Below are 115,744 nucleotides of genomic sequence, written 5' to 3'. Positions count from 1 at the left end.
GGTGAGAAATGCCTTAATTTGGGACACGTTAGGTTTGGGTGCCTTTGGGATTTCCCGATAGAAGTTCCCAGTGGGCGACGGGAAACTTGGGAGTGAAGATGGTTCACTCAGAGGGAGAGAGTGGAAGTGGAATGAAAGATTGACCTGAACTGTCTCCTCCAAGCATTTGAGCCACAGTCTCCATTGGCTCAGCTTGGATCAATAACCGTAGACATCATACTTCCCTACCGGGGTGGTAGACCGATAGAATCTTTCTGGAAAAGTTTGGCAAAATATATGTATAGGAGGAGCCTTTAAAGATGTTCATTTGCTCTTGACTCAGCATTTCTTTTTCTTTCTTTTTTTTTAAAGATTTTATTTATTCATGAGAGACAGAGAGAGGCAGAGACACAGGCAGAGGGAGAAGCGGGCTTCATGCTGGGAGCCCGACGCGGGACTCCATCCAAGGACTCCAGGATCACGCCCTGGGCCCAAGGCAGGCGCCAAACCGCTGAGCCACCCAGGGATCCCCAGCATTTCTTATCCTAAGAAAACCAGCCAAAATCCAAAGTTTTATGTACAAAGATGTTTGTGGTATCCTCATTTATAGTATCGAAAATGGAAACCATCCAAACATCCAAAGGTAGGGGATGACTAAGGAAAGTATGGGGTTTTACCAAAGCAGTGATTTTCAGGACTGCACCAGAGGCCAAATACTTCCAGGGGACACCTCAGGGAATGAGAAGAGGGGCAGGGGCTAGGGGAGTGGGAGCAACTAACTGTGTTAGCTCCAGTCCTGCAACACGGAGCAGTCAAGGGCTGGGTGGAGAAGGAAAACCCTCACTCTCCCCTAAGGCCTCTTACAAATAGGTACCTAGGGCAGAGGTGTAAAAGTTTTCTATTGTTATGTAATGATTTATCACAAACTTAGTGGCTTAAAACAACATCCACTTATTAGCCTAAGGTTCTGTAGGTCAGAAGTCTGGGCGTGGCATGTCTCGGTGAGGCTAATGTCAGGTTTTGGCCAAACTGGGCCAAATTTCTTTCTTGGGGCTTCTTCGCCAGCCAGAAGAACTCTTTTTAAAAGGCTCATTATTATTAGGTCAAGTCTACCCAGATAACTTCCCTCTCTTAAGGCCAAATGATTTGGGAGTATAATTACCTCTACAGAATATCTTTACAGCAGTGCTAGATCAGTGTGAGGAGGGCACTCTCTTTACATGAAAAGATATCGACTCAGTACAGCCTAAGAAAGAAAAATAAAAAGCGAAAGAGGAAGTCATTGAAAATCTGGAACTATTTTGAAATATGTAAGTCCTTCAATATTAGGTTCATTTTTATTTCATGATAAAAATAAATGCTAAAAATAATGTAGGGAAGAGGAGTTAAATCATCTGTTCTGGGAGTCATCTAAACTAGGTCTGACACAAGTCTCCTCCCTATCAGCCCTTTCCTGAATTAGTTGTTGCCTGTTATCTGGAGGTGGGTGATGGGAAACAATTATCAAAAGACTGGCTCTGGTATTTTATAGAAAGCTTTCAAGAGCACATCAGTACTCTTCCTCTAGAATGTGGGATTATTTGTTGTAGATTGTGCTCAGATAACAGGAAAAATCTCATTCCACATCCTGCTACAAATGCTTAGTGGCCATTTGGATTTCCTCTTCTGCAGCGAGCATGTCCGCATCCTTTGTCCTTTGCCTTTTGTGACCAAGTAGCAGGAGCTCTTTGTATATCAAAGACCAGAGGTTGCAATCTATGGCCCTTGGACAAAACTGGCCAGCTGCCTGTTCTGTAAGACCTTTAGGTTAAGAACATTTTTTACATTTTAAAAATAGTTGAAAGAAATCAAAAGAATATTTCAAGATGTGTGGAAATGACATGAAATGCACATTTCAGTATGCATAAAATTTTACTGGAATGCAGCGTGCTCATTTGTTTATGGCCTATGACTGAATTTGTGCTACAGAGACAGACCTGAGGAGTGTGACAGAGGCCCTATGACCCTGAAGCCTCAAATATCTACCATCTGTCATTTACAGAAAACGTTTGCAGACCCCGTCAGAGACAATAACTGCCATCTAGCAAGTGTGTTGCACTCATATTTTTTCCAACTTGTATTTTAACTTTGTACTTTCTTCTAAAGTCTTACAATTTTATTTTATTTTTAATTATAATCTCTACTACACCCATTGTGGGACTCAAACTCACAACCCTGAGATCAAGAGTCATGTGCTTCCTTGACTGAGACAGCTGGGTACCCCTACCTTTTTTTTTTTTTTTTTTTTATAATAGAGAGAGAGAGAGAGAGGCAGAGACACAGGCAGAGGGAGAAGCAGGCGCCATGCACCGGGAGCCCGATGTGGGATTCAATCCTGGGTCTCCAGGATCGCGCCCTGGGCCAAAGGCAGGCGCCAAACCTCTGCGCCACCCAGGGATCCCTGCCCCTACCATTTTGATGTCTATCTTCCTTTGTGGCGTTTCCTGCTTTGCTTAATAAAGTCTCCCCAATCTAAGTTTATTTATTCAAATATTCTTCTAATTCCTCTTTTATTAATTGTTATATTTCACCTTTAGATCTCTTGTCCATCTGGAATTAATTTTATTATGATGTGAGGAAAGATTTAGCTTTGTTTTCTTTCAGACAAACAGCCAGTATGTCAGATATACTTAGTAAATGAAACATTCTCCAAGTGAATTGAACTGTGATCTTTTCATGTATTAAGTCCTCATAAATACTTGGATCTATTTCTGGATTTTTTTTTTTTTTAAAGATTTTCTTTATTCATGAGAGACACAGGGAGGCAGATACAAGGCAGAGGGAGAAGCACGCTTCCTGGGCGGAGCCTGATGGGGGACTCGATCCCAGTACACCAGGATCACAACCTGAGCCAAAGGCAGATGCTCAACCACTGAGCCACCCAAGTATCCCCCAAAGAGAAATTTTAAAAGGCTTGAGGGAAGTGCAGAGATAGGACAAAGGTACTTTGAACTATCACATGATAATGTTATACAAATGTCATTTGTAGTAAATGAGAAAATATGAGAGTGCTACAATAATCCCCAAGATAAGCATGTTATATCCTGAGAAAGGACTAATTTTACTCCTTCAATTAAATTCACTTTACACTTTAATTAATTAATTTTTTACGTGGTAAAGACATATAAAATTTGCCAACTTAACCATCTTTAAGTGTACAATTCAGGGGTCCCTGGGTGGCGCAGCGGTTTGGCGCTTGCTTTGGCCCAGGGCGTGATCCTGGAGACCTGGGATCGAGTCCCACGTCGGGCTCCCGGTGCATGGAGCCTGCTTCTCCCTCTGCCTGTGTCTCTGCCTCTCTCTCTCTCTCTGTGTGTGTGACTATCATAAATAAAAATTTAAAAAAAAGTTACAATTCAGTAGTGTCATCTTTTATTTTTGACACTAATGTGGCCGGGAGCCATCGCTCTACGCTTTAGGTATGTTGCCACTAGGTGGCGGCAGAGTGGCACAGTCCGGAATTGTTATTCAAACTCCTTCCCAGATTTCCTGTCCGTTGCTTTGAGAAACTAGGGTTTACTGGATGAGGGGAGGCAAATTAAAAACAACAACAAAGCCACGAACCTTGAACCAGTTAACTACTGTTTGTTGAGCTACTGTCATGTCAGCGGCACCCGATTCCATATATAGGGGAAAGGGAGATGGGTTACAAAGACCATAAACCCTAGGAGCACCTGATAACCAGAGCATAGTAAGAGCTCCTGGGATGTGCTGTGTGCTGAGGGAGCTGGGCACCATGCTGGGTGCCTCTTCTGTGTCAGCCTTACTCCTCAAAGCAACCTTGTGTGGCATTTTTGTTACCCGCCTGCACTCTCCACATTGTCCTCCCCATCACGCCACTGTGATCTGTTTCAAATTCAAATACGGTCCTGTCAGCCCCACACCCTGCTTAGAACACTCACTGGGTTTCTCAAGCAGCTCAACCTGACATTCCCACCCCCACCTTTGCTCACCCTTTGTTCTCATTTCCGTGGCCACACAGCCACACTGGTCCATTTGCCACCCGGCTTCCAGCACCGCTGTGGCTGCCATCTGGATCTGTCCCCTCTTCGCAGAGCTGGCTCCATTCTTTCCTGTTCCATCGCAGGGCTGTCTTCTCTGACCTCCACCATCTCTCTTTTGTGACCCTAATTACAACTTATTTATTTTTAAAATATTTTGTTTATTTATTTGACAGAGAGCAAGCGAGCACAAGCAGGGGGAGGAGCAGAGGGAGAGGGAGAAGCAGGCTCCCTGCCCCACGGTGCTGGATCCCAGAACCCTAAGATCATGACCTGAGCCAGAGGCAGACACTTAACCCACTGAGCCACCCAGGTGCTCCCTGATTACAACTTTAATTTCACATTTATTTCTGTCAGTCTTGGGTAAATATCTCTCCAGGTCATTTTACCATAAGCTCTGTGGGGGCAGATGTGTGTTTTTAGATTCTGGTGCCTGACACAGGCAGGCTCTCAGCCTGCTACTCGACTTCAGAAGAAAGGAAACAAAGAGCTGGAGGTTGCAGGGATTTGCTTAGGATCCCTCAGCCAGCAGACATCCCAACCTAGACTGGGTGCACATTTGTGCTCTGTCCACTCAAGTTGGCTTTGGGCCCTTTGTGACCTTGGGCAGGTTACCTGACCTCTGCCTTGCATTTCCCAGTTGTCAAATGCATATAAAACCATGCAGGGGTCGCTTGGGTGGCTCAGTCTGTTGAGTGTCTGACTCTTGATTTCCGCTTAGGTTGTGATCTCAGGGGTGGTGACATCAATCCTGGCTCAGCAGGTAGCTCAGCAGGCATTCTGCTTGAAGATTCCCTCCATCTGTTCCCTCCCCACTGCTTCCTCCCCACTCGTGCGCGTTCTTTCTCTCAAATAAATAATCTCTAAAAAAAGAGAGAAAGAAAGAAAACCCATGTGGAATGACTGTTGGATGCCCCACCCAGGGCAGCAGTGACAACGAAATGAGTTGATACATGCGAAGCATCTAGGCGTTGGAGTGTTGTAGAGACCCACAGAAGAATATAAATGGTCTCATTAATTATATTTTTATTATTTTTAAAAAGATTTTATTTATTCATTTGAGGGAGAGGGAGAGAAAACACAAGTGGGGTAGGGCCAAAGGGGGAGGGAGGTTCCCCATGGAGCAGGGAGCCCTATGTGGGGCTCAATCCCAGGACCCAGGACCTGAGCCGAAGGCAGACCCTCAATGGACTAGGCAACCCAGGTACCCCTCATTAATAATATTTGATTAAGGACTCCTGGGTGGCTCAGCAGTTGAGCGTTTGCCTTTGGCTCAGGATGTGATCCCAGGATCTGGGGATCTAGTCCCCATATGGAGTTCCTGCAGAGAGCCTGCTTCTTCATCTGCCTGTGTGTCTGTCTCTCTCTCTCTCTGTCTCTCATGAATAAATCAAAAAATAAAATCTTTTATTTTTATTTTATTTTTTTTTAAAAATAAAATCTTTTAAAATAAGTTTAATTACATGTTGAGATGATAATATTTGTAATCTATTAGGTTAAGTATCTTTTATTATAATGTATACTATAATTTTTTGAAACTTCTAAGAAATGTGGCCACTAGAAAATTTAAAATTACATATGTGATTTGTGTTCTGTTTCTGGTGGACAGTGCCGCTCTAGGTCATAGTTTCAATGTGGAATTAGCTGGGTGGTCTAAATGAGGCTTTGACCCATGGTGTTGGGTGAACTGGAAAGAGTTGCTGATATTTCTGAATCTCACTTTACTCCTGTGTAAGCAGGATAATAACAGGCTTGTAGTGCACACTGAATTATAATGCAAGTCAGACCCTTGCACGGTGCCTGATGCCTGGTGTCTGGAATGCCCTTGATAAATGTAAATTATCATTATTGTGATCATGGCAAGGAACAGATAAAATTCTGATGGTGGGAATTGCTGTTGCCCTATACTCATATTTCCTTTCTTATACCCAGACACACCAGCTTTTCAGTTAGGCCAGTGGTTACCCAGAATCAAGACCACATCCCCTAGCTTCCCTGGCAGCCAGGTGTGACCCATCTACCAGGTTCTGGCCAGTAGGATGTGAGTCAAAGAAAAGTGGGTACCCTCTGGGCTATGTCCTTAAGTGAAATAAACCCCAGGCCCTCCACCTCCCAGTGCCTGGAATGGGACATTATGGCAGAGATCTTGGATTGTGAGGACAAAGGCAATGCCCAAAGGATTTCAGAGCTAGCAAGAGAATATTCTTAGGTCTCTGATGCTATGGAGACACATTCTTCCCAACCTGGATGGCTTATGCCTGGCCTGTAATAGGTAAGAGAAATTACTTTTCTAAAATCCACTATTAGGGCACCTGAGTGGCTCAGTTGGTTAAGCATCCAACTCTTGATCTCAGTTCAGGTCTTGATATCCGTTCTTGATCTCAGGATCATGAATTGAAACTCCACACTGGGCTCCATGTTGGGCATGGAGCCTACTTAAAAAAAAAAAAGCCATTGTTATTTTGGCTTTCTGTGTAGTGTACTCTAATACAGCTCTGTGCCCAGAGATTGTCCAAGCTGGCACCTTGGATACCAGGATTCCCATGACTAGCTGAATTCCAGACCCTGAAGGGTATAAATATTCTACTTGTCTTGGTCCAGGTTGGTCCAGAACCAGGCAGGTCTGAGCTTGTGTGTTGAGGTCTCCAGTGTGCTGGAGGGACCAGGCACAGACATTATTGCTTCTCCAAGGGCCTTCATCTCTACTCCCTTGTCCTATTTCCCAAGGAAGGAGCCCTTGGGTATCCGTGTGCAACTTACCCCTTGGAGCTGCCCAGATGTTCAGTATTACTCTGAATGGCTCTGAACTCATCCGGCCCGAGGATTCCTAGGTGGCCACAAGAACATCGGTATCTTGGTTTAAAAATTAGTCTAGGTGTTTATAAACTAGTCTCTCAGAAATGAATTCAGTGGGGACTAGCGTATCAGAGCCTGGACATCTCTGAGGATGCGAAGGCATGTTGTTTCCAGATGTGCAAAACTGCGGACCAGAATCCAGAGGATGAAGGCAAAGGAAGCCATGGAGAACCATGTAGATGGCCAGGCCCTCATCGGTATCACTTCTCAACTTGAATCTCCCCCTTAGTGTTCTCTAAAGGATGCAGTGACAGCTCTGGGCTTAATAACAGGTGGTTATAAAAGTGAGAGAAATCAGCAGATGTGGGTCCAATGGCCACTCCCTCTGATTGTAGAAGACCATGAAGAAGCCCAGAGGAAGGAGCTGTTTCATGTCAAAGAATTTAACTATGTAGTTTCAGCAAGAGGTTTAAAAAATATCCATAAATTCTTTGATACTCCTCCCTTCAAAAGGTAAAGCCTGATTCCCCTCCTGTCAAGCATGGCCTGGACTTAGTATCTCATTTTGTGTGACTAGGATGTGGTGGAAAAGACTATGCACGGCATCTGAAATTAGGACATAAAAGCCATTGTGTCTAACCTCTCATATCACTTGCTCTGGGGAAGCCAGGTGCCATGTGTTAGGGACCCTCAAGCAGCCCTATCGACAGGTCTACATGGCAAAGAATGAGGCCTCCTGACGACAGCTGTGAAGAACATCTTTTGGAAGCAGCTCTTCTGGCCCCCAAACCAGCCTCCAGATGACAGAAGCACCAGCCAACCTCCTAACTAGAACCTCATGGGGAACCCGGACCCAGAAGCAGATGGCTCAGTGGCTCCTAAATTCCTTGGGAATCAGAATAGCCCTGTGAGGTACACATATTTTAAATAAAGATTTTTTTTTAAAAAAGATTTTATTTATTCATGGGAGACACAGAGAGAGAAGCAGAGACATAGACAGAGGGAGAAGCAGGCTCTCTGTGGAGAGCCCGATGCAGGACTTGATCCCAGGACCCCGGGATCATGACCTGAGGCAAAAGCCAGAGGCTCAACCACTGAGCAACCAAGGTGCCCCTTAAAGATTTTTATTTATTCATTTTGAGAGAGAGAGAGAGGAGAGGGAGAAGAGGGGGAGGGAGAGAAAGAATCTCGAGACTTCTGCTGATGGCAGAGCCTGATGCAAGGCTTGATCTCATTACTCTGAGATCTTGACCTAAGCTGAAATCAAGAGTTGGATGCTTAACTGACAGCCACCCAGGTGCCCCGAGGTACACACTTTCCAGATGGGGAGACTGAGGCTAAATGACTTGCCTAAGATCATGCGGCCAGAAATTATACTCCCCTCCAGCTGACTATACAGACCACATCATCTATTCCCTTGCTATTGAGCAAAGGCCCAAATGTCTTTCTGAGTTTTGTCTAATTTTTTTCACTTCCTTTTATATAACCTGAAAATTTCCTGAGATTCTCTCGATTCAACAAGCCTCCTCTTAAAAAAAAGTTATTGCTGTGACATTTTAAGAATTATCAGTAAGGGCAAATTGGATTTAAATAAATATTTTTTTATAAAGAATTTTCAGTAGGGATGCTTGGGTAGCTCAATGGTTGAGTATCTGCCTATGTCTCTGGTTTTCTCTCTGAGTCTCTCATGAATAAATAAAATCTTAAAAAAAAGAATTATCAGTAAATTGCACATGATAAGAATCAGGCCAGTTGAATTGCTTTCCTCCTATGGTAGAGGAAATATAGTAGCTTAATGTTTAGTGATTAACCAGAACCACTGAGTGCAGCTGTGCAGGCTGTTCACTGAGCAAGGGTGCCTAGCCAAATGGGTGGAGGTGGGGTGGTGAAATTGAGCCCACGTTTTGCTGGCCAAACTGCAACCTGCTGTGAAGCTCTATTTCCCCAGGGTGGGATGGGGCTTGGGACTCTTTCTAGCTTGTGCAAAGGCACCCTCCACTCACCAAGCCAGGTGCTCAGAAAGCTGCCTTTGCCCAGAGAGGAACACCTGTCTCAAGTTCACTCAAGGGTGGTGTATGAGCTAGGTGGCCCTGGATTTATGGACAGCCCACTGGCATGTTTTAATTGAATCAAGCACACTCTGCTGTAGCAATTTCGGAGGAAAAGGAGCCTTGTGTATTTGGGGAGTACTGTATATGAACAGGAAAAGGTGGAAATGATGTCAGCTGTTCTTCTCATTGTCCCAGCCCCACTTTCAGGATCGGTGGCTCTCTCATCAGCTAGACATTCTTCTGTAGGACGTGATGTTAACTGTGCTTCTAAAACCAGGGCTAAACTGAGCTGGGCCCCCAGTGTGGGCTGTTTATCTTGTCCTTGCAGGTGACATTGTGGCAGCTGGGCTGGGTCTCCAAGGATCATGTGGACATGCATGATGAACTCTGCTTCTCTCTGTAGCAAATACTCACTGAAGGGCAACTCAAGGTGATTGTTTTGTTTTTAAAGATTTTATTGATTCATGAGAGACAGAGAGAGAGGCAGAGACACAGACAAAGGGAGAAGCAAGCTCTCAGGACTTGATCCCAGGACCCCAGGATCATGCCCTGAGCCAAAGGCAAACGCTCAACCACTAAGCCACCCAGGTACCTCTCTCAAGGTGACTGTTTTCAGTGTCTTCCCTCCTGCCCCATTTCTCAATGCTACTCCTCCTGGGCTCATCTGCCTCAAGGCTGGTGAGTGAGTGGGGATGATGGCCAACTTGGGGTGTCATTCCCCATCTGAGGTACTTCACCCTAAGATTCAGTCAGAGGAGTACTGTTGGCTCAGACACTCTAGCTTTCTTGGGCTGAATGGCCTGGCAGGTTTAATAAATTCAAATATTCTTCTGGCTTGTCCCGGAATAGCATCATTTTTAGGAAGATGAGCCGGGTGTGTAAGGCAGGCCTGGAAGATGGAGCTGATGAGGATGCACATTTTTTTTCTGTTTTGTTTTTTAGAATTAGCGGATTTTTTTGTTAATGAACAAAGCAAATACCCTGAGCGGATGCAGATAGCTAGCAAGGGGCCACAAAGCTGTAGTACATTTTCAGCTCTGTTTACATGGAATTAAAGCTGCAGTTGTTACATGTCATCCTGTTCTGGTCAACGGCATATATTTAATTTGTCCCTGCAGTTACAATGAGCTTACCTTGACAATCCTATTTTTCATAATTATCAGGCTGATTCTGGCAATCTGTTCTGTCATGATTCTTTATCTTGCTGTCTCCTGACTAATGTATTTCCATAGCTCTATCTCCTTTCCTAATCAGACCACCCAAAATCTAGAATTTTGAGCTCTTTTCAGATAAAAGATGACATTTAGCTATTTCCACCTGTGTGTAAGATTTAGTCTCCCTTTATGTTCCAATGTCACTCAGTTTTCAAACATAAAAAAATTGTATATATTTTTAAAGATTGTATTTATTTGAGAGAAATGGAGAGCGTGCACGAGTGGGGGGAAAGGGGCAGAGGGAGGAGCAGACTCCCCACTGAGCAGGGAGCCACCATGCAAGGGGGATCCGAGGATCCTGAGAGATCATGACCTGAGCCGAAGGCAGACGCTTAACTCAGCCGTCCAGGCGGCCCTAAACACCAAAAATGTATTAAATGGCTTGCTGATAAGTAACAGTACCTTGTTTGGCATATTGAATAAAAAATTATCATCGCAAGTTTGTTGATTGAATTCACTTTCAAACATTGAAAATTTTGCTTCAAATGGACATGAAGGAGTCTTGTCAATTCTTAGTTCTCACCTGTGTACATTAAGTCCTAGGCAAAAGTTGGGGAAGAGGATAAATTGTCCACATTATGGTAAAACAAAGTTACAACACAGAAACCCTTGTTATATGTCATCAGAGTTTCTCTGAAGAGTCACATTTTGCAGCAGCAGGCATTTACCCCTTAAATGCCTGAACTCTAGCACTGACCTCTGCCCTCCAGGCAGCTCTGCAACTCCCCTGATCATACTTAGCTTTCCTGTGCCTGTGGTCCAGATCTTCACCCAGTGCTCCATTCAGTTTCTCCCTGTGTCCCTTCTCTTGCTTCTCTTGCCTGTTCTGTCTCTTGCTCATAGATGAACACCTTCCATGGAAAAAGGCCTGGCGGGGATCCCTGGGTGGCGCAGCGGTTTGGCGCCTGCCTTTGGCCCAGGGCGCGATCCTGGAGACCCGGGATCGAATCCCACGTCGGGCTCCCGGTGCATGGAGCCTGCTTCTCCCTCTGCCTGTGTCTCTGCCTCTCTGTCTCTCTCTGTGTGACTATCATGAATAAATAAATAAAATCTTTAAAAAAAAAAAAAAAAGGAAAAAGGCCTGGCTTATGCAGATGAGACCAGCCACATAATTTGAAGGGTCCATAGAGATATGAAAATGCAGAGCTCCTTGTTCAAAAACCATTAACAATTTCAAGATGGTGGCAGCAGAGCATTAAACCAAATGTGGGACCCTCTTGAGTACGGGAACAGGTTGTACACCCTTGAAGTTGGTTTGAAGTTGTTCAGTCATTCTCAGCTAATGCCAGAGGGTCTCTTTGCTTGAAGCCAGCAGTGGGCCAGGACCATGAGGTTGGCTGCCCTTCTCTTGACTTGGGCTTCTCAGCTGCTGCATTTCTGTTCAATGGATCTATATTATAACCCTAACCAAATCTTTCTGAGACCAGCTGCTGGTCTATGAGAGGTGGATCATATGCTAGCAATAGCCCTGGCTGGGCACTTGGAGACTTGGCTAGGGTTATATGACAACTGACCTTGGGTTGCCCTTGAGTGAGTGTTTGCTAAAGAGAGAAATGGCCCTGAGGCCTGGAAGCCAATAACAATGGTAGCATTATTTAAGATAATTTTTTTTTTGGGGGGGTATTATCCTCTCTTGTACAGAACTGCTTTGGAAATTTCTATCTAGAAACAGAAGGAAATGACCCAGAAAAGTTATATTCTTTATATATCACCTTGTTTATTAAAAGTGATCAGCACTCAGGGAGTCTGGGTGGCTCAGTTGGTTGAGTGTCTGACTCTTGATTTCAGCTCAGGTCATGATCTCATGCATCATGAGATTGAACCCCGAGTCAGGCTCCACACTCAGTGGGGAGTCTGCTTGAATATTCTCTCTTTCTGCTCCTCCCTACCAACAAATAAATCTTAAGAAAAAAAGTAATCATCACCCATTAGAAAAGGTGCCCACTTGCAAATGAAAGAGACTTCATGCTTGAGGCCTTTTGGGTCATTGGAGTCCAACATCTTATCACATGCTCAGAGACAGCTGGAGAGGAAGTATCTGGAGCAGCACAATGGTAGAAATGTTCTAGATCTTTGCCTGTCCCCTACAGTAGCCACATATGGTTACTGAGCACTTGGATTGTGGCTAGTGAAACCAAGGAAATTAGTTTTAAATTTAATTTTAATTACTTTTGGTTTCAATCTCAGTAGCCACCTGTAGTTGGTAGCAACCACATTGGACAGCACAGACTAAAGCCCCAGTCCAGATGCAGACACCATAACCCCAAACAACTTTGAATCTTCTAGTACAGGCAAAGTATGGTGCTGAGAACCAGAGGGAGAGCAGCAGAGCATCCCACTGTTCTTGCTGCCAGATGCTTGTGTCGATGAGGAGACAGGATATGGAAGAGTAAGAATTAGAGAATCTATGAGCTGATGAGACCTCCAGCTTATTTCGTCCTTTTCTGATTATGCTGTTAGACTCTGTTGGTTGTAGAAATGACCAGAAAACAGGATGATGATGGTGGTAATGTGATGAGTGTTGTCTAACCAAGAAGTCAGCCAGGACTGTGGCACTTTTGAAATGGTGGAGTCAGGACCTACACAAATCCTCCCACACCACCACCAAAACACTGTGAACACTAAGAAAAGATAAAAATCAACTTTTTCAGAACTCTGTAAATGAATCAAAATTAATCAAAGGCTTTGCAACAGATGGTCAACAGATTAGTCATTAGGGAAATGCCAGTCCAAAACCACAGTGAGATGACACTACACCCACTGGGATGACTATAATAAAAAAATGTAAAACAAGTATTGGGAAAGATGTGGAGAAATTGGAGCCCTTAGACATTGCCTTGCTGGTGGGAATGTAAAATGGTGCCGTCTCCATGGAAAACAGTCTGGCAATCACTGAAAAAATTACCATATGACCCAATAATTCCTTGTGTGAGATGTACAATCCAAAGAATAGAAAACAGTTTTTCAAACAAAAACTTGTACATGGATGTTCATAGCAACACAAGTCACAATAGCCCCAAGGTAGAAACAACCCAAATGACCAAGAGTTGAATGGATAAACAGGTTGGTAGATCTACACCATGGAATATTATTGGGGAATAGAAAGGAATGAAGCACTGGCATGTGCTGTGGGATGGCTGATCTTTGAAAGCATTAAGCTAAGTGAAGGAAACCAGACATGAGAGACCACATATTATATGATTTCATTCATATAAAATATCCAAAAATAGGTAAATCTATAGAGGCAGAAAATAGATCCATGCATACCAGGTATTAGGGGAAAGGTGGAATGAGCAATGACTGCTAATAGATCCTGTGTTTCTGTTTGGGAGGATGAATATGTTCTAAAATTAAACACTGGTGATGGTTGCACAAGTCTGAGAATGTACTAAAATCCATAGAATTGTGAACTTTAGAAGGTTAAATTTTATGGTATGTGCATTATATCTCAATAAAGCTGTGATTAAAACAACCACATGAAGCTACCAATTAAAAAAATAGTTTGTCCTTCACCTTTGTTTTGTTTTTAATTATTTATTTAAAAAATTATGGTAAAATAGACTACAAAAATGTACTATTTTAACCATTTTTTAAAAGATTTTATTTATTCACGAGAGACAGAGAGGCACAGAGACACAAGCAGAGGGAGAAGCAGGCCCCATGCAGGGAGCCTGATGGTGGACTCGATCCCAGGACTCCAGGGTCATGCCCTGGGCCAAAGGCAGGTGCTAAACCGCTGAGCCACCTGGCTTCCCTAACCAATTTTTTTTTAAAGATTTTATTTATCTATTTATGAGAGACAGAGAGAGAGAGAGAGAGGCAGAGACACAGGCAGAGGGAGAAGCAGGCTCCATGCATGCTTCTCCATGCATCCATGGATCTGGGGACTCCAGGATCACACCCTGGGCTGAAGGCAGAGATGCTCAACCACTGAGCCACCCAGGCATCCCTTAACCATTTTTTTTCCTTAACCATTTTTAACTGTACAGTTTAGTGTTCATATTGTCATGTAACCCTCACCACCATCCATCCACAGATCTTTCTTCATCTTACAAAACTGAAATACTACTGTCCTCATTAAATACTAGCTCCCTATGCCTTCCCTCGCCCAACCACTGGCACCCACCATTTTATTTTCTGTCTCAATGAATTTGACCACTCTAGGGAACTCCTATAAGTGGACTCATACAGTATTTGTTCTCTAATAATGGGCTCATTTCTTTTAGTGTAATGACCCCTGATTCATTCATGTTGTAGCATGTGCCAGAATTTCCTTTTTAAGACTGAATAAGATTCTATTGTATGTACAAATTACATTTTATCTGCTCATCCACCGATGGACACTCAGGTTGCTTCCATGCTTTAGCTATCATGAATAATGCTGCTATGAACGTGGGTGTGCAAGTACATCTTCTTGTCCCTGCTTTCAATTCTTTTGGGTCTGTACCTAGAAGTGGAATTGCTGGATCATATGATAATTTATTTTTAAGTTTTTAAAAAGATTTTATTTATTTATTCATGAGAGACACAGAGAGAGAGAGGCAGAGACAAGCAGGCTCATGCAGGGAGCCCGATGTGGGACTTGATCCCAGAACTCCGGGATCACACCCTGAGCCAAAGGCAGATGCTCAACCGCTGAGCCACCCAGGCATCCCTATTTTTTAATTTTTTGAGGAACCTCTATACTATTTTCCACAGTGGCTGTGGCATTTTATACTCCCATCAGGTTTACACATGGGTTCTGATTTCTCCACATCCTGGCCAACACCTGTTATGTATATAAAATGATGTTTCAGGGGCACCTGAATTGCTCAGTGGTTGAGCATCTGCCTTTAGCTCAGGTCATGATCCTGGAATGGAGTCCTGCATCAGGTTCCCTGCAGGTAGCCTGCTTCTCCCTCTGCCTATGTCTATGCCTCTCTCTCTCTCTCTCTCTCTCTGTCCCTCATGAATAAATAAATAAAATATTTAAAAATAAAATAAAATGAAGTTATGTTTCACTGTGGTTTTCTTTTTCTTTCTATATTTTTAAATTCTAGTTAATATATAATGCAGCATTGATTTCAGAAGTGGAATTTAGTGTCATTGTAGTTTTGACTTGTTAATTTCTTTCATTTTAAGTACTTTACAAATGTAAGAATTTTAATTGCATAAAGAGCAAGATCTAAAAAAAGGACAAGATCTTAATAAGGTCTTAAGTAGTTCTATAAAGCTAACATATTTAACTTACAGACATGAAAAACTTGAGTTCTATTTTGTTTATTTATTTTTTAAATTTTTAATTATTTATGTTAGTCACACAGAGAGAGAGGCAGAGACACAGGCAGAGGGAGAAGCAGGCTCCATGCACCGGGAGCCCAATGTGGGATTTGATCCCGAGTCTCCAGGATCGCGCCCTGGGCCAAAGGCAGGCGCCAAACCGCTGCACCATCCAGGGATCCCTCCATTTTAAGTATAAATACTGTCTAGTACCCTGTTGGTCCCTCTAATCCATTTACTATTTGTGTTAATTCTGAGCTCCCTTCTCATAGAAGTGACCCCCAGTGTTTTCTCAGTGTTTTTTCCTGTTTTTATAGTTTTTAAAAAATATTTATTCATGAGAGACAGAGAGAGAGAGAGAGGCAGAGACACAGGCAGAGGGAGAAGCAGGGTCCCCATAGGGAGCCTGATGTGGGACTCAATCCTTGGACCCGGGACCACAACCTGGGCCAAAGGCAGATGCTCAACCACTGAGCCACACAGGTGCTCCGTGTTTTTCCTGTTTTTTTCCTGACTCTGTCATCACAGCTGTCTGGGTCCTTCTAAGGACACCTGGATAGAAACGGTACCCGGAAGGATATATACAAAATGTCAACAGTCAATACATATATAGGTAATGAGATCACAGCTGATTTCTGTTTTCTTCTCTAGACTTTTTTTGCATTCTCTGAGTTTTTCAAAACAATAATTAACCATTTATTCAATAAATATTTATTGGAGGATTCCTCTGTGCGAGGCACTAAGCTTGGTGCTGGCAAGAACAAGACAGCCATGGTCCTTGCCCTTATGGAGTTTACAATCTGGCAGAAAAGGCAGATGTTAAATAAGGAAGACAGTAATGATGTTAAAATGTGCAAAGGGCCTTGTTTTTGTTTCTAAGAGCATGTAGCCTAATCTGGAGGGGTCATGATGGAGAGGGCTTCCTGGGATTGGGGATGCTTACCTGGGACCTGCAGGGTGAAACACATTTGCCACCGTAGAGGCTGATGAGGGAGGACAGTGAGCCATGGATTCATCCCCTTCCCATGCTGACACATCTGACCCTCCTGGCACCAGACAGACTTCCCTAAAATGCAAAATTGCACTCATTACTTAACTCAAAATTCTACTGAGAAATCATCAAGAACTATTAACAATACTCACTTTTGGGGAGAGAAATGGACAGAGGGGATCTTTTTTCATTTTGTGACTTTCTGTCTATAAAACCTTTTAAAACATTTTAATGAGAGAGTGGAGGTTGCCTCACTAGCCTTTTCATATCAGGTTTTATGCTTGAGATGGCTGTGCCCAATTCTTGTTTTTAACGATGGTTCATTTGAATCCAAGAATCCTTCATATTCCATCAATGCAAAATTTCATTTGTATAGGTAGCTGGTAGCCAATGACAGAAGACTAGCACTTTTTTTTTTTCTTGGTGGATCTTTCTTTCTTGCCATTGATCAGCATATGGATATTTCTACCACTCCAGATGGTTTTCTTCCATGGCATTATCTTTCAAATCCAATGGCTCTGCATCTTCTGTCATTAATAATTGTAATGTTGAGGGGCACCTGAGAGGCTCAGTCAGTTAAGCATCTGTCTTTGGCTCATGATCCCAGGGTCCTGGGATGGAACCCCATGTCAGGCTCCCAGCTCAGTGGGGAGCTTCTCCCTCTCCCTCTGCTGCTCCCCCGGCTTGTGTTCTCTCGCTCTCTCTCTCTTTCTGTCAAATAAAATCTTTAAGAAAAACAACTGTAATGTTGAGATTTCTTAGGATATTAATGGATTTCGACTTTGATCAGGCTTCTTCATAACAACAAGTATTGGGGACAAGGTGCCAGCCTGGCTTGCTTTGGCCCTGTTGGTTCATCTGATAACTTTTCCAGGTATTTAAAACATTTCAACTGGGGAAGAGCAGAATTAGCAGTATGTGCAAACCCAACTTGTGGTGAATCTTCTTCAGGTCAGCTCATTTAGTCATTTAAACATTTAATTTTTTAATTTTTATAATTTTAAATATTTATTTATTTTGAGAGAGAGAGAGAGTCAGCAAACAGGGAGAGTGGCAGAGGGAGAGAATCTTGAAGCAGACTCCATCCTGAGCATGAAGCCTGACTTGGGGCCCAATATCATGAACCATGAGATCGTGATCTGAGCCAAAACTAGGAGTTGGACGTTTAACCCACTGAGCCACCCAGGTGCCCCAATCATTTAAACTTTTTCTTTTTTTTTTCAAGATTTATTTATTCATTCATTCAGAGAGAGCGAAGAGAGAGGCAGAGACACAGGCGGAGGGGGAAGCAGGCTCCATGCAGGAAGCCCTATGTGGGACTCGATCCCCGGTCTCCAGGATCACACCCCAGGCTGCAGGTGGCGCTAAACCGCTGTGCCACCGGGGCTGCCCCATTTAAACTTTTTAAAAAACTATTTCTCTTAGAAGCCTGATGAACTTATGATTTTAATTGAAGCTATTCATTATGGTAGGAAAAGCAACACCTGTAAAAACCGACTCTTTGTAAAATCTCTTTCAGGGGATACTAGACTTTTGTAACTTCAGAAAATCAAAATTGCAATATACTTTTTTTTAAAAGATTTTATTTATTTTTTCATGAGAGACACATAAAGAGAGGCAGAGACACAGGCAGATGGAGGAGAAGCAGGCTCCATGCAAGGAGCCAGATGTGGGACTCGATCCAGGGAATCCGGGATCATGCCGTGAGCCAAAGGCAGATCCTCAACCACTGAGCCACCCAGGCATCCCTTGCAATATACTTTTTTTCTTTTTTTAAGATTTTATTTATTTATTCATGATAGACATAGAGAAAGAGAGAGGTAGAGACACAGGCAGAGGGAGAAGCAGGCTCCATGCCGGGAGCTCGACGCGGGACTCAATCCTGGGACTACCAGGATCACGCCCCGGGCCAAAGGCAGGCGCTAAACCACTGAGCCACCCAGGGATCCCCTGCAATATACTTTTAAAGAGTCATCTACACTTCTTGGGCATCTGGGTGGCTCAGTCGATTAAGCATCCGACTTGATTTCAGCTCAGGTCACAATGTCAGGGTCATGAGCTCCAACCCCTTACGCTGGGTGTGGATCTCTCTCTCTCTCTCTTTCTCTCTCTCTCCCTCTGCCCCTCCCCCTGCCTCTCTTTCTCTCTTTCATAAATAAATAAATAAATAAATATCATCTACATTTATTAATTTATTTAAAACAAACATCATTAAAGATTTTTAAGGCATTGAACAAGCAAAATAGGAAATAATTTTTTTTCTTTCAAGATTTTATTTATTTATTCATGAGAGACACACAGAGAGAGGCAGAAACATAGGCAGAGGGAGAAGCAGGCTTCTCACAGGGAGCCCGATGCAGGACTTGATCCCCAGACCCTGGGATCACGCCCTGAGCCAAAGGCAGACACTCAACCACTGAGCCGCCCAGACGTCCCAGGAAATACTAAAGTTAATTCAATCATTAAAATTCTGAAAAATTTGGGATCCCTGGGTGGCACAGCGGTTTGGCGCCTGCCGTTGGCCTAGGGCGCGATCCTGGAGACCTGGGATCGAATCCCACGTCGGGCTCCGGGTGCATGGAGCCTGCTTCTCCCTCTGCCTGTGTCTCTGCCTCTCTCTCTCTCACTGTGTGCCTATCATAAATAAATAAAAATTTTTAAAAAAATTCTGAAAAATTCATATATGTGAAATCATATTCATATATGATTTATCATTTTTGAATTCAAGTATAAACAAAATATTTATTTTAAAATATTTTATTTTTAAGTAATTTCTACACCCAATGTGGGGCCAAATCTACAACCTTGAAAACAAGAGTCACTCATGGGGTGCCTGGATGGCTCAGCTGGTTGAATGTCTGACTTTTTTTTTAAGTTCTCTCTCTTTTCTTTTAGGATTTTATTTATTTATTCACAACAGACACACAGAGAGAGGCAGAGACACAGGCAGAGGGAAAAGCAGGCTCCATGCAGGGAGCCCGACGTGGGACTCGATCTCGGGTCTCCAGGATCACACCCCGGGCTGAAGGCGACGCTAAACCGCTGGGCCACCGGGGCTGCCCTGAATACCTGACTCTTGAAATTAGCTCCTCCGTGCTCAGCAGGGAGTCTGCTTGAGAGTCTCTCCCTTCCCCTCAGGCCCTCCTCCCCTCTGTGACTGTGAGTGCATGGGCTTGGGCATGCACATGCATTCTCTCTGTCTCTTTCTCAAATCTCTAACGAAAAAAAGAGTTGCTTGCTCCTCTGACTGAGCCAGCCAGCCAGTGTCCCTGATCAAAACCTTTTTATTTACTTATTTTAAAGATTTATTTATCTTTTTTTTTTTTTTTTTCAGAGAGAGAGCACAAGAAGGGGGAATAGCAGAGGGAGAAGCAGACTCCCTGCTGAGCAAGGAGCCCAACGTGGGGCCTCTATTCCATGACCCTGGAATCATGACCTGAGTCGGGGGCAGATGCTTAAAACTACCCAGGTGCCCCCAAAAATATTTTTAAACTTAGATTTTCTGAAGCAGTCAAGGTTTATAGTCCACTTTGATGTACTACTTCTTTACTCAAATTATGTTCAATGATTAAGTTTTCAAAAAAGGGATTTTTATTTGTAAAAACAGCTATAATTCATTGATTCAAACAAGAATCAAGTATTGGTTAATTGTTAATACCTAAAGTTGATAAATAACTCAACAAATAATAAATGAACAAATTCAAAGCAAGAATTAGCAATTGAGAAACTTAGTGAAATTTATTATATTCTTTTTATTTTATTTTATTTTTTTTTTTAAACTTTATTTATTTATTATTTATGATAGTCACAGAGAGAGAGAGAGGCAGAGACATAGGCAGAGGAAGAAGCAGGCTCCATGCACCGGGAGCCCAACGTGGGATTCGATCCCGGGTCTCCAGGATCGCGCCCTGGGCCAAAGGCAGGCGCTAAACCCGCTGCGCCACCCAGGGTTCCCTTATATTCTTTTTAAATCTAACATCAGACGCTAGAAACAAAAACATGAACACAGCAATAATTTTTATGTCTTCTATGTTAGAAAAACTTAGATGTAGGAAAAAAATACACATTTACATGTCCACACTGAACAGAACCTCAGTCATAACAAATGGGCGCTGTGACTTTTCAGAAATTCAGGACGCTTTTCTTCATACAGCACCCCATGAGGGCTTTCTGGTCATGGTCTCAAGCATATGTCCTTAAAATGACCATTACCAAACTGAGGAACAATATCAGGGACTACCAACAGGTGCTATGTCAGTGGTGCTCAGATTAATAGCCTGGACACACCTATCCACCACACACCTATCCACCACTTGCCATTGGAAGCTTTCTGCTCATTCATGGCTTTTTATAGTCTCGGGCATCCACCCTGTGATCTGGACAGATGGATGCAGCTAGGTCTGGGCTACAGGCCAGAGTGCTGGTTGGGTTGTCTACAGGCGCTGCGGAATGTGGCCTTGTCCTGTGGCTACTAAGAGCTGAAGCAGAGACCACATGGTCTGACGAGAGCCACTGCAGAAGAGACGAAAACCTTGCGGAGGCAGTCTGGGGGATGTTTTCAGCCATCAAGTCATCATTTTAGGTTAACCATAGAAAAAAGCTTGAAAAATACTTCTAGCATAAACATTTCCAAACATCCAAAAGTAGGAAGTACAAGGAACACCCTGCTTCAACCCTGGCAGTCACTCTTTGCACTTTTCTAGTATTTTAAAGCAAATCCCCCAATGTTTTCATTCCTAAATACTTCAACTTACATCTTTTCTTCTTCTTCTTCTTCTTCTTCTTCTTCTTCTTCTTCTTCTTCTTCTTCTTCTTCTTCTTCTTCTTCTTCTTTTATTTAAAGGGACACTGGCTTATATAACCCGATGCCACTGCCAACTTAACAAAATCAACAGATTCCTTAATATTTATTTAAAACTCATTCTTTATATTCAAATGTCACTGATTGTCCAATACATGTCTTTTCTCAGTTGGTTTATAAGTCAAGTGATTCATTTGCCTTATAATATTTCCATATCACAGCACTATTGTTGCTTTTCCATTAGATGGTCAAGTGAGGTGCCATAGCATTTCCTTGGCAAGATCCCTCACGTTTCAAAATGTGAGAAAGTTGTGAAGAGAGGCAGGGCCATTCAGAATATAGTTGTGGGTCCAAAGAAATCACACTTTGCCTTCTACTTTTGTCATTTCTGATAGAAGTGAGACCAATCCATTCTTTGTGGTATTTTCACTGATGTTTCTTTTTTTGTCATGAGCCATCTTCATTCTGGGCAGGGAGAGGCACAAAACAAGCTGTGAGTGGAAAAGTGAGAGCTTCATGGATGGAAGGGCTCTGTCACTGCCCTGAGAAGGAGGGGCCTGCTGGGCCCAGGCGGATGAAATGGAGAGGCACAGCTGCCCCCAGGGGAGGTGCCCCCAAGCCAGCCCAGCCCATCTGGAGCAGAGCCCCACTGCCCCACCGACCTACTGATCAAGCCCAAGACAAGGAACCAGACAAGGTTCAGATCAGCCAAACCACAGACAAAGGATCCCACTTGAAAAGAAGTGTTCAATGAATAGATTAGATGACCATCTTCCTTCAAAATAAAAAGCATGGCTGAAATTCATCTGGAGTAACAGACTGACCTCATCTGGTCACCACACGTGGTTTTACAGCCATAGGTTAGGTGAGAGGAGGGACTTTAGCCGTGTGACAGATCCCCTCCACATACAAAGTGATGGCATATTTAATAAAAGGAGACTATGGCAGAATTGTATATGGCCTCCCGCGTGATTTACCTCCAAATGCTTCATAGGACTCTCAGACACTCACCACCAAGTTTAATAAACCTGAAGCCATTACTGTATTTCAGGTGGATGGTCAGGAGCAGTGGGAGCTGCCCCAGAGTCCTGACACGGGCCAAGGGAGTGCCCCAGTCCTGCCGCGGCAGCAAGGACCCCACTGACCCATTCTCACTGGTCCATCCCCACAGGCTATGAGAACTCTCTGACATGCTGGAGAGGGAGCAGGAAGGGTCCTACCTCTTCTCTGTCTCCTGGATGGTGTCCAGCAATGGCTGGTTGTTAGTCTCTGTCAGGAAGGAGGCTGCTATAGCTGCCAGGATAGGCATGAGACCAAACATCACAGGCTGTAGCACTGGGCTATGGCTTCCTAGGATGTAGATGAGGGGAGCCAAGAGGGAGCCCAGGCGTGTGCTGAAGATCCCGGCACTCATCCCTATCTGCCTGTGGTGAGAGAGAGCATAGGAAGGGTTAGGACCTTACATGCACGCTGCCATAATTCAAGCACCTGCAACAAGCCTGGTAGGATTTGGTGAATGAATAAATGGAACTGGGCCCTGAGTCTCCGGGCTGGTGCACTGAGAGAAGGCTGAGTGGCAAAGGGCCAGATCTTGGTATGGGTCGTGTAGGGGTACATCACAGGGAAGAGAACATTCATCTCAGATGTGGCCCTGTATGTAGGATGCTTATTGGGAACCATAACAATGGTGTAAAAATTGACAGCTAATACTAACTGAGCACGTACTTCATGCCAGGCACAGTACTTGATGTCCTCGACTTCTTGATTTCCTACCACTATCTAGGATATTTACATTTTTCTGAAGCTATAGAAACTAGACCGTTTATGGGAGTGCCTGCCATGCTCTAGTCATTATTCCAAGAGCAAAGTGCTATGATAACCAAAATCACGATAAATTAGTGACATGAACCTACTACTTTGAGATGTGACACCACAAAACTATTTCCAAATGGGGGCTGGTTTCACTAGTGGCCCAGCTCTGAGCTTTGAGGGACAGAGGCTGCCCTCTTGGTTCCAGAGGCTCTGATCCATCATCTTCTTCTTCTTCTCCTTCTCCTTCTTCTTCTTTTTAAAGATTTTATTTATTTATTCATGATAGACATAGAGAGAGAGAGAGGCAGAGGGAGCCTGCCTCCCTCTGGGAGCCCTCCCTGTGCTGGGAGCCTGACGCGGGACTCGACTCCATCCGGGAGGACTCGATCCAGGACTCTAGGACCACACCCTGGGCCAAAGGCAGGCGCTGAACTGCTGAGCCACCCAGGGATCCCCCTCTGATCCATCTTCTTACCTGATTTCAGTAGGGAAGAGCTCCATGGTGTATAGGTAGAGACAAGAAAAACAGCCAGCCAGGCTCCCTTTTCCAAATAAACAGAGGATCATCTGAAAGGTATTCATGTCTGAGAGAAGGCAGTGGGGTGGGGGGTAGACAAAAGGGAGTTAATTAAATATCAACGCAATCACCTATCCTCATATCTCAGTGTGTCAAGCACCTCTCTGCCTCAGGGCCTTTACACTTGTGGTTCTCACTCCTCAGAGTGCTCTTTCCCCCACTATTCATCTACTTACTTCTAATCCCATCTTCAGATCTCGATTCATTTTTTTATTTTTTTTAAAGGTTTTATTTATTTATTCATTCATGAGAGACACAGAGAGAGAAGGAGAGAGGCAGAGACACAGGCAGAGGGAGAAGCCGGCTCCATGCAGGGAGCCCAATGTGGGACTCGATCCCAGGTCTCCAGGATCAGGCTTTGGGCTGAAGGCGGCGCTAAACCGCTGAGCCACCCGGGCTGCCCCTTCAGATGTCTGATTCAAATGCTATTCTGGCAAAGAGGACTTCCCTGACCCAGTTCGCTGTACCTAGCCCACCGTATATTCCCTGACTCCCTGTACATCTCCTATGGGGCACTGATCCCAACTACAATTGACACAATGAAGCCATTGGTTACTGTCTGTCTCCCTGAAGGTTTCTGTGCTCCATGAGCCAGGGTCTGGTCTGGGCCGCAGGAAGGCAAGTGCTCAAGAAATAGCTATGAATAACTAATAACTAAACAAAGTGGATATTTTCCAATGAGGACATGGGGAGTTAGGGAGTGAGGGACGCTGAGATTAGCCCTGTCCTGGGGATTCAGGGAGGTGATTGCCCCACGGACAGAGTGTTCTCGTCAATAAAATGACAGAAGGGACAATCTTCAACATACCTCGCACTTGCAGGGTTTTAGATTTCTGGGATTCCTATGACCACCTCAAGTTAGTATTCCTTGCTACTGGATCTCAGATGGCTGAATTTATATCTTTATAAACTTATCTATAGATGATAATTAAAGTTTATTCAATATTTACCATGAGCTGGGCACCGGGATAAGAACTTTTACATATGATCTTTAATTATTTTTATTATTATTTTTTTAAGATTTTATTTATTCATTCATGAGAGACACTGAGAGAGACGCAGAGACATAGGCAGAGGAAGAAGCAGGCTCCACGCAGGGAGCCTGATGTGGGACTCGATCATGCCCTGGGCTGAAGGCAGGCGCTAAACTGCTGAGCCACCCAGGGATCCCGATCTTTTATTATTTTTAAAAAACTATTTCAAACATATGGAAAACTATAGAGATTGATATAGTAAAAACACCCATGAAATCATCTTATTGTTTTCTCCAATGTTAACATGCCTTAGCTGTGTGACCTTGGACAAATCACTCCACCTCTCTGAGCTTTATTTATTTATGCTTTAGTTATAAAAGCACTTCATGGAGTCCTCATGATGATTAGATGAGTTGGTACATGTGAAGTGCTAGCCCAGTGCTTGGCATGCAGTCAATACCAAATAAGGGCCTCTTAATTATTCTTCCTAAATAACCGTGAGGGTCAACAGAGTGTATGTGGGTCAACTTGTCTACAATCACAGGAAACCACTTGAAAGCAGGTTCATGCAGTTCTCTAGTCTGCTCTGAATCATCAAACCGGACCTGTACATCATACAGGTTGTACATCATATCAGAAGAGAATTTTCATGAGACCCAGAAGTAAACCTCACCTTGAGGAACAAATGTGGTGACAAGGATCATGCAACTGGCCAACAACAACAGGGAGACAACAGTGATTCGGCGGCCAAAGTAGCCCATACTCAGGCCTGCCAGCAGCTTTGTGGGTAAATCCATGACTGTAAACAGCATTTGTACCCCGTAGATGTTGAACCCAAATTTCTGCAAATCTAAGGCCAGCCCATAGAAGGAAAAGCCTGCAGAAAACCTGGATGAGAGAAATTGCCAGAAATTACTTCATACCCTAGAGGTGGCCCACAGTTTGCCTTTCTTTCCAATGGAAGGAGTCTCTGTAAACTTTTTGGCTATGGATGGGATATGATCTTATTCTAGAACCAAATACTCTCAGGTTCTAGACTTTGTCAAGTGTTCCTATCTTCTCAGATTGCTTAGCCACGGTCTGTTGCCTGCATGCATCTCTGTCTCAAGCCAGTGGGACACCAGGGAATGACAACTCAGGAGCAGGTGTCAGGTGAATGACTTGGGGATCACTCTTTGGGGCCCACTCACCATCCCAGGGCAATACAGCAAGTAACTTTGCAGAGTCCTGGAGTGCGGAAGAGATCTAAGAAGAATGGAGACTCCTTCACAGCAGCTGTGTCCTCCTGCATGTGGAAGCTTACCACCTAGTAGGAAAAGACCAGAGTGGGGATGCCAGAAGAAAGGGCTCTGGCCCTTAGTCCTTACACTTTCTGATGCCATGAAGTTACTTGATTCTTCCCACATTGGCCAATTGCTATACACATTTCCAAGGAGAAATAGAGGACTTCAAATTTGTTGTGTGTATTCTCTTATATTAGCAACTTCTCCTTTTATTTTATTTTATTTTTTGTTTTTAAAAAAAGATTTATTTATTTATTTATTCGTGATAGACACACACAGAGAGAGAGGCAGAGACACAGGAGGAGGGAGAAGCAGGCTCCACGCCGGGAGCCCGATGCGGGACTCGATCCCGGGACTCCAGGATCACACCCTGGGCCAAAGGCAGGCACTAAACCGCTGAGCCACCCAGGGATCCCCACAACTTCTCTTTTTAACTAGTTTTTCTTGAGGATCAAAGATGACCATCATTTATTGAGCACTTGTTATGTGCCAGATGGGGGTCTATGTACTTGATGTGAACTAACTTATTTAATGTAAGGGAGGTTTCCCTTATCCTTTAAAATTTTTTTAAATTTATTTTTATTTATTTGAGATAGAATGAGTGGAGCAGGAAGGAGCAGAGGGAGAGGGAAATCCTGAGGGGAGCCCGATGTAGGGCTCAATACTAGGACCCTGGGACCATGACCCAAGCTGAAGACAGATGCCCAACTGACTGGGCCACCCAGGTGCCCCTCTATAATCCTTTTATACAGATGAGGAAACTGAAGCTCAGAAGGTTGAATAATTTGTCCAGGATCATAGAGCTATTAAGTGAAGAGTTGGGAGTCAAATTCAGGTGAATGGCCCCAAGTCTGAGATCCTAGCCATTGTTATTTTACTTCTTCATATTCATAGTTAGAAAGGTCCCTGCCGGGATGCCTGGGTGGCTCAGCTCAGCGGTTGGGCGTCTGCCTTCGGCCCAGGGCATGATCCTGGAGACCCAGGATCAAGTCCCACATTGGGCTTCCCACATGGAGCCTGCTTCTCCCTCTGTCTCTGCCTATGTCTCTGCCTCTCTTTCTGTGTGTCTCTCGTGAATAAATAAATAAAATCTTAAAAAAAAAAAAAGAAAAAGTCCCTGCCATGCCTGGGTGGCTCAGCGGTTGAGCATTTGCCTTCAGCTCAGGGCGTGATCCCGGGGTCTAGGATCAAGTATCGTGCATCAAGCTCCTTGCAGGGAGCCTGCTTTTCTCTCTGCCTATGTCTCTGCCTCTCTCTCTTTCTGTGTTTTGGGAATAAATAAATAAAATATTTTTTAAAAAAAGAAAGAAAAGTCCCTGCCTCCTCTTTCTGTAGTACCTCTCCCAATTCCCACTCTCCAGAAGCAACTGCCCTCTACTCTTCTAGGTGTTTCTTCTCATATTTATCTCATATTTCCAAATAAAATGCTACACTGCTATGGCTTGATTTTCCAACTTTAGATTGATTTATACTAAGAAAGAATGAGGATTTAACCCTCTTACTCTACCATCTCCGACCTATACCTCCCCTTCTGTCATTCTCCCAATGTGAATCTCATTCAGAGTTGAACCATGTAGCATACTCCTATTATATTGCCTTGCATGACCTGACCTTTTATTTTCCTGGAGTTAGTAACTGCCTCTTTTGTGTATTTGCTTGCTTAAATTCTTGGTTTCTTAAGTACCTGGCACTAATTAATCCCCAAATTCTTTGATAGAACCATAAACTCCTGTTAATAAGATTAAATATAACAAGAAATCTATTAGCATCAATTTTTTTCTTCAGGAAAGGCCATCAGTACATGTCTATCCTTTTGCTTCAGTGCAGACTGACTGTTCTCTAGGTTTTCTTTTTTTAAGATTTCATTTATTTATTCATGAGAATACACAGAGAGGAGAGAGGGAGAGAGAGGCAGAGGGAGAAGCAGGCTCCATGCAGGGAGCCCAACATGGGCCTCGATCCTGGGTCTCCACAATCACGCCCTGGGCCGAAGGCAGCGCTAAACCGCTGAGCCACCTGGGCTGCCCTATTCTCTAGGTTTTCTGTACGACTTTTCCCTTCTTCTTTACCTTTCTCCTATTTTGGATCTTCTATTTCCTGGATTCCTAGGTTCACATTCTTGTTTTGGTGGAATGTACCTGGTGGTAGCTTCTGAGAAAGGGTGTAACAGGACATTTTTGCCACAGGTCCTCTGGTTATCTGATGGTGACAGCTACTACTTCTGGATGTAGAAACTTACCTCTTTGTTCACCCTTGGCAGGCCAACTTAAGCCCTCAGTGAGAATTATCACCAGGTCAGGAGGAAGGATTTGGGTAGTGTGTGGGTTTTCTTTGTGCATACCTCTGGAGTGAGTTTCCTCCCCTGCTCCTTTCTGCCATTTAGTCTTGCCACAGCCCGCAGATTTTTCACAGCCATGTCAAGTTTGTTGTGGGTGACGAGCCAGCAAGCCGATTCTGGCAGGCCCCTAATAGTGAGAGGGAAGGGGGTGAGGGAGGGAGAGGTCTGGAAGCATGATCAGACAAGGGCAGAACCTCCTGCCCCTGCAACCCTGACCAGCTGGAGGTGCCAAGGGGTCTCCACCCACAGTACACACGCAGGGACTGGGCTCACTGCCCCAACCACCACCATGTATCAAGGCTGGCCCACTTAAAAACAGGGAGATCTGAGAAAGTCCAAATAAGCAAAATGGGAATAAGGAGGAACAAGGAGAGCAATTATTAATTGGCTGGTGAGCCTTGGTTAATGGGCTGGTGGTTGTTTCTCTCATTTCCTTTTTTGTCATATCACACGACACAAATGCAGGCATGTGTGGGTTTTTTTGCAAAACTATCGCCAAGTTGTACACGTCTTCTGCCACCTCCATTTCTCATTTAATTCTTTACTCTCAATATCTCTCATGGCACTAACATGGATCCTCATTGTCATTTTTATGGGAGTCCCCACTTTCATTGTGGCTCTGGATTTGTATGGGAAATCTCTTCTCGGCTGAGTGGAGTGGCCAAAACTCTTCAAGTCTGACCCCATGAGGCATTTCAGGGACCCAAGTGAGTTTGGGGCACATAAAGGGCCTCACAGTCACTCAAGACTGAATTTGGTACGGGGTGAAGTGTGCAGCCACTTAGAACCCTAAATGGCATAGACTTTTCACCAAGGATGATATGGAGGGAAAAAAAAATCAAATGGAGACACCTTGTATACCAAGGGTCCCTTCTTCTCTCCTTAAGGAGGTCAGATCTCAGCAGGCCCAAGCCAAAGTAAGCTCTGAGGTCAGCAAACACTCCTCATGAAGACAGACCAGACCAGGCAACTCTGTACAGTATATTGTGTATCGAGAGCTGACGTACCACGAATACAGAAGAATAATCACGTAGGTGACAGAGACTGTGCCCTGTAGCCAGCGCCATTGCCGGATGAAGTAGGCCAGGCCGGAGAGGATCACCTGGCCCAGTGTGATCATATACATAGCGTAGGTATTGACCAGCGTCCGCCTCTGCGTCGGGGTCCACTCCATGGCTAGGGATGACAAGTCCAGCATTGCTGGTCATCAGCTCCACAAGGTCAGGGCAAGAGGTCAGCCCAGGTCGGTCAGTGACAGAGATCCCAGGCAATACCCTTGCAGAACTTTACCCTGCTGAACCCGGTTGATGGGTGGGCTCTGCCCCTGCTCTGGTCCTTCCTCCTGCCCGGTGCCACCCAGGACACACGGTCCCAAGCACCTTCGGCCATCTCATTCGATCTTCATCACCCCACTATGCAGGAGCATCTGTGATGATCCCCACCTTACAAGCAAGGAATATGTCACTGGAGTTGGGAATTTGAGCCTGGGGCGTGTAAGCCACCACCAAACAGCAAAAACTTCTTGAGGACTTTCTGGGTGCCAGATATTAGTCTATAAATACGTATGAGGGGATCCCTGGGTGGCGCAGCGGTTTGGCGCCTGCCTTTGGCCCAGGGCGCGATCCTGGAGACCCAGGATCGAATCCCATATCGGGCTCCCGGTGCATGGAGCCTGCTTCTCCCTCTGCCTGTGTCTCTGCCTCTCTCTCTCTCTGTAACTATCACAAATAAATTAAAAAAATTAAAAAAAAAAAATACGTATGAGATGATGAGGTGCTATCATTATCACCCCGTTTTACAGATGGGGAAACTGAGGCCCAGGCAGGTTAACTGGTGCCCCCCCCGGTGGCACAGCTGTTGGAAGGGCCAGGGCCGCGCAGGTGTACTCACTGAGGCAGAGGCTGGCCACGATGATGCCGGTCATCGCCATCCCGCTGAGGAACCTGAAGGCGCAGTAGGCGGGGAAGCCGGGGGCGCAGGCGGCGCCCAGGCCCACAGCGATCATCAGCACTGTCGCGCTCTGCAGCACCCTCTTGCGCCCGTACCTGCCACCGAGACGGAGTTGCCAGGCTGAGCCTGGGGCAGCTGCAAAGGGGACTAGTGACCGCTCTGCACAGGCCTTTTGCCCCAGTCTGTCCTGTGCACCTGTCAGTCCCCTATTTCACTGCATCCTTAGAAAAAAGGGCTTTGGAAGCCGCCTTCACATGTGATTGACGGGCCTTGGAGGGGACCGCGACCTCTTCTGGACACCCTCCCACTTGAAGAAAAAGGCCTTGGGGAGGAACTCCCTCCTTCCTTGCTTTCACAGGGAGGTGCAGGGCCTCGAATGTTCCAGATGACCCTTGACCTGACGCTCATTCTCTTTTGCATCCTCTCAGACCCCTGTGTGCCAGGCAGGAGCCGATGCAGAGGACTCCCTGGCCCCTTCCCATGAGACCCCCCTACTGCTGGCCGCGGCCCGGGCCTGGTGTCAGTGTACTACGAAGTGCTGTGCTCAGACGCCAGTGCCAGGCTTGCTCCAGGCCTGCCTGTGGAGCTTCCAGTCCACTTGGGAGAATCAGACAGTAAGATAAACAGGCCACAGAACAAACTAAAGCAGAGCAGGGGACCAGGAAATGTCAGAGGGTCGGCAGTTGTAAATAGGGTGGCAGGAGAAGCCTCCTCTGGGAACATGACACAAGTGCCACGAACATCGTGCTGAGGTGTGCTGGGGGCTCCTTCCGCGTCATCTCAGGTCAATGTCATTATTATCCCCATTATACAGATAAGAAAACAGAGGCTCAAGCTTAAATGACTTGCCCCATCCCTCAGCCAATGAGAAATCCACACCACTGTTGATTTGAGGCTGTGAGAAGTGACCGGAAGGGGTGTCCTGGAAATAGTGCTCCTGGTGGGGAGAACAAGCAGTGCAAAGGCAGGAGGAAGAAGCAGAGGGTTGGGTTCACTGCAGTGGCTCAGGGGCCAGTCCAGGGAGCCCCAGCAGGCCACACGCTCCGTTAGGCTTCCCTGGCCAGGAACTGGAGAGCTGGTGGAAGCTTGAGCAGAGGAGGACTAGGATCTGTTCTGTATCTAACAAGATTGCTCTTCCCACTGATCTGAGAGTAACAGAAGGGCTCATGGATAGGAAGAAGCAGGGAGGCTCCTTCAAAGGCTGTTTCCGCCAGCCAGGTGCAAGATGAATAAGGCTGCTCCCAGAGTGGCAGCCTAGGGGGTGGTGAGAGGAGGAGGTGGGTCCTGGTCTATGATGATGACGGAGCCGACATGGTCTGCTGGTGTGCTGGAGAGGAGGGAAGTGGTGGAGGAGGTGGGGGGCAAGGGAGGGGTGGTCAAGGGGGTGTCTCAAAAGGGAGCAGGCAAGGGCAGCCCGGGTGGCTCAGCAGTTTAGCGCTGTCTTCGGCCCAGGGCCTGATCCTGGAGATCCGGGATTGAGTCCCGCGTCAGGGTCCCTGCAGGGAGCCTGCTTCTCCCTCTGCCTATGTCTCTGCCTCTCTCTCTGTGTCTCTTATGAATAAATAAATAAAATCTTAAAAAAAAAAAAAAAGGGAAGCAGGCAAGCAGTGGGGAAGTGGTGGGTTTACATACTCTCGAGGATCATTCCACTCCCTACCTGGGCTCTTTCCAGAGGTGGATGCTACAGACCTAGGGTTCTACCTCGGACACCCTGCAGCTCTCAGCTTTCGGAATGCAAGATACTAGTTGGCCAGGCTGCAGGCTCCTACTTACTAGGGACTGGCACTGAAAGCAAGAGCTCCCTGCAGGCCTCATGGAGGTGACTTAGTTCTCTCTTTTCACCTCTGGGTAGGGTGCAGGTGAGGACAGAGTCTGGGGCCCTCCAGGTGGCCTCCTTTCTGATGAGCAAAGCGCTGGCTTTACCAGTCCCTCCTGCCCAGAGCTTATGGCTGGGCATCTCAGCACAGGGGCCAGAGGCTGTGTGTTCTTGGAGCCCAGCAAAGGGAGACAGGAGTGACTGGGGCCACTAGGTGACTGAGAGAGCCCCTCAATTGTACGGAAATGATCCCCAGAGCTAAGTGAATTTTCTAAGGTTTCATAGAGGGCAGAGGCCAGCTCCTACTGATGTTGTCCACTGAAATGCTCTTTCTGCTGCACTGGGGGAGATGCATCCAACAGGGTGGCAAAACTAGAAGATACTGTACCCAGGGCTGGCTTTCAGAAGACACTGTACCTTGGCCTATTCAGCTTTAACCAGGATTATCTGTCTAGATAGAGCTGATGGAAGACAGAGCTTCTTCCTCATGGCATCATCATCACTACCAAGAACATTGACTAAATGTCCATGCTGGAATCTGTTTTCTCTAGGACCAGTGGTGCTAAGCCTCCTCTCATCTGTAAAATGTGAGCAGCTACACAGGGCTGCTGGGAGGACGTGGGAGAGCGCTCAGCGGAATTAGCTTTCCACCCCACTACTGGTCATCACAGGGACTCCTGCTTCCTGGGGAGGTGACAGGTGGAGGCGGCCCTGCAGGTGAGGTCATGCATTGGCCAACTGAGGCCACGGCTGCTTTCTCAGCACTCACAGGATGAAGGCGTTCTGGCACATGACTCAACATTCATCAACAAGCAGGAAGTACTTCGACATTAACGATTGCAATTCATTTCAGAACAGAAAAAGAGGTGCCATCACCTCTGGCACACGCCCAGAGGACTGTCTCCTAGGAAAGTGGGGTGTCCAGGGCCTGGGCAGGGAGGGGGGAGCGCTCCACCTTGGCTCCTCTGTTTGAGGTATCAAGTGTGGCCCTGGCTGTCTGGCAGGGAGGAAGAGATGGGAGGGTCTTCTCAAGTGGGATCTTGAGCCTTCGAGGACACTGTGGGGACAGTGTGAATGCTAGCCTTGTTGGAAGATTCTGGAGACTTCCTCGGGCCTCCTCCCCTCACCTGTCAGAGAAGATGCCAAAGATAATAGCTCCCACCAGCTGTCCCGTCATGTATATGGACTGAGCAATGGACTTCAGTGACTTGTGGTCGCACACCAGGTCCCACTGGAGGAAAAGAGAAGTGTCAACAGGTGGCTAGTGCACCCTCACCCTGAGGCTTCCATAGAATATCAAGAGCTGCTTCATCACCCCTTTACACTAATTGACCGTCCTATAGCTTGTCCTGAAGCACATAATGCTGCCATCATGAGCACTGGTCCTTTTATTTTAAATGGCACGATGATGAATTAAGCACATTATCTCAGGTGTTATATAAAACACAGAGTCCCAAGTCTTAGGAAACCTCTACCCTAAAAGAAAGATGACCAACATGAATCTAGACCCAGATCACTTGAAATGCTTCATTTTTCCCCCTTCTTTTTGTTCTCATTTCATTCAGGGGTCTGAGAAATTGGGTGGGGAGAAAATGGAAGTCATGTCAATTTTCTGACTGCTTTGCAAATAGCTAAGCAAAGGCAAAAAATGATCAGACCAAGTATCAGCAGGGAGACAAATCAATCAAACATATCTGAACATCTTACACGCACAGAAAATTATTTGGCAGAACTTGGGGCCCCTCTATGATCCTACAACCCCACCCCTGGGCATACATCCAGCAGAAACGAATATCTGTGTCCACCCCAATACATGTACAAGAACGCTCCTAACCATGATAGTCATAATAGCCCCAAACTGGACACCATTGCAGGTGCATTTCAGTGGTAGAACAGACATGCACTCTGCGGTATATTTGTACAATGGAATGCTCCACAGCCCTGAGAAAGAACCAACTCCCGAGGCATGTATCAACATGGATGACTCTTAAAAATCTATATTGAATGAAAAAAATCCCAACACACTAAAGAGCACATACTCTATGATTCCCTTCATGTGAAATTCAAGCATAAGCAGAGCCAAGTGATAGTGATGGAGGTCTGAATGGTGGTTATGGGGGGGGGCAGTAGTGATACAGAAGGCTACAAGGGAGCCTTCTGGGGTCCTAGAAATAATCTGTATCTTGATCTAGTGTATATGTATCCAGCTGTATATCTAAATTTTAAGCATTTAATGGAATGAGTTATGTCTCCATTAAAATAAAACAAACAAAACATCTGAAGACTCAGCATTCAGCTGTAGTTTTACCTCACCTCAGAAACGATGGAGGAGTCAACACTTTGGTCATACACCCACCCATCCAGGCAGCCCTCGGTGTCCAAGTTCAAAGACGAGGTGCCATTGAGGTTTAAGATCTGCCAGTGAGGCTCGGAGAACCTCAGGCAACGCTCAGGCTTCTGGTCCTTGTCCAGTGGGATGAAGACTCTTAGCAAATCCCCATCTTGGACACCACCCGGGACCTGAGACCCGTTGGTCCAGTTGACCGGCCGGCAGTGGTGCTCTGGGGTCATGGCTGTGAAGTTCTGCAGGAAGTTGTGACAAGTGATCAGGATGGTAGGGAACATAATGAGAGCAGTTTGGAGGATTTGGAAGTTCCCCATGCCGCCAATGGTGTGCAGCAACTCTGAGAATCCCATCGTGCTCTCTCCACTGCACCTGTTCACTGAAGCTCCTCCACACACACACACACACACACACACACACACTCTCATGGTCTATTTTATATACCCACTCATCTTCTTGTTCTAGTGGGAAAAGCTCTTGGGAAAGAGCTTCTGGGCATTTGTCCAGTGCTATGATACAATCACATCTTATTTGCTCTCCATCAGGAAATAAGATGTTTCTACGTAAGGATATTTCTTCAAGGAATAAACTTTTCATGTGACCATTTAAATGGAAGCCTTCCAGATGAGTTCCTTGCGTCTTCATTGTGTAAGTCCATGGTCAATATTTATTGAAGACCTGCAGACCGGTTTTCCCTCACAGCTTATGGGCATCATTACAGCTGTGTGTGTAGCAACCGAAAGTGACACATCCTCTGAGTTAGGCTTAGTGAAGATGAGAGGCGGAACCGTAGGCCATAGTCAGACTCACACATGAGACAGCCCCAGGCCAAGATCAAGGCCTGACTGATTTGGCTGGTAAAGACATAAGTCACTTTCAGATTTCAGGTCTGTTACTTACCTAGGCAGTGGGAAGGCGAATAAGCCAAAGGTGCCAACGACCTGAGATTCTTGTCCTTGGTGCCAGAAAGGGCAATCTTGAAACCAAAGGGGTCAGGGGATTGCAAGGTGAGTTGTGGGGTGCTCTGCAGCCGTGAAGCCTGTTTCAGACCTCAGTTGAGTGCCTTTATATCCTGTAGCTCTCTCCTGAGGAGGGTGATCAGAGGCCTCAGACCACATCAGAACATGGAGGTGACCAGAAAGTCTCATGATGTTTCAGGGTAAACAGGTGGGCGAGGGGCAGATGGCCTCATAGTAGCTCCCATAGTCCTCCTACCTTCTGATGTCCTGGAGGACTATAGCTTCCTGCTCAGAATTAGATGAGCTTTGGTTCAAGCCTCTGCCTACACGGCCTGTGCGGACATGCGTGGGTTCACCAGGGCGCCATGGCCAACACATTCCCCGAACTTTCACATGCAGCTGAGGCCACACCATCAGATACTGAAATTAATTGTACTGATAAGGGCTTGAATCAAGTATTTTTTTAATTGTTAAAATTGTGAAAAAATACACGTAAAATTTGCCCTCTTAACCGTGTTTAAGTGCCAGGTTCAGTGGCATTAAATATATTCATGGGATGCCTGGGTGGCTCAGTGGTTCAGCACTTGCCTTTGGCTCAAGGTGGGATTCTGGGGTCTTGGGATCAAGTCCTGCATCGGGTTCCCTGCAGGGAGCCTGTTTCTCCCTCTGCCTATGTTTCTGCCTCTCTTTGTGTGTCTCTCATGAATAAATTAATAAAATTTTTTAAAAGTACTGCATTATAAGTCTTACCACATTTTGTTTATCCAGTCATCTATCAATGGACACGTGCTTTACTTCCACATTTTAGTTCTTGTGAAACTGCTGCTAATAACCATGGTTGTACAAATATCTCTTGGATGTCCTGCTTTCTATTCTTTGGGAGTATATACCCAGAAGTGGCATTGTTGGATCATTATGTAATTCCATTTTTAATGTTTGGAGGAACCACCATACCACTTTCCACGATGGCCGAACCATTTTACATTCCCACCAGTAGTTCACAAATGCTGCGATTCCTACACATCCTTGCTGACACCTGTTATTTTGTTTTGTTGGTAATAGCCATCAAATGTGTGTCAGGTGGTATCTTTTTTTTTTAAGATTTTATTTATTTATTCATGAGAGACAACCACTGAGCCTCCCAGGTGCCCCATGTAAGGTAGTATCTTTTTTTTTTTTTTAAATCTATTTATTCATGACAGACACACAGAAAGAGACAGAGACACAGGCAGAGGGAGAAGCAGGCTCCATGCAGGGAGCCCAACGTGGGATTCGACCCTGTGTCTCCAGGATCACACCCTGGGCTGAAGGCGGTGCTAAATCACTGAGCCACTCGGGCTGCCCGTCAGGTAGTATCTTAATGCAGTTTCCATATGCATTTCCCTAATGACCAATGATGTTGAGCATCTTTTCATGTGCTTGTTTATTGGCTGTTGTCTGTCTTTGGAAAATGTCTATTCAAGTCCTTTGCCTATTTTTGGATTGTGTTAACTTGGTTAGGGGGTTTAGGTGTCCTCTATATATTCTGGATATCCATCCATTCTCACATATATGAATTGCAAATATTTTTTCTCATTCTATGAATTACCATGGACCAACTCTCCTTCCCTTGCCTTAGAAACCATCAGACTAGAGTGATGGTTGTGCTAGCTGCCCCACTGTGGGCTGCCCAGGCTACACAGCCCAGCCCCTATCAGAGGACAAGCCAGCAAACATGTCATGGAACAAATAATGCAGTGAGAGAGGCTGGCAGCCACATACCTCACCTTAACAGGCCCACAGGAAGTACAGGGCAATGTGATTGTCCATTGCCATCTGTGCTGGAGAGTTTAGAGCAACCAATTTGTAAGAAACAAAAACCCATCCAACAATAACAAGAGGCAAGTAAATGGACCGAGCCAGTGTTCAGAAAGTTAATCTTGTTCTGTCCTCTTGAGTGGAGGCTGCTCCCTCCTGGATTCGGTAGTTGTTGGCAGGTGTCTGATTAAGACTCTTTATTAGGGGCACCTGGTGACTCAGTGAGTTGAGCATCTGACTCTTGATTTCAGGTTCAGATCATGATCTCAGGGTCATGGGATTGAGCCCCACATCTCCGGGCTCTGTGCTGGGCGTGAAGCCTGCTTAAGATTCTCTCTCTCCCTCTCCCTCTGCCAAAGACTCCTAATTTTCAGTGGTCAAGTTGAGGGTGGCAGCGAATATCTGGGTCAAACTGGCCAGATATCCCATGAACAAGAGCTGAGAGAAAGCAATTAGCATCCCTACCTGTGCCCTGACTTCCCACATATAAGATGTTCCCTTCCTTCCGCAGCCTGCCACCCCCATGCCTGGTCCCTCAACAATCACTTTCCCCCTTCCAGTCTTCTTCATGTCTTACCTGCACCATTTCCCCAGGCTTGTCTCCAGGGGACTGAGCAGTGTTTTCCTTATGTCCTTTGTATCATCCTAAATCATTTCCCACCATCTGCCTCGTGGGCCATCCCCAGTCACCTTAGGAGTCTACACTTCTTACTCATGATCATTAGCATCAATATTGACATTACTGATGGCTCAAACCAGTGAGCATAGTGGCTGCAAAAGAAACACAGGCCAGAGTCCCCCACCCCAGCCTCTTTTTTGCTACTTGCAAATTCTTGTAGCCTCTGTGCCCAGGGGTAGACATGGGAAGGGAAAACTAGAAGGTGGGAGGTTCATCATGTGGTTTGGCCTCTTAGAGCCAGTCCGGGCCTCCTCACCTCTCCACAGCTTCACAACCAAGAGCTCTAGGAAAGCTAGGGACTTCTTTAAGGGGAACCACTGAATTTAGAGCAGTGTGTGCTGCACTGGGCACTGAGCTCCAGACATCCAATTGTCTTTTTCAGTTTATCTTTTAAAGTCCACCTTTTGGGGACCCCTGGGTGGCTCAGTGGTTGGGCATATGCCTTCAGCTCAAGTCATGATCCCAGGGTTCCTGAATGGAATCCCACATCGGGCTCCCCATGGAGGGCCTGCTTCTCCCTCTGCCTATGTCTCTGTTTCTAGCTGTCTCTCATGAATAAATAAATAAAATCTTTAAAAAAAAAAAAACCCTTTTGGTGTTACCTGCTGCTTGGCAACTAATGCTAGATCAGCATGTTGATCCCATTCATGTGGCATATGGGTCATGGAGACAGTGACATCTTTCAGTCCTCCCACTGCCAGGCACCTGACCACAATGCCCATAGGTCAGTGAAAATGTAACCAGGTATGTGCTGTGGAGGCTGTTTTCCAGGGTGAGCACCACAGCCCACCACTCTGCCCAGTGAGTCAAGTTCCTCTTCCCTGTATGGTTGTCAGCAGCAGTGGCTGGGACCCTGCCAGCCCTTACCTTACTTAGCTGATTGGCCCTCAGCAGACCTTCCTGATCTTGCCCTGCCCAGGGAATCCTTGATATTTGGATCCTGGGCACCTCGCAAGGCATCTCCCTGTGGCCACAACTTAGAGATGCCTGGAAGACTGTTGTCAAAGTCTCTTAAAAACTAGTGCCCTGACTGGTCAATGCCTTAGGAGGTAAAGGTAGAGAAGTCTGGAGGCTATTTGCCTGCTACTGTAAAGATTGTTAGAGGGGTCAGCAGGCACATGAAGGAGCCCTGTTTAAATAGTTCACTCTTGAGGTGCCTGAGTGGCTCAGCCCATTAAGCGGCTGCCTTTGGCTCAGATCATGATCCTGGGGTTCTGGGATGGAGCCTCGAATTGGGTTCCCTGCTCAGCAAAGAGTCTGCTTCTCCCTCTTCCTCTGCTCATACTCTTTCTCTCTTTCTGCCAAAAATAAGTAAAATCTTAAAAATAATAAAGAGTGAATTCTTGTATCATCATCAGAATTTGCCTTCACTTAGTTTCTGACCAGTATTTGGTTTTATGCCATGGGCTGTGACCTTTAATCTTCTGATTATTCTTATTTTTTATAGGAAACTTCCTTGTCAAGATGTTTGTTAGAGAAAATCGGGTCTATTCACTTAAAGATATGTATTGCCTTTGTCCTGCCCAATTCATGGTAACTACCAACTAGGTGTTCAGAGTATGTCCATAATTAACCCTAGCACCTGGGTTAGGTAACATACATTTTCTTGCTGGTTAGGAAAACTATTTCCAGACCAGTGGTCTCAACCCGAAATAATGACATTGGTGTCCCTGGGAGTGGGCCCTATGTAGCACTGCTATTTTTTAAAAAGCACACAAGTCATTCCAGGATTGAGAATAACTATTTTAAATTTTCTTCAAAAATTAAAAATTAAAGGTGTTTATAACAGATTTGTTTTTAAAACTGTTAAAAAAAAAAAAAGGATGGCTGAGTGGCTCAGTGGTTGAGTGTCTGCCTTTGGCTCAGGGCGTGGTCCTAGGTCCTGGGATCAAGTCCCACGTTGGTCTCCCTGCATGAGCCTGCTTCTCCCTCTGCCTATGTCTCTGCCTCTGTCTGTGTGTCTCTCATGAATAAATAAATAAAATCTTAAAAAAAAAGGAAAAAAAAAAAACCAACTTTCCCCAAATAGAGTCACTTATGCTAAACCCCACACCAGCAAGCCAAGACTTATTACCTAATCCTTTTTTTTTAAAGATTTTATTTATTAATTCAGAGAGAGAGAGAGAAAGGCAAAGACACAGGCAGAGAGAGAAGCAGGCTCTATGCAGGGAGCCCGACGCAGAACTTGATCCTGGGTCCCCGGGATTATGCCCTGGACTGAAGGCGGCGCTAAACCGCTGAGTGCCACCACCACCACCCCCCCATAGGGGGGCTGCCCCTTATTACCTAATCTAATTGCAGTTTTTGCCTTTCCTACCGTGGAATTTTAAATCAATCAGTGTAACATTTCCCGATCAACTCTAGTGAGGTATTCTGCCAGATAGACCCCTGTCCTTCCCTACAAAGGAAAGTGACTGTAATAATCATTTTTTTGTTGTTTGTGAATTCCATGTTGCTGCCTAAAAAAAAAAGCCTTTTGCTTAAAAAAAGGCTTTTCATTTTGTACAGCTCCTTGGAGCTCCTTTTTGTTTGCTAGGTAGGATGCTGCCCAATTCATGAATCATTGAATAAAGCCAATTAGATCTTCAAATTTAATTTGGCAGTAGTGACAGGATCCAAAGCCAAACTCTATTTATTTTTTTATTATTTTTTTATTTTTTTTAAAGTAGGCTCCATGTACAATGTGGGGCTTAAACTCAGGACCCTGAGATCAAGAGATAGATATTCTACTGACTGAGCCAGGTTAGTATCCCCAAAGCCAAACTTCTGAGGGCATTTGGGGACAAGAAACATAGGTGTGGTACCCTAAAATCTCTTTTTGACTTTTCTGCCTTTCTTGCTGTTTCTGAGGCTATGGGTAAGTTTCTCTTGGTTCTGAGCTCTGCTTTATTTGCATCTGGCTCCTGGTCTAATTGACCTTCTGATACAGGATGGATCAGCCTGAGCTGGTAGACAATTCTGTCTGGAGTCCAACTGAGCTGCCAGGTGATTCTGCCTAGAGTCAAGCCTCTAGCCTTCCAGACAGCAATTCCCAGGTTTTGTTTTGTTTTGTTTTGTTTTTTTAATTCATGAGACACACACACACACACACACACACAGAGGCAGAGACACAGGCAGAGGCAGAGGGGGAAGCAGGCTCCATGCAGGGAGCCTGATGTGGGACTCGATCCCGGGACTCTGGGATCACACCCTGAGCCAAGGGCAGATGCTCAACAGCTGAGCCACCCAGGTTTTTGAGTGGAAAACACCCAGCCCTTAACCCTTTCTGAAGATCCTCATGGGAACTGTTAGCAGCAATCCTCAGTCCCCAGTTGTTGGGGTCTGCTGGTCCCATTCTTGCCCCAGTCTGAGGTTCCAAGGCAGTTGTTGGTGGTGTGCACAGGCCATTTGCTTGGCCAGGATGCAGTGACATGTCTTGGTTATTACTCATGTATTAAGGTGTACCTGTTTCTTTGTCTAGTCTTACATAGATAAAGGCTAGTTGCTAATGAGAACTCCAGGAGTCAAAAAAAAGTCTACAAAAATTGGTGAGCATTTAAAGCATTTAAAAGCTGTTAGAACATTTGCCACCTAACCACTCCATGTTAGGATAAATTGGTCTCAGAACAGGTTAGATTGACACTAGGTCACCTACCAAACTCAAGATTTCTGAGGTACATGGTACCTCAGAACAACAAGGCAACAAGGTACATGGTAAAACATCACATAATTCCCAACTCAATGGCACATCCTTTTTGGGTATTAGTTGGGCTCCAAAATACCCAAAGCCTTAGCTAAAATAATAATAATAATAATAATAATAATAATAATAATAATAATAATAAATGGGGTCTTTGAATTCCAAAGAGTGGAGCCTACTACTTTCAGCTCAGCTGTTGATTTTATTTTATTTTAATTTAATTTTATTTTATTTTAGCTGTTGATTTTATATCTAAGAACAGTGGTCCCTGAAACTGCAGACAGCTACAAATATGGCAAAATCGTGCTATAGCAGCAATGTCCATGATAGGCAAACTATGGAAAGAGCCCAGATGACCATCGACAGATGAATGGATAAAGAAGACATTGGATATACATACAATGGAATATTACTGAGCCATCAAAATGAATGAAATCTTGCCACTTTAACACTGTGGATGGAGCTAGAGGGTACTATGCTAAGTGAAATAAGTCAGAGAAAGACAAATATGGTATGGTATAATTTCATTCATATGTGGAATTTAAGAAAACAGATGAATGTAGGGGAAGGGAAGGAAAAACAAAACAAGATAGAAACAGAGAGGGAGGCACACCATAAGGGATTCTTAACTCTAGGCAACAAATTGAGGTTTGCTGGAGGGGAGGTGGGTGAGAGGACTGGGTATCTGGGTGATGCGATGAGCTCTGGGTGTTAAATGCAACTGATGAATCACTAAATTCTACCCCTGAAACTAATAATACACGATATGTAAACTAAATTTAACTTAAATTTTAAAAATTAAAAAAAAAACCCAACCAAATAAATAAAAACAACCTGAAATTACAATGGCCATTATGTGGATCGAAGCTTATTCTTTAAAAAGCGCACTTGAAAGTAGGGGTTTTCAAATTAAACAAGAACGGGATACCTATTGGCATGCAGAAACCTCCAAAAGGCTTCAAAATTACAAAATAGCTTCATTGAAAGACTTATGATAAAGGCTAATGAAAAATTAAAGATATAAAAGGTATGGAGAACAAAAGACTAGGCGGAAGTAATCCTATTGCTTCTCTTTTTTTTTTTTTAATTTTTATTTATTTATGATAGTCACAGAGAGAGAGAGAGAGAGAGAGAGGCAGAGACACAGGCAGAGGGAGAAGCAGGCTCCATGCACTGGGAGCCTGACGTGGGATTCGATCCTGGGTCTCCAGGATCGCGCCCTGGGCCAAAGGCAGGCGCTAAACCGCTGCGCCACCCAGGGATCCCCCTATTGCTTCTCTTAATGATCCTTTGAGCACTAGTTCTATGATCCTGTCTGAACTGCCTTTCCACTATGGAGATGCTGTTAAACAGGTACCTTTTGAAATTAGATCAGTCAAGGCGGGCACCTGGGTGGCTCGGTGGTTGAGCATCTGTCTTTGGCTCAGGTCGTGGTCCCGCATCAGGTTCCCTGCATGGAGCCTGCTTCTCCCTCTGCCTGTGTCTCTGTCTCTGTCTCTCTGTGTCTCTCATGAATTAAAAAATAAAATCTTTAAAAAAAAGACCACTCAAGCCTATGGATGGTCCTCTTTGGGTATCTTGCACTCCTATAGGTCAAAGGCCAATCTAAGGGCCAGAGGCATGTTGTTCTTCCCTTTTCAAAAAATCCAGGCCATTGATTACTGATCTTTGGGAGTGACTGTGGATCTTGTGAAGATAATATCTTTTTTCACCCTCCTTGAGGATGGGTCTTGGCCCTCCCATGGAGTTGTTTAATACTGCCAGAAATATTTGCTGTTTTTCCTAGCTGAAACTGACAAAATATTTAAAAGAATTTTTAAGTAGCTCTGTGGTTGGAAGTTGGACAGGTTGGTAGATGATAAACAGAGCCTGAAAAGAACTTTTTTGGGGGGGAGGGCCTTCACCCCTATGCGAAATGTCTCCAAAGGGACAGAAAACCTTTCCAACATGGATAGATGGATGTGCCAGTCTTTTCTGATATCTTTTAGGTGGCAATACAATTTTGTGAAGAATTAAAAATAGCTGTCTTTGTTTTTACAACACAAGTCTTCACAGGACCTCAGGTGCGGCTCCAGGAACAATTCAGTCTGTCAATTTTTTTTTTTAACCAATCCCTAAACCTCCCCTACTTCTCTCCAAACACTTGTCCTTGTGCCTCTGAGATGTAAGTGTGTCGCCTGGTCTTCTCCAGGAAATTTTACCTAGGTCATCTCTTTAAAATACCAACATCAGCGGTGCCTGGCTGGCTTCCATCGGTGGGCCATATGACTCTTTTTTTTTTTTTTTAAGATTTTATTTATTTATTCATGAGACACACACACAGAGAGGCAGAGACACAGGCAAAGGGAGAAGCAGGCTCCATGCAGTGGGCCCGATGTGGGACTCGATCCCAGGATCCCGGGACCACGACCTGAGCCAAAGGCAGACGCTCAAACTTTGAGCCATCCAGGTGTCCTGGACCATGTAACTCTTAATCTCAGGGTTGTGAATTTAAGCCCCACATTGGGTGTAGAGCTTACTTAAAAATCAATAAAATTAAACATTTTTAAATAAAGTGAAATATCAACTTCAGGGAAGCAATTCTTATCAGGAAAAAAAAAGGAAAGGTTATTTGAAATTTAAGCAAATAAAAAACAATAGCAACTTTAATTGTCTTCTCCACAAATGCCTATATTATGGTTGAAATCTTAGAGTGGAAGCTATGAGGTCTTTATGTGTCTGTTGTATGTTCACTTGTGTCTATATATATGTGTGTGGTGTAGATGTGTGGCATTTTATACCACCAGATGGCATTGCCAAGATTAATTTGCAGAAGAGCTCCCCTTAACTGGCTTAAGAAAATTAAGTGCTTATATAAATTAAATTCACAGAAATATAATAGAAACATAATCCAGATGGGGGTGCCTGGGTGGTGGAGTCAGTTGGGCATCCAATTCTTGTTGTTTTTTTTTTTTTTTTCATTCATGATAGACAGAGAGAGGCAGAGGGAGAAGCAGGCTCCATGCAGGGAGCCCGACAGGGATTTGATCCCGGGACTCCAAGATTGCGCCCTGGGCCAAAGGCAGGCGCCAAACCACTGAGCCACCTAGGGATCTTGGTTTTTGACTCTGGTTGTGATCTCCAGGTTGTGGGATAGAGTCCTGTGTCAGGCTCCAAGAACAGCAGGGAGTCTGCTTGAAATTCCCTCCCTCCCTCTGCCCCTTCCTGCCACACGTGTGCACATGCTCTCTCCCTCTCAAATAAATAAATCAATATTTTTTAAAAAAAAGAAAGAAACTCAATCCAGATGAATTTCAGGGTCATGTGATGTGAGGAATATTTAGTATTAAAGCTAGTTTAAGTTTGTTGATTGAATTAAGGCAGGCATGTCTTTAGAGTTATCAGGGTTTTTTTGTTTTGTTTTGTTTTTTAGAGTTATCAGTATTGAATATAGTATTTTTATTCCAGCCAGGCTCACAAAAAAGGCCTCATAAGTTCCTATGATTGCTTACAAAATTTGTCAGCAGGAAAAATATCTTGAGACAATAGCTGAATTTGTCTAGTATATTTTTTTAAGTTTTATTTATTTATTTTGAGAGGGAGAGAGAGCCTGCATGAGCACACAACCTGTGGGGAGGGAGAGAGAGACTCTCCAGGAGACTCCACACTAAGCATGGAGCCTGGTGTGGGGCTCCATCCCACCACCCTAAGATCACAATCTGAGCCAAAACGAAGGTCCGCTCAACCAGCTGAGCCCCCCAGGCACCACTGACTTTGTCTAGAATCTAAATGTATTCATTAAGTGGCCAATCTATAGAATGCTAGAGTAACATTTCACAATTATTTGCTTCCTTTTCTTTGGTTTGCTTCTTTTTCTCTTAAGGGTTAAAAATTCTAATATGTAAGCTATTAGAAATACTAAATATTCCACATATAAGGAAAGTAAGATATGTGTTTTTTGATAAAAGAATGTATGAGGAGTGGAGGTATGTTATTGTGTTGAGGGAAAAGAAAGTAATTTTGTCCCAATCTGAGGCTGGTTGTCTAAAGAGGAAAAACATAAGACAAATTTGAATGTCAGAAACAAAGCTGCAGAAGTTTTATAGAAAGAAATCTTGGGAAAGGAATTTTAGTGTGGCCAGGTTAAATGAATTTAAAGGTTAAAAAGTTTTAGCATCTATAGCATACTTCTGTGAAACTAAACCTTAATTTTTTCTTTCATCTGCTGAAGGGACACATTTTCTTGGGTTTTCTTTACTTGTTTTAAGCTTATTTATTTAAGAAATCTCTGCACACAATGTGGGACTCAAACTCACAACCCTGAGATTAAGAGTCACATGCTCTTCCGACTGAGCCAGCCAGGTACATCAGGTTTTATTTACCTTTAATCTTTTTTTTAAGGTTTTATTTATTTATTTAGGAGAGAGAGAGAGAGAGAGAAAATGCAGGCGCATGAATGGGGGAGGGGTGGTGCAAGGGAGAAACAAACTCCCTGCTAAGCATGGAGCCTGATGCAGAGCTCAATCCCAGGACTCTGAGATCCTGACCTGAGCTGAAATCAAGAGTTGGGCACCTAACCAACTGAGCCACCCAGGTGACCCTACCTTTGATCTTTTTTTATCAAAACTATTTCCTGTGTTTGCTCTCTTCATCTGGTCTTTGATTACTTAAATCTAATACTCTCAATATAAATAGAACTAAGTTTTTCTCAGAATTATATAACTGTTTAGATTTGTCTGTGAAGTCTTTATCACTTTGGTTAAATAGATAATGAAGTAATGTTTCACATTTGACAAAAGTTTTAAGAACTTTTGATTTTTTTTTTTTAGATATAGAGAGAGTGAGAGCGCATGTGTGTGATTGTGTGTGTGTGAGTTGGGGGGGCAGAGCAGAGGGAGAGAGAGAGAGAGAGAGAGAGAGAGAGAATCTCAAGTAAGCTCCACACTCAGCATAGAGCCCAACAGAGGGCTCCATCTCATAAGGCGGAAATTACAACCTGAGCCAAAATCAAGAGTCAGATGCATAACCGACTGAGCCACCCAGGCACCCCAAAAGCTTTTGATATTTTTTTACAAGCTTTCCCAAAATCAAATTTTTCAATGAAATCTTTTTTTTTAATTTTATTTATTTATGATAGTCATCACAGAGAGAGAGAGAGAGGCAGAGACATAGGCAGAGGGAGAAGCAGGCTCCATGCAGGGAACCTGAGGTGGGATTCGATCCTGGGTCTCCAGGATCGCACCCTGGGCCAAAGGCAGGCGCTAAACCGCTGCGCCACCCAGGGATCCCTCTTTTTGTTTTTAAGTAGTCTCCACGACCAGTATGGAGCCCAAGATGGGGCTTGAACTCACAACCCTGAGATCAAAATCTGAGCTGAGGGCAGCCCCAGTGGCGCAGCGGTTTAGCGCTGCCTGTAGCCCAGGGTGTGATCCTGGAGACCCAGGATCAGGATCGAGTCCCACGTCAAGCTCCCTGCATGATGGAGTCCCATGTCGGGCTCCCTGCATGGAGCCTGCTTCCCCCTCTGCCTGTGTCTCTGCTTCTCTCTGTCTCTGAATGAATAAATAAATAAATCTTTAAAAAAAAATCTGAGCTGAGATCAACAGTCAGATGCTTAACCAACTGAGCCATCCAGGCACCCCAATAAAGTCTGTTTTTTTTAAGATTTTATTTATTTATTCATGAGAGATACAGAGAGAAAGATGCAGAGATACAGGCAGAGAGAGAGAAGAAGGCTCCATGCTGGGAGCCTGAGGTGGGACTGGATCCTGGGTCTCCAGGATCACGCCCTTGGCAGAAGGCAGGCACCAAACCACTGAGCCACCCAGGTGTCCCAAGTCTGTTTGATCTCAAACTAACTGGGATTTTTTGGATGTCCTTCAAACATCTGAAGAGGTTTGTTTTCTCTCTTTATATGAGGGGAGATGTGAAACTAATCAGGCTAATTTGATATGTTAAATTATGTAGGAAGCATTGTCAAATAAGAAGTTAATAAAAGAGGTGCCTGGGTGGCTCAGTCAGTTAAGTGGTCAACTCTTGATTTTGGCTCAGGCCATGATCTCAGAGTCATGAGATTGTGCCCACGTTGGGCTCCATGCTTGGTGGGGAGTCTGCTTCAGATTCTCTTTCCCTCTCCCTCTGCCCCTGCCCCCGCTTGCATTTTCCCTCCTCCTCCCCTCTCTCTCACAAATAAATAAATAAATCTTTAAAAATAAATAATAAAATAAAATAAAATAAAATAAAATAAAATATGAGTGTCACAGAAATAACCAAACTTTCTTGTCAATTCCATTATAATGAACTCTTATCAGGTCTTTAATAATGGACATTTAAAAATCTTTGTCAAAAAAAAATAAAATAAAAATAAAAATCTTTGTCATTTAGAGTTATTATTTTACCCTGATGCTTTTACAAAAGTGTTCCTACAAACTACTTCATCTTCAAGGAAACTCATGGAAAGTACTCTAGAATACAGGGTTGTTGTTGTTGTTGTTGTTTTTAAAAATAACTTTAAGTTCATAAAACTGAACTGGTAAGAATTTCCAGAACTAATGGAAAAAAACTAGATTCAAGCAGAATAAGAATTAACATGGGGGATCCCTGGGTGGCGCAGCGGTTTGGCGCCTGCCTTTGGCCCAGGGCGTGATCCTGGAGACCCAGGATCGAATCCCACATCAGGCTCCCGGTGCACGGAGCCTGCTTCTCCCTCTGCCTATGTCTCTGCTTCTCTCTCTCTCTCTCTGTGACTATCATAAATAAATAAAAAAAATTAAAAAAAAAAAAAAAAAAAGAATTAACATGGGACCAACTGAACTGATGAGGATGATCATAATTTTTATGACTTTTTGTTTGAAACATTGCTGGTTTCTTAACATTTTGTTTTTCCATATTTAAGAAAACTTTGTTCTTTTTTCTCTTACTATGGCTTATAGCAATTTTGTAAACAAAGGTGAAACATTAATTTTCTCTCCCTACCTGATCCCTCCAGAAACTCTTGAGTATTCTTTTCATGGCAATACAGTTAATTATGTACATAAATTTAACAATAATCTATTCTCCTTGTAACAGGACACAATTGGAAACACTGGCTATATTACCAAAGCTTTGTTTGGAATGTCATATTTGAGAAAGATATGCAAAGCTCAGATATGACCAGGCAGCTTTAAGGAACTGCTTTATCCTTGGCTTGGCTTCCTGGACTTGGGCTTTTAAGAGTTCAATCTGAGATCCTTATAAAAAGTTCAAACAAAGCTATCTTAAAAAGAACTTATATGTCAATCACTATTCTTGCTACACTTATGTAAATAATCAGGCCAAGTTGAATGCAAATAAATTAGTTTTACTGTGATTATCTTTGGTAAAAAAAAAAAAAAAGCAGGGGATGACTGTAGAGAGAAAAATAATGTTTGCATCTTTGTATAGATAATAGATTTTGATCCTGTTCATTGTCTTTGAGGTTTCCTGTAAACTGGACTCAATCGTGCATTCTTCTGAATATCCCCAAATGTTTCTAATTTTCTCCCACCCTTCTGATTTGGAATTGCTTAGAACAAGAACTGCCCTTGAATCTCTTTCAAAGGGACTATCCCGGGTCTGTATGGTCCTGTGCAGACCCGGGAGATCTCCAAACCAAAGTGACCAGGAGGAGAAGCAGCTGACACTGATACCGAGTGCTTCCACCCAAGATGCTGAATCAAAACTTCAAACTTTAATTAAACATGAAACCCTTTCTTCTTTTCTTTCATTTACTCTGGCATGGCCTAGAAAGATAACACCGTCATCTGTATCTCCAGGCCATTACTAAGGGGGTAATCTTTCAGACTTCTGGATTTGTCATCAAAAACTCTGACCTATCCATGATGTCAGAGACCCCTTGGTCCATTTCACTGTTTCTGGTTAACAATGCCAAACTTGAGGGACTCTGTGTCAAGGCTATATGCCAAGAAAGGGACACAAGGCAAAGGCAACCAGAATAAAATTCCCTGTGTGGTCTACAGCCTTTTAAATTTTTACTGGCTTTGTGAGTGTTACTTTTCCAGTCCAGAATCAAGCAGGAATTACCAGGAAGCATTTATGATTCATTTATGCTTCCTTTGGCAGGGCCCTACTTCCCCAGTTAAGAGTAAATGTAAATGAGGCTATAATCAGGAACCTCTTCTTAACTCTTGAAAATATTACAGGATTTCCTGCTAAAGCAATAGCTACCCAACAAAAATCCTTAGATTCTCTGGCCCAAGTTGTTCTTGGATAACCCTTTATGATCTTTTAGCCAAGCGAGGTGTCTGTGCTGTGGCCAACACCACCTGTTATACCTGGATTAACACTTCTGGGGAAGTTAAAACTCCATTATATAAACTCCATTGTACATAATTACGTACAATTACATAATTACATTGAATGAGCTGCTTGGCTTAAAAAGGTGACTCCTACAAAGGGGTCCTTGACTCATTTGATTTTGATTGGCTTGGGTCTTGGGGACCATGGCTCTGAAGCGTACTCTAGACATTGGGAATTATCCTGTTTTTAATAACCATAGTGATCTCCTGGCATGTTGATTTTTCTCAAAAGCTTTAAATGCATGTTCGTAGCTGTTAAGCATCAAACAAATGATTGCCCTAAGACTAGGACATCAGAAAAGAATAAAGACTAAAATATTGTAAACCTGAAGTCATGACTTGTGAATACAATAGAGATTCAGCAAAAACCTTGCAAAAACCATCATGACCCGTGACTTCTGTGTCAACCAGAGGATCAGTAAAGGCTATGAGAACTACAGAGCAGTAGCTGAGAATGGCACTAATGCCTTAAATTTTTATCACATCTTTCAGGCTGAGAGTCTAATCAAAAGAGGGGAGCTGTTAAAAAAAGAAACAGGCCAAAATGAAGTCACTTGTGCTAAGCCCTATACCAACAAACCAAGACTTAATACCTAATTGAAGTTTTAGCCTCTCCTAGGAGTGGAATTTTAAACCAATCAGTCTGGAATTTCCTGATCAACACTAATGAGGTCATCTGCTTGATAGACCCCCCATTCTTCTCAAGGAAGGTGACCATGCCCAACATAATCCTTCCTTTTGTTTATTACTCCTGTATCCCTGTCTTTTTCTGTCCATAAAGTCTTCTGTTTTGTATAGATCCTCGGAGCTTCTTTCTATGTTCTGCATAAGCTGTTGCCTGTTTTATGAATTGCTGAATAAAGTCAATTAGATCTTCAAATTTACTCAAATTCTGTTTTTTAATAAAACATGTATGAAAATCTTGTTTTTCTATCCAGGTCTTCCATTTTGTTTTTCTGCCTCCTCTCCCAGAGTTCAGCAGTGACAGGTCACTTTTTTTTAAATCCTCGTGACTATTTTCTCTGCTCCAGCAACATGAACTGAGTACCTACTATGTGTGGACCATGACATATACACAAAAAGATAGCCTAACTCTGTCCTCAAGGAGCCACTAGGATAGATCAGCATATAATGGATCCATTACAACACAGTGGGGAGAATGTGAGGAGGGAATCATCGGAGCCCAGAGGCAGGCAGGGAAGGTCAGGGAATGCTGCTGCCTGGAGGAGGTGACTCCCAAGGTGAATCTTAAAGTATGACAGCATCCCTCTGCCTTTCAAATTTACTGATCTGCTGAGAGCTGTAGGTTGACAACAACTCAAATAGAAAAGCCCACATAAAGGATTGTCGAATGAGAGGTTAAATCTATGGGAGGGATTGAGGACTTGGTGCACCAAGGCTCATGCCTTAGGACAGCTTTTTGGAGGATTCTCATTTAGTCTCTGTTCCAATGGAAAAGCTGCTGAAATATGGCCTTGGTGAAATGACATAATGTAGTGGTTCCTGCCCAAACTGTGATATTCTTACTTTTCCCCCAGATTGTGCTTTTTTCTTGAGCTTTAGGGGTGGAACACTGATCTCATTGATTCTCTGGCAATTCTAGGAGGAAGGAATCAGACAAGGAAATTCACCCAAGACTATTCATTGAGCCAGAATTTGAATTCCTTATGAACCCAATCTGAATTCCAATAAAGGCAAAGGTCAGGGATGCAGGCACATGTCCAACATCTGGGCTGGAAATGGATCTGAGGTCAGAGGGACAGCAGGAGTTTGTCTTTTGGAAAACCAAACCATAACCCGTTTCTGCAAGGTGGAATTGCTGGGAATGCTGGTGATGGATAGAGGTCTCTATCCACTGCCTGAGTCTGGTTTCACCACGTATTCACCGACTACTTACTAAGCACGTGCCTTGTGCAAATCCCACACTTGCTAGTTGAGAAGGTAAGTCACACACACAGGAGAAGAGAGCTTTAATTGTATATACAGCAGGACAGAGTAAATGCCAGAGTGGAGCAGAATGAATTCTCAAGGACAAGCTGGGTGAGGCTGTCCCAGGGACAACCAGGGGCACAAATGTCAGCCACTCTTACTTTGCAAAGACAGTGTTTAGGTGGAACAAAAATGAACAGAGGTTTTATTTCTTTATTTATTAAATTTAAATTATTTATTTATTTATTTTTTTTTTTTTGAACAGAGGTTTTAAGGGGCTGATTCAGGGATGGGAAAGAAAAAGAGTTCCTCCTTTGGTCCCTGGACATGGTTTCTCTTGACTTTGTACATATTTGTGATATCAATTGGCTGTTGGTGGTAACCAGTAACCACAGCCCTGGTGTGTGGACAGCTCTTTGGCATGGGCTGGCAGAGCCACCATGTTCCTTGGCCAATCTCACCCTCCATCAGGAAAAGCCCCAGGGTGTCTGGACATCAGATGAGGTGCTGCCAGCATGCTCATGGCAGTTTAGATGGTTTCTTTGAGGGGAGAAGCTCCCAGCTGCTGGAGAGAAATTTCTTCCCTCTTTTCTTCCGGATCCTTCCTGGAAAGACCTCCTTTGACTCTGTTGAAATGAAAAGGCAATGGAAAAACAAGCCAGAAAGGCAGAAAGGAAGTGCTGAGAAGCAGGTGGTATGTGCACAGTATTCACGATGTGTGTCTCTACCATCCTAAAGCCCCCAAGAAAGGTAGAAGCCATGGTGGCCCTTCCTCTAGTGCTCATGGGGCACCTCAAGGAAAGACTGCAAGGTCAAAAGCTTTCCAATGAGGACCCGAGGTCAGACATGCACCCAAGGTCACCCAGCTGGTCATCGTGGCACCAGGCTCGCTGAACTTGCTGGTGCTGGGCCTGGTTCTCCTGTGGACCAGGGGCACCCACAGAGAGCCCAGGGGACTTGGCACTGTCAGGGCTCTTCTCCCTCTGCTCCAGGTAGAGAATCAGCCAGCCTGGAGCAGGGAGGAGAATCAGGGGTGGGGAGGTGACAAGGAAGTCATCTAGAATAGCCTTCCAAATAGTGTGAGGGCTGCCCGTGGAGCTCTCTGTCCTTGGACCAGGTGCAGTTTTGACTTTTTCATTTTTATCCCTCTATCTTTGAAATGATTTGTGTTCACTTTTATTTTATCCTTGTGCAGACCAAAAAATGGTTTATTCTGCATAATTGCATTAGTCTTCATTTTTTTTCTTTTTTAATCATACACCTCTTGCCAATTTCTTTGGTCTACTTTTAGCTGGCTCCAGTTTGAGAACTTTTTCAATGTTCCAAATGTTTTTATCAGAGTTTTTATCCTTACCTTGTAGCTCTTATTTCTAACCTTTTAGTTCAACGGTTTAAGGCATTTTTGCATGTGATTATTTCTTCACATAATCACAAAGAAACAGTTCGTTCCACTTGTCCTCCATTTCTCTCTTTTTTTGCACTTGAAGCCTTGTAGCCTTTCTGACTATGTCCTTTGAGTCCATTCAGCATTTTGGTTTTACCCGTTGTGTGCCTGCCTGTGGGGGCTGAGGGACAGGAAACTGTTTCTCCTCAGCTCCTGCCAATAGATTCCCCATCCCTTCCAAAGATGATTCCTAAAAACCCAGAGGCAGACATTCTCCAGATTCAACTGCTGCAATGGTTAGGCTTGCTCAATACTATTTTAAAAATTCATCACATGGGGGCACCTGAGTGGCTTGGCGGGTTAAGTGTGTGCCTTCAGCTCAGGTCAGGATCCTGCGGGTCCTGGGATCGAGCCCCTCCTTGGGCCCCCTGCTCAGTGAGGGGCCTGCTTCTCCCTCTCCCTCTGCTGTTCCCTCTACTTGTGCTCTCTCTCTCACCCTCTCAAATAAATAAAGTCTTTTAAATAAATAAATAAATAAATAAATAAATAAATAAATAAATAAATAAATAAATAAATTTATTGCATGAGCAAAGATGACCAGACCAGAGGTGGCCTGTTTTGTGAACTGAAATCCATGGTCTCCTTTTTTTAATGTCTGAAATATAATACAATAAGCACTAAAAACATGCTGGGTTCAGCCATGCAGCTGGTGCTCCCTGTGGGTGAGAGGGTGGCAGGAGGTCCCAGCTGACCGATGGCCTGGGCTTTGGCCTTGGTGGAGTGCCAGCTCTCCTGCTGAAAGGCTGAAAATCCATCCCCCAGCCCTCACCTCTCTAAGTCCCTACTACCAGTGGGAGAACTCGATGGAAGGTCATTGATTGGAGCCTTGCAACTTTGTCTAGGCCCTGCTGCCTCTCGTCTGGGTCTTTCCACCATCTTGGCAGGCTCTAAGAAGCATTACCATCTTCCCAGACCCTTCCCTAGCTTCTAGGCCTCCGAGGAGCTGCCCTGTGTCTGGGAAACAATCTAATTGGATTCTTATAATTGCTTTCCTTGTGTGCTTCTCTCCCTTGGTTACCAAAGAAAGCCTGTTCAATATAGACAATTTGGAGATAATTTTTATGTTTAAAATTTTTAAAGTTTTATTTATTTTTCTTTTTAATTAAAAAAACTTTTTAAGTTTAATTTATTTAAATAATCCCTACCTAATGTGGAGCTTGAACTCAGGACCCTGAGATCGAGTTGCATGTTCTTCTAACTGGGCCAGACAGGCACCCCCAGAGATAATTTTTAAAATGTAAAGTAGCCAGGAAAAAAATTAAATGTCACTCATACTTTGAGGCAACCACTGTCACCATTTTAATATATTTGTTTCTCTCTTTGGAGTCTCTATTTTTTTTTTTTTTAGTTTTTATTTATTTATGTATGTATGTATGTATGTATTTATTTATTTATTTATTTATTTAAGTAATCTCCACACCCAGCATGGGGCTTGAACTCATGGCCTCAAGATCAAGAGTTGCATGCTCCACTGACTGAGCCAGGCAAGTGTCCCTTAATCAATGTTTCTTCACATAATTAGGAAAATATTATAATTAATTTCAATATACTATTTAACAGTATATTGTAAACATTCCCCATGCCCTTAAAAAGTCTTCATCAAGTGCTCCTGGGTGGCTCAGTCTGTTACATGTCTGCCTTCAGCTCAGGGGTCCTGGGATGGAGTCCTGAATCGTGCTCCCTGCTCAGCAGGGTGTGTTTCTCCCTCTCTCTTTTTTTAAAGATTTTATTTATTTATTCATGAGAGACACAGAGAGAGAGAGAGAGAGAGAGAGAGAGAGGCAGAGACACAGGCAGAGGGAGAAGCAGGCTCCATGCAGGAAGCCCGATATGGGACTCGATCCCTGGTCTCTAGGATCACACCCTGGGCTGAAGGCGGCACTAAACTGCTGAACTACTTGGGCTGCCCTGTTTCTCTTTCTCCTGCCCCTCCCTGCCACTCATGCTTGCATGCTCTCTCTCTTTCCCTCTCAAATAAATAAATAAAATATTAAAAAGAAGAAAGTCTTCGTCAATGTAACTTCCTACAATTGCACAGCATATCATATTTTGTTCAAATTGTTGGAGATCTGGAGTTTACATTTTTTCCTGGCATATTAAACATGGTGATGAATATCCTTATAAATAAACTTTGTCCACATTTCAGCTTATTTCCTTAGGGCAGAGCCCTGGCAATGTCATTGCTACTTAGAAGAATATGAAAATTTTTCCATCTCATGATCAGTGAGAGAAACTTCAAGAAATGTTGCAGGAGTTTCCTTCTTCCTGTCATCATTGACTACTACTGTGTTTTAAATGTTTTCCTTATTGGCTATTTAAAAATTACCTCTTCCCTGTTTTAATTTGCATTTCTTTCATTATGATGTGAGTACCTTTCCCCTGTTTATTTTCTATCAGCACTTCCTCCTTTGTGTATGTTCTATTCTTACAGAAAAGAGATTCCTTTGCTATGTTACTTCAACAAACTGGGGCATAAGCTCAACTTGGTCATGGAGGCTGACCTGGCCCCAGACCAGGCACACAGACCATCCCGGAGATACAGTATTTGGTTTTGTGATTAATGAAGGATGGGAGTAATTTACAATGAAATAATTTATAAACAAATGGATTTTTGTCAGTCTGTGAAGTAAGTATGGAGGAAGTTCCCTTATATCTTTACATAACCCAGGAACCAGAGGTAAAAGGTACATTACAGCTAATCCCTCTTGGCTTGCAGCCATCTTGGAGATGGGTGACATGAACCTTGGAAAGAGCCATTTTCTTCTCATCTTAATCCTTGACACCCAAGACCTGGGACCAGCACTCATAATTATTTGTGGAGAGTAGAAATGGAGAAACATGAAATGGGTGAGGAGTTCTTCAGTTTTTTTTTTTTTTTTAAGATTTTATTTATTTATTCATGAGAGACACACACAGAGAGAGGCAGAGACACAGGTAGAGTGAGAAGCAGGCTCCATGCAAGGAGCCTGATGTGGGATTCAAACCTGGGACTCCAGGATCACACCCTGAGCTGAAGGCAGACGCTCAACCACTGAGCCACCCAGGCATCCTGAGTTCTTGAATTCTTATTGTCCAGATATTGAAAACTACTTGACTGACTCATGAGAGAGGCCATTTCTTGCCTCTCGTTCCCCAACATCACTGTTTCCTACCAAACCAGAATTAGTTGAGTTGTTTCTGACTCCTATTTGGTTGGAAGGGAATTGTCAAGAAGAACCTCAGACAAGTTACTGAAGAAGCCCATGGGCCAGAACGCCTGGGAATCATGCAGGAGCATATTAAAGGTATCTGATTATAAGCCCCTCAGGGGTTCTAAAAATCTTAACTCAAGAGGTTCTATGGCTGTTGGAACAGGTAAGCATTGTTGAAGAGTACTTATTTTTCATCGGGGTGATATTGCCTCCAGGGGGTAAAAACTAGTTCTTGGGGGAGGGGGGACAAAAAAATCTGAGATATTACAATGGTTTGTGGCTTTCAAAGAGCTATGGTATATGAACAGATAGATAGTATATCTGTGGTATTAAATTGTTTTGGGGAGGGTGGGGTATGGTTAGGGGGAGGGTGATAATGTAAAATGGTTGAAAAAGTGTTCCAGAGCAATTGCTCTAAATTCCTAGACCCAAGGCCCCTTTTAGGCTGAGATTTACTAATGCAAAGGAAACGGAAAGGGATTTTTAAAAATCAGGCCACATCGATCCTTCTTCCAAGTCCTGCAGTGGTTTCTCTATTGAGTAAGAGCCTAAATTCTCAGAGTGGTCTCTAGGGCTGCCCCCGCCCCTCCCCAGGCTCATCACCACTGAGCCACCCAGGCGTCCCTCAATTATTCTCTCTTAATTACATATTTATTTTTGTGTATTTGTTCTCGATGCACCTTACTCTATAACCTCCAAGAGGGCAAAGGTCACATCTGTCTTATTCACTCTACATACCACACTTAGCATTGTGTCTGACCTATAGGAGGAATTGATTGAATAATGATTTAATATGTAGATTAGATTTCAAAAAGGCGGGGATCCCTGGGTGGCTCAGCGGTTTAGCACCTGCCTTTGGCCCAGGGCGCGATCCTGGAGTCCCAGGATCCAGTCCCGAGTCGGGCTCCTGGCATGGAGCCTGCTTCTCCCTCTGCCTGTGTTTCTACCTCTCTCTCTCTCATGAATAAATAAATCTTAAAAAAAATAAAATGTTATTTAAAAAAAAGATTTCAAAAAGGCTAAATTAAACACCAGGTAAAATCCTTGGCCTCCAGAACTCTGGGAAAAACTCCCTGATCAGTGTCCGCTATTTTTATCAACTCACTCATGGCAGGGCTGCATCTGGACTTGCTCCTACTGGTGCCTACCCAAGAGCAGATTTTGTTGCCTAAGATGTTTACTAAAAAAGCGTCATGTCTGTGTCCTCCTTAATAAGTCACATTTAGGAGTGCCTGGGTGGCTCATTTGGTTAAGCATCTGAGTTCAGCTCAGGTCATGATCTCAGAGTCCTGGGATCAAGCCTGGTCAAGCTCCCCACACACCCCAACTGGGCCTCTCTCTCTGCCCCTCCTGCCATCCATGCTCTCTCTCTCTCTCTCTCTCTCTCAAATAAACAAATAAAATCTTTAAAAAGATAAGTCACAGGTTTAAATTTCTTAGCAAAAGTTTATGAGATGCAAATAGGCTTTGAGTATGGCTAGTCCACCTCTTGGCATCATTATACTTGCTACAATCTCAAGGATGAATCTAGAGGGGTGTGAGGTTAGAGGAGTGAGGGGGTCAAGGTCTTATCTGTTTATGAGACAACTTGTGTCATCAAAAATATATGGAAGACTTTTCTTCCTTTCTCTTCTTGAACAATTTGATCTTAAAGCCATTATGTGGTGCAGAGCAAGGTAGGTGTCCACATGGAAGGTTGACCCAGTGTGGGGTTTTGGAGCCCAGGTAGGGTGTGGAAGGGTCCATGAAGGAGAGGGAAGGGTTATATGCTGGGGGACTGATCAAATAAGCAAATATTTAAGGTTAAGGGAAAGCAGATTTCTCATTGTCAGAGAAGGGAGTTAAATATGTAAAGGGAGAAAACTGAGATAGACCTGGTGGTAAGTGGTGTTGGATTAAAGTTGGAAGTAATGGTGTGACTCATGGTTTTCAGTATGATTTACAGATATAGAAAAAAAAAGATGTATGGGTCCATGTGTCTATATGTATATTCATATATTCCCTGCTTCTATCCACTGAGAGGGCTTGAGAGCAGAAAAACTCCATAATAATGAGCCCCTCACATCTGGATCTTGGCTTTTTTAAGATTCATTTATTTGAGAGAGAGAGAGAGAGAGAGAGAGAGAGAGAAAAGGAGGGGGAGTGGCAGAGGGACAGAGAATCTCAAGCAGAGTCTCCACAAGCCCAGGCGGGGCACCAATCTCACCACCCTGAGATCATTACCTGAGCCGAAATCAAGAGGCAGACCCAACCAACTGAGCCCCTCAGGCCCCCCACGGATCTTGGCTTATAAATACCATTCTATACTAAAATGAACCAGGATGCTCAGAGAAATGGTTGCCAAGGCAGCTATGGGGAAATGAGCTTAGAATATCTGGTTGTGCCAGAAAACAAGGACATGCTTAAAGAATTTGAAAAGAACACAGAAATCAAAAGGTTCATGCTGGCCAAATTTAGGAAAACTGAGCATCAAAATAGGGTATAATAAAGAATAAGGATTTACAAATCCATAATGATACAAATATGTACGTAATAAATTGAAAGATTGATAAGGAATAGAATGTTTACATAGTTTCAAAGTACTTCAGCACAAAATGCTTGTTAATTACAGAGGGGAAAAGAGTAACTTTACAGTGCAAAAGCCTGGCAGGTACCTCCTTAATTAAAAGATCAAGAGGGGGACGCCTGGGTGGCTCAGCAGTTGAGCGTCTGCCTTTGGCTCAGGGTGTGATCCCTGGGCCCAGGATCAAGTTCCACATTGGGTTCCTTGCAGGGAGCCTGCTTCTCCCTCTGCCTGTGTCTCCCTGCCTCTCCTCTCTCTGTCTCTTATGAATAAATAAATAAAATCTTAAAAAAAAAGAAGGGATCAAGAGGAACATCACCAATCAGAGGACAGATCAAAATCGTGTGCCACCTGCTGGGATATAATGAGCATGACTCAGCATCACTTCTGTGACAGCACTGCCAGAGATGCAGAAGCTACAACCTATAACATTGGCAAAACCCAAAGCAGGGAAAATCTACAGAATTAACTGGTCTGTAATCTTCAAAACAGTCAAGGTCATTGTTAACTCACAGCTACTCTGTGCCAGCTCTGTGTTCATCTTCAAAGACACCTGGAACCAAGACACTGACCATTAACCACACACAGCAAGGATGAAATGTACTAGCCAGTAATTTATAAGGTGCTGTTAAAGGGGACTCTCCCTCTGGAGCCAACCTGTCCCAGCTTATCTAACATTGCTTATTGAAAAATCATGGGTTTATGATCTGCAATTGGTTTACCTGGTTATACAACCTGATATTAGCTGTGACCAACGGGATACCAAAAACCCCTCAGCAGACTCGTGCCTTGGCTTCCCTGAGCTTGAGATAACTCACTTTCATGCCCACAGCCTGTGAGAGACGAAACCGAGGGCAGAGAGGACCCTGGGCGGTGCACCTGTTTGCCTGCCTTTTCTTCCTCCTACTGTATTGTATCCTTCAGCTCCTGAAAGCCTTGTGAGCTTCGTGGAGTCCTGCTTGTCCTTCCTATTATAAAACCCTGTATAAGTGTTGGAGTCGAGAGAGCCAGAGAACACCCGAGGACCTAGTTCAGCCTGAGAGAAATGCAACAACCAAATGCCACTTGTGATTCTGAACCAGATCCTCTTGCTTTATAGAACATTGGTGGTGGGGCAAGGGGGCCGGGATAGGGAAGACTGGCAGAACTTGAATGAGCCCTGAGAATTAAATAGAAATCATATACCAATATTAGCTTTCTAACTGTGATGGTTCTATTGGGGTTATGTAGGAGAACATCTTTGTTTGAAAGAATTACACAACACGGTATTTGGAAAAGATCTCTCAACAACTCTCTCTCCCAGAGTTCAGACGAAAAGTGTAACTTTGAGAGTGTTCCAGATCATACTCAACACACACACATATATAATTTAAAAAATAAACGATAGGGGCACCAGGGTGGCTAAGTGGTTGAGCATCTGCCTTTGGCTCAGGTCATGATCCCGGGGTCCTGGGATCGAGTCCCACATCGGGCTCCCCGCAGGGAGCCTGCTTCTCCCTCTGCTTATGTCTCTGCCTCTCTCTGTGTATCTCTCGTGAATAAATAAATAAAATCTTTTTAAAAAAATAAAAAATAAATGATAAAAACAATATGAGATCTGGGACTACTCCACAACATTTGTGAAGCTTCAGAGAGCTTCCCGCATTTTAGATATCAGTTAGTTTTCCAATGTGTACAAGCTCCTCCACAGACTCTGGGACGAATGGACTTCTGTCGGGACCAGCTAGCTCAGATCCAATCGGCAAATTGTTGTGAGAAATAATGGCTTGTCCTCAATTATTTTTAAAAATAAGGGATCCCTGGGTGGCGCAGCGGTTTGGCGCCTGCCTTTGGCCCAGGGCGCGATCCCGGAGACCCGGGATCGAATCCCACATCGGGTTCCCGGTGCATGGAGCCTGCTTCTCCCTCTGCCTGTGTCTCTGCCTCTCTCTCTCTCTCTCTCTCTCTCTGTGACTATCATAAATAAATAAAAATAAAAAAAATAAAAAAATAAAAATAAAAATAAAATTATTTTTAGAGGCACCTGGGTGGCTCAGTTGGTTAAACGTCTGACTCGATTTCAGCTCAGGTTGTGATCCCAGCGTTGTCAGATCAAGCCCCATGTCTGGCTCCCCGCTTGCCATGGAGTCTGCTTGAGATTCTCTCTCTCTGCCCCTCCCCTGATCTCTCTCTATTTCTGTCTCAATAAATAAATAAAATATAATAAAATTATTTTTAGTAAATGGTCTCCATTATGTAATTGTTTCACATCTGTAACAACATATAGTAGTATACTGGGATTTTTTCATAGCCAGGGTAAGCAAAATGTGACTTTAAAAATGCCCAGGCCAAAATCATTACAGTAATGTCAGGGGAAGCCACACCTCTAGTTGTTTTCTTATGTATTTGGGTCCCTCAGGCAACATCTCAGAGCACCTGCAAACAGGCTCTGGATTGGGTTATTGACAAATGCTTACCCAATATCTGGGATGTTTAGACCTACACCTCTGGCATGAGTGGGAATTAAAAAGGCAGAGAGCAAAGGGAGGAATGTTCCAGACAGAGTGGCCTTGGTGGTGGCAGGGGTCAGATCCTGGGAGCCTTGTAAGATTTCAGATTTTATCTTCAACTTTGTAAAAGGGTGCCAGGGAAGGGTTGCAAGGAGAAGCGATGTAATTCTTTACATGGCAAGCCTTTCACACTAGTTGCTATATAAAAAATAAAGTGGAAGGAACAGGGGAACATCTGAGGCTTTTACAGCTGTCCAGACCAGAAGGCGGATGGTCACAGGGGTGAGGGAGATGGACAGATTCTTAATATATGTTGAAGGCAAAATTGACAGGACTCGCCAAAGAATGTGTCCTTGATCTATTTGAGTCCAGCCTTCGTCCATGGCTCAGATTAGATGTAGGATGTTTATGGCGGATTATTTTAAGGATTTCAAACACAGGTCTCTGGGCACAGATGGCTCCAGCTGTGGGATCAAGCTAGACAGAGAAAGCTATAAACTTGGGCCCCGTTCCCTTCCCAGGCCCCATTCTTCAAAACCAAGGGCCTTCACCAACCCCGTTATTGCAGAGAAATGCAGTACGTCTGCCCTGATACTTTTAGAAACCTCATCAAGGATGTCAGCTTACTCAGTGACCTCCCTAAGGGGATCCACGAGAGAAATTTCTTTTAATGCTAATTGCTGAGAAAAGCTTCACTTTCCCCAGAGAACTATCATCCCTTTACCTCTCTCATAAGACAACAAAAGTCATTAACAGGGTCTCCCTTTCTGTTGCCAGGAAGCTCTGAGCCAGATTTGAAGGTCACCATGGCAGCCCCACCGGCCAGTCTTTGCTTTGGAATATGGTACCTCTCGTCACCACAAACCGTCATCCCCACTCCTCTGCCAGGCTTTACTTCAACTCATGTTCCCATTGTGCCTGGTCTACAGTTTATTCTTTGTTCTATTTCACTATCCTTGTTGGATCTGTCTGTTGAAAGTGAAGCCTCTTAGACAAAGGTGGGCAGGGGAGGCTGGTCTTCCCCGCATGGCTCCCGCTCACCACCCATGACATCATAACAGCAGTCAGAGGACCCTCATGGCCTCAAGTTATTTCATGGGAACCTGCAGCCTGTTTGGCCATCCTTACCCCACCATGCCCAGAGGTTCCTCACCTCCTCTCCATGGCCTCAATGGTCTCCACCAGAGGTGCATTGCGAGTCTCGGCCAGGAAGCAGACGGCCAGTCCGGCCAAGATCGAAGTAGCCCCGAAGCCGATGGGCGGCAGGATGGTGCTGAACTCCCCGAGCGTGGTGACCAGGGGTGCAACCAGACCCCCAAAGCGGGCATTGACTGAGGCAAAGCCCATCCCCATCTGCCTAAAAAGTATGGACTGGTCAGTGGCTGTGGCCCAGACTGCCTAGAGGGCTGGGAGTGCCAGGCCTTGGGTGTCAGGGGGGTAGACAGAAAGGAGAGGACATCTAGCTTCAGCAAACCCAGCAGGTGTCAACCCGGAGCTTCAGGGCCTCCCAGGTTGGGTCAGGTGCACCCACCTGATCTCTGTGGGGTATAGCTCTCCAGTGAACAGGTACACACAGATGAAGGAGCTGGCCAGGCAGCCTTTGCCTAGTGCAGCCTGGGCTGTGCGCAGGGTCTGCATATCTGCAGAGGGGTAGGCAGAGCCAGGGTTAGGGAGTGCTCAGAGCCCCAAAGGGGATCAGGGAGGCAGAGGGGTAGGGGTGGGTATGGGGTGGAGGCAGAGGCTGCTCAGGAGTGGTGGGGTATGGGGTCGAGGCAGAGGCTGAGGTTTGGAGCCCAAAAAAGGAGGAGGGAAATACAGCAATGGGAGGAGGGGGTTGGGATTTCCACTACCTCACTTTCCCACCTAGGCCACAGAGTGCCCCGCACTGCCCTACTCTGATTTATGCCTCCTTTTACCCCCTCCCAAGGCAGGACAAACTTTGGAGTCAGGCCTGGGTTCAAATTCCAGCTCTGACTCAGCTGGGTGACCTCGGTTACTGTCACTTGACCTCCCTGAGCCTCCTTCCCTGTCCTCAACTGTAAAATGAGGGAAATACCAGCACCTGCTTTACAGGGTTGTCATAAGATTGCTGTGATGTCATGAATGCAAAGGGCTCAGTGCTCATTAAATATTTGCTGTTACTATCATTACCTTGTCCTGCTAGTGGTTATAAACAGTAAAACCCCAATGCACATGCCCAACATTGAAGCAATGGTCAAGGAAATTATGGTACATTCCCTGGCTGCACACTGGAACGAGGAGGGGAGATTTATAAAACATCCACACTTGGGCCTTACCCCCTCTCTATTAAAGTCTCTGAGCCATAGGCTCAAGTTTGAGTATTTCTTGAAAGATCACTAGGAGATTCCAATGTGCAGCGAGAGTTGTAAAACACCAATCTAGATGAATTATTATATACTGATACAAAGCTAAGGTCATAAAATATTGATATTAACATGGAAAAGTATATTGGGGTGCCTGGGTGGCACAGTTGGTTAAGCATCCAACTCTTGGTCTCAGCTCAGGTCTTGATCTCAGGGTTATGAGTTCAAGTCCCATGTTAGACTCCATGCTGGGCATGGAGCCTACTTTAAAAATAATAATAAATAACTGTGCCTGGGTGGCTCAGTTGGTTAAGCATCTAACTTCAGCTCAGGTCATGATCTCAGAATCCTGGGGTTGAGCCCTATGTCTGGCTTCCCACTCAGTGAGGAGTCTTTCTCCCTTTCCTTCTGCCCCTCCACCCACTCGTGCACTCATACTCTCTCGCTCTCAAGTGAATGAATAAAATCTTAAAAAATAATAATAATGATAGATAAATAAATAACATGAGGAAGCGTACTTATAATATAGTGAAATAGGGATACATTATACATACATAAATAAGATATACACATAATCATATATATATATAATATATCAAATACAAAATCTACAAGAAGGAAAAAAAGATTGGAAGAAAATATGTCAAAGTACCAATAGTAATAATCCATCCACTCTACAAGAAAGCAATGAAGCACCAAGAAATCAGACAAGTTGCCTAAGGCCATGGGCCTTGGCTTCACACAAGCTCTAGGACTCCGATACTCAGCTCTGGCTTCTTGCTGGAATCACTGGACTGTTCTTTAGATACTTAGGATTGGGTCCCATTCCCTGACACTGGTGGCATTGGCCTTGAGCCTTTGGGCATTGGGAGTTTTCAAAGGTCATCAATCTGACAAGAGGTAAATGCTTTAAGGGCAAAGACTCTCGCCTTTGCCAATTCTCCACCATGGCCCTGAATGCTCATTAAAAACCCTGCTAATTGACACTCACTTCCTTTTCAGATCCAGAAGAATATCCCTCAGCCTTGTTCCCTTGCTGTATTCATTGCCCACCAGACCCCAGGCCCCAGAGACTCCCAAGTGGTCATGGCAGAAGTAGATGGCTCACCTTCTGGCACAAACATGTTCACGATCACCATGAGCCCGGCCAGGATGAGGAAGGAGGCCACAGTGGCCCGGCGGCCCACGTAAATCATGGTGGTGGTGGCCACTAGCATGGCCGGGATGTCTATGACCCCAAACAGGACCTGTACCAGGTATACGCTGAGTCCAAACTTCTGCAGGTCCATGGCCAGCCCATAGTAAGCCATGGAGTTGGAGAACCTGGAAGAGGCAGCAGAATGGTCCTGCTCTAGCCCATGGTTCACCGTTCTGCACCCAGGGGTGCAGGGTGAATGACACAGGACTCCAATTTCAGGGAGTTAAAGTCCCCTGAATTTAACCTGTTCCCTTTTCTCCCCACCAAATCCAAGTCTATGACTTGGGTCTTAGAGCCCAGGCTCCTCCCTCCATGTTCCAGCTTAACCACCTGCTCCCTGGTGTCCGAGTCTGTGGGTTCCAGAATGTGAGTGTTTTTCCCTGTCTGCACTGCTCCAGCCTCCACCCCCAGCCTTCAGTGGCTGAGCTGAGCGTCACATCTAAGAGCTGGAAGGAGAAAACGAGAGCCTTCCAACAAGGCGAAGAAGACTTCTTAGGACCCTCATGCGTCTCCCAGTGTTCACTGAGAAATCTGCCCCTGAAGGTGGCTGCTTCTGCCAAGGGAGGTTTATTTATTTTTTTAATATTTTATTTATTTATTCATGAGAGACACACAGAGAGAGTCAGAGACACAGGCAGAGGGAGAAACAGGCTCCAAGCAGGGAGCCGGACATGGGACTCGATCCCAGGTCTCCAGGATCAGGCCCTGGGCCGAAGGCGGTGCTAAACCCCTGAGCCACCTGGGCTAGCCCCCAAGGGAGGTTTACAGTCAATCTGGCGACAAAGACCTGGAGTTGCCACAGCAGGAGTGGGGGGGGCGGTGGGAGGGCGGTCTCCAGAGATATTTATTTATTTATTTATTTATTTATTTATTTATTTTTAAATATTTTATTTATTCATAATAGAGAGGTGGGGGGGGGGGCGGGCAGAGACACAGGCAAAGGGAGAAGCAGGCTCTATGCAGGACTCGATCCTGGGACTCCAGGATCATGCCTTGGGCCAAAGGCAGGCGCTAAACCACTAAGCCACCCAGACATCCCCTGAGAAATTTATTTATTTATTTATTTTATTTTATTTTTAAAGATTTATTTTTATTTATTTATTTATGATAGACAGAGAGAGAGAGAGAGAGAGAGAGAGGCAGAGACACAGACAGAGGGAGAAACAGGCTCCATGCCAGGAGCCTGACGTGGGACTCGATCCCTGGACTCCAGGATCGCGCCCTGGGCCGAAGGCCGGCGTGAAACCGCTGAGCCACCCGGGGATCCCCCCTGAGAAATTTAAAATGTCCCTAAGGCAATGTCTCAAAGAGATGTTTGAATATCCATATTCATAGCTGCATCGTTCACAATAGTGGAAAGGACTCCAAGTGTCCACCGACTCCTGAATGGATGAACAAGTGGTGCAGGTGGGTAATTACTCAGCCTTCAAAAGGAAGACATACTGACAGGTGCTCCCATGGTGCAGAGCCCTGAGGACAGTGCACTAGCTGAAATAAGCCAGTCACGGGTGCCTGGGTAGCTCAGTGAGTTGGGCATCTGCCTTCAGCTTAGGTCATAATCTCAGAGTCCTGGGATTGAGCCCCGCATCGGGCTCCTTGCTTAGCGGAGACCCTTCTTCTCCCTTTCCCTCTGCCACTCTCCCTGTTTGTGCACTCTCTCTATCAAATAAATAAATCTTAAAAAAAAAAAAAAAAAGAAAGAAGCCAGTCACAAAGAGAAAAATACTGCATGATGCTACTTATACGAGGTCCCTAAAGTAGTTAGAATTATAGGGACAGAAAGGAGAACAGTAGTTGCCACAAGGGCTGGGTGGAGGGAGAATGAGTTGTGGTTTAGTGGGTTAAAAACAGAGTTCCCGGGGATCCCTGGGTGGCTCAGCGGTTTGGCGCCTGCCTTTGGCCAAGGGCGCAGTCCTGCAGTCCCGGGATCGAGTCCCGCGTCGGGCTCCCAGCATGGAGCCTGCTTCTCCCTCCTCCTGTGTCTCTGCCTCTCTCTCTCTCTCTCTCTGTCTATCATAAATAAATAAATAAATAAATCTTTAAAAAAAAAAAACAAACAAACAGAGTTCCAGTTTTGAAAAGTAAAAAAGAGTCCTGGAGGATGGTTTGCACAGCAATGGAACACACTTAGCATGGCAAAACTTTATGCTATGTGTATTTTACCCCACTTAATAATAAAAGCATGGGATTGGCCCCCGTGAGTCCCGGTGGGTCGACCTGGTTCTGTTTCCCTGAAAGTATATTGGGTGTGTGTGTGTGTGGAAAAACAGAATTTGGCAGTGGGCTTTCTCCAAGCATCTGCCCCCTTAGCACCTACTGAGAAACGCCTACCATCCCTCCCACCTACCCCCAGCTTTGCGAGTCAAGGGAGATGGAGAGAAAGACAAGATGCATCATCATTCTTGTTGGCCCTAGGCAGATCTGAGGGGGCCCAGGGGAAATTCAGGTCTGATTTTGGCTCCTCCCAGATGGAGAAGAGAGGCAAGGCCCCCCACATAGTATTTTGAACCCCCTGGAAGACAAAGTCACCCAGACAAAACATCCTGTAGCCCTTCACACTGCAGGGAAGGCAGTGTGATGTCAGCTTTATTTGGTTGGGACTTAGTTAGAGTAGATAATCTGACCTTGGAAAGACAGTCCTGCTTCCTCAGTCTCCATATCCTGCCTGGACATCACAGTCATTGCGTGGACTGCCTCTCCATGTTCTCCATTGACCATTCCCTTCTCGAAGCTTCGTCTTGGCTCAGCTTCCTTGACCTGCGCCTCATGCTTTCTCTCTTTCCCCCTCTATCTGGTATTTCTCTGTGTTCTTCCCCCTTCTGTCTTCTCCCCACTGTAGATGCTCTTGCCTTTCTTCCTTCACAGCGTGGAAATATTGTGTTGTGTCCAGGCATAAGGCCAGGAATGAGATGGCCAAAGTCCTGCCTTCTCTGGGCTTCCAGTCTGGTGTGGAGACAAGCATTCGAGGAAGGAAACGCTATTCCCCTCCCCATCATGGAAAAGACTTTGTTGTATCCTTGAAACACAACAAAACCATCTTTCATGTTCCCGTGCCCTGATGTCTCTTGAATGAACAGTGGGACTCCCTGCCTACTAAATTCTACAGGAACCTCCAGCCTTCTTTCTGGTGCAGTTTTGGCAGGAGGTGGAGGAACCCAAACCCCAAGGCAGTGAGGCAAGGCTCAGATGAGGACAGAGACTCCCACAGAAAAGCCCTGGACTTTCAATTTCTATCCCCCTCCTCCCCAACCCCTGCCCAGAGGTCCACTGCAAAGCCACCCCACTGCCCCTCAGCACTTCAGAAAGACTTCTGGCATTTCATGGAGGGGTCCTGGTCTGAGCCTGTCTAGCAGCTTATTATTTCTCTCTACCTCAAACCAAAAAAGCTTGTTTTTTACCATGTGCCCTATTTTCATCTAGAGAATGACTTTCCAAGGATCAGGTCCCTGTTCTGTTATGTGAAACCAATATAGTCTCCAATAACCCAAAATGATATTTTTCTTCTCGTGGCTCATGCAACCACCACATCCTGCACCATCAAAGATGATGACTCTAGAAAGATCCTGACTGGGTCACATGGGGCTGTGACATGAACAGGAAGACGAGGCTCCCAGGACAAAGACAAAATTCTTACTTGCCTCCTAGTAATTTTATCATTTAGGAGATTGTGAGGGTTTTAGGAGTTCTGTGTCAGAAACTGGGGGCAGAAAGCCATATATATATATATACATACATTCTGTTATCTCATATCACGTAAGGGAACATCCTCAGGCTCCTGGGATTAAGACAGGGATCAATAGCATTCATTGATACTGTGTGTACACACACACACACACACACACACATATTTATTCTGGGTATAATTTAGGTTGGATATTTTTTTTTTTTACATTTGGAATAAATTTATATTCACAGAAAGTTTGAAAAATTAGATTAGGGGCTCCTGGGTAGCTCAGTTGGTTAAGTGCCTGCCTTTGGCTCAGGTCATGATCTCGGGGTCCTGGAATCAAGTTCTGTATCAGGCTCCCTGTTCAGTGGGGAGTCTGCTTCTTCTACTTCTCTCCACCTCCCCGTCTCCCCCGCGCTTGTGCTTGCTTTCTCTCTCTCTCTGTCAAATAAATAAATAAGTAAATAAAATCCTTAAAAAAAGAAAAAGATAAGTTAGATTAGACATCTTGGAGGGAGGTCATTATTCTGCCTTCCACAAGGAGTGTATTCATACAATGGAAGGCAACACAATAAGAAGAACTAAATTATATGCTGCAACCTGGATACACCTAACAAACATGATATTGGACAAGTGAAACTAGTTGCAAAAGAGTGTACACTGTGTGATTACATTTAAACAAAGTTCAAAAATAGGTTAAAATAATCTGTGGCATTAGAAAAACACTGTGGGGGTGGCTGGGTGGCTCAGTAGGTTAAGTGTCTGCCTTCCACTTAAGTCATGATCTCAGGTTCCTGGGACTGAGCCCCGTGTCGGGCTCCTTGCTGAATACGGCTTCTCTCTCTCCCTCTGCCCTTCCCCCTGCCCCACTCATGCTCTCTCTCTCTCTCTCTCTCTTAAATAAAAAAGTAAAAATAAAATCTTAAAATAAAAAAAAAAAAAAGAATAAGGATTGTAAGAACCCCTGAGCTGAGAACTCAACCATATTATGCCTAGAATTCTGACCTACTTCATGAGCTGGATTCATGTAGCACTGTAAAGATATTTACAGATATGATTAAGTTATCAGAAGCAAGTAGCAGATATGTATGTATGGTATTAGCCCATTTTTATAATATATGTGCATGTCTTGTGTGTACAAAGGTCTAGAAGGATACAGATGTGTATGGTGGGGCTTGCTGCTGTGGATGGGAGGGAGAGCAGAGAGGGGGGAGAAGCATCACATTCCTCTCATACAGTGATAACAGGTGCACATCTGCTTATCAAATGTCAGTACTGAGTTTACTAAGTGTTGGCTTCACATACATTATTGCTTCTAATCTTCACAACCACCTTTTGTGGTAGGCACTATTTTAATATCAATGGTACAGATGGGGAAACTGAGATACAGAGAGATTTCAATTGCAACTTGCCCAAGATCACACAGAGTTAAAAAAAAAAAAAAAATCACACAGAGTTGTGGCAGAGCTGAGATTCTAATCCAAGCAGTCAGGTTCCAGAGTCCTGCCTTTTGTTTTTTATCTTGTTTTTTATTTGTATATTTTAATTTATTTTTAAATATTTTATTTATTTATTTGACAGAGAGAGAAAGAGAACACAAGCAGGGGGAGTGGCAGGCAGAGGGAAAGGGAGAAGCAGAGTCCCATAGAATAGAGAGCCCAACTCAGGACTCGATCCCAGGACTCTCAGATCATGACCTGAGCTGATGGCAGACGCTTAACCTTGTCTTGTTTTTTAAATTGAAATACAGTTGAGTCCTGCCTCATAATCAATACACTATACTGACTTTATGTTTCTGGATTGTTTGAAAAAAAAAAACAATTTTTTTCAATGAGTATGCAGTGCTTTTGTAGTTTAGGTAAAAAGCCAGAGGAGAAAAAGAAATCCAAGTTAATGGAAGGCATTTACAACAGAAGTTTGTGAAAGTCAAACAGTTCCTCACACTTCCTCTTCCTTTCAAAGGTCCCCACCTGCCAGCAGAAACCCCATCTGGGTGACCGAGTCACTAGCTGCCCAAATTACTTTCTTTTAACAGAAATGGGCCTTAGCTTATTCTTTCCAGAAGGATCCAAGAGGGGACTTTCAACCCTGGAATTTTTAATTCATGATATTTCTTCCCAGTGGGAAGAGGACAGTGAAGAGAGGGTCTTGTGGGCCCGCAGAGTGCTGGCAGTAGAGTATCACTTCCCTGACTTGGATTCTGAGGAGCTCTCTGGGTGCCGAGGGCCAGAATTGCCCCATGGGCAATAGTGTCAGGGCAGAAGCCCTCTAAAGGTCCAGAGTGGTGGACAATCCCACATTTCTAGTGTCTAGGGGACACAGCCCCAACCTAAATCATAGCTTAGACTCTACCCAAGCACTTACCCTGGCCATGTCAGGGGGTTACATGTCTAAATGTTTAGCCCTCAAAAAGACCTTTGGGGTAGGTATATAAGCAGGAAATTGGGGCACCAGGAGGCTGACTGACTTGCTCAAGGTCACTTAGGTAGTCTGGTTTACCACAGCCCAGCTAGTAACCACTAATCAAGAGTGCTGGAGCTCCTCCAGAGAATAAATCATTCATGGCCTGTGTTCACTACTTCACAAATATCAACCCTTATTATTTACATGTCCAGGATATCATATCCTGGGAAGTGAAATTGAAATGATCCCCAGCCTTTTTAAAATCAGATCCTTATCTTAGGATCTGCCAGCTTCCAGTCTGTGCTAATGTGAGTGGATTGTGTTTGTGGTTTTATCCTTTTTACACTTCATGTTTATCGATGTAGCTGCTGGGACTTCCTTCCTGGTCACCTGGCAAATTCCACAACCATTTTTGTAAAATCCACTTAAATGCCATCTTCTGCATGGAGCTCTCAGCAGCTTCAACCAGGAGAGCTGCTATAAGGACACTTGTCATACCTCATAGACATTATTGTTTCCCTGTGTGCCCCCTGGACCAACGAGTATTCTTCTAGAGGAGGACACTTCCCAGAATCTCTTGGAGAGCCCCCAAGGGCCTTTCAGGGTGAGACAAGGTGCATTTTGGAAAAGCTGCATGGGTGATTTCCAATGGGTGCCCCACCCCCCACCAAGGTGAGATCCACTGTCCAGATGTAGGGTCCCTAGGTCAGCACAGATGTCTCATCTATGACCACATCTCAGTGCCTATGACCACATCTCAGGACCCTAGAGAAGGGTAGGGACAAGTTTGAATTCACAAGGTTCACCTGCTCATTGCATTAAGACTATTCGAAAAAAAAAAAAAAAAAAGACTATTCGAGAACAGTTTGGAAGTAGGGATAAAAGGCGAGTGAGTCTCTGCCTCAGGTCAAAGACTTGGGCTTGAGCACATCACCTACCAGACCACCATGAGACAGAAGGTGACCTTTCGGATGGCCGGGGTTCGGAAGAGGTCCAAGATGGAGTTGGAGGTGCGGACACTTGCAATCTCACTCTGGATGTAGGAACTCACCACCTGGGCAAGGAAAGTTTGATCAGCAGATGGGAAGGATCTGGGACCCTATTTTCCTGTCAGGAGTCCCTTCGTCTGTGGAGAGGAAGGTCAAGGTTGAGGTCCCCGGCAAGATAGCTGGTTCTAGTCTCTTCTCCATCCCGGGACTGATGGCTCTCAACAAGTCATTTCCAGAGCTTTGGGATGAAGAAGAGGCTCCAGTGTGAGTCCCAAGGCTCCTGAGCTGCCTGCTGATCAGGCTGTGGTTCTAGAGGGACCCTTATGCCTCACTCCGGGTGGAGACTCTGAGATTGGCTTGGGCAGTGGTTAAGGGCAGGGGTTCTGACTGGTTCTGCTACTTCCCACTGTGTGTTCTTAGGAAAATGACCCAAAACATTCAAACTTCAGTTTCCTCATCCGCAAAAGTAGCAAGTTAAATCAGATTATGTACCTAAAGCCCCAGCAGAGTGCCTAGCAGGGGGCTGGAGAATCATACCTCTTTATAATAAATGGTAACTATCTTATAAATGGTAATTGTCTTATGACAGTATTTATAATAAATGGTACTTTTATTATTGATTCTTTGATCATTTCATGTTATGACTTCTATTTTAATATTTTCATTTCATTTTATTTTACTACTTATTTAAATTTCAGCTAGGTGTCAATGTGAATGGGGTTATTTCCCCATTGCATAGATGGATAGACTGATAACCAAAGTGGTTATTTACCTCAGATCACATTACCATTCAATGGCTAAACATTTTTTTTTTTTTAAGATTTTATTTAGGGAACCCTGGGTGGCGCAGCAGTTTAGCGCCTGCCTTTGGCCCAGGGCGCGATCCTGGAGACCCGGGATCGAATCCCACGTCGGGCTCCCGGTGCATGGAGCCTGCTTCTCCCTCTGCCTGTGTCTCTGCCTCTCTCTCTCTCTATGTGTGACTATCATAAATAAATAAAATTTTTTTAAAAATTTAAAGATTTTGTTTATTTATTTATTCATAGAGACACAGAGAGAGAATGAGAGGCAGAGACACAGGCAGAGGGAGAAGCAGGCTCCATGCAGAGAGCCTGACGTGGGACTCGATCCAGGGTCTCCAGGATCACACCCTGGGCTGCAGGCGGCGCTAGACCGCTGGGCCACCGGGGCTGCCCAATGGCTACACATTTTTGCTTCACTGGAACTCTTCCCTCTCTGTTTACTCCCCCCCTTCACCTGGACGCTGGGTGAGTCCTGGGAAGCTACTAAGTCCTGGTGCATCTCAGGGCCACCAGCCAGATTCAAAACAGTCTCTCTCCTTTCTTCCACCCATGCTGCCTACCTCTTTGGTCAGCCTTTCTCCTTCCTCCGCTCTCCCATTCATAACAGCCACCTTCCTCAGGTTCTCCACAGCTAGCTGGGACTTGCCATGAAGCAGGAGCCATCGGGATGACTCTGGCAGCCACCTGGGACCAAAAGAAGGATGAAAGACGGCAATGTTGAGTAGATCTCCTTCTGTTCTCCAAAGCCGAGTACACCTTCATTCCCCTTCTTTCAGAACCTGAAAAAAGCAAACTGTCCTGCTGCCCACAGAGTCAGGAAGACTGGAGGACATGCAGGACATCCCTTTTGCAGAGAACATCAGATAGGGACACACTGAAGGGCACTTAGAAACTTACAGAGCCACTTTTGAATCTGGTTCTGACCTGGTGTGTGGCTTGAATAAGTCATGGGCCCTGCTTGGGCCATGCCTCAGTTCCCTTCCTGTTGTGAGTTGCAAAGGAACTGATGAGGCAAAACCACTGGAATGTTCTGGAGCCCTACACTCATGTAAGGGATTTTATCAGAGCTTCCCAAGAGTCATGGGCAGTCCCTGTGAGCCTGTGGTCCCCACAAGCATCAACCCTCTTTCAGTCCCCACCATGTCCAGCAGGTCCCAGTCACTGCATAGCCCAAACTTGTCACAGGAGGGGCTCAGTCACCAAGCACACCCTCCCTCACCCCTCTAACCGGGACGTACCAAGAATAGAGGAAGAAGATGAGGAAAGGAATGGAGACGGCAAGCTGCAGCCACCGCCAGGGGCGGATCAGGTATGCCACTCCGGCCAGGATTAGCTGACCTAGGGTAAAGGAGTACCCCAGCAAGACCCCCGCCACGGTCCGGCCCTGGGTGGGCATCCACTCCACGACTGTAGAGAAAATCAGGAACAGGATCAGTGGGGCTCATGGCCCACACAGTTGTCTAATTCACCTGTGCCCTTCAGAGCGACTCTGGCTACTTGAAAGTTTTCCAGATATCTGCTGAGACACAGGTGCACCAAAGAACTAAATATAACCAATAAAAACCACAAGAATGTTAGAAAAAATCATGGCGATTTTTTTTTCAATCTTAGAGTCAGTTAAGTCTTTTCTAAAAATGCCACAAAACCCAGAAGCAATAAAAGGGAAGATCAACAAACGACTTTATGAAAATAAGAGTGTCTGCATATGAAAACAAACACCTTGACTGGCTTAAAAAAAAAAAAAGCAAATACCATAAGTCAAGTCATAATGTTAGCAAAAATAAGCAAACAAACAAAAAATTTGCAACTCAAATTTAAAGGTAAATTATGAGTTACTCTAATACTGGAAGGGTTCTTACACTTCGATAGGAAAACAACAAAAAGGCAAAAAAGAAAAGAAAAGAAAAGAAAAGAAAAGAAAAGAAAAGAAAAGAAAAGAAAAGAAAAGAAAACCCACAAAAAAACAGGTAAATAGTTGGTAGGAAAAGAAATATAATGGCTCTTAATAACATGATTTTTTTTTTTTTTTTGTAAACAGCAAAACTTGGAAATAACCTAAATGTCCACGCATGGAGGACTGGTTAATAAATCATGCACATTCTCACAAGGCAACTGTAACAAATTAATGAGGACACTCCTTTTCCACAAGCCGCCAGCTCCTGCCATGTGTCTGGTCCATCAGCAAATCCTGTTGCTTCTACCAACAGAAGCCACAGAGCCCTTCCTGCCTCTTCCTGCTACCCCCAGGCCCAAGCCAGTCTGCCGCTTGCTGGTGACTGGAGGGTCCACAGGGATCCTGGCAGGTACTAAGTCAGATCAGGTCAGACCTCTCCTCAGCTTGGGCTTCTCCAGGGGCTCCTGTCTCACTCAGAGTCAAAGGCATAGTCTGTACATGGCCACAGGGTCTAAGGATCTGACCCCCAACTCCCTGACCTCCTGTCACCACTTCCCTCCCTGCTCTGCTCCAGCCACAAGAACCCCCTCCTCTTGAGCCCTCTAGAAATACAGGTCCCTTGGGGCCTTTACCTGGAATCTTCTTCCCCCAGATAGCTGTGGGGCATACTTTCTCCCTCCTGCAAGCTCTGCTCGGACCACTCTCAGTGAGGACTTTCCCTGGCCACTCCACACCCTCCACTCACTGCTTGCTTATTCTCTTTCTGGGCTTTAGCTTCATCTGTAGCATTTATCTCCTTCCAACATACTAACAGTGCTCCATGCCAGAGACACCTGCAGCTACCTGAAACCAGCCTCAGTGGGGACGGACCCTGTCACTTTGGGAGTGGGGGACATTCCCACCTGGCTTCCAGGGGGCCAGGTCTCCACCACGGTGCTAAGGAGTCACCACCTTTGCAGCCCAGGTGAGCCCTGCCTTTTTTTGGAACCACATACTCTTGGGGCTGCCAGCAACCTTGGGGACCACTGTGTCTCAGGTCCCTGCTATGTCCCCACCCTGAGCCTGGCATACAGTAGATACTTACTAAGTATGGTATACAGTAGGTGCGCACAAAGTGGTTAGTGTTGACTATTGCACATAGGAAATAACCCAACCCTCTCAGAGTACAGATGGGCAAATCTCAACCCAGGGCCGTGACTGAGAGCCCAGGTCACCCGAGAACCCCCGGTGGGGTCCTGAGCTGAAGTTACTGAGTAAGAATCCCATCACAATGCAACAGGAATGATGCCTGCTGATAGGGTGCCATCCCCCCTTCCGTGAGCCACCCTCCCAACCCAGGCCCCTGCTTGGCTGGACTCACCCAGTGAAAGGGAGTTGAGAATGATGCCAGAGAAGGTCATGCCCATCAGGAACCGGGAGATGCAGTAGGCGCTGAAGGAGCCAAAGTAGGCCGTGGCGACCCCTGAAACTGCCAGCTGCAGGTACGACCAGACCAGAGGGCCCTTGCGGCCCAGCCTGAGCCAGGTGCCAGGCACAGGTTAGCTTCCGGAGGTGGCAGCAAGGTCCCTTGTGGGGGCCATTGGGGGAGGGCAGGGGGAAGCTGCCCCCCAGGCCACCCCCTCCTAGCAGAACAGGTGTGTCCGCTGGGCCCCAGGCATCGACAGCAGAGGTTGGTCAGGGAGGGAGAACCACCGTGAACAGGTGTGGAACAGAACTAGACATAAAGAGGTACTTTTTCTCTCTGTCCCCTCACTCTAGGAGTATGTCTGGTCTCCCAACCCAGCTCCTAATCTTTCGGGCTAGGGCAAAGGCAGGGATTCTGCAAAGGTCCAGAGGCAGGTAGGGCAGGTGGTGAGAGGGTCCCGAGTGAACTTCTGGTTGGACAAAGGCCACCCACCAGGACTTAGGGGCCAGTGGGAACAGGACCCCAGGGTCAAGTCTTCATTTGAACTGATGGTGTTGGGGAGGTCAGGGGGGTCGGGGGCTTGTCTCACCACAAAGGGGTTGAAGGTCAGGGTTCAGGGCAGCAGGGTTATCCCAGTCTGGCCTTGCCACTGCCCCATTCAGAAGTGAGGGTCTGGTGTGGCTGGAGGGCAGCAGGCCATGAAGGCAGTGGACAGCATTTCTTCCCCACATGCCCCATGATACACTCACGTGTTCACTCATTCATTCTTTGACACAGACCTGCATCGTTCACCTCTAAGTAACAGTCCTGCTCTGGGGGCTGGTGACAAACACATGTGACACTATGGGTAAGATACAGCTCCTACTTGGGAAGACCAGGCTGTGTTGTGACACAGCGTGACCAGGGTCATGACAGAGCTGCCCACGAGGTGCCTGAGGCATGCTGCACAGGAGCCAGTCTGCCCTCCAGGTTTGGGGCAGGCCCCCCAGAGCTGTCGAGGATGGAGGAAGGGAGGAGGCAGAAGAGAGGACAGAGGAGGTGTGGAGACGACCTCATCAGAGCCATGTGCTATGTTGTGTTCCCTGGTGTCTCTCTAGCAGGGCTGCCGCCTGTCATGAGGAACCATCATGCTTCGTTCTGGTCATCCATGCAGTAGAATTCAGTAGGGAGGTAGGGAGGACCAGAAAGCTTTCTAAAGGAACGTGCAGAGGCCTTAACATGACGTAAAAGCCAGGCACAGAAGCACATGTGGGGTATGCCGACATTTGTATAATAAAGGTGGGACAGAACATATGTATTGTTGGCTTGGATCATGTAAAACCACAAAATCGCAAAAACATCTCTGGTAGATGCACAGAAACCAGGATGCCCTCTAGAAATTACTGGATGGTGGGGCAGGAGCAGGAAAGGGGCGCTTCCCTGCAGACTCTTATACTTTCTGGAATTTTGAACCACGGGAACGTAGTATCTATATACAAATACACTTCAATAAGGTAAAATTAATGGAGAGGCTCAGGTGGCTGGGCCCTCCTCCCTGAAGGCTCACCTGTCCGCAAGGCTGCCAAACACGGCGGCGCCCACCAGCACCCCTGCCATGTAGATAGACTGAGCCAGGTCTCGGAGGGGGCGGGCCTCACATACCAGATCCCACTGCAGGGGAGAGAGGGGCACTCCAGCCTCGGCCTCAGGTGGCAGCCCCCCACCCACCCTGGCCCCCACTGACCTCCATCACGATGGTGGATGGGAAAACGCTGCGGTCGTAGACCCAGCCATCCTTGCAACCCTCTGTGGCCGGCTCATGGGCAGAGGTGTTGGGGCTCAGGAGGGCCCACTGAGGCTCTGTGAAGCGCCGGCATGGCTCAGGGGCCCCGAGCTGGTCCAGGGGCACGATGGCCCTCAGCCAGGCCCCCGAGGTGTTGGTGGCAGCCGCAGTGTGGTTTGTGGGGCCTCGGCAGTGGTGGTGGGGCACGGCAGCTGTGAAGTTCTGCAGGAAGTTGTGACAGGCCAGCAGGCTGCAAGGCAGCAGCAGCAGGGCCGTGTAGATGAGCTGGAAGCGACCCACACCACCCAGACTGTCCAGCAGGTCTGTGAAGGCCATGGCTGGGGGCCTGGCCCAGGGCCCAGCCTGCTGGGGCCTTATGTAAAGGACGGGCCCTGGGAGGTGGAGGAAGAGAGCCAGGGTCAGGACCACAGATGCCCCATGTCCAGCAGGTCGGAGGGGTCCAGTTACACCTCACAGGAGGCCTCGGATGTCCCCATGTCTGCAGGGCTCCCCCTCCCTCCAGGACCTTTCTCATTTTTTTCAATCTGACTCCCTGGTTAGAAAACTAAGGGTCCCCGAGGGCCACCTCATAGCCGCTGCCCAGAGCTGGAGGCCCAGCCACTCCAGCAGGACCCTAGCACTAATTGTGGCTCTGTCATCACCCTCCCCTTTATTCTGGGGGCCATTTGGGAGGCATCTTCAAGAGCCAGATCTAGCTTCAGCTCACGGGACCCAGTCCCCATCCCCCAAGCCCTGAAAAGTCAGAGGCCGCACAGGAGAAACTGGGGTGGGGTGGGGGGTGGAATCCTCTAAAAATGCTCAAGCAGGACAGTTAAGGGGAACCCCTGGTCTCCCTGCCTCTGTCCCAGGCACTCAGCCTCAGCGTGGGGGTCAGTGAGAGGGTCGGGCCACCCGATCAGTATTCTGACCCTTCCATCAAATAAAACCCCACACAGGGAGCTAAGAGGGTGGGGCCCAGTACTCCCGCCCTCCCAGGCCCCCACCTGGTCCTCTCACAACCCAGCCCAGACTCCCAGGAAGTGATGGGCATTCACCTTACTGACAGGACGCCCAGGCTCGGGACCCAGTCTAGGACTCCCAAGGGCAACATGCAGGCTCAGGACAGGGGATCCAGGCCCGGCGCCAGCCTGTGGTGAGCAGTGTCCAGGAAGTCTGCCACTTGGGGCTCCACCTGGGGCTCCCAGCCACTGAGGCAGCCCCCACCCCTAACCTAGGCGCTGTCAGCCTCTGCCCTGCAGATGCTGCCCTAGTGTGTGGCTTAGTCCCGTCACCCCCACTTCCCACTGTCCTACCTCCTCCTCTATCTTCACCTCAACCTACTCTTATCTGTGGTAAGAAAAGTCAGGACCCCAGAGGGGGCTGGAGCTGCTTACATAAGCTGCAGGTGTCCAGGTGAAAGAGGCTCTGTGTTCTGGGAGCTTCCTGGGGGGTCAGGTTTGTGCTCAGGAGGTGTTCGGATTTCAGCTGGAGTGTACAGGGAGGGCAGGGGGAGGGCCCCTGGGGCTGTGAGGAGGGTGTATAGGACCTGCAGGGTTGCATGGGACCTCAGCAGTATGGCCTTGCCCCTGCACCTGGGGCCCCAGCTTCCCTAGGTACCCCAGCAGGGATGGAAGCCCTCAGGGCATCAGGGAAAGCGACGGAGAGCAGGGCAAGGGTGCTGTGAGGACCCAGGCTGTCCCTGCAGGTCAACACCTGCTGGTGCCTTCCTTGGCGGCAGGTTTGGGCAAAAATACACTCCAGAGACAGATCTGGGGCCTCTTCCTTTATTGTTTGGGATTTCTCTGCATGGAAATATGAGATCCCACCCCATCCCACACCCAGGTGCTTCTGGCACCCCCATTACTGGTACACCAGTGCCTGAAGAGTCCCCTTTAAAATCACCAATATAAAAAAGGAGGGAGCGAGGGACCGAACACCTGGCTACCCCTCAGTCCAGGTGGCTCCTCGTTGGCAGGTGGGGCAGGGCTGGGGGGCAGCTGCGGAGGCGAGGGGCACTGGCTTCTGCACAAGGGGGCTGGGCGTGCCCAGCCCCAGGAGGCGGTCTCCGCTGGGAAGGGCCCTGCACATCTGGATTATAGACCATGCAGAGCTAGTGGTTATGGTTTGCAGTCTGCTGCAGCTGAGGCCAGGTGGGTAGGCTAGGTGGATGGCCTCGGGTGGGGCGAGAGGACACATCAGGACGCTGGGAGGCCTGGGGCTGTCAGCTCTCCCAGGAGCCCCATCCTGAGGCAGGAACAAGCAAAAGCTGCCTTCCTCGTTTGGCGACGGGAGGGGCGGGGAGTCCACCCGAGCCCCTGGCTGGCGAAGGTAGGGAAGGCCACACAGCTCTGCACAGAGCAGATGAACCACGGCAGCTGGGAGTTGAGGGGACAGGAGGCCAAGGCCACCTCCTGCTCCGAGGAAGGCACTTGCAGCTGGTGTGGCCTGGTGTGGCATGGCGGGAAGGCATGGCTTGGCAGATGAAGGAGAGGAACATGGCCAGGGCACCTGAGCCCCTGCCTCATGCAAACATGGTCAGCTGTAACCACTGCAGAGGAGGGCAGACAGACGAGTCAGCCAGGGACAGTAGAAACGTTAAGTCCAGCCTCCCAGCCCGGAAGCCACTGTCTCTTCACCCACTGAGGGCAGGTGTGAAGGGATGCCTCGGGGTGGGGGGGAGCTTTCTTACCTCTAGCCCTGGGAGATCAGGGTGCTGGCTCCCACAGAGACCTCCAGCAGCCTGGCCCTGCCTTCCTGCTCCTTTCCCGGTACCCAGACAACCCCATCCCATCCCTCCAGGACTTGGAGGCCTGGCTTTTAGGGCTGGTTCTGAGGCCATAGGCTCCTATCCTAGGCAGGTAGGAAAGTTCTACTACCCCCAAACACCCTGCCACAGCCAAGGAAAGTTCTCACCTTAAACAAATCAAAAGTCACCACTCCATCCAGATCTGTGTCCAGAGTTTTGAAAAACCCTGCGTTCAAAAGAGGTTTTGGCATCGAGAAATCAGTGGGATGTTCAGGCAGGACCAGGAACCCCTCTGTTCCCTGCCCCTCCCCCCACATCCCCACAGTATCCCAAGGCCTCACCTGTGACTGCCAGAAGCCCGAGCCCTCCCCTGCTGCCAGGTCCCCACGCCCCCAGCCTCCTGGCACCCAGCCTTCCAGGTGCAGAGACCTTCACCTCTCTAGCACATACCTTGGCACCTGTTGTTCCCCCCAGCTTACAGAAGACAGAGCTAGAGACAGGAGCTGGATGGGGCACTCACGGAACATGGTCTCCAGGCGTACTAGGCAGCACACAAAGTTGTCAAAGTCCACGGCCAGGTCTGGCTCCGAGTAGCGGGTGATAATGAGCTCATACAGCTTCTTGTTGAGCTTGAAGCCTGGCCCAGGAGAGTGGGTAAGGGCCAGGGAGGCGTGGCCTGGCCTGAGGGGACAGCAGGAGGACTGGGGCTGGGCAGGGAGAGCCCTGAAGCTCGGAGGCATGAAGACCCCCTGAGTAGGGTCAGGAGCTGGGAGCAGTTGGGCAAGCAAGTGCCAGCTGCAGAGTGAATGAGGGCCTGACTGCTCCAGGCAATCAGCTGGCCAGGGAGGGCCCAAGGGGTCCAGTTTTATTTGTGTAGAAAGCCCTGACATGCACCTCTCTCATCGGAGGCTCTGGAGCCCAGCTCCGCCCCTCCCTGGCTGTGTGGCCACAGGCCAGTCTCTTTCCCTCTCTGAGCCGTACTTTCCTCTGTGTACAGTGGAGATAGTAAAGACCCTTTCCCTGTTAGGCTGCAGTGAGGGCAAATAGAAATGCTGATAAAGCACTTATCAGCATGGTCATCATGGGAAGACGGCAGAAGATGGCTGTTACTGCCACACCCCATCACCATCACCACCCCAAGGGCTGGTGTGGTGGGCTGCCACCCTGGGTCATGACATGGAGTCAGCCTGGAGCCATCTGTCTGGGGCTCTGCAGGGGGGCATCCAGCCCTCAGGCCTTACCTGCAGACTCAATGGCCATCCGCATCTCGTAGGCACTCATGCTGCCCGACTTGTCCAAGTCAAACTTCCGGAAGATGGACTGGAATGGGGAAGAGAGGGTGAGGCCCAGGCCAAGGGAGGCACCCAGCCCTTCCGGTCCAAGCCAGGGTGGAGGCTTGCCAAAGGTACCGGGGAGGGACCCAAATGGTGGGCCAGGGGCTGGGATCTGGACAGGCGGCCCGGGAGCCTGCAGCCCACCCCTCATGGATGGGGCTGAGGCGCTGAGGGGCTGGCAGGGACCAGGGACCACCTACCAGGTAATTCCGGATGCGGTTCCACAGGATGTTGAACTCCACCAGGCCCAGCTTCCCATTGCCATCCCTCTGGGGCGCTACTGTTAAGAGGCTTAAACCAGGAGTGCCTGGGCGGTTTGGTTGGTGAAGAGTCTGCCTTTGGCCCCAGTCATGATCTCAGTGTCCTGGGATCAAGCCTCAAGTTACATTGGCCTCCCTGCTCAGCGGGGAGCCTCCTTGTCCCTTTCCATCTGTCCCTCCCCGCCCCCCGCCAGCTCATGCTCTCTCTCTCTCTCTCTCTCTCTCTCCTCTCCAATAAATAAAACCTTTGAAAAGTAAAAGAACAAGCTTAAACCAGGCATAGGGTGAGGGAACAATTGGGAGGAAGGGGAGGCTGGCCTCAAGATGAGGGGAATGAAAAGGGGCACAGCCTGCTGTGTTGGGCTGGGAGGGGTGCAGAAAGCACCAACCTTAAAGTCACTAGAGGACCTAGGCCCTGCCCTACCTCTCCTTCCACACAAAGCCTGTGCCTGTTTCCCTCTCCCAGTCAATGGAAGCTGCCCAGGAAAAGAACTGGTCTGTCCAGACTCGACAGAGCTTTGTCTCTTCCTCTGTGCTGTTCCCAGGAGAGATCACGGGGTATCCCCCCACCCCGCTCTGCATGCCCCCCCGCCCCCGCAACCCAAAGTAGCCTCAGGAAACAAGAGCAAAGGATACGTCCATGAGGTTCACCATGCTGCGGCATGACTCCAGGCTGAAGCCCTTGGTACGTAGGTCCTTGTCTGCAAGAAAATCGGGTCCAGCCCCTTAACCACTGAGCTTTCCAAGCTTGCCCTGTGCTGGGGGTGCCGGGAGGGACGGGGCCCAGGGATGCCCGCTTCTGGCGCCTGGTGTGGACAGCCTAGCAGAGTGGGTATGTCAGATCATGTTTATCGTTAGCACGAGTTAAAGTATTTGAGCAATCAAGCAAGTGTCCCAGCAGCTGCGTCCCTGCCACCAAGAGCCAAGAATGAAAGGAAATCAGCGCTGAATGGAAACAGGACAAACACAGTAGAAATGTGAGGCCACAGTGGTCACGGTGGGGCCGGGGTTTGCCGCAGGCCCCAAAGGGGACAAGAAGGGAGGGGTCTGGGCTGAGGAAACGGTGTGGATGGAGGGCAGAGGTAGGGGCAAAGGAAGGGGGTGCTGCCTTTAGCTATGCACTCTGGGGAGTAATTCTCATTCTGCTCGAATGCCTCATTCTGCTCAAAGCCATTTGGCCTGGCCTTGGGGTATATCTTCTGGAGGAAAGGGGGCCTGTCCCTGTACTGTGGTACCGTCAGCAGCTCAGCTTCCCCCTACACCAGTCACAGCACTTGGGCCTGGGAACAGGGCCCTGCAAGAGAGTGGAAGGAGTCTGGGAGGAAAAGAGAGGTGGTGGAGGCTCCCCCTACCCACAGAGACCAAGGGCTTGGTTTGGCCCAACGTGGGAACAGAGGCTTAGATTCTGGAGTTTGGAGGAAGTGAGGACACAGGGTAGAAAGCTGCAGCTTGGGGATGCTCACGCTTGCTGATGATCCTGTTGAGGATGGTCTGCAGTTCCTTGACGCTGATCTCCATGTCCTGGGGGAGGAGGGAGGATGGCACCCACCCTGGGGAAAGGCTGTCCCCTGGCGCCCCAAGGCCCCTCGCTCCCACCCCACCCAGCCTACCTCCCCTGCCAGTTGCCTGAAGAGGGCCTTGAAGTTCTCATCAATCTCTTCTTCTGAGAGCACTTGCTGGATGGAGAAGGGGGAGAGCAGGTCAGGGGTGTTTCAGCCAGGCCCCTGCACGGATAGCAGCTGGGGCAAGTCTGGGACCACCATCACCATGTGCCCACCTTATTGCATCTCTGAGCCTCACTCTCGTCACCTGTAAAGTGGGAATCTAGACCCCACTTTCCTCCTGCCCAGGGCTTTGTGGCCTGAGGGAGGGCGCATCTCAGCTCAGTGACGGGAGTGAGGCCTTGGGCAAGTTCCTTAACCTCCCTGAACTTGAGTTTCTCACTGAAGGGGGAGATGGTGACAGCACCCTGACAGGGCCGTTGTAGAAGAAACAGAGTGACCAAGTAAAGAGCTCAGCACAGACCTAGAACAGAGAAGAGCTCAGGAACCCCGCACTACCACTATCTCTAAGTCCTTTGCAAACTATAAAGTCCTGGGCAGATGAGGGATTGGGATTACTTTTATGGTTCCTGCCAGGAGGGGCTCTGCCCTGCCAGCCAGAGCCCAGGAGCCAGGACACCCAGGTCCCCAGGATATAACCAGGATGAGGCAGAAGAGGAAGGCACAGGGGTGGCACGCACCTCATCAGGGAGATTGGCCTGGATCTGGTCGTCCAGCTCCCTGCAGAGGGGGGGGAGACAGAGGGGCCAGTCAGGGGGGTGTGCAGGGGGACCTGTGGCAGGTGGCAAGTGGACGCTGGGGAGGGGCCTTCTACTCACTCCGTCCCGGCGCTCTTCTCCGAGAAGAAGCGCAGCACAAAGTCACCCTCCTTGTTGGGCTCAAAGGTGGAGGGGACCACCACGTACTCCCCAGGTGGCAAGCGGAAGCGGGTGCTGACCTCCCGCAGGTTGATGAACTGCTCCGAACGTGCCCGGGACGAATTAGCCAGGAAGAAGTCGCGCTTCAGGTGCACGGCGGGCTGGCCCACCAGCTGGTGGGAGGCAAGGAGGGAGTGGGGGCTGCAGCTGGCCACTCAGCCACCCTCAGGAGCTGCCCCACAGCCCCAGATCTCAGGCTCCAGGCCCTAGCCATGGAGGCGGAGAGCTGGTCATGGTGGTCACCGCAGTCCGTATGACCCTGACAAATCATTCTGTCTCAGTTTCCCCATCGGGTAAAGTGAAGGTGACAACCCTGCCTCCTGCACGGGGTGGAGGTGAGGAGATAATATGGAGGTAGACATAGATACCTTATAGATATAGATGTCTATAGATGTAGACACCATTGCAGTAACTTTCCCATTATTATCACTCACAGCGTCCCCAAGTCAGGCAGTGCAGGGTACCTTCCATGGAGCCCCTCCTTTAAAGCTCATGACAGCCCTGTGAGCCGTTGCTGTCATGCCCATTTTACAGACACTGACAAAGAGGCTTAGTGCTTTAGCAGCTTGCTCAAGGGTATCCACTGCTCTGCTCCTAACCAGCACCCCTGGCAGCTGCAGCCAGCACTTACTCCGTGGGAACGGCAAGACAGGAAGAGCCTCAGATGTGGTGGGAGGCGGGGTTCCAAGGGCCAGGGTTCAAATCCGGCCCCCTCACTCATTACCAGCCCTGGCTCCCAGGACAGTAATGTTTGCCCCCACCCTGCCCTGGATTGGGGGAGGAGGGCAGTTAATAAACAGTAAAACGAGATGACTTCTTAATTCTCTACGTGTGGACTTGCTGCCAACTTGCTCCCCTCTGGGCACCGTCAGGCCTTGTGTGTTCAGGGATACGTAAATCCAGGTGATCCAGGTTTCAAACCTACCTCCGGAGGGACCTGCCAGAGAGATGGAGGAATTTAGAGATGTATGCCTGGCCCAGAGGCAGGGGTACAGCGTATGCTGGGCAGAAGCCCCGAGTTCTTAAGAATGATGGGATGAGGGGCAACTGGGTGGCTCAGTCAGGTAAGTGGCTGCCTTGACTCAGGTCATGATCCCAGGGTCCTGGGATCAAGCCCTGCATCAGGCTCTCTGCTTAATGGACAGCCTGCTTCTCCCTCTCCACTGTTAGTTCTCTCTTACACATTCTTTCTCTCTCAAATAAATAAATAAAATCTTAAAAAAAAAATGATAGGATGAAGAAACCAGAAGGCAGGGCCCAGGGCCATTGGTGACTGAGAACCATCTTCATGCCAGAGAGGGGCCTCAGGACCTTAGGAAAGGGGGCCCAAGCAGGGTCCTCCCTCATCCTCGGAACGCCCTGGGCCTTGGCTCTGAATCAGAGCACCCAGGACAGCCCCCAGAGTGGCCAACTGCAATATTCCACAGTCCAGGGACATCAGAGGTCCACACCGGTCTGCAGCCAGGAGCTCTGGGCCAAGACTGTGGCCATTCTCTACCCCCACCAGGAAGGGCCAGAAATGTCTGTCTTGAACACAGTGAGTGAAGCAAGGCCCTCATAGGCCAGCTTTTGCTTACATACTCCTAAGATAGGGAGCTCACTACTCCTCTACGGCAGCCCACTTGCCTACTTCTTTCTGAAGCTGAGCCAAAGTCTGTCCCCTAGAGGCTACCTCCTAGGTGTCAACAAAGCCAGATTCCCTCTATCCAAGAGCAACCTCAGCAGGTGCCTCCAGGGGTTAGGGTCTAGGGCCACCTGTCTCAGGGCTGTGGCGGCGTTGTCCTCCGGCGCCCCCTGCTGGGGCTCGCCTACAGTGCACCAGGAGGCCTGCCTTCCCTGCCAGTTCTGTGAGATCCACGGGCTCACCTCGTAGACCGCGAAGCCAATGGTCTCCATGTCGCGGCCAAAGCGGCGTTCGCGGCGGCGGTGCTTCTGCATGAGGGCTAGCACGAAGCTGCAGCCTGATTCGCGACCCCCGTAGTCGTCGTCCACATCATCTGTCTCCTCCAGCCGGATCTTGAACTGGGGATTGACCCAGAAGGTGGCTGTAGGAGGTGGGTTGTTGGCAGGAATGAGGAGGAGCAGCGCAGAGTGGAGGCTTCCCCTCCCCACTGTGTCTGCTCATCTATTCATCCAACAAATACTGCTAATTGTCCACTGTGTGCCATGTGACAGATGTTCAGTGGGAACGCACAATCTCTACCCTCCTGAGCTCACTCTCTGGGAGGGGAGGCAAAGTATCTGCAAGTCAGTGTAATTAACAGAACTATTACAAAGAATAAGCAACCTGGAACTGATCTGGGGAGGCATCTTTGAGGAGGTGACATTTGAGGGAGATCTGAAGAAGCCCTGGGAAGACACTGGGAAGCAGGAGAAGGAGAATAAAGAGCCCCACACCTGAGGGGACAGCCAGTGTCTGATGCAGCATCTGGCTCTGGCGGGCATCAGGAGTCCAGAAAGGAAGCAAAGGAGTGGGAGCAGGGTGGGTGGAAAGGAGTGTGGTTTGAGTCAGAGAGCAAAAAGACCTCCCCACCCCTCCCACCTCACTCCCTTATCCCCCACGGGCCTGCACCAGGAGGGGCATGAATGGATTTGGATTTGCAAAGGTTGCTTATTGTCCAAACTGCTGTGTGGACAATGACTGAGGAAAGAAAGAGAAAAAGCAGGGTCTAACAGGAGCCTCATAACTGCAAAGAGTGACAGAGACTTGCTTTTCTGGCAGTTTGGTGATTGAGTTGCCCATGACTCCCTAAACCTCCAGGAGCTGGATTCAATACATAAAATTGCTTTGTAGAGATACTACTAAGCCATTGCATTTCCCTCCCCCATACACAGGTGACATTAAACAAAATGATAGATAATATCAAGTGTGAGAAATGGTAGAAATAACCCAACTGTCCAACTGAGGAAAGGATAAAAAGAAATGTGATGTAACCAAACAATGGAAGATTATTCAGCAACAAAAAGGAATGGAGTACTGATATGTACTATAATGTGGATAAGTATCCGAACAGGCAAATCTGTAGAGACAGGGTGTTGGTTACATGGGAATGAGGAGGAAGAGGGGCTCAGGACTGATAGCTATAGAGTGCATGGTTTTTTTGGGGGGTAATCAAAATGTTCTAAAATTGATGTGATAGATACACAATATATGAAAAGCCACACTGAATTTTATACTTTAAGTAGGTGAATTGCATTGTACATGAATTAGATCTCAATAAAGCCTTTTTTAAAAAGTGGACACTACATTGCAGGGGCCTGGGTAGCTCAGCAGTTTGAGTATCTGACTCCCGCTCATCAATTTTCAGACCAAGAAAGCCCAATGAATCCAAAGCAGAATGAAAAGAAATCCACACTTCAATACATGATGGTGAAATTACAGAATATAGAAGATAAACAATCTTCAAACAGAAAAGACAAAGCATCACAGGAGACAAGGGAAACAGAGCCCTGACTCACAGAGCTACAGAACCAGAATAAAGAGCAACAGTACCTTCAATGGGCTTAAAGAAATGCAATCTAGAATTTTGTATCCAAAGAATTATCAAGAATGAGCATGCTAGGGGAAAGGAGAAAAAATGAGTGGGAAATAACAGAAAGGGAGACAGAACATGAGAGACTCCTAACTGGGAAACGAACTAGGGGTGGTGGAAGGGGAGGTGGCGGGGGGTGGGGGTGACTGGGTGATGGGCGCTGAGGGGGGCACTTGATGGGATGAGCACTGGGTGTTATTCTGTATGTTGGCAAATTGAACACCAATAAAAAATAAATTTATAAAAAAAAAAAGAATGAGCATGCTATAAAGGCATTTTACATAGACACTGAGAAAGTTTAAAGAAGAAGGAGAGGGAGGAGGAGGAGGTAAAGGGAAAGAAGAAATGTGTAAGCGTATATTTCAGGGAGATGGAAGATGATCTCAGGTGAAAGTTGTGAAAATGGTGAGCAAAAATACCGTTATGCGTATAATCTAATGAATATGGAACATATCAGATAATGATGATATTTAATTTGCAGCAGGAAGAAAACTGTTTAGAATTAATTAAAATACTAGCTAATGGGCAGCCTGGGTGGCTCAGAGGTTTAGCACCGCCTTCGGCCCAGGGCCTGATCCTGGAGACCCAGGATCGAGTCCCGCGTCGGGCTCCCTGCATGGAGCCTGTTTCTCCCTCTGCCTGTGTCTCTGCCTCTCTCTGTGTCTCTCATGAATAAATAAATAAAATCTTAATATAAAATAAAATAAAATACTAGCTAAAAACAGCGTATTAAACAAAAGGAGGGGGTGATCCAAGTTAAGTAGTCTTAAGGTCTTTGTATTATTTAGTAGGAGGGTAAAGATACTGATCAACTAACTTTAACATACTTTTTTTTTTTTTTTTTAAAGATTTTACTTATTTATCTGAGAGAAAGAGCACAAGCAAGGGGAAGAGCAGAGGGAGAGGGAAAAGCAGACTCCCTGCGGAGCAGGGAGCCCAATGTGGGACTTGATCCCAGGACCCTGAAATCATGATCTGAGCCGAAGGCCACTTAACCAACTGAGCCACCCAGGCGCCCTATCAACTAACTTTAGAATATATTAATTAAAGCACTTATATATTCCAAACTCATACACTGAAAAACTAGTAGAGAGAAAGGGAAAAGAACTTAATCCAAAATAAGGCATAACAGGAGGGACAAACAGAAAATGTGCAATAAGTCTGCTGAAATAAATATAAAGTTATCAGTATTTGCTGTGAATGTAAATGGTTAAACTTTCAAATCAAAGGGCAAAATTTTTCAAATGGATTATTAAAAAGCCAGCTATAGACTGTTTACAAGAGATAACAAAACGCTGAGCTATAGAAAGATTAGACATCGAAGAGTATAACAAAACATAACACAAAATTACTAACCAAATGGAAATTGGAATTGCTATACAGACATTGACAGAAATAGACTTAAAAGTAAAAGAATTATTACCAAAGAAGATAGCCATTAAATTACAACAACAACACGTTCAATTCACTAGCAACTTATAACAATTCTAAGCTTGATGTACTTAATATCATAAAGCAAAATATATAAAGAAAAATAATTGATAGATACAAAGGGAAAAGCTGGGAAAACCATCAGGATGGTGTGTGATTTTATCCTCCCTCTTCCAGTAATTGACAGATAAAGCAGACAAAATATTGAGCTTGATATGATGCACAATTATAAAACATTCCCCCTACCACTCAGAATTGTGTAACAGTCAAGAGAATAGACTGCAGGGTTGTGGGGCACCTAGGTGGCTCAGTGGCTTTCTGAGTCTGCCTTTAGCTTAGGTCCTGATCCCAGGGTCCTGGGATCAAGTCCTGCATAGGGCTCCCTGCAGGGAGCTTGCTTCTCCCTCTACCTATGTCTCTGCTTCTGTTTCTCATGAATAAATAAACAAAATCTTAAAAAAAAAAAAAAAAAAAAAAAAAGACTGAATCCTGGGTTCAAATCCCAGCTCCGTCACTTATTAGATTCATGCCTTACCTTCCTTATCTGTAAAACAGTACCTACCTCCTAGGGTCAGTGTGAAAGTTAAGCAAGCTTTATGTTTAAAATATTTAGAGGAACGTTTGGCATATAACATATAATAGATAACTGTTAATCAGTCTTTTTGAGAACATGGGAATGTTGAGAAAAATTCAACATGGCATGGGCCATAGAACCAACTTCTATTTATTTCGAAGCTACGATCTTATATAGATTGTGTTCTCTGACTATAAGGGAATTAAGTTAGAAATCAACAATAAAACAATAATTAGTGGTTTATAACTGGGAGTTTTGGTTATTGATTCAATCTCTTAATTGTTACAGGTATACTCAGGTTTTCTATTTTTCTTAAGTCAATCTTGATAGCTTATTTCTTTCTAGGAATTTGTCCCTTTCATCTAGGTTAGCTAACTTGTTGGCACACAACAGTTCACAGGATTTCTTTATAATCCATTTGTTTCTGCTGGATTCGTAGTGATGTTCTCTCTTTAAATCCTGATTTTAGGAATCTGAGTCCTCTGTCTTTTTTCTTGTTTAGTTTGGCTAAGGATTTGACAATTTTGCTGAACTTTTCAAAGGACTGACTATTGGTCTTACTGATTTTTCTCTATTGTTTCTCTATTTCATTTCTTTGGACTTTAATCTTTATCATTTTCTTTCTTCTGCTTGCTTTGGATTTAGTTTGCACTTTTACTAGATTATTAAGGTAGAAGATCAGGTTATTGATTTCAGATCTTTCTTTTCTAATATAGGCATACGGTGTTTTATTACCATCCTACATGATTTCTCATTTACATTATGATTTCTTTTTTTTTTTTTTTTAATTTTTATTTATTTATGATAGTCACAGAGAGAGAAAGAGAGAGGCAGAAACATAGGCAGAGGGAGAAGCAGGCTCCATGCACCGGAGAAGCAGGCTCCATGCACCGGGAGCCCAATGTGGGATTCGATCCCGGGTCTCCAGGATCGCGCCCTGGGCCAAAGGCAGGCGCCAAACCGCTGCGCCACCCAGGGATCCCTATGATTTCTTTTTGATAAACTAACTCATTCCATGAGACTGACACTACTTTGATACCAAAGCCAGATAAATACATCATAAGAAAATCACAGGACAACATCACTTATAAATATCAATGTCAAAAATCCTCAACAAAATACTAGCAAATCAAATCCAACAGTATTTTAAAAGGATTAGTATCATGAAATAGGATTTATCTCAAGAATGAAGGATAGTTCAACAAAGAATATCAATGTAATATGCCACATTAATAGAACAAAGGGGGAAAAACCTACATGTTCATTTAATTGATACAGAAAAGGCATTTCACAAAGTCCAACACACGTTCATGATAAAAAAACATTCAGAAAACTAAGAATAAAAAAGAATGTCCTCAATATGACAAAGAGTGTTTATGGAAAAGCCAGCTAGTATCATACTCAGTGGTGAAAGACTAAAGCTTTCACCCTAAGTTCAAGAATAAGATGTCTACTTACACCATTGCTATATAGCCACTATGTGGGAAGGTCTAGCTAGAGTAATTAGTCAAGGGGGAAAAGAAAGCCTTCAAATTGTAAAGAAAGAAGAAAACTATCTCTATTTGCAAATAACACAATCCTATATATAGAAAACATGAAGAATCCACAAAAAAGTTACTATATCTAATAACAAGTTCAGCAAAGCGCTGGTTATAAGATCAAGACACAAAAATCAGTTATGTTTCCATATACCAGCAATGAACAATTGAAAAAGAAAATTAGGAAAACAATTCCTTTACAATAGTATCCAGAAGAATAAAATACCTAGGTATAAATTTAACAAAGGGCCGAAACACTCGAAAACTAAAAACTGCAAAACAATACTGAAAGAAATTGAAGACAAGAAAAAATAAAGACATCTGATGTTCATGGAGCAGAAAACTCAATATTATTAAAATGTCAACACTTCCAGAAGTGATCTGCAGAGTCAATGTGATCTTTATCAAAATTCCAACAGTCCTTTTCACAGAAGTAGAAAAGCATATCCTCAGACTCATGGAATTATAAGGGGCCCAGAAGTCAAAATAATTAAGAAAACAAAAGTTATAAGGCTCGCACTTCCTGATTTCAAAACTTACTACAAAGCTACAGTAATTACAATAGTGTGGTACAGGCATAAAAATAGATACACACACACACACACACACACAAAAAAAAGACACACAGGGGCCTTGGCTGGCTCAGTCAGTTAAGTGTCCAATTCTTGATTTCAGCTCAGGTCACGATTCCGAGGTTGTGAGACTGAGCCCTACACCAGGCTCGAGGCACAATGCAGAGTCTGCTCCAGATTCTCTTTCTCCCCCTTCTCATATTCTCTAAATAACTAACTAAATAAAATTTTTTTTTTTTTTTTTTTTTTTTTTTTTATGATAGTCACACACACAGAGAGAGAGAGGCAGAGACACAGGCAGAGGGAGAAGCAGGCTCCATGCACCAGGAGCCCGACGTGGGATTTGATCCCAGGTCTCCAGGATCGCGCCCTGGGCCAAAGGCAGGCGTCAAACCGCTGCGCCACCCAGGGATCCTAACTAAATAAAATCTTTTAAAAGAAACAGATATATAAACTAAAAGAAAAGAACTGAGTCCAAAAATAAACCCATATATCAATGGCCAATTTATTTTTGACGTGGGAGCCAAGACCACGCAATGGGAAAAGAATAGTTTTTTCAACAGATCATGCTGAAACAACTGATTTCCATACGCAAAAGAATTAAGTGTATGTTCACTGGAATAGCACCTATTTCACACCATCTATGGTGCTATGGTCATCAGGGATCTTTTATATTACTATTGTGCTCATTTGGGGGCACCACAAATTGTACCCACATAAGACAGCAAACTTAGATAAATGCTGTACATGTTCTGACTGCTCTACCCACCAGCTGTTCCCCCTCTTTCTCCCTCTTCTGCGGCCTTTCTATTCCTGAAGACATAATATTGAAATGAGACCAATGAATAACCATATAATGGCTTCTCAGTGTTCAAATGAAAGAGTCCCATGTCTCTCAACTTTAAAACAAAAGCTAGAAATGATTAAGCTTAAAGAGGAAGGCATGTCAAAAGCTAGGCCTTCTGCCTCAAACAGCCAAGTTGTGAATGCGAAGGGAAAGTTCTTGAAGGAAACTAAAAGTGCTATTCCAGTAAACAGACATGATAAGAAAGTGAGATAGCCTTATCACTGAGTAGAAGTTTTAGTGGTCTGGGAAGCCTGGGTGGCTCAGCGGTTGAGCACCTGCCTCCAACCCAGGGCATGATCCTGGAGTCCCGAGATCAAGTCCCACATCGGGCACCCTGCATGGAGCCTGCATCTTTTTCTGCGTCTCTCATGAATAAATAAATAAAATCTTAAAAAAAAAAAAAAAGAAGAAGAAGAAGAAGTTGTGTTAATGGTCTGGACAGAAGATCAAACTAGCCCCAACATTTCCTAAGCAAAGGCCTAAGCCACAGCAAGGTCCTAATTCTGTCCAATTCTATGAAGGCTGAGTGAGGTGCAGAAACTGCAGAAGAAAAGTTTGAAGGTAGCAGAGGTTGGTAGCATGAAGTTTAAGGAAAGGAGCCAATTCTGTAACATGAAAGTGCCAGGTGAATCAGCAAGTGCTGGTGGAGAAGCTGTAGCAGTTCCCAGAAGATCTAGCTGAGATAATTAATGCAGTTAATACACTAAACAACAGATTTTCAATGTAGACAAAACGGTCTTATATTGGAAGAAGATGCTATCTAGGACTTTCATAGCTAGAAAGGAGAAGTCAATGCCTGGTCCCATGGCTTCAAAGGACAGCCTGAGTCTCTTGTTAGGGGCTAATGCAGCTGGTAACTTTAAGTTGAAGGCAATGCTCATTTATCAGTCCAAAAATGCTAGGGTTCTTTAGAATTATGTCAAATCTACTCTGCCTGTGCTCTGTGAATTTTTAAAAATTTATATGTAATCTCTACACCCAACCGGGGGCTCAAACTCACAACCCCAAGATCAAGAGTCACACATTCCTCTGATTTAACCAACCAGGCACCCCAGCCTGTGCTCTTTAAATAAAACAACAAAGCCTGTGTGACAGCACATCTGTTTATAACATAGTTACTGAACATTTTTTAAAATAAATTTTATTTATTTATTCAGAGAGAGAAGCAGAGACACAGGCAAAGGTAGAAGCAGGCTCCATGCAGGGAGCCTGACATGGGACTCAATCCTGGGTCTCCAGGATCACACCCCAGGCTGCAGGCAGCGCTAAACTGCTGCGCCACCAGGGCTGCCCTAGTTACTGAACATTTTAAGACAACTATAAAGACCTACTGCTCAGAAGATTCCTTTCAAAATATGACTGCTCACTGACAAGGCACCCGATCACCCAAGAACTCTGATGGAGACATATAATAAGATTAATATTTTCTTTTCTTTTTTTTTAAGATTTTATTTATTCATTCATGAGAGACATAGAGAAGCAGAGATATAGGCAGAGGGAGAAGTAGGCTCCCTGTGGGGAGCTGAATGTGGGACTTGATCCCAGGACCCCTGGATCACGACCTGAGCCAAAGGCAGACGCTCAACTACTGAACCACCCAGGTATCCTAATTAATGTTGTTTGAAGCCTGCTAACATAGCACCCATTCTGTAGCCTCTAGATCAAGGAGTAATTTCAACTTTTATGCCTCATTACTTAAGAAATACATATTGTGGGATCCCTGGGTGGCGCAGCGGTTTAGCGCCTGCCTTTGGCCCAGGGCGCGATCCTGGAGACCCAGGATCGAATCCCACATCGGGCTCCCGGTGCATGGAGCCTGCTTCTCCCTCTGCCTGTATCTCTGCCTCTCTCTCTCTCTCTCTGTGACTATCATAAAAAAAAAAAAAAATACATATTGTAAGGAAAATAGTGGTTCTTCAGATGGATCTTGGCAAAGTTAATTGAAAACCTTCTAGGGGGGCAGCCCCAGTGGCGCAGTGGTTTAGCGCCGCCTGCAGCCCAGGGCGTGATCCTGGAGACCTGGGATCGAGTCCCACATCGGGCATCCTGTATGGAGCCTGCTTCTCCCTCTGCCTGTGTCTCTGCCTCTCTCTCTCTCTGTCTCTATGAATAAATAAATAAAATCTTTAAAAAAAAAAAAATAGAAAAAAGAAAATCTTCTAGGGGGCACCTAGGTGACTCAGTCAGTTAAGCATCTGCCTTTGGTTCAGGTCATGATCCCAGGGTCCTGAGATGGAGCCCCATGTTAGGCTCCCTGCTCAGCAGGGAGTCTGCTTCTCCCTCTCCCTCTGCCCCTCCCCCTGCTCATGCTCTCTCTCAAATAAACAAATGAAATCTTTTAATAAAAGAAAAAGAAAACGTTCTAAAAAGGATTCACCACTCTTGATGTCATTAAGAACACTTGTGGTTTAGGGGAAGAGGCCATAATATCAACATTAACAGGAGTTTGGAAGAAGCTGACTGCAACCTTCATGGATGACTTTGAGGGGTTCAAGACTTCACTATAGGAAGTTGCCACAGATATGGTGGAAACAGCAAGAAAACTGGAATTTGAAGTAAAGCCTACAGATGAGACTGAATGACTGCAATCTCATGATAAAATCTCAGTGGATGAGAAGCTGCTTCTTATGGATGAGCAAAGAAAGAGGTTTCTTGAGATGGAATCTACTCCTGGTGAAGATGCTATGAAGACTATTGAAATGACAACAGAGGATTTAAAATGTTACATAAACTTAATTGATAAAACAGTGGCAGGATTTGGGAGGATTAATTCCAATTTCCATACAAGCTCTACAGTGGGTGAAATGTTATCAAACAGCATCGCATGCTACAGAGAAAGAGGTTCGTGGAAGAACAGCCAATCAATGTGGCACCCTTGTTATCTTATTTTCAGAAATAACCATGGCCACTCTAGCCTTCAGCACCAACGACCCTGATGAGTCAGCAGGCATCAGGATCGAGGCAAGACACTCCACCAGTAAAAAGATTACAACTTGCTAAAAGCTGATGTCAGTATTGTTAGCAATAAAATATTTTTAAATTAAGGTATGGAAAGGATGTAATGCTATTGCACACTTAGTAAAATACAGTGTAAACATAACTTTATTGGCACCGGAAAACCAAAAGATTCATTTGACTTGCTTTATTGCAGTATTTGCTTTACTGTGGTGGTCTGGAAATGAGCCCAGAATATCTGTCTCTGAGGTATGCCTCTACGAAAATTAACTCAAAATGGAACAACAACCCAAATAAGAGCTAACACTATAACACTCTCAGAGGAAAACACAAGGATAATCTTCATGGTCTTAGATTTGATAGTAGATTCTTAGATATGACACCAAAAGCATGAGAAACAGAAGAAAAAATGAAAAACTGGGCACCATCACAATTAAAAACTTCTGTCCTTTTTTTTTAAAAGATAGATTTATTTATTTATTTATTTATTTATTTATTTATTTATTTATGAGAGACATAGAGAGAGAGAGAGAGAGGCAGAGACACAGGAGGAGGGAGAAGCAGGCTCCATGCAGGGAGCCCTACGTGGGACTCGATCCCGGGACTCCAGGATCGCGCCCTGGGCCTAAGGCAGGCGCTAAACCGCTGAGCCACCCAGGGATCCCCCAACTTCTGTCCTTCAAAGGACACTATCGAGAAAATGAAGACAATGCACAGAATGGGAAAAATTATATGCAAATCATCAATCTCATAAAGTCATATCCAGAATGTATAAAGAACAACACTTACGACCCAACAATAAAAAGATAACACAATCTAAAAATGTGCAAAGTGGGGCACCTGGGTGGCTCAGTGGTTGAGTGTCTGCCATTGGCTCAGGTCGTGATCCCGGGGTCCTGGAATGGAGTCCCACATCAGGCTCCCTGCAGGGAGCCTGCTTCTCCCTCTGCCTCCGTCTCTGCCTCTCGTGAATAAATAAAATCTTTTTTAAAATAAATAAAATAAAATAAAAATGGGCAAACTATTTGAATAGAAGCTCTGAAAAATATAGATTAGTGGCCTGAATACATGAACACTTTTATCGATATCGTTTGTCATTAGGGAAATGTAAACTGTCAACCAGATGTCATTTTATACCCACCAGGACAGGTATAATAAAAAAACATGGGCAAGAAGTGTTGACAAGGATGTGGAGAAACTGGAACTCAGTTCCAATTTCTGGTGGGAATGTACCATGATGCTGTCACTTCAGAAAACAGGTGCCAATTCCTCAGAATTAAGCATGGAGTTATCACAGAACCCAACAATTTCACTCCTACTGAGAGACCCAAGAGAACATTTGCTCACACAAAGACACGAATATGAATGCTAAAGCAGTATGACTCATAATAGCCAAAAAGTAGAAACAATCTACATGTCCCACCAACTGATGAATGAATAAGCAAACTGTGGTATTACCCAGGCTATGGAGTATTATTCATCCATAAAAATGAAATCAAGTACTGATACATGTTACAACTTAGATAGACTCTGAAAACGTCACAATAAGGCAAAGAAGCCACACACAAAAAGCCACATATTATATGATCCATTTATGAAATGTCCAGAAGGAAATCTAGAGACAAAAATGTAGATTAGTGGTTGCCAGGGGCTTAGGGAGAGAGAGAGGGAGAGGGAGTGACCCCTTATGGATATGAGGTTTTTTTGGGAAGTAGTGAAAAGCTTCTGGCATTAGATAGTGGTGGTGATTGTCCAACATTGCGTGGATACTAAAAACCACTAACTGGACACATTAAAAGTCTGAGTTTTACAGCACGTGAATTATATCACAAGTCTTCAAAACATTATCCATCAAAATTGCATCACTCAAAGATGTACTTGGAGGGAAAAACTTTGGGTGTTTACAAAGAAAAAAACAGCCCAGGGACTAATGATATGAAAATAATACTGTACAAAGATCAATGGTCAAAAGCCATTTCCTTGTAAAGCATACTATCCACAAACCTCTCAAGGGCGCCTGGGAGGCTCAGTTCATTAAGTGTCTGCTTTTGGCTTAGGTCATGATCCCAGGGTACTAGGACTGAGCCCCAAGGTGGGCACCCGACTCAGCAGGGAGTCTGCTTCTCCCTCTCCCTCTGCCTGCCCCTCTCCCTGATTGTTCTCTGTCTCTAACAAATAAATAAAATCTTAAAAAAACAACAACAACAACAAAACAAACCTCTCACAGGATTGATAAAGATGAAAGGGAATGCAAATAAATACTATGAAAAAAAGAGAATACGTAGTTAAAGATTACATATCAGAATACATTAAAAGTATCTTTATGTTTATAATTTTGAAAACAGAGGCAGAGGAAAAACTTCTAGAAAATACAACTGGTTGAAATAGGCTCAAGAAGAAATAGACAACCTGAATAGTCCTATAACCATTAAAGATACTCAATTTAGAAAAGTTAATCTTCACATCAAGAACAAAGGAGGGCCAACTGCTTTACAGCTCAAGTCTATCAAACATTTAAGCAAAAAATCACTGTCATCCTATGCAACTCTTCTAGGAAACAGAAAAAGAACACTTCCCAATTCACCTTTTTGAGCCAAATATAGCACCAGTACCAACACTAGACAAGGTCAGTATGAGAAATGAAAATGACAGGCAACTCTCACTCATGAACTTGAATGTAAAACTACTATTTAAAAAAGTATGTCCTGATTGTGTTTGTTTGTTTTTTTTTTCCTCAGGAAAGTACGGTTGATTTAATACTAGAAAAGTGATTCATGTAATTTACCACTGAAAAGATAAAAAGCTAATATAAGAATAAATACAACTAAAAGTATTTAATAACATTAGACTTCATTAACCCGATAAAAGACTAGAACACTAGAACAGAAAAGATTTTAGTGTTGAAACGTACAGTAAACATACAGTAAAAACTTGTCCTTTAAGATGGGGTGAAGGGGGTGTCTGGCTGGCTCAGTCAGTGGAGTGTGTAACTCTTGATCTCAGAGTCATGAGTTGGAGCCCCATATTGAGTGTAGAGATTACTTAAGAAATCTTAACAACAACAAAAAAAGATGGGGATATCACCAGGACATAGCTACTCCCATGCACCACTCTACAGTCCTGGCCACCAAATAAATAAGAAAATGTAACAAAAGTTACAAAATTGGAAAAAAACAAATTTATCATTATTTGCAATTAGAAAACCAAGAAGAATCTATAGATAACTCCGTAAAATTCGTTATAATTTAAAAAGTTTGCTAGAGGGGCAGCTGGGTGCTTCAGTCGGTCAAGTATCAGCTCAGGGCATGATCTCAAGGTCATGAGATCTAGCCCTATGTCTGGCTCCAAGCTGGGCATGGAGTCTGCTAAAGATTCTTGCTCTCCCAATGGAAAAAAAAAAAAGATTCTTGCTCTCCCTCTGCCCCGTCCCCCTCAATTCCACTCTCTCACCCCACACTCTCTTTCTCTCTCTCAAAAAAAAAAATTTTTTTTTTTTTTTTTGCTGGTTACAAAATAAATTTAAAAGGTCAAATGCATGTTACTGTATCAGCAACTATTATTTGGAAGATATAATTTTAAGAGATGATTTATAATAGTAACAAGATGATATAGCATCTAGTGATTAATCTCAAAGATGTTTAAGTCCTTTAGATGAAAATTATAGAATTTTATTGAACAACACTAAGAAAACCAAAATAAAGAGATTACACCACAATCTTAGATTAGAAGACTCACAACTGTAAAGATGTGAGTTCTCCCCAAAATGATCTATAGACTCAATTCAATTCCAAATTAAAGTCTCCAAATAACTCTTTGTAAGACTTAGTAGCCGATTCTAAAATTCATACAGGAAAACAAAAGGCGAGAATAGTTCAGACTCTTGAAGGCACATACCCTGCCCCAAAGCAGGACCTCTTATAAATCTATAGCAATGGAATCAATGTGCTGTCAGCAGAAGGAGAGACCAAGAGATGAGACGGTGAGCCCAGAAAGAGACCCACACAGAAATGGGAACTAGAGGATGGAGCTGTCACTGCAGGGCACTAAGGAAAGGGCAGATTTCTCAATAAATGATACGGGGAACAGTTATCATCTATTTGAGGACAAACTGAAATTGGATCCCCGAGAAGGGAAAGAATGCTTCAGAACAGGCCTCTGAGCCATGTTGGAACATGGAGGATGCAGGATGTGAGTTCAGAGCAGAAGTGGGTTTGATAAAAACAAAGATGTGGGTGGCCTTTAAAAAAGTAGCACCAGGGGTGCCCAGGTGGCTCAGGCAGTTAAGCATCTGTTTTCGACTCAGGTCATGATCTCAGGGTTCTGGGATTGATACCCCACATCGGGCTCCCTGCTTAGCAAGGGAGCCTGTGTTTCCCTCTCCCTCTGCCACTCCCTCTGCTTGTGCTCTCTCTGTCAAACAAATAGATACAATCTTAAAAAAAAAAAAAAAAAAAACTGAACTGGAAGTGGAAAAGGAAACAGGGAGCATGGCAATCAGAAATATTTTGCTTTGAAGGGGAGCAGAGCAGTGGATGGGGATGTGGGGTCAATAGAGAGTTGCTCTAAGACAAGGGATTCTCCATAATGACACGGGAGCCGGAGGTGATGGATGAAGGAGCCAAAGGCTTTCAGGCACATGGGAGAACGGGAGCCATAGCAGTGGTGGGGGTGGTGCCCATGAGCTCAGACAATTCTGTTGTTGTTACAGTCGGGAAAGCAGTAATGATAGGCACAGACCAAGACAAGCAGGGCGAATACGAGGGGTACCCTGCATGAAGGAAGCAATCTTTTGATGAAGTGCCAGTCCGGGTCCACCGATGGGAGTAACCATGGAGGCAAGTTTGAGGAAGTGGGAACGTTACTAACTGGCAGTGGAATTGCTGGGGACCATGCAAGTGGTCACCTAAGGTGTGCGACTGTGAATATACAGGGGCAACACGGCCCAGGTTGTGTGATTTTCCCTCTAGCCCCACTCAGTGGTCCTGGAGCTGATGGAGAGGGTTTAGTTCCAATTGTGCTGGTGCCAGGGAGCCTGGAGCCAGAGTATCTGCAGGGACAAGGCTACAATGATGATTCTAACTGGTGGGAAGAGAAGACAGGATGGGAGATGAAGGACATATCAATAGTGGGTTTAACAGACCAGACGATGAGACAGGGCTGAGGGTACAGGATGAGGAAGCCCAAAGGGTCAAGGCAGAGGTCGGGCTGCAATGTCTGGTCCGGCTCCTGCGCACCATCATGTGGGTGGCTGAACTAACGCAGAAGAAAAAGGCACTGCAGGTAAGGATGGGAAGGAATCGAGAGGCCAGGCTGTGGACCAAGTCACCTACATGGATTCAGAGGTTCCCCCGAGAGGTGACGGAGGCCCAGAGAGAAAGATTGTGGGCCAGGAGGGAAGGTCCCAGAATGAGGAGGAGTGACAGAGAGGTGGCTGGCTGGCCACAGAGTCTCCTCCCATTGTTAGCTCCCTGGGCTCCAGCCCCAGGATGGTGAACCAACCATGGCTCTTCAGAATTTATAAGGCTAATCAACCTTTTACTCCTCAAAGCACATCCCAGAGATCAGTACAACCGTGCTGTCTTATAAATGAAGAAACTGAGGCTCAGGGAAGAGACCCAGAGGGGCAGGGGCAAGGCCCTCGAGCCAGGAGGCAGCAGGGCTGGGAGCTCAGGTCACCTGGGTAGTTCCGGCAGCCCCCCGCGGTGCTCCCCCGCCGCCAGGTGCCCTCGTAGAGTGTGGTGTTCCATTTACGGATGGACCGGCTCTTGAGCGCATCGGGTGTCAGGTTGCAGATCTCCAACCGGGTGAACTCACGCATGAAGTCTCGGAAGGACATCCTGGGGTCCCAGCACAGAGGTGAGCCACAGCCCCCGGCCAGGGCACATGCGGGGTCCGTGGGGATCAGGGGCTGGGGCACAAGCCCTGAGAGGGGCTGGACTGAGGAGGGGGCCGCTCACCAGAACTCTCCATCCTCCATCTTGACCCGGAGCTGCTCCCTTTCGTAAGGGTCCACGTTGTTCCACTCTGAGGAGCTGGGGGAGAAGGGCGCTGCCAGGGGCTGATGGAAACTGCCCTGCGGGCCTCTGTCCTCGGGCCTGGCCCCCCTTAGCCCAAGTCAGAAGGGCTCTGCACGGTCAAGCCCAAGATCCCAGTTCCAGGGGCTGTTAAATGAGGGCCAGCTCTGAGGATGCTCACAGGCTGGGCCCCGTGGCCTGCTTGGCCTGAGCTTTGTCAGGACAGTCCCCCAGACCTGGTAACATAGGGATGGGCACCCCCTGCTCAATCCTGAGCACAGTCCCAGCAGAAATGCCGTGGCCCTGACCAGCCTCCCATAGCCTCCCCAGCCAGTGTCCACTGCCCCTCACCCGTCACTCCAGGCTCCCGTCCACTCCACCTCGCCCCAAGGATTCCGCATCCGGATCAGGCTCACCATCTGGCCCTGGTAGTTCACCTGTTCCCAGAACTCCCATCAGCGCCTGCTTCCAGCACACACTTTCAACATGGCTTCCTGCTGTGTTCCACTCAGGAGCCCTGCTCGGCACCCAGCACCGCACCCAGGGCTGCACCCAGGGAGATACAGCCCCTTCTCGATGAATTTACCCAGGAATTTACCCCGAGGGAGGCTAGACAAACAGACTACAGAAAATCAGAGCTGAATAAGATAAATATCTCAAGAGACAAAGAAGATGCCGCAGGAGGTCAAAGAGCCAGCCCCTCCCACAGCTGTGGTCCTAGGCCAGACAGGCAAAGGCCACCCAGAAGGCAGAAGCCACCCTAAAGGGACAGCCCGTGTGGAGTGGTACCTGCTTGGCCCCTGTCACAGAGTAGGCATGGCCCTTCACCAGCTTCTTGAAAGTGATGGCCTCCATGTCTAGAACGCTGGAGATCTGCAGGGATATGCGTGCAGGGGTTGGGGGCCAGGTCCCAGAGACCAGGGGCATCCCCATCCCCAGTCCAGAAGGGAGACCCAAGCACTCATGGATCCCAGACACTCCCCATGCACAATAGCTATTGGGAGTGGCAGGCAGGGGAGCTGACTTCGCCTAACACCCCAACATATGCTGGCCCTAGAAAGGAGGGTCACTCCACCACCACTATTACTGGTGGAGGGGCCTGTGCACCCCACTGACATTTGCTGGTGAGCCAGGCAACAGAAGAGTGGGGAAACAAGCTGAGCTCTGAGGTTGATGGGGCAGGAATGACCCCAGCCATAAAGGAGGCAGATAGGACTGAAGTGATGGATGAGGCTGGAGGGGAATCCAGAGACAGAGCAAGGTGAGAGGCAGGGTCTGGAGCTAAACTGGGGCAAGGATGAGGCGGCGCTGGGATGAAGAGGGAACAGCTGGAAGGGGAGACAGGTCACAGGTCCCGGCTGGGTGCACTCACGTCAATGGAGCAGCCCAGGAGAGAACCTCGCTCCAGGGCCTTGAGGATGATTTGGTAGAGGTCGCTGGGTGCCTTGCGCAGCTCATACCATTCTGTCACCCCACCTGTGAAGTCCTCAAAGCCCTCTGAGGTGCTGCCCCCAGAGAGGGCCTCGTAGCTGCCATTCACCCTGCGGGGAGCCCAGCCCCAGGTCAGCACTCCCGCATCAAGCAGGACCCCAGACCCCAGGGTTGCGTGGAGCTGGCCCCTGGCTCCTACTCACTTGGCATAGGCCTTCTCAAGCAGGGCACTCCAGAACTCGTTGCCTTGGGCGGAGTGCACAAACACCAGCTTCCCGTCCTTGATGGGCAGCAGGTCATCCACGACCACATCCACCCATTCCCCAAACTGCCACAGCTAGAGGGGAGGGGAGCACAGTGAGTGCCTGCTTTGGGATTGCCCTGGCCAGAGCTCAAGCCTCAACTCTGCCAACTTGCTAGATGTCTGATCATGTACCTGGGATCCAGGATCCTGAATGAGGTTGCCTGTTGGAGACTCAGTTTCCCTGTCCATAAAAGGGAAGCCTTCCTCAAGGGAAAACTAACCATGACCACAAAGGTAAAGCTTTTAGGGCAGTGCTACTGATATTTTCAAAACAGACCAGGTTGCCTCTTCAGGCACAGAGAGGCTGGAAAGCCCTAGGGCTTGGCTCTCGGGAACAAGCCCCCTACCTCTCCCCTCCCTCATTTGAGGTGTATGGGGGGGGCATATGTAAATTAAGTGTAGGTCAAAAGTCAGGATATGTATAGTGGGGGCGGGTATAGATATAAATTAGGTATGGGTCAAAAATGTGGCATCTAGACCATAAGATGGGTGCGGTTCCTGCATTCACAGGTTTGCCTCTGAGATGGCAGGAGAGGTAAGTTTCCCAGGGCCAGAGGAGTCAGAAGCCTGGGGCCAGAAGTGACCAAGCACTAACAGAGTTGGGAGGAGCGCAGAACAATGGGGCAAGGGGAGGAGGGGGACCTAAGTAGTGAGGGTTGGAGGTGGGGGGAGTGTGAAGCGGGCCAATGAAGAGGCCAGGGTGGAGCAGATTAGAGGAGTAAGGGAAGGGGGTGGGGAGGCAGTGAGACCACATCCTTCCAAACCAGTGCTAGCAGGTGCAGCACTTGGCACCACCGGTCTGTTCTGCTTGGCCCCAAGGCAGGATGGAATAGGGAAAGGAACTCCCCAAATAAGGGGAAAGAGAGAGCACCCAGGAGTCCCCCAGGGCAGGGCTGGGGCCACCAGAGGGTCTCATCCAGGGTTGCTGGGGTGTGTCTCCCACCATCAGCTCACTGAGAATTCCTTAGTGTGACTTAAGAAACGGGCCCTGTGTGCAAAAAAGGAATAGTTGGTTTAAATAGACTTAATCTTGTCCTTTCTGCAGGAAGTTGGAGGCTGGAGGTTGCCAAAGTGTAGGAGGAGTTGGGGGTGGGGGATGGGGAAGACTGGTGCTATGGGTAGAGATAGCCACATGTGCTGGTCTGTTTTCCCCAGTAGAACACTATTTTTCATATGCAAACCTGGGACCCTATGGAGGAAAAGGATTTGTCCCATGGGAAATAATAGAGACCTTTCTATTCCTCCAAGCACTTTCTCCTTGATACACACAACCACGCAGGAAAACTGCCAGCTGAAATACCTGCCCAGCCGTTTCACACATGACAGATCTGAGATGGCATCAACAGGTCAAATTCTTTCTAGAGGGAGGTCTGATCCCCACAGGGTGTGGACTTAAGCCACCCTAACTGCAGATTGCTGTGGGTCACTGGTCCTCACCTCCTCCAGGGCCTGATACCCCTCTTTCCCCAAAGCCCTGGGCTCCTCACCTGGAAATGGAAGATGCCAGCATAGCCATTCTGGAAGCTTTGGCCGTGTGGAACCACTCGATGCAGAAGCGTGTCATTGAGGGTGAGGGAGGCAATGGCAGCCAGAAGCCAACAGTCCCCTGGGATGGGAGGGACCCATATCAGGCCTGCTCTGCCGCTCTGCTCCCCGTGATGCACTAGTGCCCGTACTGGAGACAACCTGGGATTCCCTGGGCGCCATGTCCCTTGGCTTAGAGAAAAGACCCAGGAATCTAGGCAAACCAGCCCCACACTGATAGCCAGAGCCTGCCTGAGCTTGCAGGAGGGAGGAGTTAGGGCAGAGCCGGAAGGAACAGGCATGGGGAACTACTATGGAAAAAACACCCAGAACCACCCCCTCCTCCCAGGGCCTACCCAGTGCTCCCTGGCAGATGTCTGTGCGGGTGGCTCCATCCACAATGAACTGGGGGTTTGAGAGCAGCTCCTGCAAGAGACCAGAGTCCTGTCTCTGGGCCAGCCCTCCTAGAAACTGGAGCGCAGCCACCCTAGACCCCACCCCACACCTGGGACCTGGAGTCCTGTTCCCACTCCTCACCCACGATAGGGGTAAACTGAGTCCCACCCAAGGTGGTCCCTCTCACCGTGGGACGCTTCCACTTGATGCCATAGGTTTTGGAGGAGTTAGGGCCCAGGTCCTTGTAGCCTAGGCTCTGGGGTACCGGGGGGAAGGCCTCATCACGGAAGAGGGCCCCACTCTGCAGGCAGTGTGCTCGCAGCTGCTCAAAGTCCTGGCCCATGTACTTGATGGCGTTCTCATGGCGGCCAAGGCCCAGCTCCTTGGCCCGCTGCTTCTGCACTTGTGCAGACACCCCAGTGCAGTACACTGGGGTGATGATCTCCTCAGCCATCCTGCAGGACAGACCAGCCTGCTCAGAACCCAGGCCTTCCCAAAACTAGAACTGGGGCTCCTACTTGCCACTGACTGCCCTTCCTTTCCAAACCTGGGGTGTCCCCCACCTCATTGCTCCCCTCAGGGAACTCAGGACTCTCTGCCACCTCCCTGTGCCCCCAGAAACCAGGAGAGGGGCTCCTCCGCCCCTAGGTACCCCGGCCACCACCTCTCCCTTGCAGACTCCCATTGTCCTGGGCCTGCAGTCGTGCGGTCAGCCGGCCAGGCAGGCGGGGCAGAGCCCGGAGACGACAACACCGTAACCCCTTCCCCGGACTCCTGGGCACTGGCCCCGTTCCCTGGCACGAAGGCTGAGAACCCCGGGCAGGCGGGGCCCCCTCCCCAGGCCCCCGGGGCCGGCTGGGTGGTCCGGGGCTGCCGGGCTTCAGCCCCTCCCGCTCCGGCCTTCGCCCAGCCCAGCCCCTGGAGACCGTGGGGAGCGCAGGCCGGGCGGCTGCCTGGGCGCCGCGGCTTCCCGAGGCTCAGGGGGCCCGGGGGCAGCGGCCGGGTCGGCGGAATCACGGCCCGGCCCCCAGCTCCTTACCTGGGGCAGCAGTGCTGGGGGGACCGCTGCAGTGGCCGCGGCTGCCTTCCCGGGTGGCGGCTCGGGGTCGGGCCCAACCAGGAAGAGCGCTCCTCCCCGCCCTCCCCCGCGGCCCCTCCGCCCTCCTGCCCCCGCCCTCCTCCTCCTCCTCCTCCTCCTCCTCCTCGGGCTCGGGCTCCGCTGCCTCCCCGCTCTCCCTTATCTCGCCGGCACCTTCCGCGACTGTCCCTGCGGCGCCCCCCGCCCCTCGGCGGCCTCCGCGGGAGGACACACTAGGGGGTCAGGCCCCGGCGCCGCCCGCACGGAAGGGCGCCGCGGGGGCGGGGAGCGCGGCGCGGGGCAGGGCCGGGGGTATTTTTAACCCGGGGCAGCTGCTCGAGTTGCAGGGCCGGGCGGCTCCACCCCACGCGGCGCCCCCGGAGGGCGCTCCCGGCAGCTCCGGCCGCCTCCCGCCCGCGGCCCCCGCGCGCCCCCAGCTCGGGGCCAAGATGACCTCAGGCTGCGGCCGCCGCGAGGAGGAGGGGCTGGGCGGGCGGCGGGCGCGCCCCTGCGGGAGCCGGGCACCCCCCTGCGGGAGCCGGGCACCCCGCCGCCCCCTCCGCGCGCCCCGCAGGCCCCGCTCGCTGCGCGACCTCGGGCGAGCCCTTCCCCATCCGGCCTCGGCTCCCCGGGCGTGAAGGGGCGCCGACGCGCAACTGCGGGATCCCGTCTTTCTCTCGAGCCCCGGGGTCCTTGAACCCGGAACCTGCGAGCCGTGGGCCTCCCCGCCCGCGCCCCGAGCCCCGCCTTACCCTGGAGGGGGCGGCGGAGGCTGCGGACGGGTGGGCGGGCGCACTGCTGACCCCCGGATCCTGCCCGCAGCCTCCCGAGCTGCGCCGGCGGAGGTGGGGGACGCGGAGGCCCCGGGGAGGAGGACGGCGGGGGCCTTCCCAGCTCCGCGCTTTTCCCTGACCTTGGGGGCCCCGGCCCGGCCGCTTTGCAGCTCCCCTAGGGCGGACGCACGAGCATTTTGTTGGGGCAGCAGTGCATAGCTTTGCTAGGATTTTAGGACCCACGGCCGCAAGAAGCGTGAGAGCCACTGGCGTAATCTGACCTCATTCACACCTTCTCACTTTAGGGAGAAGGAAAACTGAGGCGGAAGAGGTGATTTGCCGAGCGCCCTCCCTGGAGGTGGAACCAGCGCCTGGGCTCTTTGCTCTTCACCGTGCAGCGTTCCTGCATCCGATCTTGACTAAACCCCTCTGCCAAAGCCTTTGCACAGCAGAGACCCACGACTAAGACACACCAGCCCCCTGCTGGGGGTGCAGGTTCCCCCAGTCCCCTGGTTTTGATGATTAGAAAGTTGAATCCTGGGATCCCTGGGTGGCGCAGCGGTTTGGCGCCTGCCTTTGGCCCAGGGCGCGATCCTGGAGACCGGGGATCGAGTCCCACATCAGACTCCCGGTGCATGGAGCCTGCTTCTCCCTCTGCCTGTGTCTCTGCCTCTCTCTCTCTCTCTCTCTCTGTGACTATCATAAATAAATAAAAATTTTAAAAAAATTAAAAAAAAAAAAAGAAAGTTGAATCCTAATGAACACGTTGAAGTAAACTATGCAATGAGTCGCTGGAGAGGGCTTGGGGTGGGGGGTTGGGACCAGCTTGTGCAAAGGCCCAGAGGCTGGGAGAACACACCCCAAAGAAGGGAACAGCAGGTGTTCCTTGTAACTAGGTCACAGGGAATAAATAAGGGCCCAAAAGAAGAAAGAGGCTCTGGAGAGGTATGCAGAAGCCACCCCTCTCTGGCCCAACCTATCTGTCCCACAGTCCCCAGAATCACCTTCACAAAACCTGTCACTCCTACTGAGTGCTTTTGATTGTTCACCAAATAGTCACTGACCACCTCCTGTATGTGCAAAGCACTGTGCTTCCCTGAGCATAAGATGGTGGCCTCAACCCCTCTAAAGGGCATACACATTCATTTAATGATGACATCCATAATGAATTGGGAAGAATTGGTGCTAAACCCTATTTAATCCAGGGGTTAGAGTAGGCATAAATCAGACACATGAGGGGTCATATAAGGGGTAAGGGAGATGTCAGGTCCGGGAACTGCGTTGGCACAGTGGAGATACCAAAATATGTATAGCGTTACTTGAGCAGAAAGAGAGTTATGGCAGGGCTAGGTGAACCATGGGAGTTTCCATTTTATTCTATGTGGGGTAGAAGGCTGCTCAGATTTGTACAGATGAAGAAGGAGGCTGCAAGGGAGTGGGGTAAGGGGAAAATAGAGGAAGCAAGAGTGCAGATAAAAGACCAGGGAGAGTGGTGGCTCAAGCTAGGGAAGTGGTAGGTGGGAGAGACAAGTAGATGGATCTGATAACCATTTAGGACACATCATCAAACTCTAACTCGGGTTAAACACCTAAATATAAACCCTAAAACTATAAAACTTCCAGAAGAAAGCACAGGAAAAATTTGATGATCTTAGGTTTAGCAAAGATTTCTTAAACACGACACAAAACACCACAAACAATAAGAGAAAAAATTAAATTGAATTCATCAGAATAAAACACTTTTGTTCTTTCAGAGGAACTATTTATGGAAATGAAAAGACAAGCCACAGACTAGGAGGAAATTATTTCAAAAATTGTATCTGATGAGGAACTTGTATTTAGAATATATGAAGAACTTCTACAACTTAAAAAATAATCCAGTAAAAGTGGGTGAAAGACTTGAACACTTTGCCAAAGAAGATATACAAATGGCAAATAAGACATGAAAAAATGCTCAACACATTAATTATTCACTGGGAAAATGCAAATTAAAACAACCCAAAGGACCACCACTACACATTTACTAAAACAGTAAAATGAAAAAGACTGACCATGTTGGCAAGGATGTGGAGGAGCCAAAACTCTCAAATGCTGCTGGTGGGAATTCAGAATAAAACCATTACTTTGGGAAACAGTTTGACAGTTTCTTAAAAAGCTAAGCATAGGGATCCCTGGGTGGCGCAGCGGTTTAGCGCCTGCCTTTAGCCCAGGGCGCGATCCTGGAGACCCGGGATCGAATCCCACATCGGGCTCCCAGTGCATGGAGCCTGTTTCTCCCTCTGCCTGTGTCTCTGCCTCTCTCTCTCTCTCTGTATCTCTCATGAATAAATAAATAAAATCTTTAAAAAAAAAAAAAAAGCTAAGCATATATTTAGCAATAAATATAAATGATCTATCAAGCTACAGAAAGATGATGGAATCTCAAATGCCTATTGATCAGTAAAAGAAGCCAGGAAAAAAAACTATATAGTGTATGATTTCAACTATATAACATTCTGTAAAAGGCAAAACTAGAGACAGTAAAAAAAAAAAAATCAGAGGTTTGGGGAGGAGGGGTGCTGAATAGATAAAAGACAAGGGCATTTTTAGGGCAATGAAACTTCTGTATGACACTATAATGGCAGGAACATGACATTATGCATTTGTCAAAACCCAAAGAATGTACAGCATTAATGAGTAAATCCTAATGTAAACTATGGACTCTAGTTAATAACACTAATATATTCATATTGGTTTATCAACTGCAACAAATATACCACACTTGTGCAAGATACTTATTAATAGGAGAATCAATGTGAGGAATGGGAGGACAAATGAGAATTCCCTATATTTTCTGAATCATTTTTCTGTAAACTCAAAACTGCTCTAAAAAAAGTCTCTTAAAAAAAGGAAAAGTAGGGATCCCTGGGTGGCGCAGCGGTTTAGCGACTGCCTTTGGCCCAGGGCATGATTCTGGAGACCCAGGATCAAGTCCCACATCGGACTCCCGATGCATGGAGCCTGCTTCTCCCTCTGCCTGTGTCTCTGCCTCTCTCTCTCTCTCTCTCTCTCTCTCTGTGACTATCATAAATAAATAAATAAATAAATAAATAAATAAATAAATAAATAAAAGGAAAAGTTAAACATACACTTACCTGCCATATATGACCCATTATTCCACTCCTAGGCATTTACCCAAGAGAAACAAAAGCACATGTCCACACAAAGACTCGTGTGTGAATATTCATGAATTTGTGTGTGTGTGTGGTCAAATGATCCTTTCTTGAAATCTTCTACTTTGTGGCTGGGCATTCCACTGCACCACTGCTGATGTCATCTATGTGTCATGAGAGTGACAGCCACCAACAGCAGCCCACAGACTGGGCAATCCCCACAATCTGTTTAATGGTTCCTGAGAGCTCTAAAGATCAGTGGGGTATCTGTCCAGCAATGTTGACCATCTTTTCAAAAGTGAGGTTTCTACTGTGCTTAATGTTTTTCTGCTCTGTCTCTTGGTGGTTCCTTGAGGGTTTTGATGATCAGGGCAAAGGCAAAAGGTACCACCCCAACCAATGAGCAAAGGAATATCATAGCCTGATTTGAATTATTACATATATCTTACTAAATTAAATAAAATTTATTTTATGCCAAAATAAAAAGGAACGTACCACTTAAATTTGGTCCTTTCTGTTGATGGTCATCCTCAGTCCCTTGTAATCACCAGTTGCTTTTAGCAATGTCATCTCCAGTCCTTTTGGGGGACAGACCCAAGGGACCAGTTTTAGGGGGCAGGGCTGACATGGCACTGACCACCTGCCACTGTATCTCAGGTATACGATTTTGACCTCCTTGGGGTCAAACTTAGGCAGCATGATGAAGGTGGCTGGTGCCAGATGAAGCCAGATTCAGGACTAGCAGAGAAGTTGCACTGGGGCCTCCTCAGAGCAGAGACCTGAAAGCTATTCATAGCAATTTTAGTTGTAGCAACCCAAACTGGAACCAATCAAATGTTCATGCACACATTATGAATGGATAAACAAATGGTGGTATACATATACAATAGAACACTACCTAGTAGTAAAAAGGAACAATAGATGAATATCAGAATAATTATAACAAATGTAAGAAGCCAAACAAGAGTATGTACTATATAATTCCACTTACATGAAAAGTCTGGAGAAAAAGATGCCAATTTAGTGATAGAAAGCAGATCATTGGTTACCTGGGGGTGGGGCGGGGAGCTGGCAAATGGTAAAGGGTGGGAGGGAAGGATCACCAAGGAGCTTAAGGAAACTTTTTGGGGTGATGGATATGTACATTATCTTGATTATGGTAATGGTTTCATGGGTATATACATGTCAAAACAAAATGTACACTTTAAGTATATTTGGTTTATTGTATGTCAACTGGACCTCAATAAAGCTGTTAAAAACAGGGACACCTGGGTGGCTCAGTGGTTGAGCGTCTATCTGCCTTTGGCTCAGGGGATGGTCCTGGGGTTCCGGGATCAAGTCCCACATCAGGCTCCCTGTGTGGGAGCCTGCTTCTCCCTCTGCCTGTGTCTCTGCCATTCTCTCTCTGTCTCTCATGAATGAATAAATAAAATCTTTAAAAAAAAATAAATTAAATAAAGCTATTAAAAACACACAGAGGGAAAAAAAAAAACAAAAAAACACCCAGAGGTGTGACTCTTGATCTTGGGGTTGTAAGTTCAAGCCCCACATGGAGTGTAGAGATTACTTAAAAAATAAAAATCTTTTTAAAAAATCAGCCTAAAAAAAACACCACCACCACCAATAGGACTTAATTACTGGTTAGATATGGCTCTTGGAACACAGGAGGGTGTCAAAAACAACTCTAAACCTTGACCTGGCTTGACCACCTGAGTGGATTAATGAAGCAGAAGGGACTCAGCAAGCTGGTGGGGGATAGTGGAAGACCTTTGGGAACACTTACTCCAAGCAGAGAAGCCCAAGGAGGGAACAGTTCTCAGAACAGAGTTATAAATTTGGGAGTCACTGGCCATTGGTACCACCTGAAAGAAGCAGAAGTCAGGGACAGACACTATTCTGGATGCCAACATACTTCTTAAAGATGTCCATTCTCCTTAAAGCAATCTATAGATATAGCACAATTAATATTTTAACTGATTGGAGGGGTGGCTAGAAAGGTTTTAAGGTTCGTGTGGCAAATTAAACAAGCAAGAATACCCAGAAAACTTCTGAAAACAAAGAGAAGTCATTGGAGACTAAATGACTCCAGATATTAAAACACAATAAATCCATAAAAACACAATAAATCCAAAATAATTCGATGTAATAATTAAGGAGGGGTACTGATGCATGTAAGATCATTGGAAGTTAGAAAAATCTAGAAGTAGGTGGTGCCTAAGTAGCTCAGTCAGGGAAGTGTCCAACTCTTGATCTCAGCTCAGGTCTTGATCTCAGGGTTGTGAGTTCAAGTCCCACATTGGGTTCCACACTGGGAGTGGAGCCTACTTAAAAAAAAGAAAAAAAGAAAAATCTAGAAGTAGATCCAAATGCACAGAGGGATTTAATATATAACAAAAGTAGTATTTCAAATCTGTTGAGAAAGAGCTTTTTTTTTTTTAATTTTTTTTTAATTTTATTTATTTATGATAGTCACATAGAGAGAGAGAGAGAGGCAGAGACATAGGCAGAGGGAGAAGCAGGCTCCATGCACCGGGAGCCTGACGTGGGATTGGATCCGGGGTCTCCAGGATCGCGCCCTGGGCCAAAGGCAGGCGCCAAACCGCTGCGCCACCCAGGGATCCCAGAGCTTTTATTTTTTTTAAAGATTTTATTTATTTATGAGAGACAGAGAGAGAGAGGGAAAAGTAGCAGGAGAAGCAGTCTCCATGCAGGGAGCCCGACATGGGACTTGATCCCAGGTCTCCAGGATCAGGCCCTGGGCTGGAGGCGGCACTAAACCACTGAGCCACCCAGGCTGCCCCGGAAAGAGCTTTTAAATAAAAGGCATTAGGAAAATGGGAAGGAATTTTGCACATGATAAATTCCAGATGAACTCAAAATTTGAATGTAAAAAATGAAAATAAAAATGTAGCCAAAGCTAAGGAAGATTTAGTCATCTCAGTGTGGAAAGTTCTTTTTAACAATGACACAAAACCCAGAAGCCACAAAAAAAGCTTATTTTGCTGCATTAAAAAGTCTGCACAGAGAAGTAAGCCATAAGCTGAAGAAAATACTTACAATTGACATCTCGAAGGGCTTTTTTTCCTGCAAACCCTTATATGCCAATCAGAAACCAAAAATGAGAGAAATGGGCAAAGAATAGGGTTGTTCACAGAAAAGAAAACAAACAGTTCTCTTAAAAATATGAACTTGAATTCACTCAAAAGAAGAAGAAATGCAAATTAGAACTTCACTAAGAGATCATTTTCCACTTAGCAGTTTGGCAAAGATAAAAAATCTGGTATGTCACTGATTGGTGAATGTTCTGGAAAACAGTCTTCACATATACTGGAGGAGGGGCCGGTATGATCTTGGCCTCTACAGAGGGACATTTGGCAAAAATTGTAGAAATGCCTATTTTGATGTGGCCTTGGGGCAATTCTTCTAGGAATTCATACTACAGATATCTTTTCACATTTGAATAATGATGTCTTTACAAAGTCTTAGTGACTCTCTGTAGTACTGTTAGGAAGAGCAGAACTCTGGAAGCAATTAAAATGTCAACAGATAAGAAACAAGTTACATTTTGGTACATCCATGAAGAGGAATACCATACAATTGTCAAAAGAAATGTATGGATAAGAAACCATCTTTAGATCTGGGGTGCCCACAACCCCCTCCTCGGGTTGTTAATTTGGTAGAAGACTCACAGAACTCAGGAATGTGCTTTACTTATGAGCTTTATTTTAAAGGATACAACTTGGGGCGCCTGGGTGGCTCAGCGATTGAGTGTCTGCCTTCCTCTCAGGGTGTGTGATCCCAGTCTGGAGATTGAGTCTCCTATCGGGCTCCCTGCATGGAGCCTGCTTCTCCTTCTGTCTGTGTCTCTGCCTCTCTCTCTCTGTCTCTCATGAATAAATAAAACCTTTTTTAAAATAATAAAATAAAGGATACAACCCTGGGCCACCTGGATGGCTCATTCAGTTGAGCATCTGCTTTTGGCTCAGGTCATGATCTCAGCATCTTGGAATCAAGCGCTGTGCTGGGCTCCCTGCTCAGTGGAAAGTTTACTCCTCCCTCCCCCTGCTCTCTCTTTCCCTCTCAAATAAATATATACAATCTTAAAAAAATAATAATAAAGGATACAACTCTGAAACACCCAAAGAGAAGAAATGCATAAGACAAGGCATTGCAGGGAAGGGTGCAGAGCTCCAGTGCCCTCTCTAGGTGGGCCACCCTCCCAGCACATCTGTGTCCAGAAATACTCCAATCTCCAGGCCTCCTCTCCTCCCCAGAGGTGGTGGGGAAGCTGAAAGTCCCCACTCTTGACTGATCTTCCTAGTGACCAGACACCACTCTGAAGCTAAGTAGGGGACCCACCCTGAGTCACCTTATTAGCATAAAGTCAGGTGTGGCTTGAAGGGGCTCATTGTGAATAACAAAATTCACCCCTATGACTCAGAAGGGTTTTAGTAACTCTGTGCGGGGAACCAGGGACAAAGACCAAACACACATTTTTTTTTATCATACCACATTTGGTTATGTATGCTTATATTCTTTCTCTGGAAGGACATAAACTATTAGTTTTATTGCTTCCAGGAAAGGTAGCCAGGGGTAGGAGGTGACTCTTGGTTCAAAACTTAAAATGTACACGTGAACATATTCCCTATTTGAAGAACAATTAAAAATACTTTGTAGCCCTTGTCTTGGCTTCTAATGTCTGCTATCTCCCAGCTTTTTTACTTCCATGCTTCTTGGGAGCCACTCATAGAGCATGCATAGGAAGGGTGCCCAGATTCCCCTCTCTGACCCATGTGGACTTCAGCTTCAGCTCCAGCCACTCCCCAAACACACCCTTCCCTCCAGACCATCCCTAGGCAGCCATTTCCTCTACCAGGAACACGCAGGCCTCACATCTGAGCTCTGTTCTTGAGATTGTTCTTTTCTTTTTTCAAGATTCTATTTATTTATTCATGAGAGAGAGAGAGGCAAAGACATAGGCAGAGGGAGAAGCAGGCTCCATGCAGGGAGCCTGATGTGGGACTTGATCCCGGGTCTCTAGGATCATGCCCTGGGCTGAAGGCAGTGCTAAACCCCTGACTCACCCAG

At 46.3% G+C, this 115,744-nt stretch overlaps 3 protein-coding genes across 6 annotated transcripts; all 3 read right to left on the bottom strand.

The window, feature by feature from the left end:
- Window positions 1-18,509: 18,509 nt before the first annotated feature.
- LOC144292283 (solute carrier family 22 member 20-like) lies at window positions 18,510-34,712 on the bottom strand. The gene is made up of 10 exons (XM_077862368.1): window positions 34,195-34,712; window positions 33,009-33,112; window positions 30,006-30,160; window positions 29,123-29,291; window positions 28,119-28,242; window positions 25,685-25,800; window positions 25,168-25,382; window positions 23,419-23,527; window positions 22,352-22,555; window positions 18,510-21,596 (listed from the first exon to the last, which is right to left on the bottom strand). Exons 1-10 carry the CDS (start codon window positions 34,651-34,653, stop codon window positions 21,491-21,493), a joined length of 1,761 nt encoding a protein of 586 aa, XP_077718494.1. The 5' UTR covers window positions 34,654-34,712; the 3' UTR covers window positions 18,510-21,490.
- A 17,064-nt stretch (window positions 34,713-51,776) lies between these two features.
- On the bottom strand, window positions 51,777-79,352 carry LOC144292282 (solute carrier family 22 member 20). Of its 3 annotated transcripts, none has more exons than XM_077862366.1 (10): window positions 77,677-79,352; window positions 77,500-77,603; window positions 75,909-76,063; window positions 73,893-74,061; window positions 73,215-73,338; window positions 71,801-71,916; window positions 64,703-64,917; window positions 62,802-62,910; window positions 62,424-62,627; window positions 51,777-52,209 (listed from the first exon to the last, which is right to left on the bottom strand). In XM_077862366.1, the coding sequence occupies exons 1-10, from the start codon at window positions 78,049-78,051 to the stop codon at window positions 52,113-52,115; spliced, it is 1,668 nt and encodes a 555-aa protein (XP_077718492.1). In that variant the 5' UTR covers window positions 78,052-79,352; the 3' UTR covers window positions 51,777-52,112. The 3 variants fall into 3 exon arrangements, with proteins under 3 accessions (XP_077718492.1, XP_077718491.1, XP_077718493.1); XM_077862365.1 differs by having other exon boundaries at window positions 62,424-62,623; XM_077862367.1 differs by lacking the exons at window positions 62,424-62,627; window positions 62,802-62,910.
- A 133-nt stretch (window positions 79,353-79,485) lies between these two features.
- On the bottom strand, window positions 79,486-107,622 carry CAPN1 (calpain 1). Of its 2 annotated transcripts, none has more exons than XM_077862364.1 (22): window positions 107,484-107,622; window positions 105,841-106,108; window positions 105,614-105,683; window positions 105,221-105,339; window positions 103,633-103,766; window positions 103,371-103,539; window positions 102,788-102,871; window positions 102,350-102,435; window positions 101,942-102,016; window positions 101,661-101,821; window positions 86,401-86,579; window positions 85,460-85,471; window positions 84,436-84,647; window positions 84,298-84,337; window positions 83,666-83,731; window positions 83,519-83,576; window positions 82,692-82,756; window positions 81,996-82,064; window positions 81,703-81,781; window positions 80,982-81,098; window positions 80,629-80,687; window positions 79,486-80,263 (listed from the first exon to the last, which is right to left on the bottom strand). In XM_077862364.1, the coding sequence occupies exons 2-22, from the start codon at window positions 106,105-106,107 to the stop codon at window positions 80,237-80,239; spliced, it is 2,148 nt and encodes a 715-aa protein (XP_077718490.1). In that variant the 5' UTR covers window position 106,108; window positions 107,484-107,622; the 3' UTR covers window positions 79,486-80,236. The 2 variants fall into 2 exon arrangements, with proteins under 2 accessions (XP_077718490.1, XP_077718489.1); XM_077862363.1 differs by lacking the exon at window positions 107,484-107,622 and adding an exon at window positions 106,693-106,845.
- Between the last annotated feature and the right edge of the window lie 8,122 nt (window positions 107,623-115,744).

This window comes from Canis aureus, chromosome 21, assembly GCF_053574225.1.
Source record: "Canis aureus isolate CA01 chromosome 21, VMU_Caureus_v.1.0, whole genome shotgun sequence".
NCBI lineage: Eukaryota > Metazoa > Chordata > Mammalia > Carnivora > Canidae > Canis > Canis aureus.
Note: the sequence above shows the minus strand (reverse complement) of the source record. Positions and strands in the feature narration are given on the sequence as shown.

Excerpts from the sequence above, each read along its gene's own strand:
- CAPN1 (XM_077862364.1), bottom strand. The coding sequence starts at position 106,107 with ATGGCTGAGGAGATCATCACCCCAGTGTACTGCACTGGGGTGTCTGCA. Across the intron at positions 102,436-102,787 it reads CTGTGACAGGGGCCAAGCAG|GTGAACTACCAGGGCCAGAT; the intron begins GTACCACTCCAC and ends TTCTGGGAACAG. Across the intron at positions 80,264-80,628 it reads TGACTTTTGATTTGTTTAAG|TGGTTACAGCTGACCATGTT; the intron begins GTGAGAACTTTC and ends CCTCCTCTGCAG.
- LOC144292282 (XM_077862365.1), bottom strand. The coding sequence starts at position 78,051 with ATGGCCTTCACAGACCTGCTGGACAGTCTGGGTGGTGTGGGTCGCTTC. Across the intron at positions 77,604-77,676 it reads CATCCACCATCGTGATGGAG|TGGGATCTGGTATGTGAGGC; the intron begins GTCAGTGGGGGC and ends TCTCCCCTGCAG. Across the intron at positions 52,210-62,423 it reads ATTGAGGCCATGGAGAGGAG|AGTCAAAGGAGGTCTTTCCA; the intron begins GTGAGGAACCTC and ends TCATTTCAACAG.
- LOC144292283 (XM_077862368.1), bottom strand. The coding sequence starts at position 34,653 with ATGAGAGTGTGTGTGTGTGTGTGTGTGTGTGTGTGTGGAGGAGCTTCA. Across the intron at positions 28,243-29,122 it reads ATTATTCTTCTGTATTCGTG|GGGCCTGCCAGAATCGGCTT; the intron begins GTACGTCAGCTC and ends TCTCACTATTAG. Across the intron at positions 21,597-22,351 it reads ATCCAGGAGACAGAGAAGAG|AATGAAGATGGCTCATGACA; the intron begins GTAGGACCCTTC and ends CTCCCTGCCCAG.